Genomic DNA, 102,431 nt, shown 5'->3' with positions numbered 1-102,431 from the left:
AGTTACAGCCCCTGATCGGGCCACAGGGTCTTTTACTGGAAGGCTCTGCCACTGTTATGTTCATTCTGGTGGTGCCAATCATTTTCTGTTACTGGCTCTTTCCTCCTGTGGAGCTCAGCCCTAAAACAAAAACTTCAGCGGGAAAAAGAACAAAAAAAGAGCTACTAGGCTACGTCCTTGGGACTGATGCAGCAGTTGTGGGACATAAAATGTCTTCTTGTATGGCCATGGCCTTGGAATCAAGGAGCCGGCTGCAGGATAAGAGAAACAACCTGGGTTTTTTGTTTCGTTTTGTTTTTTTAACAGCCTGGCACTTTCTCTCCCTTGTTGCTAATCAGCCAGGGTCAGTAAGCCTGTCTAGTTACCTCTCAATTCCCCCTGAGAGACTTCATACTCAAGAATCTTCCTGGGGAAATGGACGGAGGTCTCTATCTTCTGTAGCTACTTCCTGCTGAAAAGGGGCGATGGCTTGTCTGATTGAGTAGAAGTCTCTCTCTACCTTCTCTAAGTCTAGACAATCTGACCCTGGAATAGGCTTCCAGTCATGTAGTAGCAGAGCCTTATTTTGAAACTGCTGGAGACAACTTGAAATGAAGCAGGAAACTATTTGAATTAAAAATCATGCAAAAAGTAGATAATTAGGGCAGGGCCTAGGAAGGGCATAACCAAGGAACCCGCTGAGTTCTTTACCCTGTTTTTTGATGATTTTGCCTGTTCTAATAGACCTGTGATCTCTTTTTGTATCTGGCATAGGTTCCTCCCTGGCTTGCGGTGAAGAGATCTAAGGAGACCTTGCAACCACAAGGCTGCAGTTGCTTTGAGAGTGACTAGAGGTGTTCCTGGGTCTGACACAGCTCAGAAAAATTTAAGTTCTCAGCAATAAAAAGCTTCTCTGAAATTATGTCTATAATGGCCACCCACTTTTACCTTAGATGCCTGAACTAGTTATTTTATTTTGACTTTCAAATGTATTTCTCTCATTAATGGCCAAAGCAGATGGCACCATCAACAATTTTAGTGTTTTTCTAGGTATGGGCAGATGCAAGAATTGGGCTCATAAAATCTTCTCCTGAAAATATCTAACTATCTTAAGACCTATTCTGCTAGTTCTTTTCCAGAGCACTGAGTGCCTTATTTCCAATCTTCACCCTGAATTCCTTTCAGAGTGCGCTGAAGGTTAGCGACTGAATCCTTGTAGAGGCAGATGGCAAGTGCCAATTTTTAACTGGCAGGGTCCCTCATGGTCATAAATTCGACCATGGTTTGGGAGGCATTTCATGATCATTTCGTCCCACGGTGCTAGGAATGCTTATTCCTAGGTCAGGCAAGGATTTTGTTGACAGGCCACTCAAAGTGCTATTATTGGAATAGGCCTTATTAATAGTAGTAAAAAGTCTCTGGACCACCTGCCTTACCAGTCTGTTATGGTCCAGGAAAATATTCCCTCTTGTTGCTTCTTCCCATATCTAGGGTTACACTATTACAATCACTGGTCTCTTACAGAACTACAAATCTGGTTAACTGCCTCCAGCTGCCTAGTCATCATTTTATCAGTGGCTCAGTCACACAACTGGTAATGTAAGAAACAACAATCTTGTAAAACAGGCAATATACAAATAATATAACTAGCAGTAGAGTAAGGTCATAAGTAAGAATTTAAGAACTTTTATTAGGTATAGCCCAGTATATTCCCAGGTCATCTGCTTTAGTCTGTTTTGTACCAATCTTTACCTTTAAGGGAAGGTACATACTGGCATTGTCCATAAGGCACCCAGTCCAACTTTCCAATTTATTAGGCTAGTTATCCCTAGTATGGTTTAATTGTTCTCAACATAAGGGAGATTTTTCATTTAAATGACCATGACCTAGTGTTAATCATATAAATTTATCTCATAATTGTGGGAGACTATACTCTTTGGCTGAAATTTCGCTTGTTGCTCTGATTGAGTTTGAGTAAACTTCAGAAGAAAATTCATATTTATGGCCAAGGTTAGAGCAGGTTACTGTTAATTGGCCAGGTGAAGGGATCCCACCCAGTAATATCAATAGTGGCCTGAACAGAACTATAATTTCTTTCTTCTAGAATAAAGGAAAAAAAAAATTAAGGGCCATCCAATTAGAGCTTTGGAATGGAGACGTCCACAAAGGTAACCCAGAAGTACTGAATATAGGTAATTGACCATAAACCTAACAACCGAGTTAACTTTAACTCTGCATAAGATTGTGCGATACATTTAGTTCATAAGCAAAGGTGTGAGCAAAGGCCTGGTCCAGAATCTTGCATCAGCTTTTTACCCCTAATTTCCTTTCATCTTGGTCTGGTAGTTTCTTCTCTGCTTGAGCACTGTTTTAAGGTGCTTTTGGTCACCAATCCTCTCCATAGGCCAGTCCAGTGCAAAGGCCCTTTGTAAGTGGAAATATTCATCTAGGAGTCAACTTCCTTCAGTTTCATTGTTTAGGAGCTAGTCAAGAGTACCTGATAAGGGTCCTTTCATCTAGGTTGGAGACAGTGCTTAAGTTATGGCTTTTCTAGTATGCATAATCTCATAGTTGCAGGCCATAGGGCATTTAATCTTCATCCAAAAATAGATTACTGAGCTTCAGAAACAAACTTAGAGTGTCTTTTTAACAATTCAATTAAACTTTGCAACAATATAACATAACAGCAAGGAACCACCTGGGAAGTGAGTCTTAGGAAATACAGACCTCAAATAAGAAAACTATAATATCTACTGAAACATAATCTTTCTCTCTATAATTACCCTCATTTTAAATCAAGTATAGTTGAATCAAGATTGATTTGCCTGCAAATTAAGTCTGATTAATTGATAACATAGGTTTTTTTAAGTTGTCTGTGCCAGAACTTTTCAAAAGGAGTCTCAGACTGAAATTTTAAAAGGCATCCCAGGGCCAGGAAAGCCACGTCAAGTGCTTGTCATAAATTTGCCTTACAGATTTAGTTAAACTTTACCCTTTTTGAGGTCCTCAAAATACCTTGAGGTTTTTGCACTTGTTAGTGTCGGTGTTGCGATACCATGTACACATACACACCGTATGCGGAGAGAGCTGATGGCTAGTCTGAAGCTTTATTAAGTTGCACAGTCTTATATAGCAAAGAAGAGTGACAAGGGAAATGATTAATAGGCAGTGTCTGACTCAAGGTCAGAAGGCTCTTTATGTTTTGGTGTATCATGGTCGTGTTGGCACCAGTGAGCCTTACAGCTTATCAGGGCGGAATGTATGAGAAATGGATGCTTCAAACATTCTTCTTGGACTCAGGCGGCTGTGCCTGTCTTAGGTTGCCCCCCTCTGGGGATCTTACCCGTCATTGGCTAACCAGCCTTCGCACCTCTGAGTCTGCAGCTTTCTACAACTTGTTTACCATTCCGGCTCAAGGCTCATTCCTTTGTTCCCACAGTCGGGGGCTTACAGTTAGGAGCCAGCCTTCCCAATTTACCTGAGAAAGATGCTGTGAATCTAAGAGTTTCTAATCTCTGGAGGGATCAGATAGAGAGAAAAGATAACTGTTTCAATTTTGCTTAAAAGGTATAACTTACTAAATTGCTATACATCATAATTAGCTTAAGGAGAATTTCCTTCTATATAAATACAGATTAAAAGCCAGTAATATTTTACAGAACTGAAAAATTATAACCACATTTATTGGTTTACTTAATACCATGTAATTAACCTTCTCTGTTAACAGTTTTATGAAGCCACCAGGTTTTCCATTAGAATTTTTAAATTTCTTACCTAGTTCAGAGTTATGGTCTAAAAGTTATCAGAAAACTTGTATTTATCAAAAAGTCCTTGCTATGAACTTTCTTGATGAGGAGGCATTTTGCAAAGGCATCAGAGTAAAACCATAACTGTCTATCAACGACAAGACTTAAGAAGGCACAGTTAAAAACCTGATTACAATGTAATTGACAAACTTGGTTACTGCTGTGACACATTACATTTTAAGATAATTGGAAGTACGACAGATAGCATTTTATCAAGACATACCAGATCTTTAGGAACTCCATACACATTTTAGAGTATCTACATTAATAACATTCTTCTGTACAATATGACCTGAGAAGATTTACTATTTACTTGATAATGTAAATGATACTTCCCATGTAACTAACATGCCAGATGAACCTAATTAGTTTAAAATCTCTCTTTGGGATGCTTCAGAGGCCCTCCAAAGCATCCCAAAGTTAGCTGGAGGTCAAAAGAACTTCAATTAAAATTTCATATTTGGGAAGCTTGGGAAGCTTGTCAGAAAGTTTCAAAACATCTGATCATTTAAGATCATAGTCACTGTGAAACAATACGTATTTATCAAGCCAAAATAACAATAAAAGATTTTAAAGGCAAACATAGAACAGATCACCCAATATGCAAAGAAACTTTACAATCTGTTACCAAAAGCAGATTAACATTTCAAGAAAACTGTCCTCTTAACAAAGAGGAAAAACCAAATCTACTCTTGTATTAATTCACTTTTACTAACAAGACTCATTTACTTATCCAAATTCAACCTAAATTTAGTCAGTCCTAACTTTCCTCTGGGTTCCTTTTTCACAAATTTTTCACATCACTTTCTGTATCAGTATTATTTTTGTCCCTTATTTTTTTCTTTTCTAGAAACCACCAGCTTTAGGACAAAACTACTTTTTTTTCTTAATAACATGCAACTCCATTCCTTTTATCTTCTTTTACTGAAAACACACATCTTATTTTCCTGGTATACTGAAATATTTCCCTTATTATTTTAGTAGCTTTAATTATATATAATTGTAACCTTAAAAAAAAAAAACCCTTAATTTCCAGTGAAAGCTAAGAAGTAAACAATCATGGACTGTCTTTTACATCAGCATTCTGTAGATTGGCCAACATAAATACCAATAGCTTCAAAAACATGTGTTTTCTAATACAGAATATTTCAGTGCGGCACCAAACATACTTATCAATAGTCCTAAATAACTTTAAATTTTCTATAAAGAGGAGCCAATGTTTAGTAATTAATGTTTTAGTGTTTTATTTTATTTGGAGATGATCTGGTTATTCAATAAACTTCTATCATTTAACTTAATTAATTTAGCATGACTCTAAACCTTCAAGGTACCAAATATCTGGAGAGATCATTTTTAAGTAGACATTTTTAAAACATAATTATTTTTAAGAGCTCACCCAGAAGCTCTCGTCTTATTTGTATTTAGTTTACTTACAAGAATCTCATCAGACCAAGTTATTTTTCTTGACAAATTTGCAGCAGATATAACAAGATCTTATCTGATTTTATTAAACCTAGGTACAATAAAAGTATTACACTTAATGTTGGTAACTCTAAATACACGTCTATATTAATTAGGTCAATGAACTTAAACTAATTTTAATACCGGGTATTAACTTAATTTTGACTATTTCCCAGTTCATGTGAACCTGAGAGTTATTTTGTCTGGCTTCCCTTGGAAATGTTTAGTTTGTAAGCTCTTAAGTTAATCAAATAGGGCTCTTTTATAAATTTAATTCTGATAATACTTTCTAGAGGTAGAGACATCTCACATGTATAATGTGTACACAGACGTATATACGATTATCTAGATAGACGCAGAGATCTCATTGTTTTCCTGCTTGAGTTTTTAAAAAGGCCCTTTTCTACCTTTGTCCCCTTCGGTTTGAAGTTCTACTAATTAACCCAAGGCCAAAGTCTCAAGCAGAGCAGGCCATGTTTGTATTTCAAGGACATGATATGAGTTAACTTCAAGTTTTCTCCTAGGAATATTTTTGTTCTTTCAGGGTCAGAATTCTGAAGAAAATGTTTCTGTCAAGCCAGCTGTATTTAATAGTGTATGTAAAAAATCAGTCTTGGAATGTCAAAAAAAAGTCTCATTTTGGCCATTTTAGGGTTAGATAATACTTCCAAGTATTGGCTCCCTACCAATCGTGGAAGCCAGCTGGAGTTCCAGCAGGTGGCTGCCCATCTGGGAGCTGACAGGCTTCAGAAGCACAACCTCCTGCTTTCTTTTAGTTTTCTTTTACTATAAAGTGCAAGTCTAAAATTAAATTTAAATTTCCAATTTTAAGCCACACTAAAGAAACATCAGCCCACCCAGTTTACTCCCAAATTCCCTCCAGGCCTTCCTGCCTGAGAATTCCCTCTAGGTCCTTCCCTAGAAATTTTCCCTAGGTTCTTTGACTAGGAATTCCCTCTCAGGTATAGGTGCAGAGCTAAAATGGCACTCTTAAAACAGTCTGAAAACAAGAAGTTGAAAGAGGATGGCAGTAAGTACCCAAATCTACCAGAGCATGTTAATTGAAGGGTGAGCAAGAGCAAGCAAGTGTGAAAGAAAGAGAGGAAAAGAAAAAGAAAGCTGTGGCCTTACAGACATCTGTTGCCACACCAGATGCCCAGGTGTCATGGGACTTTTCCCTAGGTGCTTTTGGAGAGAGGCACAAACTCTGCCCACCAGAACAGAAGAGAGTCCCCTGCCTGCCAGGGGGGTATCAAGCCCCTGGTTCCTTAGTTCAGTGAAGATCTCCACCTGATGTCCTGCATCCAGGACCCTGAAAAGAAGAAAGAGAGAAAGAGGGAGAAAAGAAAGGAAACTGGCAGTAAAAAGTAAGAAGTGAATCGTAAGTAAAAAGTAGGAGGCTCTCCCCAAAAAAACCTACAGGGATTTTTTCGTGGGGAATGGGGCTTATGGATGATTTTTACCACGTGCCTGAAGGAGTATGGTCTTTTTCTTCCTGACTGACAAGACTAAAAGCTAACCCAGACCACATCCCAGTTCATCCTGTCACAGGAGACTTCTAGACTTGTGGTGACCACTCTAACAGCTTTTAATCGGTGGTCCCAGGCCCAAGTTTCAGATCAGTCAAAGAGCCTCCTGAGATTAGTTTTCAGGAGGACCTCGTTTGGCCAGGGGTGGAGTCTTCCAACAACCCAGGTCTTGAGAGCAGATCAAAGAGTAGCTTTGGCCATGGCCTCACAGTCCCTGGGAGGTCAGGGCTAGCCTACCACTGTCCTGGTGAAGTTCTCCCTTCAGAAAAGAAAAAAGGGAAGAAACGGGGAGGGGGAGTGAAAGAGAGAGAGAAAAGGAGAGTAGGGGGAGAGATGTAGGTGCCTGCAAGAAATGCAGAAGACTAAGAAGACAGCAAGAAAGCAGCCAGAAGCTTACCTAGTTGGGTGTCCCCGATCAGCAATTTGCATCAGGAGGAAACAAAGAGGACAAAGAAGTCCTAGAGGTGGCTGCTTTGTTCAGTCCTGTTCATGAGGTCCAGTGGGCAACCCTAAGTGAGCAGCAGTCACAAAAGATGTCCTATCTGGGGTGCCATTTGTTAGCATATAGAGAAACCCCAAATTGAAAAGCCCACCAAATGTGTGGGCAAGTCCCCCCCAAACATGTAGGTCCTTGCCTGCCGATTGAGAAAGAATTCTCAGCAGAGGCAGAGGGACAAAGTGAGAAAAAGAGCTGCCTTATTGCCCAGAGACAGAAGGGAAAAAGGAAAACACACAAGTGGGGAGTCATCAGCTAGGTAGCTAGTCGAGGCAGTTACAGCCCCTGATCGGGCCATGGGGTCTTTTACTGGAAGGCTCTGCCACTGTTATCTTCATTCTGGTGGTGCCAGTCATCTTCTGTTACTGGCTCTTTCCTCCTGTGGAGCTCAGCTCTAAAACAGAAACTTCGGCGGGAAAGAGAACAAAAACAGAGCTACTGGGCTATGTCCTTGGGACTGATGCAGCAGTTGTGGGACATAAAATGTCTTCTTGTATGGCCATGGCCTTGGAATCAAGGAGCCGGCTGCAGGACAGAAAAACATCCTGTTGTACAGCTACATCCTTGGAACCAAGGAGCCAGCTGTGGGATAAGAGAAACAACCTGTTTTGTTTAACAGCCTGGAGCTTTCTTCCCCTTGTTAATCAGGCAGGGTCAGTAAGCCCGCCTAATTACTGCTCTTATTAAGGGTTCAAAAGTATAACAGGGGCCAAGAAATCAGTGGTGGGTTTCCAGGCCCCTCCGGTGTTAGGAGGGTTGGGTCCTCTTACTTCCTCCTGTCTGTGGAGAGTGCGCCCTGTGTGGGAATTGCAAAGGGGGTCCTGGCTAGAAATGGGTACTATTTTTACTCAGGAGTGGTGTATTCAAGGTTCAACTCCCTTTAGCTTTACTGAAGAATGTTTTATAACCAGAAGGACTTTGTAGGGTCCATTCCACTTGGGTTGCAGTTGATCCTCAGGGTGGTGATTTTTCCAGTTTTGAGGCGGACCCAATCCCCTGGGCTTACGCAGTGCAGGGGAACGTCTGCAGGAAACATTAATTGGCTAGAAGCATACTTATGTACAGAAGATAAGATAGCACTGAGAGGCTGTACACACTTCATAGTATTTAATTCTTTTACATTGTGATCATTTTCGAAACTGCAGTAATACTTAGTCTTAAGGAAGTGTCTCCCACATGACATTTCATAAGGGCTCAACCGGAGCTTGCTTCTAGCGGCTACTCTTACCCTCAGCGGGAAAACTGTTAAGACCTTCTCTCAGGTTAAGTTGCTTTCTTGACATACTTTGGCAATTCTCTTTTTCAAGGTAGGATTCATCACTTCAGTCATGAGGTCTCCACAAAGTATGTAACTTCCATTGCATTCCGAGGGCCCCAGATAACCTTTGAGTTACTTTGGCTATGAAAGCTCCTCCATGGTAACTGAATTGAAAGAGGCGACCCAAAACAAGAGATGATTCTTTTTAGTAAGGCCTTTTTACCTAGGAAACTTTTTCTGTCTGGCATGGAAAAGCTTCAACCCATCCTGTGAAGGTGTCCACAAATACCAGCAAATATCTATAATGTCCCATGGCTCTTGGCATAACAGTAAAGTCTATTTGCCAATCATCTCTTGGTTGTTCCTCGAGTTTGCACCCCTTTTATTATTTTGTTTGTTTTTTTTATGGGGGGAGGTAATTAGGTTTATTTTTTTAATGGAGGTACTGGGAATTGAACCCAGGACCTCATGCATGCTAGACATGCACTCTGCCACTGAGCTATACCCTCCCCCCCACCCCTTTTATTATTGGAGGTGGCCTGGTTTTAGGATTGTTTCTGTTGTAAATCAGGCAATTTTTATTACTTTTTGGATGGTCCTTTGCATTTATGGATTAATAATAAACTTTTGTAGCCAATGATAAGTTGCATCCTTCCCATAATGGTTTCATTGATGTAGATGAGTAATAATTCTTTCCATTAAATACTTGGATATAAGCACTAGTCCCTGTTCATTACATATCCAGCCTTCTTTGGTTGTTTGGTACTGATCACTATCTAAGGCTTAAAAGTCAGCATGAAATCCCCATTTGTCTGCTCTCTCTGGATCCATTTCTGAATACTGAGGCTTAAACAGGGACAGGCCTACACTTGGAATGAGTACTAGGTTTTTTGGTTCTGGCCACTTGTTTTGCGGCCTGTTCAGCCAAATTACTTCCTTTCGCTATACAACTATCAGTGTTTCGGCATGAGCAATGTACTATGGCTACTTCTTCTGGCATCATAACAGAGTTTAACAAGGCCAGTATCTCCTCTGCGTGTTTTTTCCTTCCTGATGTTAGTAGACCTCTCTCTTTCCACATGGCCCCATGTGCATGCATGACAGAGAAGGCATACTTAGAACCTGTATAAATGGTTACCTTTTTCTTAGCTCCAAGATGCAGGGCTCTCCTGAGGGCTATGAGCTCTGCCTTCTGGGCAGACACACCTGGAGGGAGGGTTTCTGCTTCTAGGACTTCCTCATGAGTTACCACTGCATATCCAGCTTTTCGGATTCCATGATCCATGAAGCTGCTCCCGTGTGTAAACATTTCCATGTCTGGATTTTCTAAAGGCTGATCAGTCAGGTCAGGTCTGCTAGAATAAATTTCTTCAATTATTTGTACACAATCATGAACCGGTTCTTCTGTTGTACTGGGGAGCAGAGTGGCTGGGTTTAAAGCAGATACCTCCTTTAATGTTACATTTGGGTTGTCAAATAGTATGGCCCAGTATTTGTTCAGCCTCCTCAAAGTAAGCCAGTGTCTGCCCTTTTGTTCAAGTAAAGGTTGCACATGATGTGGGGTGTGCACAGTGGTAGGACGGCCCAGGGTAAACTTTTCAGCTTGTTGTAAAAGATCACAGGTGGCGGCCACAGCCCGGAGACAATCTGGCCATTCTTGAGTTCCAACATCCAATTGTTTGGAAAAGTAAGCTACTGGCCTTCTGGCGGTATCTAAATTTTGAGTTAGCACTCCAAGACTCATGCCTTGTCTTTCATGCACAAAAAGATCAAATGATTTTCTAATGTCTGGGAGACCAAGGGCTGGGGCTGTTAAAATTTTCTCCTTGATGGCATTGAATGACTTATGGCATTCCGCAGCCCCGCTTAATGGCTTGTCACCTCTTTTGAGAGCCTCATATAGAGGTTTTGCTATGAGTCCAAAGTTTGGAATCCAAATACGACAAAACTCAGCCATTCCTAAGAATCTTCTCAATTGCTTTCTGTTGGCAGGTACAGCCACCCCAGCTATTGCTTCCCTTTGATCCGGCAGTAAGTTTCTTTGTCCTTGTGATAACTCAAATCCTAGATATTTCACAGTTAGTTGGGAAATTTGTGCCTTTCCCCTGGAGACTTTATATCCCCGATCTGCCAAAAAGTTTAAAGTGAGGATTGTATTTTGATCTGAAGCTTCCTTAGTTTTACTAGCAATTAGTATATCAGCCACATACTGGAGTAAGAGTCCTTCACTTAATTGGAGATCCTTTAAGTCCTTGGCTAAGGCCTCCACAAAGATGCTGGAGGCATTTTTAAATCCTTGTGGAAGTACCATCCAGCAATATTGCTGTTTTATATTAGTTTCTGGATCATACCATTCAAAGGCAAAGAGTTTCTGGGACTCAGGACTTAGGGGTATGCAGTAAAAGCCATCTTTTATGTTCAGAACTGTAAACCAGCAAAAGTCTCCCGATAAAGCTGTAAGCAAAGTATAAGGATTTGGCATCACTGAATGTATGTTCTCTACAATTTGATTAATGGCTCTCAAATCCTGCACAAAACGATAACCTCCAGTCCTAGGTTCTTGTACCAGTCGGATGGGACTGTTATATGGGGACTGACAAGGTCGGATTAATTGGTATTTAAGAAAGGTAGTTATCAGAGGCTTTATACCTTCCTTCATGTGCCTCTTTAAAGGGTACTGCTTTAACTTTGGAGCCTGGGCACCTGGACGGAGTTTTACTACTACTGGGTCAGCCGTCTTGGCTCTTCCTGGCGCCCCGTCAGCCCAAACATCTGCTCTTACCTTCTGCAGAATTTCTTCAGGGAAATCTGGTTGAGGCTTGTCTCCCAACTGTAATGGCACGGCTTGGAGGGTGCAGTCTCGACCTGGGAATACTTCAGTATCTACTTTTTCTGCTGAGAAATTTATTGGTAGAACTTGCCCTGACGAGGAACTAGGACATTCAGGCCCATATGTAAAGCTGTACTTCATGCAAGTTTTCTCTATGTGACATTCAAGCGGTCGGAGAAAAGGTTTACGAGACGCTTCCCGAGATATACCAGTGATGGATGCTGTCTTGGGGGCGAGGGGGCCCTGTCTGTTCTTGGGACACTCCCGTTTCCAGTGTCCTTTCTGTCTACAAAAGGCACATTGTTGTGGCCCAACAGATGGATGGCCTTTTCGGCCAGGTTTTGGAGGTCCCCAGGGCCTTACCGGTGGTTGTTTGTCCTCTCCTGCAGACATCCTGCTGGGTCTTGAATGGTCACAGCTGAGCAGAGCAATTTGCCTCATGATGCGTTGCTCTTGCTTTTTCCAGATTTCACCTCGGGCTTGGAACACTTCAAAAGCAATCTGGACCAACTGAGACATTGGCATCCACGATCCCCCTTCCAGTCCTTGTAGTTTTTTTTTTATATCTGGGGCGCTCTGACTGATAAAGATTATATTGACCAGTACCATGTTATTCGGGTGTTCCGGATCAATATCAGTATATTTTCGGAAAGCCTCAAAAAGCCTCTCAAGGAATATGAATGGGCTCTCCTCAGGCCTTTGCCATATATTCTGGACCCTCTTGAAGTCCTTTGCCCCCTTTTGAAGTCCAGCTATTAAACATTCTTTATAGTGATTTAGCCTTGCTTGATCCCCTGGGTCATTGGGATCCCATCCTGGCTCAGATCTAGGGATGGCCTGCTCTGCTGGAGTTCTGATTGGACTATTTGGTTGTAATTCATAGAGCCTTTCAGCTTCCTCATAGGCCTTCTCTAATATCATTCTGCGTTCCTCTGGACTAAGGAGGATAAGCATGAGAGTCTGTATGTCAGCCCAGTTTGGATGATAAAAAGCAAAAATGAATGTAAACAGATTCTCCATTTCTTTAGGATCATCTTGATAAGACGGCATTTTAGCTTTATAATCATGTAAATCCGTGACTGATAAAGGAACATGCCTGAATCCAAGTGCTCTGGGCTGGCCTGGGTCATCTAAGCCTGCTGGGACCTGCCTTAACTGAAGTTGCCCTGCCTGGGGTAGAGTGTTCCCTGGGCCAAACTGAGTACCCTGGGGGGTGCAGGGAAGGGAGACTATTCCTTTGTGACCATTTGGTAAGGGCGAATAGAGAGTGGGACCAGCAGCCCTAGGATTGGCAGGAGCCTCATCACTGCCTGCAGGAAGATCCCCTTCAGAAGTTGAGGGAACCGCAAGAGGTGCCGATGGAGGGGCCACCGCAAGAGGTGCCAGCAGAGGGACCCCTGCAAGAGTTGCTGACGGCGGGGCTAGTTCATCGTTAGGCTCAGACACAGGTAAAACACACTTTTTCTGAGGTTCTTCCCTCTGAACCATCATTTTAAATCCGTTAGGCAAATTTCTCCTCTTATGTAAAGACATAAATGATTGTACATATGGGATTTCATCCCATTTTTTATTTCTCTTACAAAACGAGTCTAATTGTAAAATAGTATTATAGTTCAAAGACCCATTCTTGGGCCATTTTTCCCCCGACTCCAGTTGATATCTGGGCCAGTCAGTGTTACAAAAGAGAATCATTTTCTTCTTTTTCATAGGCTCAGAGCTAAACATTGACCAATCTTGAAGAATACTTCCCAAGGGACTGCTGTCAGGTATGCTCTTACCATTCCCCATTTTGGAAGGGTTTTCTTCCTCAGGATGACCAGAGCAAAATGATGTAAAATAGAGTCAATAAAGTTCTGCTGCAGTCATCCAATGGTTAACCCCTATTAGCCAATTCCTTACAAATAAAAGAGTCAGACATAGACAAAAAAATCCAAAGGCCTGGGACTCTACCGCGATATTTTGAGTACTTCAGCGGCTGTAACCTTTTTATACTGTCTCCCTTAGGGTGGGGATCTTGATGAAGTTATTACAGTTTCGGCAGCGCGTTTTAACGAGGTTACTCACGCAAAAGATCCAGGAGCTGTTTCTTTTCCTAAAAGTGAAAGTAGCGTTGAGGAGCCTGGAGCGCCACTGCCGCGGGATGCAGGAACCAGGAACCAGCAACCAGCCTTCAGACAAATTCGGTCTAGGTGACTACTCAGGCTCCTCGGAGAGGGCCTACACTCAGCCGGGGGCTACAGTGCCTCGGACAGGTGGTCACAAGATTTTAATCCCTTGGAGATGGCCAGAAAGTGTTACCTAGCCAGGGCTCGCTGCTTGGCGCGCAAAGAAGCCAATTCCAGGGCATCAGGTTTTGAGAAAACATAGGACTTTATCGCGAGGTCACCGGCAAGGAGACAGGAAGCAGGTCTCAAATCTGTCTTTCCGAGCCAGGGTTTGGGGCAAAATTTAAGGGGTTAGGGAAATCTCAAACTCAGCACAACGTGATTGGCAAGTTTCAAAGCAGTCCATAAATGGTAATCAAGGTACTCTGGCAGCCGGAAGCTGGATTTTTCTTACTAAAGGACTCCTTGCTTCTACTGATAAAGCACTCCAGCAGCAACGTTTCTATTGTTTGAGTTCCCTAGACTGCAGATTCTTGGTTTTCCAGGGAACATGTCTTCCGGGAAACATGCGTTCCCCTGTAGCACACATGCAGCGCTGTCTCTATAAAAATCTCAAGTTTGATTAATCAACAACCCATTTAAGGAGTCAAAGCCAGTTTAAGCTGGTCAATATTTTATCTGCTGTTTCACTTTGATGAGGTATGAAAGTGTTTTCAGATTTGGGGGGAAAAAATATAATCTGCGGTTTATAGAAACTATGACCAAAAAAGTAACTGCATGCCCTTAAAAAAAATGGTTCCAAAGGGCACACTTCCTGTGCGCAGGTCGATGACTTCACAGGGATTCCTATTCAGTACGAGAGCTAACACATTGCCCTTAAGAAAAATGGCAACTTTCTAGTTTCTCTGCCCTCTTCCAAGATGGTTTCCTCTATGGTCTTGGGCCTTGGCCTGGAGCTTCTTCCTGGCTTGTCAGGGGGCGTGGTTCATTGAGCAAAGCCTTGCGTGCCGGCGCCCGCGACGGAGGCGCGCTTCAGGGCGCAGGCGCAGGGAGGGGGTTGGGGAGGAGGGAAAGCGGCGAGTAAGATGGAAGATGAGGAGGTCGCTGAGAGCTGGGAGGAGGCGGCAGACAGCGGGGTAAGGAGGAGCCGCCGCCCCGGGGCTGGGCCGGGCGGGACCTGGCGTGAGGGAAGCCTCCGGGGAGCGGGTCTGGGGATGGTTCTCCCCAAGGAAAGGCCCCACACTCCCGGCCGGGGATGAAGGAGAGGCCCCCAGCCCCTGAGCGCCGTGAAGGCCTCTTAAAGGGGCCGCGTTCCTTTTCTCCCTCCACCTTTGCCTGGTGCGCCTACTTCCACCTCCCCCTCACCCACCGACGTGCGCGTCACCCGGGGCGCCCCACTCGCCGTCCAAGGCCTCTTCTGGCGGCTGCTAGTTCTCCCCAGGCCCCTTTGACCCTTCCTTTCCCGTCGGCGCCCCCCCAGCCCAAGGCACCATTTTAAAGTTCATGTGCTCTGAGGAGGAGCAACACACTGTGGCGGGGGGGGGCGCCGACCGGGGCGACAAGCCCGGCTCCGGAGAAGAGCAGGAGGAGGAAATTGAGTCATATCTGGGCCCCTCAGCTCTGCTAAAATCCCCACCGCTTTGCGCTGTCCGCCACGGTGGGCGAGTGTGGGTTTTTTACTCTTTCAGTTTTACTCTGAGAACCCGTGGCAGGCTGGTCTCCCGGGGTCCCCGCCAGAACAACCGAAAGTCCAGCGGGCAGCCTCTCTCCCCGGGGCCCTCCCAAAGATCTGAGCAGCGGGCAAGGGTCTCGAAGTGTGGTCGCCGGCGTCGGGGGGGAGGGGTGCTATATGTAAAGTAGCTGCATTCCTGGGAGGGGAGGGGGAAAACGGACCGTTCGACTTCGCTTTTTGGAGTTTTGTTTGCCTCCGGAATCTATAGGAAATACTTTTGTTCCAAGCTGGAACGGCCAGTTCGGTTAGGTTCTTGTTTAATTTGATCTTTTCAGAGTTTGTTATTCTATGGTGACCCTTGTGAAATGGGGAGATGTCTTTTTGGCCTCCCCGTGTTCGTGTCTGTTCAGTGTGTGTTGGTAGTAGGGCGTGGAGAGCCAAGTGTGCCGGGGTAGTGCAGGAGCTGGGTTCTTTTTCCCCAAGCGCTTTTAAGCTTTAAGCTTGTCAGCGCTTGAAGAGGCCGAGAAATTGACCTTCGCAGCAGTGAGTGTATCGCCAAGGAAATGTTGAAACTTTGGCTTTGAAGTTTTTCCCGGTGGTGGTTCAGCATTTCTCTCAAGGTGTTTATGCTTTCCACTTAGCATAATTGAGAATTTGAAGAAATAATTGTTTCAGAAGGCTTTTAGTACAGTTCTTATTGCTGAACATCTTTCTAGGATTCTGACTTGAGTAAGAAGAGCAATTGAAAGATTTTATAGGGAGCAGCCGGTGTCAGCTAGGTATTCATTCAACAAACATTTTGGAGTGTCTCCTGTGTTCTAGACAGCGTGCTTACTAGTGACTTTGTGCCAGAGAATTCACAATCTCCAGTAGAGGCGTTTATTGCCCACGAGTATGAGTGAATCATGTAGAACCCCTCATGCTGCTCCCTGTGAAAAAGGTTGGCCAACAATTTGAGTATGACTCAAGTGATTAGTTTCTTGAGCAGCTTGTCCTTTCTTTGTTTTTTCTCTACTATTTCAAAAGGACTTGAGTTTGTCGTGTTAAAGGAGAAGGAAATAAAAAGAACAAAACTGAATATAGAATTCAGACATTGAGGTATGCTTTAGTTTTTCAGAATGCGTAAGCTCCTTAGAGATCAGCTAGCCCACCCCTGCCTTTTATAGCTGAATAAATCTCAGAGATACAAGGTTTAACTTATACATCTTCGTGCTGCTTGTCCAGTATTCTTTGTACTATCCTTTACTTCAGTAAAACCTTTTGAAAGTGCCATTTACAGAAATGGAACCTAAACCTTGTCTCATTGACACCATGAGTCATTATGCCAAAATGCAAGTTCCTTTATATATAGCTTTTCTTTAATTGAAATAACCTGTAGACGTATTATCCTCCTTTTATAAACAAGGAAACTGAGATTTAGGGAGTAACCTGTCTTGCTTGAGTTCATATACAGTAAGTGTGAAGCTGGGATTTGACCCCAAGCCAGTCTGACTCTAGAGCTGGATTCTTTCTCTAGGATTTTGCTGTCTCCTACCTGGGGACCTGAGGAAAATTTGGAAGTTGGGTATTAACTTTTATTTTTAATATGTTTGCTTTGGGCTTATATTTGAAGGCTCTCTTGAATTTGATTACCTTTGCGAATTTCACAAAGGGTCTTGTAAATGCACTTTTGAAGGAGGGGAGCCAGGGAGGGGATGAAGCATGATGTCCATGTCACTGGGAAACCAACTAACTGTACAGTATCTTTCAGATGTAGCTAGTTGGATATGTAAAAGTCTTAGCTTCAGGTTACCCTGTCCCCCAATTGATACATGGTAATGAGTGTTAAATTATACTCCCGCCTTGCAAAACAACAACAACCCTGGATGGCAAGACTAGCAAATAGGGGAGGACTAATTCTAAAAGTGAGCATTCAAACTTTATATAATCTGGAGGCAGTTCTAATCTTTGAAAGTAGAGGCTTGTCCCTTTACCTGTTCCTCCCAAGAAGTTGCATTTCAATCAAAGGACAATTCAAAAAACATAACTCACATTCCATTAAGGAAATGCTTCTTTAAAAATATGCTGCCTTTGGGGAAAACGAAAATGTAAAATTAAATTAATGTTGATTCAAACTCTAAATTTTGTCATTTGTCTTAAGCACATCTCAGGAGACAAATACTACATTTTGTAATTGGAAGATACCTTTGACCTCCCCCAAAAATCAGATCAGCAGTTTGCTCAATTTGAAAAGGGGTTGTGTGCCCGCTGCAGAGATGACGGGTGTTTTGTAGCGAAGTAAGGATTTTATTGCAAGGCGCCAGACAAGGGAGTGGGAGACAAGTTTCAGATTCACTCCAACTTTATATTTAAGGTAGGAGTTTTTAAAGGGGAAAGAGGGGGCACTAGTGGTTAATCGTTCTTGTGACATTTCTTAATCATACGTCTACGTGCCTTGTGGTCTGCAACCTGGTGGTCTGGACATGTAACCTGCAAAGGTCACCTTGTTCTGAAAAACAATTTAGGCTTGTGCATCAGTGATATTATCAGAATAACATTCTTAAGACATCTGGTACTGGTTAGTTATTACTGTGCAAGCATGGGATAGAAGTTAGAGGAGGGAAAAGAAAAGGGAGAAGGGAAAAAATTTTAAAATCACAGCTTTTCTAAAGGCTAGTTAATGGACTGCGTTTCCAATTTCTGATGATTTGAAGCTTTGTATTCACTTGTTTAGACACACAAAAAAGATGTGACCTAGTCCATCTTATTGGTAATGAGCTAACCCAGTCCTAGGGGAAGGCAGATCGTACATAAATGGAATTGGAATGGTGGTTATTATAAAGCATTGGCAACCTCTCTAATTTCCTTGCATCTCAAAAGTTAACTTTTATTCTTTTCACAGGGGCAAGTCATGTAGCTAATTGGAAGAAAATATATCTTAAGTAAGTTAAAGGATACCGGTCTTCTGGACTAAGAATTTAAATTTATGTTTACTTTCTACCCTCACTGAGCCAGTCATGTAAACATTACCCCTTCAGTGATGCTGGATGGTGTATAATTCTGTAGTAAACATGGCATGCCTGCTGTGTACCAGGTACTTGGCACAATCCAGTGGAGAAGACGGGTGAGACAAGTGTGGCAGCATTTCCTTTGGAAGGGGCATAGATGAAATGCTGTGGCTGGGATCAGAGACAGTCTTGTAGAGAAGGTGATGCCTAAATTAAGATTGAAAGGACCAGCTGAATTAAGCATTAATTTGGGGATGAGGGGCAGGTAGAGTGTAGGGCTAATGCACACATAGGCAAGGAGGCAGTGAGAGAAGAGTGTGCAGCATTGGGAGAGCTACAAGTATTCCTTCTGGCTGGAGGGTAGGGGATTGGCAGGGCTGAGTGGAAAGAGATAAGACCGGAGAGGTATGCAGGGGCCAGGTTCTGGGGAGCTTGGACTTTGTCCTGAAAGCAGGAAGAGCTTTGGAGGCTTCGCTTCGCTTCGCTTCTCTTCTTCTTTTCTTTTCTTTTCTTTTCTCTTTTCTTTTCTTTTCCCTTCCCTTCCCTTCCCTTCCCTTCCCTTCCCTTCCCTCCCCTCCCCTCCCCTCCCCTCCCCTTCCCTTTCCTTCCCTTCCCTTCTCTCCCCTCCCCTCCCCTCCCCTTCGCTTCCCTTCCTTCTCTTCTCTTTTCTCTTTTCTCTTTTCTTTTCTTTTCTTTTCTTTTCTTTTCTTTTCTTTTCTTTTCAGCAGAGTAGTGACATAGTTAGATTTTAATCTAAGAGATAAGAACTGTGATTTATTTATCTTTCTTTGGAGAAGTGGCCAGTTTTCCCTGAAGCGTGGCCGCCACCTCACTTTGGGGTCTTCAGCACTACCTGTAATCGCTATCGTGGTGGAAGGTGTACAGTGGCTGTGGGTAGTGGGCAAATACTAGTTATTTGAGGGCTACCTGGTGCTGATTTCCTTATGTCTGTCCTTATACGAAAGAAGGCATTTAAGATTTGTGGTATCAGAAAGCACACATCCAAGTGTACCTTGCCCAGAGGAGCCATTTCTAAGCTATTCCTGATCCTTTTGGGAAGATTGAGTTCTAGGGACTGATGTCTTCAAAGGGGGCTTTCTATAAAGCAGTTTGCTAGTTTAGACATGACTGTGCTAAGTGGTCTGCCCCTGGGACTCTGGAAAAATGTTTCACTGTGATTTCAAAGAAAGGAGGATAATGAGCTTTTCACTAGTAACTGCTCAGCTCTTTTCTTTGAGGCTGCATGGGGGGCTTGTTCCCAGCATGTTCTGCGTATTTAAGAGAGCTGCCATGGTTGCTGTAGGTTGGAATTTGAAAAGTTGCTTTTCCTTCTACAACAGGACAGAACTAAGTGTATCTTTCTAAAGCTTTTGGTAAAATCCTGCAAGAGAAAAGACACTGTTTGGATATGATGTCTAAAAAGTGTTCTAAAGGCCAGCTCTCTCTTTCCAATTTCCACTCTACACTGTGTTGGGCACCCGCACAGTTAACATCAGCTTCTGGCTGTGTCAGTTAGCTAGCCTTCATGAGGTGGAGTGGATTCTTTCCTTTATACTTTCCACAGAAATAGACATTTTTTCCTGACAGGACAACTACTGACTTGTTGGTTTCCTAGAAGATTGATTAGCTACTTATATCTGTGGCCAAAATTACAGAATGCAGTGAATTTAACTCTGCTAACCTCTGCCAAGCATCTTTCTCCTTAACACCCAGCTCTCTGAAAGATAAAGGTTAAACCCAGCCACCACAGAAATTAGCAACAAATCCTGTCAGCAGTCTGTGTAGATAAAGAATCTTTTGCCTGAGGGGAAGACACTTAAAAAAACGTTCCTCACAGTAAGTCATCCCCTCCCCACACCCAAAACTCTTACCCTTATAAAATGAATTCAGGAAATAGTCATTCTTTTCTGAAAGGAATAATAAATATGCATAGTTAAAATTGTATTCTCCAGGGGTGTGCTCCTCAGATAAGATTGTACAGGACTGTTCTGACCCCAGTCTGGAAAGGTCAGGACTGTCATTACTCTTCATAGACCTTGAGAGCCAAATTCCTAGCCCTCATGCTCTGGCCTTCTTGGCTTATAAAAACTTTTATGACCCTCCAGCTGTCAGTTCTGTTTCTGCTACCTAGTTGCACATCTCACTAGTGCCTATAAACCTGTGAACTCCCAAACCCCACTTGCCATTTCTGGAAGGGCTTCTTAGTGGCTTGAGAGCTTATTACTGGGCAACTGGGGTGCATTTTTACATTCATTGTCCCATTCCGTCTCAGTGTGAAGTGTATGTACTGTTATTCCTAGTGTCCAGGAGAGGAAATCACATGCTTGATCTCAGCCCAGGCTATTGGCATCCTAAGCCCACACTTAAGGAATTTTTGGGGCAGTTTGTTTACCATTGCTTCTCAGCAGATAATTAACTAGTTAAGTGCTCTAGGATGCTTAGCTGCTAGTTTCTCTGAAGTATTATACTTGTTTTGCCTGGGATTGACCTTCTCCTTCTGTACCCTGGATGATGAGATAATAAATTTTGTGTACCTGAGAGATTTGAACTCAGTGCTCTAGAGCCAACAGGACAGTGCTGCTGGCAGTTGTAATACTAAGAACAGTGACTGCAAATGAGATGCTGATTGAAATCTTGATTACAAATGGAAAATAACTTTTTTTAACATCTGGCAGAACGGAGAGGGATAATGTAAATAATTTTTGCTCAGATCTGTTAAGAAGAGTCAATGACTCTGCTATCTTAGGATCCCTATATCTGTAGTTGCAAACTGACAGCCCATGAATATTCAGCGTATAGACTTTTTTGGGGCGCACTTTTTTGAAAATTTTGAATTTGAATGCCTTTATCTGGATCTCGATTCCTCTCCTCTCCTCCGCAGTCCCCACCCCATGTGTTACTGTGTTCTGTCCTACCTGCTTTATTCGCTTGGCCCTGGAAGCATTCTGTTTGCTGCCCCTGCTGAGTGCCATGATGAAGGCACCCTTGCGTGTTTGAATAAAACCTGGTGGGTGCTGAGGTCGGGAGGTAATAGTGACTTTGCTTTGTCCCCCAAAGTCTATATGCCTAATGTTTCCTTTGGGAGAGGAGCCTGGCTGTCTTCACTCTAAAAGGTAGCAAGGAAGGATAGGTCACCTCTGCCAGACAGTGACCCACTTATCTCCATCCATGGCAGGAGAAGTCAGAAGTCTAGGATAATGGTTCAAGTCCCAGGTCTGGTATTTGGGCAATTCACTACCTACTGTTGATGAAAAATTGATCAACAGTCAAAGAAATAAAAATTTTTATTCTAGTCAACCTGAGGATTATAACCTGGGAGACAGCCTCTAAGAATGAGAACTGAGAACAGTTCCAAAGAAGTAAGGCCAGTAGAAATGTGATTTTGATGAAGGGGTATGTGTAATTCAAGCACACATCCTGATAGAAGGTTATTGCTGTTGTGAAGAACAGATATCTCAGTTAATGGTTTTAGTGCTTTTCTAAGTATGGGAAGATGCAAGAAACTGGGTTCATAAAATTTTGTCCTGAAAATATAGAACTATCAGTTCTGCCAGTTTTCCCAGAGCACAAAATACCTCATTCTGATCTTCACCCTGAATTTCTTTCAAGATGTACTATAAGTCAGTGACTGCAGTGAGTGGGTAAGGGCTTGATTCTTGTAGAACTAGATACTGGGCAACATTCTTTATTTTACACTCCCTTCCTTTCGGTCTTAATTTCAGCCAAGGTTTAGGAGGCATCTATCTCATGACCAATTTATCCCACAGCTCTAGAATGCTCATCCCCAGATCGGGCGGATTTCATTGATTGGCCACTAAACGTGCTGTTGCTGGACTGAGCCCTGTTAGTAGTAGTAGCCAAAAGCCTCTGGACCACCTGTCTTACTAGTCTGTTATGGTCCAGGAAATGGTTCCTTCTTGTTGCTTCTTCCTATTACAGTCATTGATCTTACAGAACTGTATATTTGGTCAATTGTTTCAAGTCACCTAGGCATCACTAATTTTATTGGAGGCTCACTCACACATTTGGTAATGCAAGAAGCGATAATCTTGTAAAATAGGTAGAATACAAGTAACATAGCTAATGACATTAATAATTAAGTAGGTATTTAAGCTAAGAACTTCCCTTAGGTGTGGCCTAGTAGCTCCCCAGGTGGCCTGACCAGTCTGTTCTGCACCATTCACTATCTTTAAGAGAAATGATATATTGGCATTGTACAGAAAGTTCACCAAGAATATCTGCATGTACAAGGCAAATGGTGGATGATTCTGACTCCTTAAAGGACTGAGAAAGGACTGTTATCTTCTTAAGAGTTAAGTGGCCAATGCTAGAAGAAAAATTAATCTTTATGGTTGAGCAGGTATTTCTGCCATTGGGGAGGTGGGGTTAACACATAATGCAGATGTAACATGCACACTAGAGGGGAGGGAGGAGGCCCAAAAGGGCAGAAGAAATTTTTATGTTTAAATTTTTCTTGCCTTGCCTTGAAGTAAGAATTTTTATTTCATCACTGTCTTTCTCTCAGCTTCATTTTCCTCATTTGTAGGATTAGATTAATAAAATCTGTGTTGCCTGATGATGAGAGTTACATAAAGCACTGAGTAAAGCATCATTCAGAGGCAGTGTTGGAGCAGAGAGTGCCATCACTCTGAGTGTGGGGGCCTCTCTCCAGCCACTGATAGTGTGGCCTCTGTCCTGTTAGGGTACATCAGGACTGGCTGAGGGATCTCTTTCTTGGTGCCCCTGGGAACTAATATGTAGACTGGTTAAGAGTTGTATTGCTTAGTTTTGTATGAAAACTGAAAGGAGAAAACAGTAATAAACCTGGAGAAAGGGGAGCCCCATTAGACCCTACTTCCTGTTTTATTCCAGGGGCAGGGCTCACCAATGTTACTCCCACCCCGCTGGTTCCCTTCCTTTAAGATAAAGGACTGTGTGGATTCCCCCTTGACTTATAACAATATATGTTAAATTAATATTGTACCATATCATGTATGTTCAACTTTACTGCAGTATTATTTCATGTACACTCCCTCTCATCCTTCTAATATCATATATTTTACTTCTTCATATGATATAAACCCCAAATATTTTATTTTTTGCTTTAACCAATTAACTTCTAAATAATTTTTAAAAGGACACTTTTGTATGTATTTAACCACATGTTGACCCTTTTCAGTGCTCTTTATTATTCTCTGTATGTATGAATTTTCATCTGTTAGAATTTTTGTTCTGCATAGATAAATTCCTTTAGTATTTTTTGAAGTGGAAAAAATGCTGTCAATTATTGTTTATCTGAAATTATATTTATTTCAACTTCAATTTTAATATAAATTTTCATTGGGGGAAAAAAAGATCAAGGACTGTGTGGATTCCCTCCCCTACTTAGACTCTTGAAGAGGCACTCAAAGCAGAATAATACATTGTCTCAAAACAGCAAGTTACAGAGTTTCTGAGGCCTTTCAACCTGGGATACATCTAAACTGCAAGGCTTGTTCTGGAAGAATGCTTTCCTTTTTGGTACTTCTTAGATTTAAGATCTGGACTTTGAGGTTCAGCTCTTCTGTGATCTGCCACTGCCGTAGTCCTTGCTTAGAAACTGTGGGCTTGCATTAACCTGGCCTGGGGTGCTGAGGCAGGCAAGCAGGTTAGTATTACCTGTCAGTCACCCACTAGCCACACTCCTGAGACTTTTTGCTTCCTCCTTTCGAGGTTTAGGGTCCAGTTCTGTCACTTACTGTTGAGCAGCCTTAGGCAAGTCACCTAACCGCTGAGCGTGCAGCAAGGCTGTTGTACATCCATTGAGTTGTGAGGATTACAGGTGGGGAAGAAAGGACCGGGTGCCTTCCTTACACGTACATACTTATGGCAAGTGCTTGGAGAGTGCGCTGCCACCACCACTCCTGAGAAATGCTTAAGGCAGCCTTAGCTTTTATTTTGAATATGGGTAGTGTCACTGCCTTTGGACCCAGATAGACCCAGTTCATATTCTGGCTCCACTCCTTAGTAGCTGTGGAACCATGGTCAAGTTACAGACTCCTCTGAGTTGGTTTGTAAATCATTTGTAAAATGAGGACAGATCTCTAAAGGCTTGTTTCATAGGATGATTGTTACTTAATTCATGTATTGGGTACTGTTTTACAGTACAGACAACTGTAGCAAATGAAGTTCCTACTCATAAAACTTTCTAGTGGAGAAAGACGGACAATAAGTAATATTTCATACACACAATGAAGAAAATACAACAGATTAAGGGGCATAGAAAGTGACTGGCAGGAGTACCATTTTGTTAAAAATGGTCAGAGAAGGCCTCTCAAATAAAGACAGGCAGAGAGACTTAAGGAAGTGAGAGAGTAAGCCATGCCGAAGCTGGCAAGGGTACATTCTAGGCAGAGGGAACGGCAAATGCCAGGGATCTGAGGCTAAATCATGCTTGTTTTATTGGGTGGGAATGGGTGAAAGGGAAAGTGGCAGGAGATGAGGTCAGAGGTAGCAGGGAGCCAGATCCAGCAGAGACTGGGAGGCCACGGTGGAGATCGCCTTGAAACAGGAAGCCATGTGATGGTGTGAAACAGGCTAACTTGGTTTTCAGAAAAATGGTTCTGGCTGCTATGTGTAAAATAAACTGTAGGGGCAAGAACAGAAGCACAGAGGCTAATTAGGATACTATTGCAACTGACCATTCAAGGGCCATTGACAATTTGGATCAGAGTGGTCCCAGTGGCAGAAGTGTTAAGAAAACTCAGGATACGTTTTGAAAATAGAACCAACAAGATCTGCTGATGTGGATGTGAAAGAGACATCAGAGATGAGCCCAAAGTCTTTGGCCTGAACTAGAGGACTGGAATTGCTGAGATGGGATGATAAAGGGAATGTGGGAGGAGCAGGTTTAGGTGATTGGGTGAAATCAAGAGTTGGAGTTTGGACACAATAGGCTGAGGTACCTTTTGAAATCCAAGTGAGAATGTTGAGTTAGCAGTTGTATATCAATGATTATAAAGCTGTGGACAAGATGAGATCAGGTAAGAAGCCAGCATAGATACAGAAGGCACAAACCCTCCAACCTCACGAAATCAGGAGAGGAAGAGGAACCTATCCTGTTATAGGAGAAATCAAGGAGGCAGTGAGCGAAGGAGCTACCTGGGAGAGTGGTGTCTGAGAGCCTGAGTAAAGAAAGTGCATTAAGGGAGGAGCACTGAGCAGTGCTGAACACTGCTGAGAGGTTGAGTGAGGTGAAGATTTGGAATTTACCACTGAATTTGGCAGCACTGGAGGTCATTGGCGACTTTAGCAAGAACAGTTTCAGTGGGACAGTAGGGCTTAGAGAGTTGCATTAAAGGGAGGTGGTGAAGGCCCTCCCCTTTCTCAGAGCAGGGTGTCAGCCAAACATTGAGCACTGGATTAGTGCTAGTTGCTGTTATGAGGACCTGACAAATGGGACCCACCAGAGGAGGTTTTGCACATCAGTAAACAACATGCCTCTTGGGTCCTTAAGGTGCTCAGTTGCTAGTTGCTAAAAGACGAAATGTACAGCAGAGATATATATATCTTATTCTAAGGTTAGATATAAAGCAGTTTTCCATGCAAGCCACGTAGATGATTTAAATTTTTCTAGAAGCCACATTTGAAAGGTATAAACAGGTGAAAATAATTTTAATATTTTAATTTAACCCAATATATACAAAGTAGTATGTCAACATATAACCAATATTGAAAATATATTAATGATCCATTTTACACTCTTTTTTTGCACTAAGTCTGGGAAATCTGTGTGTTTGGCACTTAAAGCACGTCTCAGTTTGGACTGGCTACGTGTCAAGTACTACCAGCTACATATGGTGGTCACCACTGCACTGAGTGACATAGCTAGATCTGGTGCAGAAGAGAGTGTGCCCAAAGGATTCCCTCTTCCTGGGTAGATGCAGAGAGACCCTGAAAGCTGTAGCAGACTTGGAAAAGAAAGCAGAAAGTGGTTTTCCCTTATAAGCACGTATGAATTGTTTGGTCTCTAGTAGCGTACCATCCTAAAATAAAGCCCTTCGTGGTTTTCTGGTGCCCCTAATTTCTTCCAGTTCATAGCTTGCTGGCCCTAGAAGTTATAACTAATTTTCTACAGTAGCTTTTTTTAAAATTATGGTTGATTTACTACAGTAGCTTTTTGAATAGTGTTGATACCAACTAATAAAAACCATTGCTGACTACAGCTAAAGTAATCTCAGATGGTTTTCTAAACCTAGAGTAAAAGAAAAAATGGGTCCGTTATAAGATATCTTTCTAGATTTGAATATCTCCATTTAAGAAGTATCTTGTTTGGGGTCCCTTTTTTTCTTTCCTTCTATTCATGTTTTTATTCTTTCTCCTCAACTTTTTTATGCCCCTTCTCTTCTTGAAACTCTAGTCCTTTAAGTTCTGGCAGCTTTCCCTGTCTTCTCACGGCCAGATCATCTCCTCTTCATATCTCTTTGCAAAACACTGTTTATACAACTGATATAGCAACTGTGGTTTTTTGTTTGTTTTTTTTAATCCCCCCCTCCACGCTGGGCTCTCCTCATCTGTAAGGAGTGCCTTACTCATCTCTGGGTCACCAACATCTAGCACATCTCCTGCTTTATGGTAGATTTTCCATAAATGCTTGTCTCCAACTTTTTGTCACAGTGAAGCAAAAGGAAAATGGCCTTGAGATACATTAACAAAGCATAGTCTTCCTTAGGGAGGGAATTTTAGAACTATATCCTGTGCCCTACAGTGACCCACTTGATTAAAGTGGAATGTTTTTCCTTGCTGTGGGAGTAACAGAGGAAGGGGAATGGAACCTTTGTGGGAAAGGGAACCTTCAAATGAACTAACCAAGTTTGTATTAAAAGGGCAACTGTTAAATCCATGGTCTAGATGTGCCCCTGCAGATCTTTGTCTCTCAACTTATGAGTTCTACCTTTTGCTCTTTCTGACTTACCCAATCATATTTGCTCAGGAGTTAATTTTTTGAACCTAACAGTGATCCTGAAGCATCACTGTAGAATCAAGCTTGGGATGGTATGAATTTGGGTGCTTCCCTCCCGGAGTTAGCCTGGAGAGGTGGAATAAGCTGAAGCATTGGAGATGGCCAGCCTTGTCAAGGCAGGGCACTGTCACTGCCGCATCCCTGATGTAAAGAAATAAGGCAGGGGTGAAACACAGTTGAACAAGTTCATATCGATGAAGGTTGTTTGGGAAAGTCTCTATGATTGCATATCTGGACTTGAAATGGCCAGTGGTGCACTTTAAAAGAACAGGGACCTTTTTACCTGATAGGTTTAGACCAGATTTTGCTAGTTCTACCCATGAATTCTTTTTGCTTTATTCCTAAATGAAATTGAGGCCCTCATGGGAGGAGCCAGAATCCTATCCAGGTGTATGGTATGGGAGGCATAGGAGCCTTGCTGGGGAGACTGCTCTCCCTGGAGACCCTGACACAGGCAGTCTTGTAGCCACGGGAATGGGCAGTGATGTCCTGCCCAACACTTCAAGACGTTAGGCCCAGCGTGGGCTTTGCCTGCTATGGTGGGAGTTCGGGGGCCAGAACGTATTGGAAGATAGTCTCACCATCTACTCCTTGACAGCATCTTCTTTTTGCTTTTCATCAGGACCTGTCAGGCTCTAGTTCTGAAAGAAGTGCTTGTTGTACTCTCAGAGCTCTGATCGCTTTCTTTTCCCCCAGTGTCTGCTTGTAGACATGTGCTCCCCAATTTGGGATAGGTGGACAAGACCAGATGAGTCTGTGGGGCATACTGGTTCACAGGGAGCCCAAGACCAGTCAGTATGCCTTGAATTTGAGAAAAGTCACTTAAATAGTAACTGTTGCTGATAAAAAGAGATTGTTTCCTAACTCAGAGCTAAGAACCATGGGTACCTCTTAGACTTCCATTCAATACAAGATTGCTTGGATTCTTTGGAGTTGTGTTGGCTGCATTGGTGACCAGAGGATTTTGGTTGTCAGAGAGAGGGATGTTGTGATGGAGCAGTACAGTTCACTCTTTTGGCACCGGGGGCGGGGCAGGGTGGGGACCCTGCGGAGCTGGTAGCAGCAGGTCAGGCACCCTAAAGGACAAGACAACCCCTCCCTTTCCCCACTAGTGTAACCGATGAGAATTTGAATTTGTTCATTCTGCCTCTTGTGACTGGCTGGTTTGAATCTTTTTCACCATCGCTAGGTGAATTGAAGTCTATTTCTTGAATGTTCAGGTCTGAGACAGCACAACTGTAATGGTCCTATACCAGGCTGTACTTAGCGCCAAGGCCCAGAATAGCCTGTCTGGTTCTCTCCTCTGCCTTTGTTCTTCACCTCTCCCCTTCTCACTTTTCTTTTTTCCTCTCACCCACCTCTCAGTGTTACAGGAGTAAAGCTGTCATTGTAATCTGCCTGCTTTTACACAGACATCCTGATCCTCCTTGCCTCCTTTGTTCCTTTTGAAGGTTGTGGTTGTGTCACAAATGAGGCTGTTAAGAGGTGTCTCCTTCCCCTCCTAAGCTTCCATTCCCAACTTTCTGCTGGAGGTTCATGGAAGCATAATCATTGCAAGATTAAGGGCAGCAGCAGCCAATGAAGCCATGCTTCTTCCGTAGCTGAACTGGATTAGCAGACGTTGATGTCTCATTTCGTTCACCTTGTGACCGAGGACTCTCCTTTACCCCTCATAGGGACCAGTCTTGTCCAGAACTGCATTGCTCCCCACTGCAGTTCTCCATGACTCTTTCTTTCTGGTTTTGCTTGTTCTCTCAGACCAAAAAGCATGTAGAGGTGTTGCTCCCCAGGGGAAGTAACACCTGTGTTTGATAACTTCAGATCTTTTGCTTAGGATTTTTGACCCAGGGAGAGGAGGTCACCCCACTTACCAGAGCACAGAGCATCATCTTCTGGAGTTTGTTCAGTGCTACTTGACAAAAGGTAAAGAGCCTTTCCAGAAGAAGCCATAGGAAATCAAACTTTCTTTGATATGCTTATGCCCTAACACTTGCCTTGTGCCCTGGTGATCCTTCCTCACTCAGAGCACAGTTAGAAAGTGATGAAGATATGGGTTTCTTTCACTAGCCATGGAGGTTGGGCCTCTAAGACAGGAGCCTTGACCTTGGGCCAGGGCTCTGTGCTTCCTTGTAAAAAGAGAAGTTGCGCTAGGTAACTGGATTCCTTGTTGGGGTCCACATCTAGACACTTCCCCACACATTCTGAGGCCTGTTTAATTCCTTTGGGCTATCGCATCTCTGCGGGAGATGAGCATTTTCCTTGTAGTGTGCCCCGTAGGGAAGTTTCCACTTGGTCCAGCTCTTCAGCAGATTGATTGCAAGGCCTTGTCCAGAGAGAGAATAGACTGACTCATGATACCTGGACAGACTCCAGAGTGAGATGCAGTGCCCTCTCCGGCTGCTGGCAGAGCACTCCCTCTCCTGCTTGGACAGCTCTGAGGTGCTGGTGTCTAGCTGGCTGCCTGGAGATGGCCAGGATCTGCTTTCCACCAGAGCTGTTGGGTTTGTATCCCGTTCTCCCATCGGATGGAAGAATTCCTCAGCTCTGATCAACCATTCTGCCTGATGCGATGGAGATTGATGGGAGTATTAGTTATTGGAGTGTCAGGGAGCAGTGTAGAACTCGGGGGGTGGGAGGAAGAGGGAATCCATATCTAATGGCTTTACCAGTCTTTCCAGAGGGTTGAGCAGTTTTAGGGGGGTGGCAGCATGTGGTAGGGCTTCCAAAGGCCTTCGTTCTAGGGCTGCCTCTATGATGTACTACTTTGTGACATTGGGTAAGTTCCTTAACCTCCCTGAGTCACTTTTCCTTCATCTAACAGAGAAGGATAAAAGCTACTTTGTCTGTCAAACAGGGTTGGTGTGACCAGAGAATGAGTGTTTGGGAAAGTGTATTGACAGCCATAAAGCATTATATTGATGTAAGGCATTATTTTATAAGCCAGTAGTTTTATATTATATACCAAGTGTGCTAGTCGTGTTCCAGTTTCAGGACAGAGGCCCATTTACTAAGGTACAGTCCATATGCCCTCTTGAAGGACTTTTTTCCACCCAGGCTCTATTTGCTGGGCCTGGGCAGATTCCCTACCTTCCCTAAGGCCCTAGGGAGAGAAAGAAGCAGTTTGCCCTCCTGAGCAGAAGCGTGGATGGGAACTCTCAAATTCAGTTAATGCAGTGTGTATTTTAGCATACTGTAAAAAAAATCAAGCAGCATATTAGGCCCATTTGTCTGTATGTCCTTACTTGGCCCTCACAATGATATGAAAACGAGAGTTCCATGTAATGAAGTTTAAAAATTTAGTGCTTTCCCATAAAAATCTCCTAAAATAGCAGCTCTGGCCCTGGCAGCCAGGACTTAGCTGCCTGTCTGTAGGGGTACGAGGACTGTTTGTAGCCCCCTCACTTCCCCACTGTGCTCCCTACATATAGAGTTTGGTTGCTTGCCAGCCTCTGGAGGCATTTGATTTTGACCCTGTTTGAAGACATCTAAATCCCAGAGATGTGAAATCTTGCATTCATGACGGAGAAACTTGAATAGGAAATCCGATTTTCAGATTGGAGCAAAATGATAGTGTGGAACTTTAAAACTGTTAAGTTATTTGTGGAAAGCCTTGAAAAGCCCTTAAGAGGTAATGGGCATTAGACTAATGTGAAACAGAGTATTTACTCAGGCAGTAATATTGGTATTGATTCAAAAATTTAGAAGAATTACATTTCTGACACAGACTGTGCTGTGGGCATAGATTCTCTTTGAGTGCATGTCTGTCAGTTCTCAGAAAACATCTAGGTCATTCTCTTACTCTAGGTTGCACCATTTCTGTCCAGTCATTAAACAGCCATGGGCACTAACTTGTGTTACAAGCTTGAGTGAGAAGTTATAGTTCTCGTGGCTTCCTACCCTCTCCAGAGAGTTGATGGTGCCCTCAGAATACAGTTTGTTGTGCTTGCCTAAATATATTTTGGGTCTTTCCTGAAAATAAAAAATTGTAAACACAACAGCGTTAATTAGAATCAGTGTCAGGCACGATTTAAGTTCAGCTTCATATGGTTCGGCTAGCTTCGTATTGTTCACAGGAAGCAAAAATAAGGACACGGAAATATAAGAAGTAAAAGAGAAAAGCATATTTCAGGGAATGCTAATAACCAAAAGAAACACTTGCATAGCTCTATTAATATGAAATAATAGATTTTAAGATAAAGAAGATCTCTTCACAATGGTAAACTTAATGTACTAGAAAGAATAATTCTTGATTCTGTAGTCCATAGATCAGTCAAATCGGTAAGAATGTAGAAGATTTGAACAATATAGTTAACCAGCTTGAATTGTGTCCATCAGTTATTTCAGGACATAAGAGCATTTGTGAAACCTGGCTACACACTGGGCTCTGAGGTGGATCTTAGCAAATTTCAAAAACTTTTTACTAAAGCAGTGATTTTTAACATTTTTCAAGTAATAGGCTCCTTTGAAAGTCCCATCCATCTTGTAAGTCAGGGTTTCTCAACCTCGGCATTATTGACCTTTGGGGCTAGGATTTTGGCAGCATCCCTGGACTCAACCCACAAGATGCCAGTAGTGAAGACTAAAAATGTCTCGAGACATTGCCAAATGTCCCAGTGGCACCCCTGGTTGAGAACCACTGTTACAAATCTCTTCAGAAAAATACATAATTTTTGCATATAATTGCTCCCTTCTCCAATAGCTGGATGGTCTTGCCCTCACTGAAAACAGTTGAGTGGGACTTTTGTAAGAAAAAGTAGTGGGGTAGCCAAGGAGCCTGGAGGGTTGGTCTTTGCTGCTCGCACACAAGGCTGTGGAGGCCTCGTGGAGTCCCTGGTACTGAGGGCCTGAGCACTCAGACTCCCATCCAGTTCTCCAGACGTTAGGCTTCTGTTTTGTTCTAGGTCTTTTGCTGGGTGCTAGTCACAGAGTTCAAGTCCATTCAAGTAAAAAAAGATCATAAAATACGTGATACATATGCTCATGAAGGCATGTAAAAGGGAAATCTTATGTCTGAGGAGCAGAGATCAGAGAAGACTTCAGAAAGGAGAGGTGGACATCCAAGCTGGATTCTGGGGGTTAGCAACAGCTCAGTTTTGCTGTGGTGTGAAACAGGAACGGAGGCTAAAGGAATGTGTGAGCGAGGCACGTTCAGGAGCTTGGACTTGATCCGGCAAGCAGCTGAAGCGTTTTAACTGGGGAAGTGACACAGTCAGGTTTATGTTTGGAAAGTTGATTTGAGTGGCTCTGGAGAGCCACTGATAGGAGGCCAGGAGGCTAGCTGGAGGTCACACAAAGAACCCAGCAGAATGTTGAGATCTAGAACTCTCACCACAGCCACGGGGATGGAGGACGACGAATCTGCAGGGAGTCAGGGCCCCAAACCCCAGACTCTCATAAAGGGAGAGCTGCATCTGTTACTTCAAAGGACACAGTAATGTCCCTGGTCAGAGAGAGAACACTGCCCTTAGCTCTGAAAATAAAGACATAAGTTTTTATTTGAGAGAGACTTTTTTCCACTTTTTATATACATTTTTTTCCTCTAGGAAATAGACAGACGGTTGGAAAAAAAACTGAAGATCACACAAAAGGAGAGGTAAGGCTGCTGTCTGGTCTGAGGGCTCACGCTCTCTGCCCTTGAGAGCTGGGCAGTCAGTGGTATTCTCCAGCTGGCCAGTAGGTTTGGCAGGTCAGGCTCCTGGGCAGTGAACCCTTCCCTTAGGGACATGGTGGCTTTGGGAGTGAGCCTGGAGTGTTGTACCTACCTCCTACCTTAGTGGGCACCCTGTGTGAGGTGGTCTGTTGGAGACTGAGTGGTGACAAGTCAGAAAGCTTGGGTTTGAGGCCCACTCTGAGGTTTGGAGTAAGTTGATTCCCCTTCTGGACATCACTTTCTTTCTCTGTGACATAAGGAGGTCGGACAGATGAGTTCTCTGGGCCGTCTGTGACTTGATGGCTTTGGGTATTATGAGGGTATCCTGGAAGAAAAGATTGTCAGGAATTCTTCAAGACCTTTAAGATAGCTTCTCCCCAACACACCCAGGCAGCGGAGGAAGTGGTTTTCCAAAGCATGTGAAAGTTGATTTCAGCAGTCTGTCTTTGCCCTGGGTAACCTGTCAGCCTCTGGCAGGGACAGGCAGCAGGGAGGAGGAGGAGAGGGCCTCTCTGGACTCACTTCATGGGCTGCACAGTCATTGCCCAGGGAACTCGCGGGTGCCCTGCCCGCCCACCGGCTTTCCTGGCCCCCTGCCTCTTTGATCAGAGTGCTGGCTCCTTGTCTGTCTGCTTGTCTCAGCAACCACACTAACACCTGGTTACAGCCCCCTGGTCATGCCATTCCTGTCCCACCCAGGACTTGTTCCAGTTCCCCTGAAGCAGCCCTCCAGTCCCTACCCCTCCTGACAACCAAGGCTCAGCAAATAGGCCCCTGTGGGCTGTTTGGTTCTGAAGAGAAGCTAGTTGACTGCTCTGGGGAGGGTCTTTGTGGCTGTTGAAGGGTGGTCATTTCTGCCTGGTTCCCTTGTTCTCCTGTGGCTTTTGTTTATTCCCCTTCCTGTGTTGTTTTCTTCCTCCCTCTGTGGACACATCACCTGATGTGCATATCCACCAGCCTTGGACAATGCTTTTCCTTTGAGCACTGCCAAGAACTGTCTCCAGGATCGTCCTGCACCCAGCCCCGCCGCATCCAGCAGACCAGAGAGCCCTAGTGAGGGAGGGGTCTCTGCTCAGAAGCTCTTCTGAAGAGGCAGTCCGGTGGTTTGGAATAGCTTGTCTCTGGGAGGCACAGGTCACTCAGCAGAAGGCTGGGGCAGTTTGGTAAATCCTGTTTTGGTGCCAGGCAGGGCCGGCGGAGCTAGCTTCTCTGTAGTATTTGGTTTGAGCACAAGTTTTGGGACCGTGACTGGGAGTGAACACTTTGCCGACCCCCAGGCTCAGGGGCTCCCACTGCACCCGCCTGTTACACTCCAGTCTATGTAGGGGAGCTGGGATTTTAATTGAGGCTGTGGACTCTGGACAAGAAGTGTTTTGCTACAAGGGCCAAATGGTGGTCATTGTGACTGTGATGAACATGGAGATAGAAGTCCCAGAAGGAGCTGGTGTTCCTGCCCCCTTTGCCTGGGGTTAGGTCTGAGGAGCAGACCTGTGGGCTGCATGAGCTTATTAATAAGCAAGGTTGCTCTTTGAGAATCCTTGAGGAGTGAGAATTTTGATGTCTGGTCAGAGGCCAGAGAATAATGAATAGAATTAGGAGGGGGAGGGAGAGAAAAGTGATACGCGGTGGGTGTGAGACATGGATGGGGCCCTTGTAGTCCAGGGTGGGACTTGTGAAGCTGTGTTTGCTCTTTGTCAGCAGGAAATCCAAATCTCCTCCCAAAGTGCCCATTGTGATTCAGGACGATAGCCTTCCCACGGGGCCCCCTCCACAGATCCGCATCCTCAAGAGGCCCACCAGCAACGGTGTGGTCAGCAGCCCCAACTCCACCAGCAGGCCAGCCCTTCCTGTCAAGTCCCTAGCCCAGCGGGAGGCAGAATACGCAGAGGCCCGGAAGCGGATCCTGGGCAGTGCCAGCCCCGAGGAGGAGCAAGAGAAACCCATCCTCGACAGGTGAGTATAGCTGACCCTTCCACCAGACCACCGTGTGGAGGCCGAGGAAACTGACCTGGCTGCATGCAGAGCAATGAGAAGCAGGCAGGGTCAGGGCTGGACCATCGAGGCTCCAGGTGCCAGCCCTGGCTAGTGGGGCTAGTTTGTTGTCTGGCACTGGTTCCAGGACTGCTCTGAAAGCTTTGAGGTCTTAGTCTGCTGGCATGCTGCCTCTGCAGGCACCAGGGGGCAATGTGGCACAGAGGTTACAGGCATGGACTTTGCGTCAAAATCGACCAGTTTGAGCCTACCTCTGCTACTTAATTCTACTTAACTTAGAGCTGCTTAACCTCTCTGTGCCCTCATGGCCTAATTTGAAAAATGAGATCATAAGTGTACCTGCCTCATCAGTATGCTGTGCAATTAAATGACAGTGGGTCCTGGGACCTTGCCTGCCAGAATGGGAAAGTGCCCAGTTAAGTGTTTAGGTGTTATCATAAGAGCCCACTATGATGTTTTTGTGAATTTTCTAAATTCTTTTTTATTCCTGGCATGTTTTTCTGTGCAGCCCCAGAGATTGCTTTATGTAAGTTTGTCACCTGGTAAAGCAGTATTTGTTAAAACAGCCCCTTTCTAACTTTGAGAAGCCTCCTTGGGGTTGATGTTCTGGGACTTGAAGAACTAATCTCTGTACCTTCTTTCTGTCCCTTCATTATTTTGATAGACTTCCATTATCTGTCCTCTAAGCCTTCATTTGGCAAAGTAGCAAAAGTTTGTTTTCTTTTAGTTTTCTGTAGTAATGTGAGTCAACCATTGACCCCATGATTTGGAAAGAAGCAGGAGGCAGCAGTGGCGAGTGCCAGGGAACTCTGCTGAGCTCTTGGTTAGAGGTCTTTATCTTGGCCTGACACTCTGGGGCATCTCTGCGACAAACGAGGTTATGTGGAAGACATGCTATCCATAGTCATGGCCTCTGAACAGGGTGGGCCCTTGAGCACTCCCCTTGACTCCAGGTGTCTGATGGCGAGCCAGCCAAGGGGGAGAGTGCTGCAGGCGCCAGAGGTGAACATGGACCATCTGCCTCACCTGCTCACCGGGGCTTCCCAGTGTGGCGATGTGCTGAGTCTGCTGGCCAAAGAAGTAGGCTCAGGGAGCCAGAGTTGGCTGTTGGCCACTGTGACTTCTGTCCTAGGTACAGGAGTGGTTGATTTTAAGATTTGGGGACCTCTTTTATATCCTTTTTCAGGCCTCCCTCTGATCTTCTTCCTTTCAGGCCAACCAGGATCTCCCAACCCGAAGACAGCAGGCAGCCCAACAATGTGATCAGACAGCCTTTGGGTCCTGATGGGTCACAAGGCTTCAAACAACGTAGATAAATGCGCGCAGGAAAGGATGCCGCCGCTGCTGCCGTCACCACCTCCTGGGTCGTCTGCCATGGGTCGCACTGCCGTGGCAGACAGCTGGACTTGAGCAGAGGGAACGACCTGACTTACTTGCACTGTGATCCCCTTTGCTCCGCCCACTGTGACCTTGAACCCCATGCACTGTGACCTCTCTTCCCCCCCCTTCCCACTGTGATTGGCATGTCTACAAGGGCTGTCCCAGGTCAATGGAAAGGGAAAGGGTAAGGGTTAGAGGAGGGTTGGGGGGACCCACCAAGGAGTCAGAGTAGAGAGTCGACAGTGCCACCTGGCCACTTGGGGTAAAGCCAGTGCCAGCAATAACAGTTTATCATGCTCATTAATTTGGGAATTCAAAACACAAATGAGAACTCCTGTCCACCCACCTTCAAGTGCATGTCTTCATCACTTAAAAGCAAGTTCCATTTGAAAATATCCTTTCTTTTTTTTCCTTTCCTTCCTATTTTTGTTTGTTTATGCAAATATTTGATTTGGAAAAAAAAGTGCATGGGAGGGGTTTTAGCAGTTTAATGAATTTTTAATTGAGAAAGAGTAGTTTGGTAGTCTACTTAAAAATGTTTCTGGGCAATTCACTAGAAACATTAACCAATAGGATTTTGGTGAGCTTAGCTTCTGTATTCCTACTGCCACCCGGAAAAGGGGCAGGGCTCTGCAGCCCCCAATACAGATGAGCACCCCATGCCTATACCTCCCTCCCCCAGCTAAGTCCCAGGGCATCTGGGCCATACCTGGAGACTGGGCTAGCTCTGCAGGCTCAGAGAGCCTGGGGAGGGTGCCAGCCCCTCACCTCTAGTATTTTGGGAGATAGGGAAAGTAAACAGACTTCCCTTTCCAAAATTCCTCAGGGTGGTTCCCTACCAGCCAAGCTTACTACTAGAAGAGAGCAGGGAGTGAGGCTGCACTCCTGGACTTCAGGAGTAAGGGCTGCGGGACTTGCTCAGTATTTTGCTGTTAGCATAAGGAAAGCCAGGAGGCAGTCTGACTCCAGGACTCGGCCTCCTGCCTAGTGTGGTCAGAAGGTAGGTAGATCTTCCCACTCCGGCAAGGCTTAGAATGCTCAAGGGTCTGTGGAGTGTGGAGTGCCATCTCTTGATGGCATCAGCTTGGTGACTCTACCCAGTACGTTTCCTTTTTGAAATCACTACCTTGGGAGCAGACTATTCTGAATACCTTTGGGAGAAGACAGGCTGTGCATTGCAAAGGTTGGTGATGACAGCCTGGTTCCCCACTGGCCTAGGTTACCCTCCACCCCTTTTTCCAGAGCAGAATGAAGGCAGTTTCTCCTCTGTCCCTGGAGCCTGGAGATTTGCTTTGGCTCTTTGAGGTGGAAGAGGCTTAGAGGGCCCTGCCCAGAGCGGCTCTGTACGTGTACAGTCTGGCCCCTCAAGCTTTCTGATCTCTTCTGTTGTACTGCGCCTTAGGCCCCTCGGCCAGCCAGACGGCCTCTTGGCTCAGCACATGAGTTTTGGAGTGGTTGGTGTGACATTTGTGATTAGGGCAGCTTGTGGTGGCCAAGGTGGCAAGCTAGCTTTTGCAGGCTCCCTCCACTTTGCCCTGTGGGGATGTTGCCAGGCCCAGCAAGCCCTGGCCCATTGCACCTTCCCCTTAGGAGGACGGGCAGCCGGCTGTCAGTTGAGTCAGCAGCTAGTCCACAGCACAGCCTTACAATTGTGTGAAACTGGGAAATTGCTCATGAGCAGAGATGGAACAAAGCTTCAGTCAGTAAGGACCTACAGGATGTTGAATCATGCCTGCAGGCTATTCTAAGGGGGAAATGACCTCCAGGAGTAGGCAAGGGAGAAGGTTGCTGCTGTCTTTACAGTTCCACTGCCCTGACCAAGTTTCCACATTCTACATGGATAGTGTCCATCCCTTATGTAATAGTAGTTTCTGGCCCAAGATAAGGCTATCCTTTTCAGTCGGAGAAGGGTGCAGAGGCAGGCCAGGTGGGAAGGCCAGAAGTGCTGATTGCTCAGCCATTGGGACCACCTGTTCTTGCTTCCTTCTCTCGTGGGAGCCAAGGGAAGGCTGGCCGATGGGTGTCTGTGGATGGAGGATGTAGTAGGGACTGATGCTCCCACCTCCCTCCGGCCAAAGATGGGGCTCTGCCCACTGTGTGCCTGTCACCACCCACCAGCAGTTGTATCCTGGCTTCCCAGATGGGGAGGTGGCAGGCAAAATTTTAAAAAGAAAGAAAGAAAAACGGGAAACTATTGTGTTGGGGGGAGGTGAGGGGGGAGATGGTAGAACGGTTTGGATTTTGTGTGTGTTTGTGGGTGTTTTTTTCTTTTTTCCTTTTTTTTTTTGTAGTTGTCTAACTTTCCTTAAGTGCTTTTTTTTTTTAATTTTTTAAAAAAAAATTTAAAAGTAAGCTGCAGGCTTTGGCTTGGAAAACCCCAGAGGAGTGGGGGGCAGAAACCTGAGGCTGCTGCCCCTTTATCTGCCTTTGTGGTACTGTCCCCTTCCCCCAGCTCCTTCCTGACCCCGTAAGCCAGGCCTCAGACCTTCCAGCTAACCGCTTCCCATGAGCCACTACTCTGATGTCAGCCTATAACCAAAGGAGCTGGGGGTCTGGGCCTGGTGACCAACCCTTCTCCGCCCACTCAATCAGGGTGCTCCCCACCTGCAGGCAGGAGGCAACACCCTATCTGCTACCATAAGCCCCTTCCAGAGCCCACTGCCCCGCCCTGCCCTGTCCAGCCCAGCCATACCCTGCTCTGCCCCATCTGGGGATGCTCTGCTCAGGGATGGGCCGGCAGGGCTGCCCCAGCCTCCCTGGTTGGCAGAGACTCTGGAAACCTCTGGGTTCCTGTTTTTGGCCATGTGATCTCAGGGGTGCACATGGGCCCCTTGGGTGTCTGAACAGAAGGGCATGGGAGGGAGGGCCGCACCCCTGCAGTCCTGCTCTGCTGGTCTAGCGGGCAGCTGCCCACCCTACCCCACCCCGCACCGCGGGCTCCTGAGTCGGCAGATTAAGCATTTTATAAATTGTATTTTAAATACATGTTTTAAACTTGTCAGCGCTTTGTCCTCATTTCAATTTCTAGCCTCCTAACCTCTTGCTGTGGCTGCTTGTTTATCACTGGGGAGCTGCCTCCACTCAGTCCCAGGGAGGGAGCCTTTGAGTAATATTACTCCCTTTGAGTAATAGGACTGGGGTGGTGTGTGGGTTGGGGCCTAGGACCCACAACTCTTAGGCTCTAAGGAAAGGGGACCTCTGGGTCCTGGGGCTCTGTTGGTAAGAGCATGGCTGAGGCTCCTCCTGCCCTTCCATGAGGTCTGTCCCTTCTAGGGGCCAGAGTATTTCCAGGTACTTCCCTTGAGTTCACCATTCCTGTCGAGTAAGTGGAAGAGAATCCCTGCCCTTGTGGGGCTCCTAGTCCAAGGTTGGAGGGTGAGGGTGACTCATCTGAGGAGAGTCCCAGTTCTGGGCACAGGTCAAGACTTTGCACCCAGGGCAACCTGTAGCAGGACCCCTGGCCCTGGGCAGGGTTTTGAGGCGAGTCTTGCTTCAGGGGCTCCCAAGCCCAAGGGAAGCGGGAACCAGGCACTCTCAGAGCCAAGTGGAGGCGGGGAAACCTGGAGCCTTCCCTGGCACCAGGCACAGAGGCTGAGGTTCTTATTATTTATTGGCTTACCAGGCCACAAAAGCAAAATCTAGCAGCAGTTCCTGCCTGATGGCCCATCCATCTGCAGGCCCTGAAAGGCTGCCCAGAGTCAGGACTCCACGGTCAGTGGGTTCGAGCTGGCACAGAGCTGAGCCATCTTCGGCTGTCAGAGCTGGATTCCCTAGGGAGAGGTGGCGGAGAAGAAGGGTGCGAGGAAATGAGCCATCCCATGTGCCCAACCAGAGATGAGTCCGCTGGGAGGTGATGGAGGCAGCAGTTGGGCTCAGGGGCCTGATTCCAAGTCCACTGTTCTTTTATCCCAAGATGTCTGCAAGGGGACTGCTGTATCCATCTACCCAGCTGCTAAGGCTGTTTCGTGCTACTCCTGATGGAACCAGACTCAGGCAGAGGGCTTGAGAGGTAAACCCACTGCACAAGGAAGGCAGGTAGTGCCAGCTTAAAAGTATGTGTTACCAAGTCCTGGACACAGAAAGGCATAAGTACCCTGACTTAGGAGCAATCTACCTGGTACACAGGCCCTTAACAAAGGTTAGTTTCTTCCCCCTTCCATCCTTTCCCCCTTTTCCTCCCTGGACCAGCAGTCTCCCAGGCATCATCTCTTGAAAGGATGGATTCCCCTTGAGTTCGGCCAGGGGCTTCATAAGGAAGGAGGTGGATGGGCCTGGGTTGGGGCCCCTGCCCTCTGGACACCCACCTGCTTCCTTGAGATCCAGAGTGGAAGAAGAGGCTACGGATGTCAGGGCCCAGGCTGGTGGGGGTGCACTGGTCCAGCACATAGTGGCTGCCCTGCTTCCGTCGGGCCGTCTTCTTGTCCAGCTGTGGACAGAGCGGGATGCAAGGCACCTGGGCGTAGGGGCTTTGCAGGTTGGCAGCTGGCAAAGGTGGAAGAGGCAGGAAAGGGAAATGCTTCATAACACACCCAGCCTTGGGAGGCAGGCAGACCTGTGTGAAATCTGGGTTTTGCCACATAACGAGCTGGGTGGGTTTGGGCAAATCACTTCACTTCTCTGAGCTACATAAACTGGAGATGATAGTGATACCCACCTTGGAGTTGATGATGAGGATAAAAGGGATAATTTAGTGGAGCACAGTGTAAGGGCTAATAACAGCCTTAAAGGAGCACTTGTCTTTGTAATGAGTCCAGGCAGAGTCTGACAAGGAGACTCTAAAGAGACTGAAAAGCTCCTAGCCCATCACTTGGCACACAGTAGGAGTTTACTATTATGGGAAAGTAACCTTGCCCATTGAAAACAGCACAGGTTTTGGAGGCAGATATGAGTATAAACTTCCCTTTCTGACACATGCTAGCTGTGGGGCCTTGGGCAAGTTACTTAAACCTCAATTTTCTCATTGTGAATACGTGGGGTAAATGCGTGATTATGAGGATTAAATTCTAGCATAAATGCAAAGGGCCTGGCACAGTGAGTGATCCCAGTGGGTACTCAATAAATGATGAGCTGGGATTGCTCTTCCTTCTCAAGCCAGGCTCTTAGGACCAACCTGTGCTCAGGGGGAAGTCTGTCAGAAGGCTGGAGGTGGGTGGTGACTCGCAGCCTGCTGCCTGAGGTACTCGCTTAAGCCCGAAGTGGGAAACCACGTCTCGGCTCCTGGGCCCGGCTGTGCCGGGGCCCAGGGCCCTCACCGTAGTTCTGCTGCTTCAGTTGGCTCAGGATCCTGAGGACTCTTCGTTCTGGGACTTCCAGGATGTCTGCCTGCTGGGAATTGTAGGCAAGCTTCTTCCGGGACCGCAGCCGGCCTGTGGCCGATTCCATCTCTCGGGCCTTAAAGGTGCCTGCCTTCAGCTTCTTCTGGTAATAGCTGAGGAGGCAGTGCCCACCCAGCTCAGCCTGGCTGTGTTTAATTCACCCTCCTCCTCCCTCCCTCTTCCTGAGCCCCTGAGCCCAGCTCAGGAGCAGGGACACAAGCCCAGGAGTTGGGAGATCTGGGTTTTAGTCCCGGCTCTACCGTTAACTTCCTGTGACCGCGGGCAAGTCAGTGCCCTGCTCTGGGCCTCAGTCACCCCTATGTAAAGGTGGGGGGAAACGGTTATCTCTACCAGTCACTGCAAGTCACTTGACTTCTCTGAATGGCTCAAACAGTCCATGTTTAATAGGGTTAAAAACAAACATTAAATAACAAGGCCCATGAAGCACTCAGCAAATCGGCCCAGGGAAAGAGCTTGGTAAATGTTACCTGTGATTTCTATCACTCATATTTTTACTCTGATGTGCTTTGAAAGCCAGTCAGTGAACTCTTGCTCATCTTCCAGATTTCGGCTTAAGGATTATCTCCAGAAAGTCCTCTCTCCTCCAGTAGAATAGCTAGGTTCCCACTACAGGTCCCCTGGCAACCTATACTTACCCCATCATAAACCATGGCCCACTTAATATTAACTCATCACTACTTGCCTTCTCTCCAGTAGACTTCAGCACCATTCATTCATTCACTCAAATATTCATTGAGCGTTTACTGCGTGCTGGCCACTCATCTAAATGCTTGAGAAAGAGCTATGCAGGAGATAGCCATACATGGTCTTTGTGTCGTCTCTCAGCACCACCTCTTACTCCGGCCACTGTCACAGCAACCACTTCTATGTGGGCCTCCGCCAGTTTTGCACAGGGACAACCTGACATGGACTCACCTCAGACCTAAGCCTCTTGTTTCTTCCCCCAGAGCCTCTCTGACACATGTACTGCCCAGAAGTGCAGGGGAATTAAACACCTGAGGGGGCCACGCTTGACCAAAGGAACCAGCAGCTGAGGTCTACAGGCTTCTCTCTCTTCCCCTGACAGTTCTGAGCCACCATTCATAGTCTCCTCAGAAGACCCTGGGGGTAGTTGACTCAGTAACATATCCCTGTACTGGCTCCCCCTCCTGTGCTCACGTCCCTTCCCTCACTTCTGCTCCCTGGCATCACTTTCCAAATCAACTGCCTCGGCACAGAGCTAGTGGGAGAGTCAGACCATGAACAAATAAATAAGCAAAGAGACCGTCTGAGTAGTGACGGGTGCTCTGAGACAAAGTAAAAGCTGAGTAGAGGGTAGTGACGAGCTATTTTGTTCATAGCCTTCAGAGAAAGTCTGGAAGTTGGTGACATTGGAGCAGAATGAGGGGAGGGAGCAAGCTAAACGGATATCTGGGAGAAGAGCCTTTCAGCCAGAGGGAGTGGCTTGTGAAAAGGCCAGGAGGTAGAAAAGAGCTTGGTGAGCTCTAGGACAGGGAGGGGCCAGAGCCTGGTGTGTGAGGGAGAAGGGGATAGAAAGGGGCAGCAAGATGGGAGGGTCGGACCACCGGGGCTTTGTAGGCAGTGGTGAGGGGTGGGCAGGCTGCTCAGAGCGTCAGGAAGCCGTTAGGGCTTAAGCTGATGGCTCTGCTAGAGCCTCTGCCTCTCCCTGGGGCCTGGAATTTTGAGTTTTAATGAGCTTCACACACAGAAAATAGAAAATGAATACCAGAGCCCTCACATGGAGATTGGATCTAGACCCCTGTGTAAAATTAGGACTTGAAAAGTCAACATTCTGAGCAAAAAGATGGACTAGAAAAAACTTCACTCCATGGGGGCCAATAGACCATGAACAGAATGTATGCAACTTTCTCAGTCACAGTTTTAAAGGAAATTGCTTGCTCTCTACTTCCTCTCCTCCCCCTTCCTGTGGGCTTGAATTTAAATGTGTTGCTGGTAAATTGGCTTAGGATTGACCTAGGGAATGGTGGAACAATGAGTTGGAAAGAAACTGAGTGCTTCGGTGACCTTGTCTTCCTGCCTGCCTCCTCCAGACCGTCAATGTAAGAGAGAAATAAACTATATCGTTAGAACTATAGTACATTGGGGTCTATTCCTTAACTAATACACTAACCTAGAATTCTGCACCCAGCCATCTAAACTATCCAGTAAGTGTGATGGTAGAATAAACATACAAAGTCTTTTGTAGACATACAAAGTCTCAAAAATTCCACCTCCCATGCATCTTTTCCCAGGAAGCTACCGCAAGACATGTTCTTCCAAAAAGAGGGCATAAACCAAAAGAGGAAAGGAAGATATACACACAGAAAATAGGAGAAAGGCCAAAGTTAAAGGAAGATGGGGAAGGAAGATCCCACAATGTCAGTGCAACTGTTGTGAAGGGCAACCAGTTTAGATTGGATCACCATAACTTAGAAGATGGAAATTTCAAGGATTGGTGTTCCCATACCTGTTGTTCAATTACTGCCTTTTGAACCCTAAAAAGCTACAGGGAAAACATGCTCCCATTACGTTCTTATGCAAACTAAACAAACCAAGAAAGAGTAAACAAGCCAAGAAAAAGTAAGACATGTGATCCAGCAAACAGGATTCTAATCAGGGAAAAAGAAGAAAGAATTCCTAGGATGACAACAGACTCCCAAGATGACAGCTCTGCCACAGACCTAAAAAAGAAATTAATTCAAAAATGAGAAGAACAGAATGATTTAGAAAATGCCTCCAAGAGAAGGAGACTCTAGGAAGATACAAGAATTATCAGTGAGTAGTACAAAGAAAAAAACATCAAGGCAACTGTCAACTTTCAGGAAATAAACAAGAATGGAAATAAAATCATAGTATACAAAAATGCTCATCTATGAATAATTGTATAGCCATATTATTATAGAAACCCCAAATATTTAGTAAAAAATGATGGTTTATTGGAATGGGGAGTAGGGAGCTGAGGGGATAGTTGTATCAGACAGCTAAATTCTTACTACAATAGGAAGTCCGTAGACACAAGTCTAAAAATCACTAACCAAAATATTGTAGTACATCCATATTATTTAGAAGTAAATGCCAAAAATACACAAGAAGAAAGAGAAAGCTTGCATAGCCCCGTACCTATTAAAGATGTTGCATTCACAATTAAAAACCTTCCCGCAAGGAACACTTCAAGGTCTAAATGGCTTCACTGTGAGTTTTATCAAACCTTTAGGGAAGAATGAATACCAAGATTTCATGAACTCTTTCAGAACATGAGAACCCTTAACTCATTTTGTGAGGCCAGCATTACACTAACAGGAAAACTAGGTATTACAAAAAAGTAAGCAAGGGACCAATATCTTTTGTGAACATAGATACAAAAATTCTTAACAAAATAGCAAAATGAATTCAATGATATGTTAAAAGGATAATACACAACAACTAATGTTAGAAACAAAAACTAACCCTAAACTTTACATGGAATCACAAAAGACCCAGAACAGCCAAAGCAATACCGAAGAAAAAGGACAAAGCTGGAGGCATAACCCTCCCAGACTTCAGACAGTACTACAAAGTTACAGTAATCAAAACAGCATAGTGTTGGCACAAAAACAGACACATGGATCAATGGAACAGAATAGAGAGCCCAGAAATAAACCCACACACCTACAGCCAATTAATCTTCAAGAAAGGAGGCAAGAATATACAATGAAGAAAAGACAGTCTCTTTGGCAAGTGGTGTTGGGAAAACTGGATAACAGCATGTAAATTAATGATGTTAGAACACTTTCTCACACCATACAAAAATAAACTCAAAATGGCTTAGACTTAAACGTAAGACAGAACATCATAAATCTCCTAGAAGAAAACATAGGCAAAAGGTTCTCTGACATAAATCATAGCAATGTTCTCTTAGGTCAGCGTACCAAGGCAATAGAAATAAAAGCAAAAATAAACAAATGGTACATAATTAAACTTATACGCTTTCACACAGCAAAGGAAACCATAAACAAATGAAAAGACAACCAGTAGCTCGGGAGGAAATATTTGCAAATGATGCAAATGATAAGGGCTTAACTTCCAGAATATATCAACAGCTCATACAACTCAATAACAAAAAAGAAACCAGTCAGTCAAAAAATGGGCAGAAGACCTAGACAGACATTTCTTCAATGAAGACATACAGATGGCCAATAGCCACATGAAATAAATGCTCAGTATCACTAATTATCAGAGAAATGCAAATCAAAACTACAATGAAGTATCACCTCACACCAGTCAGAATGGCCATCACTAAAAAGTCCACAAAGGATCAATGCTGGAGAGAGTGTGGAGAAAAAGAACCCTCCTACATTGTTGGTGGGAATGGTGCAGCCACTATAGAAAACAGTATTGAGATCCCTTAAAAAAATGAAAATAGACTCACCTTGTAATCCAGCAATCCCACTCCTGGGCATATATCTGGAGGAAACACTAATTCAAAAACCTACATGCTCCCCAATATTCATAGCAGCACTATTTACAATAGCCAAGACATGGAAGCAACCTAAATGTCCATCGACTGATAATTGATTGGATAAAGAAGTTGTAATACAGACACACACTGGAACACTACACTACTCGGCCATGAAAAGGAATGAAATAATGCCACTTGCAGCAACATAGGTGGACCGGGAGATTGTCTTTCTAAGTGAAGTAAGTCAGACAGAGAAAGCGAAATACATGATATCACTTATATGATGTGGATCTGAAAAATGATACAAATGAATTTATTTACTAAACAGAAACAGATTCACATAGAAAATAAACTTATGGTTACGAAGAGGAGAGAGAGAAGGGAAGGAGGGATAAATTAGGAGTTTGGAATTTGCAGATACTGACTACTATTTAAAGAAAGACCCATGTGGTATTTGCAGAAATATAGACACAGGAAGAGGATGAAGAGTCCAGAAATAAACCCGGGTGTATATGGTCAATTAATTGGGGGGGGGCTTTCTATTTATAGTGTATTTTTTTCTTAACTAAGATTTTTTAATAGACTTTATTTTTTAGAGTAGTTTTAGATTCACAGAAAATTGGGAGGAAAGTACAGAGTTCCTGTATACCTCCTGCCCCGCAACACACACAGACTCCCCATGATCAACAGTGGTACATTGGTTAAAATCGATGAACCTACTTTGACATATTATCACCATAAGTCCATACATAGTTTACATTAGAGTTCACTCTCAGTGTTGTATATTGCATGAGTTTTGACCTATGTAAAATGACACGTATCTACCATTACAGTAATACAAAATTGGTTTCGTTGCTCTAAAAATCTGTTCTCCACTTCCTCCCTCTCCCTTCACCCCAGTAACCACTGATGTTTTTACTGTCTCCATCGTTTTGTCTTTTCCAGAATGTCATATGGCTGGAATTGTAAAGTAGGTAGCCTTTTCAGATCAGTTTTTTTTCACTTAATGGTATGCATTTAAGTTTCCTGTCTTTTCATGGCCTGGTGGCTCTTATTAGTGTAGAACATCCCACTGTGTAGGTGTAGCACAGTTTATTTATCTATTCACCTGCCAAAGGTCATCTTGGTTGCTTCCAAGTTTTAGCAACTATGAATAAATGTGCTATACACATCTGTGTGCCAGTTTTCGTGTGGACTAAGTTTTCATTTCATTTGGGTAAATACCAAGGAACACAATTGTTGGATCATATTGTAAGAGTTTGTTTAGTTTTGTAAGAAACCACCAAACTGTCTTCCAAAGGGGCTGTACCATTTTGCATCCTCACCAGAAACGAAACAAGAGTTCCTTTTATTCCATATCCTTGCAGGCACTTGATGATTGTCAGTGTTTTGGGTTTTTACCATTCTAATAGGTATATAATGGTATCTCCTTGTTGTTGTAATTTGCAATTCCCTAACAACACGTGATGTTGAGCACTTTTTCATATGCTTGTTTGTCAGTCATACATCTTCTTCGGTGAAGTGTCTGTTCAAGTCTTTTGCCTGCTTTTTAATTGGGTTGTTTTCTTATTGTTCCATTTAAAAAATTCTTTTGTCTATTTTGGATCACAGTCCTTTATTAGATATGTCTTTTGAAAGTATTTTCTCCCTGTCTGTGGCCTGTCTTCTCACTCTTTGATATTTGGCTTTTTGTGTTGACATTTGCACTGAAGCTACAAAAAAATGGTGGGTAAAACTGAGCCTTAGCATAAATCAAGGAAGTGGCACCAAACTGAACTCCAAGTCATTGTATTCTTCAGTACACAGCCAATTGTACTGACAGGAAGGAAGGAAGGAAGGAAGGAAGGAAGGGAAGAAAGAAAGTCCTTGGTGAAAATGAAAATGATTTTCATTATTTTATTAAATCTTGACTCTTGAGCACTTACCGGTTTAATATTCTATGAATAGTCTCTAAAACCCTTCTGCTAGATACTAAAGTACCACAGTTGTCTTGAGGAAAAGGACTTGTGAAATTGAATTGTGAGCTACAGTGGTCATTTTTTTTTCTTATGAAGGAGTTCAGGACACGGCACCTCAAAATATGTCACTTTGGCACTTTGGTTATTTTGAGTTAAAGGCATTTGATAAACAGTAGATGCAAGAAGGTCACACTGACCTGCCTTTTTCTTTCTAAAAGCAAGAGATGAAATTGCCATGTGAAAGCGCCTTCTCTGTACCAGGAGGAAGAAACATTTTCATCATAAGGGGTGAGGAGTCGAGGCCAAGAGAACTCTGTACAAACAGTCCTTGTTAAAATATCAAGTATCTTCCTTTAGTCCACCCCCGTATCATTTAGTTACTCCCTTACAATTGCTATTCTTTGCTCAACCTAGTATGTGAGCACTTAGGCCTTGTCACTTCTTTGGGTCTTCATTTTTCTTATGAAAGTTTTTCTTGATAATTACATCTAAATAAATCTCATAGGCTTGCCTCCTGTTAATCTGCCTCATGCCAGTCCCAGCTGAAAACCCTAAGAGGGTAGAGAAAAATTTCAACTCTCCTAAAGTTTCTAACAAGGATGGGCTAGCATTGTCTGGGACACCCTGCTCACTCCAGGGGGCTGCAGCTGAGAGATCGTGGGACCTGACTAAACCAGCAGAAGGTAAGAATTCTTACCACGTCGGTCTCCTGGATCTCTGTCTATAGTGCCTAGCCAAGAGTCCCTTCCTTCCCAAATTCAGATAGGCAGGAGAAAAAACGTTTGTAAGAATCAGTTCTTTGGATTGTGACCCTTGCGAACTTGGTTTTGGGTACCCATTGGTTATGGATCCTTTCCCGCCTAGGGACAGCTATTACTTTCCCACTTGTCTCACGTTGTGTCCTGAGATCTTAGCTTGGCTTTCTCTCTGCTGGGGCGTGCAGGTTGTCTCTGTCTGCAGGTGGCCAACTGGCAGGTTGGGAGCCCTGAGAATATGTAGACGTCCTGACAGAAATGTGGGTTGCACCCCATTTGTGGCTAGCATCCTATGGACTGTTGCCAATTCACGGGGTAGAGGGGTTATTTAAGTCTTTCTTTTGGATGTCTTTGGGCTCTGGATCTTGAGAAGGCTGTTACCTTTTTGCATCCCTCTTTGAAGATACCTCTTGCATCCATGGTTAAGTCATTAAAGGCTTATTAGTTTTGGGTTTGAGTCACTTGAAATAGGTGTATCTTGGTTTCAAGAGAAAAAAAAAAAGAGCTCAATACTGCCAGGAAAATTTACCAGCTGAAACCTAATAATAAATTTTGAAGCGGCTTTTTTTTTAAAGGGACTATGTGGTCAGAAGTTTGCCTGATATTCAGTCTTATAGGAATGATTTTTAAGGCTTTCTTTCCTAAGCTAAAATGAAACTATTGTACTCAGAGAGGGAAAAAAAAAAACATTCTGAAGCCTTTGTGGAATGATTAAAACATTCCAAAGACATACAGCTCTAAATCTAGAACATAGAATCTTTCGATTTCCATCTGAATTGGAAATCTTCTCCCTGATATAAAGAAACAAAGTAAAGATAATGTAATTGGGTGTGCAGGTCACCCCTGCTTGGTATCATTTAGGCTGCACCCAATTCTTTGAGAATTAAAAACAACTCTTCTTCAGAGAAAGACTCGCAGACATAGTAAACAATCTTACGGTTACGGGGGGCAAAGATGGTGGGAAGGGATAAATTTGGGAGTTTGAGATTTGCAAATGTTAACCACTATATATAAGAATAGATTAAAAAAACAAATTTCTTCTGTACAGCACAGGGAACTATATTCAATATATTGTAATAACCTGTAATGAAAAAGAATGTGGAAACAAATATATATATGCATGACTGGGACATTATGCTGTACACCAGAAATTGACACATTGTAACTGATTATACTTCAATAAACAAACAAACAAACAAACCAAAAACCCCAACTGTTCTTGTCTTGCAAAATGAGTCTTTACAAAAACACAAATGTGGCTCCAGGAGTTATTAAAAGCCCACCCATCTCTCTTACCAATCCCGAAATCTCCCTTACTCATTTCAAGATGCTTTCAGATACTCTCAAGACACTTTTAAGATCAGGACATTGGAAACAGAACAGAACTATCCTGCACTTAAGAAAAAGAGAGCCCCGTGGAAACAAATGAAAAATCTTTTAAGTCTTCTCCATAAATATTAGTAAAAAGCTTTAGCCTTCTGGGTAGCTAACTTTAACTTGTTCCATCTGCTAGAAATACAATTCGGATCCAATTATATTTTTATGGACTGATGAACTTTGTGTTATTGTACCTATCTCATAACTAAGATTTTAAAGTGAAAGCCTTAAGACCTCTGTTAGTATCTGTCTGTATGTTTATGTTTATATATACACACACACACATACATATATAATATGTAAATAATGTTTTTCTACTCCAGATGGTATTACTAAAAATCAACCTGTAAGAGAGCTGTATTTAACTGGCTTGAAAGAAAGCAAGCAAGTAAGAAAGAAAGGTTATATAAATTAAGACTAGTCAAACAAGCTTATGTTATCTCTACCAGATGTTTAACACTATAATGCTATGAATTCAACCTAAGAACAAAATGCACAATTAAAGTGAATTGCTTAATGTATGTCAACCAGGACAATAAATTAAAAGAAAAAAAAAAGGAAGAGAGCCATATGTTTAACTTTTTAGATTCTTTGTTTCTATGATTTCTGATACCTGCCTGATTTGTCAACATAAACAAGTAAATAAATAAATAAGGTGATGACTAGCTACTTAACATCTCATGAAATTTGCATGAGTAATCTAAGCAAAAGTGTTAAAAAAAAAGGTAAATAAATCTAAGTGGGATAAAAGTTTACAAATCAACATTTCAACAATAATTATGTTTTATACTATGTCTGCTAGTTTCCAAAATCTTCTTGGTAACTTCAAGCCTTATGATACTAAACTAAGTGAGAGATACTCATTAAACAGCTAGACAATTTCCTAATAAGACAATAAAACAGTAACTACTGAACTCAAGAATAAGTTCATCCACTTTGGTTTCTTCACTTTTTTTTTTATAGACTAAGGATATTTGGGTCTATTAGTAAGCATATCTTTTGCCACATTAAAAATATTGTGCAATAAGAATCATATGTCTCTACAAATCATCAAAAGGGTGCATTCATAAATTTATTAATCTACTACAGGATACTAATATATGACAGTTCACAATTGCTTACTTCCTAATTTTCGTTGGAAATTAAGGTTACTGAAAGTTAAAAATTATAATCAACATAAGTAAATCAGATTACTAAGAATACTAAGGGTAAAAAAAGCTCTCTGTAAACAAAGTATGCAAGGAAAATAAGATGCACTTGTGACAAGAGAAGGTAGGAGGTCGGAAAAATGCATTTTTGCTGAAAGAAAAGGAGAGTGATTTTGTCCTAGTTTAAAGGGTATTTAAAGGTTGTTTCAAAATTAAGAAGAGGAAACTAAAGGAAAACAACCTAAATGGGTATAGGAAGTCACAGAGAGGCAGGTGGGGAAGAGGGAGGGAGAACTCCTGTGCAGCCAAACTGGCTAAAATTTAAAAGATTGATTATAGTTATAAGTCTTGGGGTTTTTTTTAGGTTTATCTGTTCTTTAATGGGGGTACTGGGGATTGAACCCAGGACCTCACGCATGCTAAGCACACACTCTACCAATCGAGCTATACCCTCCCCCTAGCTTATGAAGTTTTGATAATGAGCTTTAATGAACATAGTGTGTCTATACAAAACTAGAATTTATCTTTCACTGTAAAATTTTCTTGCATTATTGTAAAATATTTTTCTTTACTTGTTAAATAATTCACCTAGAAGGCAAAGATTTGATGTTTCTCAAAATATTTTCCTGTGCTTCATGTTATCTTTATCAGGTTATCTTCTCAATATTAAAAGTTATGGTTTTTTACAACATGTAACTTTCTGTATTTGCCTTTAAAATCTTTTGTCACTTTAGTTAAATATGTACCTAAGTATTGTTGCATAATAACCTGTGATCCCATTTAATCAAGTGTTCAAATCTTTTGTATTTTTTACAAACCTCCCAAAATCAGATTCTAAATTAAAGTCTTTTGACTTCATACTAATTTCTCGGAGGGCCCCTGGAAAATCTCAAAAGAATTTGTTGTCTTGCCTTATAAAGAGAGAGATGTTGAACCAATTAGGTTTTTTTAATGTGTTAAATTACATGGAGAGCACTGTCAAATAAAAAGTGATATTAGATCTTCTTTGGGTTGTATTTATAGGGATGTATGTTATTAATATATGGTGTTTCAGAAACTCTATAAAATTCTTAGAAATCCGACATGTTCTGGTATAATGTTATCAGTCATAATTCTAATTATCATCTTAAAATATTGTATGTCACAAATATAATAAAATGTTCTTATGAACTGCATTTAAGTGAACACTCATCAGATCTTTAGCTATAGCCGTTTCAAGTCTTTCATTCACAGACTATTCCTGTTTTACTCTGATTCTTCTTTGAAAGCTTTTATAGTCAACTAAAAGCAAAACTGCTTCCTCTTTAGGGAAATTTATGAAAAAGACTCTAACAAGTACCCTGGATTATAGGTTTCTGATAACATTAAGATCACACCACTGAACTGGGTAAGAATTTCCAGAACTCTGATGAAGAAAACTGATGGATTCGTAAAACTGCTAACCCAAGATCAATCAGAACAAAAATTAATTACATGAGACTGAACCGATGAGGATGATTATAATTTCATGATTTTTTTGTTTGTAACATTACTGGTTCCTTAAAGTTTTGTTTTCCAAATTAAAAAAAAATTCTCTTTTGTCTTAAGCTATCTATAACTTACAACAATTTGGTAAATTATACCTTTGTAAACAGAATTAAAATATTTATCTTTTTCTTCCTACCCAATCCATCCAGAAGTTAGAAACTCTGTCCAGATATTCTTGTTTTCATGGCCATATAGTTATTTACATAAATTCAATAAGTGTCTGTTCCTCTTGCTGCAGGACATAATTAGAAAGATTGGTTTTATTACCAAGGTTTTGACACTCATGCCATATTTGAAAATGGTAAACATAGAATCAGATACGACCAGACAGATGTAAGAAACTAAAGTTGACTTCATGGAGGCAATACTTACAAGGAAAGCCCACTTAAAATACTGGCCTGGTTCCTGAATTATAGGGTTCATGATCTTAAAGGTGAGTAAAGGTCACTTCCTTGCAGACCTGGGAACCTCAGAGCATCTTAGGGACCTTGAAAACAGAGGAATTCATCCAAATCTGCAGGCTAAGTCTGATGGTAAGTTTCTGACTTGGCTTCTTAGCCTCAACGGACTTTTAAACGTCCAATCTGAGATTCCTTTTTAAAAATCACAGCAAAACAAACTTAAAAGGAACCTATTTGATCCATCATTAGTCTTGGTACACTCATCTGAAAAATTAAGCCAAGTTTTGAGGGAGGGTAGAGCTCAAGTGGCAGAGGGCATGCTTGGCATGCATGAGGTCCTGGGTTCGGACCTCAGTACCTCCTTCCTCTAGGAATAAATAAATAAACCTAATTACCTCCACCCAAAAGAAGTTTTAAAAATTAAAATAAATGCTTAATAGCTCAGCACACAGAGGCCTAACTTAGGTGGGTGCCCTACTCCCACCTACACCAACACCTCCCAAAATGCGCTATGACTATCACTGAGCTGACCTGTTCTCAGCACTGAGATGGATGGATTCAGGGAAATACGGGATCGTGTGCTTAGATTTGTTCTTTTTCTGCCTGTTCCAATCTATGTTTTTCCCTCACCTTTTACAGATCTCTTACTTTGCAAATTCTAAGCTGAATTTTTCTCAGCCACCAACTCGGCTCTTAATATATGAAACTTCTAGGGAAGTGCCAGATGGGGGAAACAAAGGTGTTTAGGACATGCCACCCCGACATATACCGCTTTGGCATGTTGATTATTTTGAGTTAAAGGCACTTGAAAAACAGTAGATGCCAGAAAGGTACACTGACCTTCCTTTTTCTTTCTAAAAGCAGGAGATGACATTCCCATGTGAAAGGTGCCCTCCCTGAACCAGAAGGAAGAAACATTCTTATCACAAGAGAGGAAGAGTCCAGGCGAAGAGAACGCTGTACAAACAGAAGTGCTTAAAATAACTCCTGTCTTCTTTTAGTCGGCCTCTATATTTTAGCTACTTTTCTACAGTTGCTACTCTTTGTTCAACCAAGGATGTAAGCAGCTAGGCCCTGTCACTTCTTTGGGTCTTCGTTATTCCAGGAGGACTCCCACGTGCGTGCGAATGAAACTCAGGCTTTTTTCCTGCTGGTCTATTTTATGTGGAGCCCAGCTGGAAACTCTAGGAGCGTAAAGGCAAATTTTACCTCCCCTTCACACTGAGTGTCGTTTTTTTCTCGAAAGAAGGACAAACTATGGTTATGCAGTATTTGGCGGATATTGTCTCAAAAATGGATGAAGTTAGCCTATCATTTCATGGAAAACAACTGACAGCATTTGTTACCTATGATAACATTAAAGCTTTCAAGTAAAACGTAGAATTTTGAAAAACGTAAATCCATTCTCGTAAGTAGGGCAGGAAAGCGTAGCTCAATGATAAGAGTGTGGGCTTAGCATGCACAAGGTCCTGGGTTCAACCCCCAGTACTGCCATTAAAATAAATAAACCTAATTGCCTCCTCCCCACTATTGAAAAAAAAATCCATTCTCATAAGCATGTATTGTATACATGTTCATACACAGAATAGTTTATAGCAGTGAAAATGAGTGAATTACAGCTCCACACAACACTTACAATATTTAAAGGCTTTTCTGGTGTTAGTGGTGATATTAATAATTATACATATAGCATATAGAGTAACTATAATGAAATGTGTCAACATTTAGAGGATACATAATATTTTCTAAATGAACAATGCATGTTACAAAAAACATTCATGGGCAAAAAAAATTCATGGGAAAAGATGGATTTAAATTATAAAACAGATCAGTCGATTTTTATTTAAAAGGGTATGAACAGTCCACAGATATGGATTCAGATTCCATATTGCAACCAACTTTTAAGACACTGCTACTCATTAAGTTTGGTGTACTATCAAAGAAAAATGTCTACATGATATGTGACTATTAAATGGAAAGACTATTAAAATATTTTTTCCAAGTATGTATTTGTGTGAGGTCAGATTTCTTCATATACTTCAACCAAAACAACAAGACTGCAACAGATTGAATGCAGAAGCAGACAGGAAAATCCAGCCATCTTTTGCCACGCCAGGCACGGAAGAGATTCTCAATAGCGTAAAGCAATGCCTTTCTGCTCATTAAGTTTTTTGTTTGTTTTGAAAAATGCAGTTTTTTTTTCATTTAAAACTTTTTTATATTAACATGTAATGGGGTTGTCCTTGTTAAATAAATTAATTGGTATTTTAAAAATCTCTCATTTGACAAAACATTGTAAAATGACTATAACTCAATAAAAAATGTTAAAAAAAAACCAATCCTTTCAGTTTCAAGCTCAAATACAGAAAAATATTGTCAGAGTTTCCCTAGACCAAAAAGTTTAAAGACTGCTGCTCTGGAAAAACTCTTGCTCAGGCGTCCCAGGAGACATATACAAAATATTCTCACTGTTTCTACCCTAGCTGGAAACTAACCATAGCCCTAATGTCCATCGGCAGAATAGATTGTGACACAGTCTTATGTAATAGGATAGAGCAGTGAAAATGATAAATATTCTACCACCATGCACAAGAACATGAATGAATCACAAAAATGTAACATTGAGGAGAAAAAGCAAGTATCAGAGGACTTGCGTGAGTCCACTCCTATAGCTGCATATCCACCAGAGTGACTTAATTAAAGAGACTGACAGTACGAATTTGCACAAGATGTGGAGCAACTGGAAATCTCTTACGTGGTTGGTGGGAATGTAAAATGGTATAACCACCTGGAAAAAAGTCCAGTGGTTTCTTATAACTAAGATACATCTATCCTATGACCCAGCAATTCCATTTCTGGGTGTTTACCCAAGACAAAAAATATATATGTCCACACAAAAACTTGTACAAAAATGTTAATAGCAGCTTTACTCACTATAACCCCAAATTGGAAACTGCTCAGAAACCTAACCGTGAAACGAAGGATCAACAAACCATGGTCAATTCCTACAATGGAATACAAAGAAGAGTGGACTATTGCTGCCACAGCAGCGTGGATGAATCTCAAAAGCATTTTGCTGAGTGAAAGCAGCTAGATGCTAAGGACTACATACTGTGTGTTTTCACTTATATGAAGTTTTAAGACAGGCGAAACCAATCTGTGATGGGAAAAAAAAATCAGGAGAGTGATTGCCTCTGGAGCAGTGTGTTCAGGGACCAACTGGGAAGGGTCACCAGGGTATTTTCTGGAGTAATTGTAAAGTTCTATGTATCTTTTTTTTTTTAATATGACTCTTTTTGGGGGGCGTTGAGGGTAATTAGACTTTTTAAAAATTTTGTTTACTTATTTACTTTTTAAATGGAGGCCCTGGAGATTGAACCCAGGACCTTGTGCATGCTAGGCATGCTCTCTACCACTGAGCTCTACCCTCCCCCTCAAGTTCTGCGTATCTTGAGAGGGGTTTGGATTGCTGGGGTGTGGGCTTTGTTGAGACTCAAACAATGATACACTTAAGATTTGTGCGTTTCACTGAGTGTACACTATACCTCCAAAGATGGGGGAAAAAATTTCTAAACAAATCATTAGCTAACGACATGTATGCTTAAGTATTTAGAGGGAAATGATTTAACTTAATATGAAATGATAAAAAATAACACAGACTGATGAACAGATGGAGGGATGTGTAGGTAGAAGTATGGAAAAATGGCAACAGTGGAATCTAGGCAGTGGGTATATAAATGTTCACTGTAAAATTCTTTGAGCTTTGCTGTGTGTTTGAAACTTTCAATAAACAACAAGGGGGAAAAATAAGCAATGAAAATTAAAAACAAAAAACATGGGAATAACAATTGGTTCTTGTTAAGGAAGAAAGCATTTTGTGACTGGGGCAGAGCACACCGGGGCTTCAAGATTATTGGAATTGACCTATCTTTTAACTGGAGGAATGGATACAGGGAAATTTGTTTTATGGCTTTTTAAATTACACATTTGTATTCTTCAGAGTTCTGTGTATATATATAGTGATTTATAGATGCGGAGAAAAAGACAGATCTCTTGTCTTTGGGGTGGTTAAGCTGGTGTTGATGGAACAGCCAGTAATCATTCCTCCTCCTCCCACCCCTGTCGAAAAGGGCTGGTCTGTGGTAGGAAAAAATGATCCAACTTACTGAGCGACAGGGACAAGGCTCTGTGTGCTACGAGAGATCAGCTGAGCCGCTCTGCCGTTCCCCTTTGCTTTTCGCCTTCGAGTATTCATATTGTTTTTGTACACAGTCATCTCTTCCTCAGGTGAACCACTAACCACCCACCAGCTCACTCTGAAAACATGGGGAGGCTTCCATCTATTGTGATCTCTAGCCCTAGGCAGGCTCCATCACATTCCTTTTCTGGGATTGGTATATGGATATTTCAAGAAGTTATTCCTCTTGCTGCTGAAGTAGCAAAACAAGGAGGGTATGAGTATGGGGCTGCCCATTGCCATCCCACTGTGGGAGGAGCCTAGCTGAGCCAGTACAGAAATGAGCAGGAGAGATAAAGCCTAATGGTTTCTGGTCTCCTGGATCCAGTCATTCCTGAAGCCCTGAGCAGTGATGTGAACCAATATATTCCCCTTTGGCGTAAGCCGGTTTTATGTGGGTTTCCCTTGTAACTGAAAGTCCTAACTATCCAAGTCCTCAGCTGTCAAAATTCTAGGTGCCATTTCTGTGTCTGCAACTCTCCACCCCCAACAACCAGCCCTACTCACCTGGTGATCTCCTCTAAGGCTGCCTCGGGTAGGGCCAGCATCTCTACCAGCAGGGACAGGATCTCAAAGAGCAGAGTGTCAGGGTTTGGGGGAACCATGTCCGTCAGGGCATTCTGTTCTGGGGACATGGGATGGTGGCTGCCGTTACCATTGGGCAGTTCTGTATTCCCAACCCCCACCCAGCCTTCTGGCCCCTCCCCCAGCTCTGAGTGCCCTGGGCTCATCCCTGCTCACCCACAGAGCAGAAGAAGCGCTTGGTGTCTGTCAGCACGGCCAAAAAGTCTTTGAAGTTCACGTGACCATCTCCTGCGGAGGCCAGAAGAACACTGGGTGGGCAGGGGCCCTCCAGAGCAGGTCCAGACATTGCAACCCAGGCACAGCTGTTAACATTTACTCATTGGGTTTGATTATAAAAGTAACACATGTCGATGCAGAAAGCACTGTGCACACAGGAAAGTAAAAGATGAACATTAAAATCTCCTGGGTTAGAAGCTCCCAGAAGGTCTCAGGCTCCTTTCCCAGGTCGACCATTTACCATTTTTGTGACCTTGGCAAAGTCTTAACCCTATTAAGCCTTCATTTTCTCATCTAAAGGGTAAGGATGACCATAACACTTTTCCCATGGGGGAGAAAATGAGGCAAAGTGCTCAGCACAGGGCCATGCATATTAACACATGCTCACTAATGCCAGCAATTGTTCCACTGTGGAAGACGGTGTCAGCTGAGGGAGGCTGAAGAGTGATCTGAAGAGATGAGCCTCTCCAACTGGAAAAATGCACGAGGAGCCAACATAATGCGCGACGAGCGGACATGGAGAGAAATAGCACTTTATTCTAGTACAACAAGATGGTGTGCCCCGGGCGTGGCGCATTTGTCCTTTATATGTTCTGCCCGCATATGCGTATTGTTCATAATGCTTACTCATGCTACTAGCGCATGCATACATTTACCTCTTACCAGGTGCAAGCTATTGTGAACTTTGGCCTGGGCCCCACGGCCTACTCACTTAAGGCTGCAGACAGACAGTATGGAGGTTCCTTAAAAAACTAAAAATAGACTTTACTGTATGATCCAGCAGTCTCACTTCTGGGCATATATCTGGACAAAAATATAATTCAAAAAGACACATGCACCCCAATGTTCATAGAAGCACTATTTACAATAACCAAAACATGGAAACAGCCTATATGTCCATTGACAGGTGACTGAATAAAGAAACTGTGGTCTATTTATACAATGGAATACTACTCAGCCATAAAAAAGAATAAAACAGTGCCATTTGCAGCAACATGGATGGACCTGGAGATCGTCATTCTAAGTGAAGTAAGCCAGAAAGGGAAAGAAAAATGCCATATGATATCACTTATATGTGGAATCTAAAAATATGGACACAAATGAACTACTTATTAATTATAACTCATATGACTGATTTCCTGAATATGTGTATGCATATTTGACTGTCTTTTATGAATGGATTACTGCATTCTGTTGATTCTTATTTTATGGATGGCTTTATTCCTTTGATAACTATGTAAGTTTAAAAAGCTAAAACTCTAAGCTGTTCTTAGAAACAATGAACAGAACATATATGTAAATTTTTTAATTGTACGTGCAGTGTATTGTATATATGTATTTGCATGCAACATATTGTATATGTGCAGTCAAATTGTTATCAATTTTACCTAACAAAATTCAAAAATTAAAAGAAAAAAAGAAAAACTATTCAAGCCATGTGATAAAATAACAAAAAAAAAAAAAATAAATGCCAGCAACTGTTATTACCATATGCTAGTCTTGGCATGAGAACACATTTATACTCGCAAGATTCCCATTTTGGCCTTCGAAGCTTCACTAGATCTGCCCATTACCTGTCTCCAGCCCCACCTGGTACCACACTCCCCCTGCTCTCCCACCAGGGGCTGTATCCTTCCCTGTTCCGTGCCTTTGCACATGCTGCTTCCTCTTTCTAGAATTCTCTCCACCACCCTCCAACTCTTTTACTGAATGCTTCCCCTTGACCATCACTTCCTGAGAGAAGTCAGACCAGCGTGGGTCAGATCTCCAGTCAAACACTCTCATAAAACCCTTCTGCTTCAACCAGACACTCGTAAGATTTGGGATTTCACTGAGGCTCTGGGAGGCAGGAACTGGGTGTTTTGTTCAAGTTGTGTCCTCAGAGCTTACGGCAGCTAGGTGCCGGGCAAATGTTCTCTGAAATACTTGGCAAATTAATAAATGGTCTCTAATTCTTAAAATCACCATCCGGGGGTGCCTAATAACTCTGATCCCCATGTCACCAAGGAAGCCTGAGGCACAGAGAAAAGCAAGCTGTTGCCTGGGGTCACATGGGGGGCCAGGCTGAGGTCAGTTCAGCTCAGGCAGTGGTGGAGGAAGCAGATTTGATTACCTGGCGGGAGCCCAGGCCCCTACAGCTCTGCTGCATTCTCTGCATCTAGCCAACCAAACTACATGTCCTTCGCCTCACCCTCTGTCCATTTCCTTTGTCCAGGTTATTTCAGCTCCCAGGAATGTCCTTCCCCCTTCTTCATTCCCTGCCTAACTCCTGCTTAAACCTTCACAGTTTGGCTCAGGCATCCATCACCTCCTCCAGGAAGCCTTCCTTCCTGATCCCTTCTTCCAAGCCACCTTAAGTGCTGCTTCCTTTGGTAACTCTTCTGTGTCACTGACTGTGTGAGCACCTCAAGGGTAGGTCTCCTGGGTTTTACACATCTGTTTATTCTCAGTGCCCAGCACAGGAATGGGCACACAGTAGGAAGTTAATAAATACTGAGTGAATGAATAATACTAGCAGTTAATGTCTCCTAGATGCATTCTGTGCACCAGGTATTGTGCGCAATACTTTCCCTGGATTAGCTCATTTAATCTTTTTAGCAGCCCAGTGAGATGGGTCCTGCTATCAGCCCCATTTTGCATATGGGGAAAATGAGACTCGATGAACTTCAGGACTTGTCCAATGTCATACAGCTGGTAAAATGAGTGACCAAATCACAGAGGAATATATGATGAAGCACATACAAAGGCCTGAAAGGAGTGACCTCAGAGATCACCTACATCTTAAGGTCAGGAGCTAGGTCTTAAGTCATCTCTGGGTCCCCAGAACCTGGCACTGAGCAGGTTGGTGCTCAGGGAGCACTAACTTTGGGGGCCAGGACCAGTTACATAATTTGTGGGGCCCAGTGCAAAATGAAAATGCAGAACAGCGCCCCTCGTTCAAAAATTATTAAGAATTTCGAGACTGCAACAGCAGAGCATTAAACCAAACTCAGGACCCTGTAAGTGCAGGGCCCCATATGACTGCACAGGTCTCATGCTGCCTGTGAAGCTGGACCAGCCTGGGGCTCAGAATGAAGACCCCCCCGACAACACTCACCATCGACATCAGCACTCGTCAGGGCATCCTCCACCTGGGCTGGTGTCAGGGAGATGCCCACAAGGAGCAGGATGTTCTCCAGGCTCTGTGCGTCCACTTCGCCATGACCGTTGAAGATCTCAAAGTAGCTGCGGAAGGCTGGAGTGGGCGGCGGGGTTACGTGGGGTGAGAACATGTCCTGTTTCCACCATTCATCCCATCCATTCCAACCACCCTCCTGCCTAGTGTCTTCTGTCATCGTGACTGGGTGGAGGGACAAAGTTAACTGAAAGAGTGGAAGTGGAGGGGTGAGGGCCGGTTAACGCACTTCACTCTCTAATACAAGGTCAGGCCAAGGGCTCAGCTGGCGTGGCAAGAGCTAAGCTAATTAGCCACCTTCACTTCGCACCAGGAACACACCCAACTTAGGGTACCCCTGCTATGTGCCAGGCACTATGAGAAGCTCCTTATAGCCGTGTTCTCATTTAATTCTTATAGCAGCCTTATAAAGAGTAGAATGCTTATTCCCTTGTAAAGATGGGGAAACTGAGGCTAAAAGTTTAGAGGACCAGATGAATCTTTCTGACTCTGAGTCTGTGCCTTGATTTTGGTGCTCTGCAGGTGCTTATCTGGATAGACATAGCCTCTGGGATACTTTCATGGGTCTGCACCAAAGCAGAGGACCAGGGAGGATGCTGAGAAAGCTCTTAGAATAGCACCAATTGATAGAAAAACCTTAACGTGTGTGCTATCTGGTTTCACTGCCTACAGCAAAATCCAGATTAGATCAACAGAACTGGTGAGAAGATGGTTCTACCATTTAATAGTAAACTGGCTTCCTGTTATGAGCTGAATTGTGCCTGCCCCCCTAAATTCACATATGGAAGTCCTAACCACCCCCTGTATCTTAAAATGTGACGATATTTGGAGATAGGGCCTTTAAAGAGGTGATTAAGTTAAAATGAGGCCATTCGGGTGGGCCCTAATCCAACCTAAGTGGTTTCCTTAAAAGAGGAAATTTGGACACACAAGAGACACCAGGGATGCGTGTGCAGAGGGAAGACCACGTGAGGATACAGAGAGAAGGCAGCCACCTGCGAGCCAAGCAGAGAGGCCTCAGAAAAAATCAAACATACCGACACCTCGATCTTGGACTTCTAGCCTCCAGAACTACGAGAAAACAAATTTTAAGCCATCTAGTTTGTGGTATTTTGTTATGGCAGCCCAAGCAAACTAATACAGTTGTCATGTGCAAGTCACTGTACTTCTCTGAGCCTCAGTTTTCTTATCTGTAAGATGAATGTAACTACAGTACACCCTCCAAGAGAGGTTGCATTAATTCAGCACTTGGCACATCATAGACTCTGTAAGTCTGTGACACACAGGATTGAAATGTGGGGAAGAGGTAAGGGCAGGATTAGGGTTGGAGTAAGTGGTGACCTGCCACCGGCAGACATGCTGAAAAGGGAAAAACCAGAACAACTCTCAAAAGGAGATGTGGTGGAGAGGGTATAGCTCAGTGGTAGAGTGTCTGCTTAGCATACACTTGGTCCTAAATTCAATCCCCAGTACCTCCATTAAAAAATAAATAAATAAATGAATAAATGAATAAATAAATAAATAAATAAACAAATAAACTTAATACCTTCCCCCTCCTTAAAAAAAAAAGCAGATGCAATCATCCAAAATGCAGGGTGGTTTGGACCATCCGAGCAGGTAGCCAGCTCCTTCTTCCCCAGACATGGCCGAGAGTCTTGGGGACCTTTTGCAAGGAACACTGAATCTCTAAGCCAAAGTGGCATGCTGTCCATGAACTCTTGCCTCCAGGCAGGGCAGTGGGTTCTGGACCTAGAAAAGCCCTCCAAAATAGCTAGAGAGCTTTTCTTTTTTTTCGTTTTTGCATGGAGGTACTGGGGATTGAACCCAGGATCCCTCTCAGGCTAAGCATGTGCTCTACCTCTGAGCTACACCCCCGCGCCCTAGGGAGTCGTAATGCTAAAGGAAGGGAACTTCAAGGATGGAGTCCTAAGGAGCCAGAGAGCACATTCAGGGAAGAAGAAGAAGGGGCCGCTCTGGCCCTGCATGGGGCTCAGACTCTGGGGAGGAGGGGCAGATGCAAGGAGGATACACACCCACTCATCCAGAGCCAGAGCCGGGTGTGGCCGGGTTGGCAGTGACGTGGACGGTGGATTAGGCCACCTCCGGAGCCCGCAGGAAACAGCAATCACTCCTCCTCAAAGCGTGGGTAAGAGGAGTCACAAGGCCCAGCCCCAAGGATGGTGGGGAGCAAAGGGCATGGCATCTTGCCCAGGGCAGATGTTCAGAACTTCTGAATTTTGGGGTGGGGGTGGGATGTGGAGGAAAATGGGGACCTGTCCGTAATCAAGCAGGAGCCCATGGGGCCTTCTCAGGACAGATTACCCTCACCATGTCCTCCACCTGCCTCTGGTCTGTAGAAAAGCTTTAGCCTCCTAGGCCTTCCCCAAGTTCCAAAGAATAAAAGAGAAGTCAGAAAATGCAGGAAGAAAGGAAAGCAGCCAAGCAAGACAAAATAATAATAGTTTAGCCATTAAACAAAGTCAAGGACCTTTAGTTCCTCCTCAAGGGCTACAGATAACATTCTGAGCCGTGTCCTTTGAGCTGTTTTGCAGAGCCTGAAACCCCCACCAGGCGGAAGAAGTTAACTCTGTGCTGCCCACAAGCATGTTGGAACCAGAAGATTAACGAGGTTGACTCCTGGTGACCTCACCACCGACCAATCAGAAGAGTGTCCATGAACCAATCACACCCCACACAACCCGCTCCTCTCACCTTGTCTTTAAAAGCCTTTCCCTGAAAGCCATCGGGGAGTTTGGGCCTTTTAAGAACTAGCTTTCTGGACTCCCTGCTTGGAGGCTACAATAAGTGCCACGCTCTCCATCACCACAACCCGGTGTCAGTAGATCGGCTTTACTGCGCGCAGGTGAACCCAAGTTTGGTTCCATAACATGTCCAGGGCAGAGGGGCTTGTTAAATGGTGAGGGATGTAGGACAGGCGGGGGGGCTCTGGAGCCCTGCCTCCCATCCAGGCGGTCTCTCCAGAGGACCGATAGAGGGGGCTTGGGTTGGGGGAGGCAGAAATGTGTCCAAAAATGAAAGAGCTTTGCAGGGCTCGTTTCATTCACTCAGAGAGGTGGCTCTGGACCAGGGAAGAGAACTGGACCCCAGGTGAGAAGACCCAGCGGGAGTCCTGGCTCCCCAACAGCGCTGTGCCAGGGCTGGGGTCAGCCTCCTACCCTGCACAGCCCGTCTAGCCAAGTGCAGGGCTGGGGTGGGCACTGGGGCAGCCGCGTGATCTGCACCCCCACCCTGGACCTAGAAACCCAAGGAGTGAGGGTCCTGCCTGCCCTGAGAGGGGCTCCCCTGGCCAGGCCCGCCCTCACCTTCTTCTTGCTTCAGTGTGAGGTGCTCCTCGGACCTCTCCTCCCAGGTCTGATACATCTTCAGGAGATAGTGCTCCTCCAGCTCCTGCCTGCAGAGGACAGAGCTGGGCCCAGGGCACATATCCAGCCGCCCATCCCTGCCCCATGCCCAAAGCTAGCTGAAGGCGAGGGGAAGCTGGGGAGGAGGAGGTCATAGGAGGGCCCCTGGGGGAGGCTTGGAGAGGTCAGGAGAGTCTAAGAGTGACCCAGAGGAGGAGCGAAGCAGAGGGGAGGGGAGTCTAAAGGAGAGACGTCGTCACAAAGGTTAGAAAGGACAGAGGGGTCTGCAATGAGAAAGGAGGCCTAGATATGAAAGACAAAGAGCTGGGAAAGATAGACCGTGAGGAGAAATGAAGAAGAGGACTCACTAGAGGGAATAGACTGGTGCAGTGACAGGGACAAGAGCCTGGAAGAGAGACACCAGGGGCCCTGGGACACAGGCTCTGATCCCGGACACACTTCCTGGGGTGACTCCTACCGTGCCTTGGGGTAGTTCAGTCTCCTCTCCCCGCTGTGGTGCAAAAGTTCTGTCCTTCTCCAGCCCAGGTCTGAGGTGGGGACCGGCAGGACTGAGACGGGCACTGAAGCTGGGACTGGGGCTCCCACCGGGGCAGAGACTGGCCCAGGGGCTGGCAGCCGGGCCCAGGATGGGGTCATGGCAGGGGTGTGAGACAGGGCCAGAGGCAAGCTTGGGGCTGAGGTGGGCACAGGGGTCAGGGTCCTTGGGGTCTTCCGGTTTGGCAGGGCCCGGGCCTTGGTGGCCCTCCGATGCATGGCCTCCTCCTCCTCCACCTCCAGCAAGCACTTTATGAAGCCCGGCCGAGGGTTCCTAAGGTTCTCAGTCCCTGTGGCCACCACAGTCTCCTGAGGCTGTTTCCGCATGTGGTCCAGCTCCCTTCTCTCTCCAATGTCCCTCACCTCCTAGAGACAGGGTGAGGGAGGGAATTCGGGAGGCCTCCAGTCAGCCAGACTGTCCAACAAACTTCTCCCTGCTACCCACTCTGCAGGGGATCCTCTGCCCCTTCCTCTCTGGCCCCTGGGGAGGCCCAGATCTCTCCTGCATCCTGCCAGGCTCCCACCCCATGTCCTCCCTGACCCCTAACCCGGGCTCTGCCTCCTCCTGGCAATCCTGAGCTGCAGTATTGAGTGAGTTACTCCCCATCTCACCACTTGTTTATTTCCTTCATTGCAATCAACACAAACTGCCAAGGCCTTATCCATGCTCACTGTTTGCCTGCCTGACCAGAAGTGAGCTTCATGAGGGCAGGACCTTGATGCCTCTTTCGACCCAGCAGCCAGCACATGGTATGCACTCAATAAATTCCCACTAATTCATTCAACAAATCCAGCACCTCCTGCATCTGTCCCTCCCATCAGAGGGGTGAGCCATCCCTTGCCCACCACCAACCAGGCCACACCATGCAGGTTCCAGCCCAGCCCATTCAAAGATGTAGCTCCTACCACACACTGACTCTTCCTGAAATATCAGCTCTACCCTCTCCACCAGATTGCCCCCATCAGCATGTAAACATGGCTATATTATTGTCCTTTAAAAACAAAAAAACTCTCCTGACACTATAAACCCCTCCAACTACCATCCCAGTTCCCTGCTCTTCCTTCAGAGCAAAATGCCTTGAAAGAGTTGGCTGAACTCCATCTCCACTTCCCTCCGGTCTCCAGCCCGGCTTCTGCTACCACTCCCCAGCTGACTGTTGCAAGGCGGTGGTCACATCTCTGGCCTCTTAGAGCTGACCTCAGTGGTGATAGACAGAGATGGCCACTCCCTCCTTCTGGAAAAGCTTTCTTCTCCAGACTCCCACCCGCTCCCTGAGTCTTCCGCAGCCTACTTCACTGTCCCCTCCCCACTCTCGCTCCATTTCTAAACGTTGTGGAGACCCAGTGATTTGTCCTCAGACCTCTTCCTGCTCTGTATTCACTCTCCTAGATGTCATCCCCATTTTTCTCCCATTTGCATGTCCAATCCTGACTTCTCTGTCCTTCCTAACTCCAGGCATCCTCCTGACATTTCTTCCCAGGCGTCTAGAACATGACCTAAGCAGAACCTTAGGTTTCTTCCTGTCTGCTCCTTCCCCAGTGTCATCACTTTGGTGAATGACACCACTTGCTGCTCAGGCCCCAGATCTAAGGTCTCTTTTTAAAACTGAAGTATAGTTGATTTATAATAGTGAATCATTTTCAGACGTACAACATAGTGATTCAATTATTTGTGTAGATTATATTCCCTAAAGGCTCTTTTGATTCCTCTTTTTCCAACCTACCTTTCCACCAGGCAATGACTGTGTATTCACAGGTTCCTCAGTCAAGTTAAAGAACTAGGAAGTGGCCAAGTTGGCAGAGGTGGGGATGTGTGGGAGGGTAGGAGGGAGATGGGACCCTCTCAGATGTTCAGGGAAGCTATGGGTTGTGTGCTGTGACTGAGAGCAAATTTGCAGAAGAAATCTGTGCCAATGTAAGAAAAGCCATGACCTGGGGTGAACCCAGGGACTCCAGAGTGTAAGAACATCCTTGGCCCCCACCCAAGATGCACACACATGGGTACACACATGCATATGTGCAAACACACACATACATGGGCACACTCACACAAACACGCGGGCACACTCACACATACACGCAGGCACACACTCACACCTTCCCCAGTTTGACTCCATTTCTTTCTCTACCCCTTCTTCCTCCTGATACCCATCCCACTCTGTCCCCATCCCCATTATGGCTCTACTTACAGATGGACGAACAGGCCCCAGTGCTGGCTCAGTCTCCACAGCTTCGCCCCTAAATAAGGAAGAAACCTCCAGGTGGCAGAGGGGCTCAGCTCAAGGCTTGACCCTTACACCCACCTTTTCTCAGTGCCCGGGACACTCTTGGGTGGTCCATCACCCAAGCTTCATTCCCTTGAACTTCTAATCTCAGAGGGGCTCCTCATTCCCTCATATCCCCATGTAGGGATGTGGCCCTTGAAGTATAGGCTCACGGAACAAAGACTTCTGGTATTAGAGCTATTATACGGATGGAGAAATTGAGACCCAGGGGAGCTTGACCTGACCAAAGTCCTACATTATGTAAGGAGTGGTCAGGACTAGAATTCGCCTCACTTGTAATTTAGCAGAAGAGCAACCTTGTTGGGGTCAGAGAGTGGGGTAGGAGGTGCCATCAGAGGATGGCTTACCTTTCTTTGGGTGTGTTAGGTCTTGACGTGCATGGTGGAAAAGAGTGGGCTGTCTTTTCCTCCAGAATTGCTGTGGGCATTAGGGGCACTGCTTCCTGGGAACTGTCCCCATGTCCCCCTGGGCCAGGCTCTGGCAGAGCCCTCTGTGGCCTGATGGGTGAGGTGTCCACCTCCTTGGAGGGCTTGTCTCCCAGTTGCTGTCCACAGCTGTCCAAGGTGCAGCAAGGCTCTGTTGGCTGCACGATGTCTGACTCATTTGCTGCCAGGTGACCTGGGGTGGGCTGACATGCTGGACCCTGCCAAGGACAAGGACATCAAGAGGGGGTGCCCCATCCTGGCTCCCAGGAGAATCAACCAGAGACCAGTTGTCACACACTCACTCCGGTCCAACCTCTGCAAGCACGATCTTACTGAGTTCTCCCAGTACCCCTAGAAGGTAGCACAGATGCCCTCATTTTGAGGGATGAGGAAATTGAGGCCCCCAGGTGGCATAGCCTACTCAAAATCATAATCCGTGCTTCTCTGTGCAGGTAGAACGGGACCCTGGAAAAAGTGAGATGATCCACTTTTTTAAAAATATATTTTTATTGACATATAGTCAGTTTACAATGTTGTCAATTTCTGGTGTACAGCATAATACTTCAGTCATATAGGAACACACATATATTCATTTTTGTATTCTTTTTAACCATAAGTTACTACAAGGTATTGAATATAGTTCCCTGTGCTATACAGTGTAAACTTGTTTTTATATATAGTAGTTACATATTTTATATACTATTTTATATATAGTAGTTAGTATCTGCAAACCTCGAACTCCCAGTTTATCCCTTCCCACCCTCTTCCCACCCTGGTAACCATAAGTTTGTTTTCTATGTGAGTCCGTTTCTGTTTTGTATATAAGTTTGTCTTTTTTTTTAAGATTCCACATATAAGTGATATAATATGGTATTTTTCTTTCTCTTTCTGGTTTACTTCACTTAGAATGACATTCTGCAGGTCCATCCATGTTGCTGCAAATGGCATTATTTTATTCTTTTTTATGGCTGAGTAGTACTCCATTGTATAAATATACCATAAATTCTTTATCCAGTTGAGATGATCCTCTTTAAATGGGATTTCCCAGCAGATGTTTCAAAGAATAAGAGTCCTTCATGGTACTCCTACAAAGGGGATTTCTGTACTGACTGATTTCAAAAGTTGCTATAATTGCGAGAGGGTATAGCTCAGTGGTAGAGTGTGTGCTTAGCATGCACAAGGTCCTAGGTTCAATCCCCAGTACTTCCATTAAAAATAAATAAACCTAATTACCTCCCCCATCAAAACAAACAAACAAAAAAGTTGCTATAATCAAGACAGCGTGGTGTTGGAATAAGGACAGATAAATAGATGAGTGAAACAAAGTAGAGATATAGACTCATGTTGAGGTGGGAAGCCCCATAAAAAGACCAACAGGACCCCCAGGTAGGGCCACTAGTCTCCTGCCAGCACCATCTGGTTCCCTGGCCCAGTGGCTTTATCTCACTTTTTGCCTCTGAAACTGCTAACTTCTAGGAAAGTGGATCTCACTCCTGATTGGTCCATTTCCCTCACTCCTGATTGGTTATTTCTCTCCCCCTTAATTGGTCCATTTCTACAAAGCCCGTTCCTAATTAGTCAACTTTAGTTATACCTTATTTGCATATGATGTTGCAAAGTGTAAACAGGCAGCCTATAAAAGCCTGTGTAAACCTACAGACAGGGTCCAGAGCTTGGAGTGTTAAGTCCTCTGGGCCTGCTGGCGTAATAAATCTGAGTTTTTCAACTCTCTGAGTGCTGCTTGATTTCTCACCCAGATCCAGGTTGCTGTAACACTGAGCTGTAACACGTTTTTCTGCAACATTTCATGTGATAAATTGATTTTCGACAAAGGTGCAAATTCAGCAGGGAAAGTATAGTGTTCAACAAATGGTGCTGGGATGACTGGGCCGCCATATGCAAAAAACGAAGCTTGATCCAACACTTACACTATGTACAAGAATTAACTCAAGGTGAATCATAAATGTAAATATAAAACCTAAAACAATAAAACTTCTTAAAGATAACATAGGAGAAAATCCTATGTGACTTTGAGATACGTAAAGATTTTTAAGACAGGTTGGGAGTATATCCTGGTTGGCAAAGTGCATGCTTGGCATGCATGAGGTACTTGGTTCAATCCCCAGTACTTCCATTTAAAGAGAAAAGAAAAGGAAGATTTCTAAGAAATAATACCAAAAGCACAGACATAAATAAAAAATGGATAAATTAGGCTTCATCAAAATTGAGAATTTCTGTTCTTTGAAAGCCAATGTTAAGAGAATGGAAAAGACAGCTCACAGCCTAGGAGAACACATTTGCAAATTACATATATGATATAGGACTTGTATTCAGAATACATAAGAACCCTCAAAGCTCAATAATAAGAAAACAACCCAATTTAGAAAAAAAAAGGCAGAAAGTGAAAAGACAACCTATAGAAGTGGAAGAAAAAAATCCATAAATCATAAATCTGATAGTCTAGTATCCAGAATATATAAAGAACTCTTGGAACTCAACAATAAACTGACTAGTTCAATTCAAATAACAGGCAAACTATTTGAATAGACATTTCTCCAAAGATATACAAATGGCCTATACTTGATATGCTTGATATGATTAGTCATTAGAAAAATGAAAATAAAGACCACAATGAGATTCCACTATACACCTATGAGAATGCTTAGAATTAAAAACTGGCCATTGTTTTGGGGAGGATGTGGAACAACTGGAATTCTCATACATTGCTGATGGGGATGTAAAATGACAGAGCCACTTCAGAGAAATGTTTGGCAGTTTCTTAATAAGTTAAATATTACAAATACCATATGGTCCATTCTACCCCTAGCCATTTATTTGCCCAAGAGAAATGAAACCACGTGTATATATGGACATGAATGTTTCTGTAAATCTTATTTGTGATAGTCAAAAAGTTTTTGAAAGGAACCAAATATCCATCAATAGATAAAAGAATGAAGAAATTGTGACATATTCATACAATGGAATATTACTTAGCAATAAAAACAACAAAGTATTGATCCACACAATAGCATGGTTGAATCTCAAAATAGTCATGCTGAGTGAAAGAAGCCAAACAAAAAGGAATGGCTACTGAATGCTTCCATTTATGGAAAATTCTAGGAAATACATCTAATGCGACAGAACACACATCTGTGGTTGCCTGGGGATGGGGGCAGGTTGGAGGAGTTGTGACAAAGGGGTGTCAGGAAACTGTGGGGGGCGGGTGACAGATGTGTTTGTTTTCTTGATTGGGGTGATGGTTTCATGAGTGTACACCTATGTCCAAAGCATCGAATTGTACACTTGAAGTATGTGCAAGTGTATGTCAATGATACCTCACTGAAGCTGTTAAAAAATGCTAAATCTTAAAATAAAAATAAATTAAAAGATTTAAGTTTGGAAAAGGCACCATACTCTAACCATCTCCTGCAAGGTCCCACAAAGAAGCAGTGAAGAAACAGCTGTTAGAATATCCTAGCATTAAAAAAAATCGCTTGAGCTTTGTTAAACCCAGCATGTCCCAATTTTAATTTTACGCAGAACCCCCTATCTCCTCCCTGCCTCCAACATTTCCCTGCTCCTTCACCTCCCCTGTGGGTCATCATTCCATACCTTCCCGCCAAGGTCTCCGCGGACATTACCTGGCAGTTCTCGGAGGCCTGATCTTCCACAGTCCCTGGGTTCTGCTGGCTCCCCTGTTGGTCCTCGGACTCCTTCCCTGCGCTGGGCTGCTGCAGCCCTTCGTGCGCTGCAGGGACCCTGGAAGGCAGCACCCCCAGCTCACTCCCTGGCGTGGCCTGATCCTGGCCTGCTTGCAGGGACATGGGCACCTCCTGGGCGGCCCAAGATGACTCCTTCATCCTGGGGAGAACAGACAAACGGACACCTCAGTCTCCAGCCTGGGGCAGAGTTTTATATTCATATACTTCTCTGGAGTTCCCAGAGCACCTGCACTGGGCTAGGCACACCATAGGTGCATACTTAATGTGTAGGAGAAAGAATAAAAGGCTAACGTGAATTCCCCCAATCACAGACACTTTGATGTCAAGGTGTAGGAGAGTTAGGATATAATATTTTTATGATTACTCATTGCTTTTTCAAAAAAAAGAAAAATCTGGGAGAATGGGGAGATAAGAGAGGTCAGGAGACTTGAGACTCAGGTCATTAAGCTAAAGTTGACAGCTCTTGATTTGAATCTGTGTCTATCCAATCTCACTTTAATATTCTGGAGTATATCCTCCAGGTTTCTGCCTAAGGATATACATACATATTTTTAATGGGGATTAATTTAAAAGCCATCTTCAAATAATTGCATATTTTACATGTTTTTACTACAGATACACTTTTGCAATGCTTTTCAATTAACATTATAACCTAAAATTTTCCCATGCCAAAAATCTTTCATAAACATGCTTTTTAAGGAAAGCATAAAATTCTATATTTTGTAGATAATCATAATTTACTTAACCATTCCCCTACTGTGGGCATTTAGCGCACACTGGCATTTCTAATATTTTAGCGTTTAAAATAATGTGACAGTGAAAATGTTTGTGCATAAAACTTTGCCTGAATCTGGAGTTATTTTCTTAGGACATATTTCTAGAAATAGATGGGGGTAAAGACAGTCTTAAGGCAGTTTAAACAAATGCCAAGCAAATCCGTTGAAATGGTTTATATTTCTGCCAGCACAGGGTGCAGTACCTGTCTCAGGGGTGCTCAAACCTGGCTTTGATTGATTCCCCTAACTTTTCATGTAGAAGAGATTATCTCAAGGTTTTGTGTTATAATCAAATTTCAATAATACTTTGATCAGTCTCCCAAATCTTCCACATTGCCTCTTATGGCTCTCTCTCTCGATTTTTCTCTTTTTAAAAAGAATACGTTCTCACTGTAGACAAGTTTAAATATATATACAATATTTAAAAAATAACAATAAAAACACACAAATGTGTGTCTCCATGTCTTTCAGCCCCTCTCTTGTTCATTCTTCTATGAATTTGGTGAATGCATATTTACTGAGCATCTACTATGTGCCAGGCAGAGTCCCAGGCATGAGGGATTTGAGATTGAACAAGTACATCCATGCCCCTTGAACAAGACATGTAACAGAAGCTTGTGGTATAGTAGGGGAACACAGACAAAAACTCAACACAAATAATTATTTAGTGTGATTTGTGGTATGAAAGAAGTTCGGGGCTGTGACTGGGTGGATCCACCTTAGTCTGGGAGTTCTTTCTCCTCTCTCCCCCTACCAGGTGAGTCACAAGTGTTTTTCTCCAGCTCACCTTGGTCCTGCCGGATGCCTCTGCTCCTGGGTGCTGAGCTCCGGAGATCCCTCCTCTGATGCTTCTCTGTGTGTGGATCCATTCTCTGGCCCTCCTGGAGCTGATGAGGGCTGCTTCCCACTCCCCATTCCTTCAGTATCTGGAAACACAACCTAGAACAAAGATGCCCATGGCACTGGCTCAAGGATTGGCCTGTTCTGCAAGGATCCTCCCATTCCCTGGGCATCATCCTGGCCTCAGGGACAAGGAATTCCTGTGCCTAACTGGGGAAGGCATTGGAAAGAGGCTGTCGGTCAGCACCGATGGCTCTAGCATGAACCTAGGGTCCAGAGTAGAGCACCCTGGGGAACTTCAATACCCTCGCAAGTCCTAGAGAGGCTTCCATGATTTCCACTACTTCAGAACTCAGGCCCTGGAATGGGTTTTGCTTCCTATCTTGGTCTATCGCTTCCCTGCTGGGCGACCTTGAGCCAATGACTTAGAGTCAGTTCCAAGCTTCACCTGAGTCAGCAAACTCCAGGCAACCTGGTTTGATCAATTGATAATAATTGTTACAAGATGCTGCTGCAAGCCAACACTCAGGGCATCTACCACAGAGCAGGGCCAGTGCCAGGTGCCCCTGGGGATTTTACCCACACATGAGCCCTTGAGGCTCAAAGGGCTGCAGTGACATGTGACATGCCCCAGGCCGTACAGCTGGTTAAGTGGTGGCACTGAGACCTCATGGCCATGCTCATCAAAAAAATAAATGGGCAAGTAAAAGAAGTCCTGAATGTTTGCCCCAGCCTCTTTCCAAATGCCCCTCTTCAGCCCTCTTCTTGGGTCCAGGAGAAGCCATGATTTATAACAGAGGCTTCAGAGAGGGGGCGATAATCAACCCAGGGGAATGTCAACTTTTTTTATGGTGACATTTTTAGCTCTGGGAAAAGTAGATGAGAAGGAGGGTCTTCCCTGGGCTCTTCAGTTCGTGCCACATGGCACTTAAAATGTTTTTGATGGGAAGAGGCTGAGTAGAGTGATGAGAGCTTAGGTTGCAGTCTGGGGGGTGGGGTCAGGAATGGAAGCTTTGAGCAGTTGTCAGGGGAATAAAGATTAAAGTAGGGGAGGCTGAAGGCCACAGAAGGCACCTAGTAGAGTAAGCAGGCAATTCTTCTTTTGCTCACCCAGCCAGCATCTCTTTTGGTAACAGAAGCCAACATTCATTTATGGGAACTTTCCTGTCTCTATTTGGCCCATGGGGCTCAGCGGAGCCAGCTGAGTGCCACTTCTGGCTTCACATTATATCAAGAGATCCAGGCCACTCTGCCCTGCCATGGTGAATGGTTCAGGGTTAAACATGTGACTATAATCTGGGCCAAAGACAGTTATACCAAAGACTTTCTTCAACTATTGCAAAGAGGGTCTCCTGTTGGGAAGGCTAAGCCTGATGTTGTAAGATGGGAACATGTAAGCCTGGAGTGACCAGAGCAATTCTTGCCATTTTTCAGGAAGAGTCTGCCTGGGGATGGCACAGAGGAAGGCAGAGCCAAGAGACACTCATTTAGCACCTTGATCCAGCCATACCTGAAGTCTACATGTAGATTTGTCAGCTACCCAGGCTATTTCTCATTCCTGCCTAATCCAGTTTGAACTGGGTTTTGTGTCACTTGTAACTGAGGCTTAATAAAAGCAGATGGGGAGGAAACCTGGGCAGGGAAAGGGAAAGGTGCCTGCTGGGAGTGGAGGGATCAGAACATGAGGGCCAGGTTCTTACCTTGCTGACTCCTGATATGATGGGTTCAACACTAGCCCTCTTGCTGGCAGTCCTCAGGCCAAGACTTGGCTGGGCCCTGGGAGACTTCATCCTACCCTCCTTATACATCTGGGCATTTGTGTTGTCCGTTGTGCCAGGGCCAACAAGGGTACCAAGTGAGGGGCATCAAATGCTGTTTTCCCAGAGGAGAAATCCAATCAAAGTTTCACCAAGCCCATTATCTAACTGCCTCTTCAGCCGACCATGTGGAGCCTGGCTCAAAGGAGGAGGTGGGGCCAGGCCTGGTACCTGTGGGGCACGTAGGAAAACCAAGAGCTTGCCACATAGTTTTCCTCATTCTCACAATGATTCTGAGGAAAAGGGGGCTCTGGGGAGAAAGTGAGTTGCCCAAGATTCAACACCAAATAGGTTACAGGGGTGGGGGCAGTTAATAGCTCAGTGGTAGAATGAATGCCTAGTATGCATGAGGTCCTGGGTTCAATCCCAGTACCTCCATTAAAAATAAATAAACCTAATTACCTGCCCCTCCCAAACCAAACAAGTGAAAAAAAATCTGAACAGGTTACAAAGCAAGAACTGAACCACAGCCTGTTGGATCCCCCCAAAACAAAAAATGTTTCCAACAGCAGCATTTCCTAACAGACGTTTTTGGGAATCGTGGTCCCATGAGGTATACCACATTAAAAGGATTCTGATGTCAAACATGTCTGGAAAGTGCTAGCTCAAGTGGTAGAGTGTATGCTTAGCAGGCATGAGGTCCTGGGTTCAATTCCTGGTACCTCCTCTAAAAATAAATAAATAGACATACCTCTCTGCCAAAAGTAAATAAAATAAAGTGGTCTCTTTCCTGCAGGATCTCTCAGAGCCTTTAATATCATAACGTGCTTTTTAAAAAGTTAATTTATTTGAGAGATGGTAATTTATTTATGTTTAGAGGAGGTATTGGGAATTGGCCCCAGGACCTTGTGCATGCTAAGCATGCACCCTACCTCTTAAACTATACCTTTTCCCCACTGTAACATGCATTTTAAAGAGAACCCAAGAGTGTCATGGTTGCTGCTGCTATAGATGGAAACTCCATTCTTTTGGGGGCTAAAGAATAGGAGTGGGGAACATCTGTCTTGACGGCCCTGAAGTCTCCAACGGCAATGGGTAGTTTGCCAAAGCACCCCTATCCTGCCCTGGACACCTCCCTTTCTAAAGCCTTTCTTAGTGTTTCTCCTTCTGCCTCTCCCAGCCAGCCTCCTATTTTACTGTACTGCCATCCCCTACACACTGTTTTTTTTTTTCTCATCTGCATTGCTTTTATTTCATATTCCATTAATTTTCAGTTTATATTTTATTGAAGTATAGTTGTACAATATTGTATGTTACAGGGGTACAATCTAGTAACGCACAATTTTTAAAGATTATACTCACTTATAGTTATTATGAAACATTGGCTACTTTCCCTACATTGTACAACATATCCTTGCAGCTTATTTTTTACATAATGCTTTATACCTTTTACTCCCCTGCCCCTACATTTCTCCTCCCCCTTCCCTCTACCCATTGGTAACCACTAGTGTGTTCTCTATATCTGTGAGAATACTTCTTTTTTCCCCCCTTATTTAAAAAAAAATTTACTGAAGTATAGCTGGTTTACAGTGTGTTAATTTCTGGCATACAGCATAGTGATTCAGTTATACATATATATATATATATATATATATATATATATATATATATATATATATATATATACACATATTCCTTTTCATATTCTTTTTCATTATAGGCTATTACAAAGTATTGAATATAGTGCCCTGTGCTCTACAGTAGAATCTGGGCAGACTCCTCGATCCCAATCCCACAGACTGCCCCCCTCCAACCTCTGTGCCCGCTCCCTACTTCTCTGTCTCTTCAACACCCCCCACCTCATCCTTCAAGCTCCCACCTCTTCTTCAAGCTTCCAACCACCTCAGCCCTCTCTCCAGCCTCTGAATTCCTTTGAGGCAACACCAACATTTCTACAGGGACTCCACGGACCTCTTTTCATTGTTAATTAGTTCCTAGGATTAAATCCTATCCCGCAGTGAGACCACAGGACCTTGAGGGACTTGATGGTGCTTCTTTCACTCTAAATCATGACAGACCAGCCAACATCCACAGGGGAACCTTCTATTTGCTGGGCATGTTTGCAAAACGATATTCTAACCTTCCTGTCCTTGAGGTCAGTGGGTTCCGCCCTGTTTTAAAGATATGGAAACTGAGGCTCAGAGTGGGCCAATGTCTTGTCCAATACCACACAGCAAGTCGGCAGAGGCACTGCCTTCAAACCCAGGCCTGGTTGACTCCCAAGACTGGTTATCTCAACATATTATGCTGTTTCCAAAGAAGCTTGTCACTCATTCATTTACCCATGCAATCAACAATTGCTCGTGACGCTGCGGGGCACCATGTTAGGCCTGGGGTGACACTGGGTGCCCTGATGGCTCTTGCGGTTTACCAGGGGCATAGGGCACATACCCCTAACAGCTGCTGACCCCGATCCCCTCTCCCTTGTCCTTTCCTCCAACCTTGCCTACCCTGCCGTCCTACCCTCCAGGCCTGCACCCCTGCACTGCAAATAAGACCTCTGCTCCCCACTCCGGCTGCAGCTCCATCTTCCCGAAGGACTCAAGCTCTCACTTGGCACAGAGAAGCCAGTGCTGTGACCAAGCCCCTCTCTCTTCCCGTGGAGTTGCTCCCTTCTCCCTGCTTCTTTGCCTTTAGGGCTCCCTAAGCATTCCCCTCTCCTCTGAGCCTTTCTGCCCCAGGGGTAGATGACCCATCTGCCAGAAACCTCTCCCGCCCTTCAAACACACCCCTCATTGTCCCCTGCCTCCACCTCAGCAAGCGCTCTCTCAGCCTCAGAATTCTCAGGCCCCAGTGTTCCACAAGCTGAGGGGGCCAGAGGCTCCAGAGGGGATCTGGCCCCTTCTCTGTCCCCACCTGGAGCTTACAACCTCTGTGAGAGTCTGGACAAGAAGGGGAAGACCCCAACCCCAGCAGCAGAAGGGCATGGAATCTGAGGACAGAAGTGGGGGTGGGGTGGGCGGCAAATAAAGGCTATATCCTCCTTTCAAAGCACTTTCTTGCTCAAAGCTTCACTGAGATTTAACTCATGTATCACACAACTCATCCACTTAAAGTGGACAAGTCAGTGGCTTTTACTTATTTATTTATTTAATGCACATACTGAAGACTGCACCCAGGACCTCCTGCATGCTAAGCACGCACCACTCTACCACTGAGCTATACCCACCTCCCTCAATGGCTTTTAATATATTTCAAGAATTATGCAATCCTCACTCCAATTTTAGAACATTTTCATCACCCCAGAAAGAAACCCCACACCCCTTAGCCATCACCTCAATCCTCCCACCCCACCCCCAGCCCTAGGCAACCACTAATCTACTTTCTGTCTCTATAAATTTGCCTATTCTGGACATTTCATTTAAATGGAATCATACAGTATGTGTTCCTTGGTGACTGGCTTCTTTCACTTAGCAAATGTTTTCAAGGTTCATCCGTGTTGTAGCTTGAATTACCCCTTCATTCCTTTTTATAGCCAATATACTAGGTTTTGTATTTCCATTCATCAGTTGATAGACACTTGAGTTGTTTCCACTTCTTGGCTGTTATGAATAACTCTGCCATGAACATTTGTGTACAAATTCTTGTATGTGGGTATGTTTTCATTTCTCTTGGGTGTGTACCGAGGAGTGGAATTGCTGGGTCATGTGGTAACTCTTTGTTTAGCCCCTTGAGTGACTGCCATACCGTTTTCCTAAGTGGCAGCATCGTTTTTACATTCCCACCAGCAGTAGCCTGGCGCAGGGGAAACGGAAGGGCCTTTCAATACTTACTACAGCAACGTATGAGGGTTCTAATTTTCTACCTCCTCACCAACACTTATTATCTGTTTTTTTTTTTTAAATTCTGGCTATGGTAGCAGGTGTAAGTATAAAGTGGTATCTCCTTGTGGTTTTGATTTGCATTTCTCTGATGGCTAGTGACGATGGGCAGCTCTTCATGTGCTTATTGGCTATTTGTGTATTTTCTTTGGAAATAAATGTCTATTCAGGTTCATTGTCCATTTATAAACTGGGTTATTTATCTTTTTATTGTTCAATGGTAAGAACTCTATATATTCTAGATGCAAGTTCCTTGTCAGATAAGTAATTTGCAAATTTTTGCTCAAATTATATAAATTGTACTTTCACTGTTTTTGTCCTTCGAAGCACAAAAGTTTTTTAATTTTGTTAACGTCCCAATTATCTATGTTTTCTTTTATTGCTTGGGCTTTTAGTGTCATATCTAAGAATCTGTTAGATTCATCTTATTATGCCATAAATCCAAGGTCATAAAGATTTATGTCTGTGTTTTCTTCTAAGAGATGTATAGTCTGAGCTCATACATTTAGGTCTATGATCCATCTTGAATTACATTTTGTATATGATGTGAGATAGGGGTCCAGCATCATTCTTTTGCACGTGGAACGTAAATGTCTCATCCTAGTGCCATTTGTTGAAAATTCTTTCTCATTTCTATCCTTTCTCAACTGAGTTGTCTTGGCACACTCATGGAAAGTCAACTGGCTGTAAATGTGAAGGTTTATCTCTGGATTCTCAATTCTATTCCACTGATCTATCATCTATCCTTATACCAGTATTATACTGTCTTGATTACTGTAGCTTTGCAGTAAATATTGAATAGCGAAGTGTGAGTCCACCAATTTCGTTCTTTTTCAAGATTGTTTTGTTATCTAGTGTCCTTTTATAAGTGGTTTCCCCATGTGAGAAATGGGGGAACTTCTCGTAGAAATGTCTATGATGGCAGGAAAATATAGCAGGGAAAGATGATAAGTGATCTATCATATACACTTCTGGAAGCCACCGAGGAAAGCTGCTCACATCAAACCCCCACCTTGGCCCTGGACCTACCAGAATGCAGCTCGATGAATCACGGCGAGATTTGCATCCCTGTCACCTCCTCACATATGAGACATGGGCTCTGTCTGAGCCTACACTCTGCCTGTTGGGTTGAATGGAATTCGTTGGGTAAATAATGTAGTTAACCTGGAAATAGCCAGTCGGCCCAGTTATTCTCAGCAGCAAAGGTTTAGAAATGCATTTCAGGCAGGTCGTGCCCTGTGGTTGGGGTTTGGAAATAAGACTGACCTCTCGCAGCTAGAGCGCAGTGTAGTTTTCCCTGGGCTGGTCACTGTTTCAGTGGCTCGATTACATAGTAAGGATAACAATCCTTGCCTCGCCTACCTCACAGGGATTATTGTGTCAAGGTAACCTCTTTCAGAGAGCCTTCCCTGACTGCCCCCAGACTTGGCTCTCACACGCTCCTGGGAGTTTCCAACATCATAGCCCTTTTCCATATGCATTGTAAATTAAATGACTTTTTCTTTCTGTCTCCTCCAGTCTGTTGGCTCCATGAAAGCAGGAGTTGAGTGGGCCTCATCTCTGTGGCCCCAGCACCCAGCACCTGCTCTATAGCAGGTGCTCAATGTCCATCTATCAAGAACCAGAAGTGCTCTGAACACGTTGTAAGATCTGGCTGCTCTCCATCCCCCCACCCACACCCTCACCCCCCATATGGAGCGAGAATTCCCTTCCAGGTTCATGAAAGGAAGGTGTCCTACCAGCAGCAGCCACAGGGGGAGGCCCAAAACAGTCACCACAGGCCAACCTCTTGCTGCTTGGCTTCCAGAGAGGAAGTGGTAGAATTCCGTGCTGATGGTGGACGGTGTCCCAAAGTTTAGCTCTTAAGAGCTGGTCCTAGATGCTCTCCCAGCTGGAAGTTTCCCCAACTAAGTGGGTCCAGGTGCTTTATTCCTGGGATACCCTACTTCCCCCTGTTGTTCAGCACATACTGATGCAAAGAGTCAGAGTGTGAAAGAGAAAACATGGTGGCCCATCCCCAAATTGCCTCTTGGCTTTGAGATGAAGCCAATGGAACACGCACACACACACAAACACTCATTTACTAATTTACTCACTGAGCACTTACTCTGTGCCAGGCCCTGTGCTGCTGAATATAGGGGTCCACAGGTGGCAGGGACAGGGTCCCACATTCAAGAAGCTTGTAGTCCAGTGGGAGAGCAGACATGTAAACAGAATGATGAGAAGTAAGGGTAAAAGATTGTCACTGTGGGCATGTGCCCTCCCTTCCCATCTCAGTATCTCTCTGCTCCAGCTTCTAAGGGGAGCTCTGTCTTTGCCACTGCAGGACTTTAGGAAAACGAGACAGGACCAAAGAACTAGGAGGAAGAAATCTCATTTTCTGAGTCACTTCTCAGTTTCTTCATTGTTGTGCAGAATCAGGGTAATGAGCAAAGTTGAAATTAGCGGTTAAATCGATTCACATAAAGAAAAGTTAACTTCATACCCACCAAGATGGCTATTATCGAAGGAAACGGAAATTAAGAATTGGCAAAGATGTGGAAAAATTGGAACCCTTTCTCCAATTTTTGCTGGTGGAAACGTACAATGCAGCTGCTATGGAAAACAGTTCAGTAGTTCCTCAAAAAGCAACACATAGAATTCCCATATGGGCCAGCAGGTCCACCTCTGGATATATACTCAAGAGAATTGAAAACAAGGGCTTGAACTGGAATTTATACACCAGTGTCCACAGCAATGTGATTCACAATAGCTGAAAGGTGGAAACAGCCCAAATGTCCATCAGCGGATGAATGAATAAACAACATGTGGTGTGTCCATCGTTGACCTGACATAAATAGACTGCCAGAATTTCTCCAGCAAAGATGGGTTTACTTGAAATCAGCAGAGAATTGTATCTCAAGAACTGCAACCATGCCAGCCATGTGCAAGTTCCCTCAGGGCAGGGGAAGCAGAACTCTTTGACAGTGGGGAAAAGGCAGTTGAGAGGGCTACAGTAAACAAGGGGTCCATGGCTTTTCATTGCTTGAGGCCTTGCCAGGAAAGAAGGGGAGTCGTTCTTTTTCCTGTTTGGCTCTGCTATGGTCCCAGGATGTGACAACTCCCAATTCTGGTCTCCTGACTATTTAATTGAGGTTTCAGTTTGTTAATTTTTTTTACACCATATAATAGGATATCATTCAGCCATCAGAAGGAATGAAATTCTGATACAGGCTATGGCATGGATAAACCTTGAAAACATTATACTAAGTGAAATTAGCAGACACAAAGACAATACCTATACGATTCCACTTAGATGAGGTACCCAGAATAGGCAAATTCATATACAGAAAGTAGAACAGAGGTTATGAGGGGCTGGAGGTAGTGGGAAATGGGGTGTTATTGCTTAATGGGTATAGAGTTTCTGTCTGGGATGATGAAAATTTCTGAAAATAGATAGTGGTGATAGTTATACAACATTGTGAATGTATTTAATTTCAGTAATTGTACACTTCAAATGGTTAAAATGGTAAAGTTTATGTTATGTATGTTTTACCATAATAAAAAATTTTTTAATTTAAGAGGGTAGATCAACACTATAATAAAGAGCTTATACAGTGAGTGAAAAGAGAGAGAGAAGAAGGAGAAGAGGAGGTGGAGAAAGTTTGGGAGAAACTGGCGAATCAGAGATTTGGGTTCAGCGGTGCCCTATATAGGACCTGCCATATTGTAAGCACTTAATCAAATATTTGTGTAATGAATGAGAGAATGTTGCAGAAAGATTGGCCCCCGTCCCTTATAAGCCAAATAACACAGAGACAGGGTCTTAGAGTGCAGAATAAAAGAGGCAGCTTTATTGCTTTGCCAGGCAAAGGGGACTCACAGCAGGCTAGTGCCTTCAAAACTGTAAACCCGTCTTAGGATTGGGGCTTAGTGATTATACAGTGAACAAATTGGGGTGTAAAAGGTGATATTAATCATCAAGAGTCTCTGGTGAAGCTTCCTCCTAAATCCCAGCGAGCCTGTCCAGCATCGTGGGACCACTCAGTGCTCTGGAGGGTCATCAATCTGTGACCTTTTTTATCTGATCAGACTCATCAGGTGCCAGGAGGAACTTCGGAGGGTCTGGTCATTCTCCCAAGAGCAATGTCCTGTGACTCCCTTCCTGGGGGAATGACTCAGAATCCAAACATGATTTTAAATTTCAATTGCCAGAGTGAGGTAGAACAAATAGGGAAATCAGTAACTTCAGCTTTAACAACGGGCCTCAGGCTGGGAGCAGTGTCTGGACAGTCAGGTTTGCTGATCGTTCTAAAAGCAAGCAGTAAGCATAAAGCCAAGAATTAGTTAGCCTGAGCGTGGCCATTTTATTATTTCTCCTTCAAAAATGGCAGAGAAGGAGAAGGGATTTTGAGAATGTGACTATGGTTAGATGTAACTCCTATAACATTCTCTGAGAAATCCAAGTTAAGAGTGGATGCTTTTAAAATTACCTGTGTTATTAATAAACTTTGCTTCTTTAAATACCTTTTGTTGAATCTAGGCCACAGGGGCCCCTGGGCACATGGTGGGTTAGCAAAAGGGTGGCCGGCTAGGGACATCGCACTTAACTGGTGGGTCAGGTAAGGATTTCTCTAGGAGGAAAAGCCTCAGTGGAGTCTTACAGAGTCAGAAAATGCGAGGACATTCAGGAACTGCAGAGGGAGCACAGGCTGGAGGAGAAAAAGGCATCAGGGTGAGCTGTCTAGGTATCTACAGCTTTGAATCTCAGCCAGTTGGACACCAGGTTGAGTGTTGAAGCGATGGGGCTGACCCACAGCCACACAACAAATTACAGTTTTCTCTGTGGCCCTGTAAGCGGAAGCCTCCTCATCAAGTCAGTTCTGGATCCGTCCGCCGCCTGTCTTGAGCCAGGCCTCCAGCAGGGGGCGCGCGGGCGATGAGCGGCCGAGGCCCGCGAGCTGCCGCTCTAGCCTGACGCGGGTCATAGAGTCGCGCCGCTTCCGCCCCCGCTGCGGGGAAGGAGGCGGAAGTCCGGCAGGCTCCGGGCGTCGAGATGGAGGAGGGAGAGTACGAGTCTGTTCTGTGTGTCAAGCCAGAGGTCCACGTCTACCGCATCCCGCCGAGGGCCACGAACCGTGGTTACAGGTGACCACCCGCTGTCGAGCCAGGCTAGAACCCGACCTAACCCCTTCCCTGCTTCCCTGCCGCCCCGACACGGCCACTGTGGGAGCCGAGAACACCTCCCTTCCCGGCCCGTTGAGGGGCCAAGGGCCAGGAGCGAGGGGGGAGGTAATGCTGTGGCTTCTTCCAGTTCGAGGCTAGGGCAGAGAGGGGGACCCAGACTCTCAGTGCGACGCATGGGGCTCCCGGCGGCGGGGAAGGCGTTAAAGCCGTATCTAGCACTTGGGAACCCCGGTGAGTCGTTGGGGACCCTCAACGTGGTCAGGAGCAGTGGTGTCACAGACCTGTATTTTTCATCCCTAATTAATGGCTTTGAAGGGATCCTTGAAAAGCTTGAAGGGGGAGGGGCCCTGTCACAGGCAGAAATCCCCGAGGAAAAGGAAGGAAGGAAGGGAGTCCAGAATCGGTCAACAGGACCCATCCCGGGAATTTTTGAACTGATGTTAAAAACCCAGGGACCCTTCCTTGGCTCATCTGTTACCGCACGAACTCCAGCCCTTCTCACAGGCTGTGGCAGTTGGAAGGAATCAATCCGCACTTCTCCAGTGAAATGTTCACCTGGGACGAATAAATACGCATAGATTTGTAGATGTGGAGTATCTCGAAGGGAACACCGGAAACTGCCGGACCGGTGGAAAAAGGGGATTGGAAGGAGATTTCCTTTCGCTGTATATCTTTTTGTACTGTTTGCATTTTGTTACCATGTATCACAAGACGAAAAATATTAAAAAGAGAAAAAGATGTACTTGATACAGACAACCTGGCCTATGGCTATTTTGTGCCACCATAGGAGGGTGGGGAGGGCTTTTGAAGGTAGTGTTTGTCCAAGTGATTTGGAAATACAAGATTGGCCTGCACAACAAGAATGATAGAGTGTCCACATGTCTGGCCTTTTGTTCCTTTCCAGTTGTGTTAACAGGGCTCATAGCTGCTTTTCTAGTGAACAAGTATTTTGTTGAACACCTGCTACGTCGATGACATAATTTTAAAATAGTATGAAGGTAATGGTAATAACATAACAAAAACACATTTCTTTCTATCATCGATCTGGAGATGGGCCACCAAATTAGGGATGCTCGTCTATCCCCATCCCTTTCTGTAGGATGAGTTTGGTGTCTCTTGGTCTCTCAGAGTGAGATTACCAAGTGTCAGGGATGGCTAGGTTGGCACAGAGGAAACTGCCAGCTCTGGTACTTCATCCTCAGGGCTGTCTTAGCTTGAGTCTAAGGCCTCTTGCTCCAAGAAGAGGAACGGAAACTGAGTCTGCTGACTTGTGAATTGAGAGTCTGCACTTTGTGTGAACTTCAAAACAGCCTGCGTCCACAGTTACGGCATATGCTTAGGGACTTCCAAGAAAAGCCTCTTGGAAACACCCAAGGTTTTTGCTCTTTGGGGGTTTTACTGAGCTGCTTCTTAGAACTAAAATGTGAAGTTAATGCTTTAAAAGAGGCCATTGTGATAGGTCCGTGGTTTCCTGGGTTCATTTCTGCTTAGGATACCTTTGAGAATATATTTCTTGAACACTCTTTCACTCTTCTCACATGTCCTGTTGCTCTCCTTTTCCCTTTTCGCTGGTGGTTGCTCCCCTCTCTCCTTTTTCTCCAAGATGGCCTCAGTGGTCCCAAATGATCACTCTGATGACCTGAGCCTAGCAGGATTTTAAACAGACTGTGGGCCCCAGTAGCTGCTTCCTCTACATAGAGAAACCGGAATCATACTTCAGAGAGGTTCTCTATAATCTAGAACTGAGGTTGGCAAACTGCGGCCCACTATGTTTTTGTCTGGCTATAAGTTAAGAACAGTTTTTACATTTTTAAGTGGTTAGGAAAATTTTAAAGAATAATATTTCATAATGTGAAAATTACGTGAAGTCTAGATTGTCCTTAAAGTTTCACTGGAACAAGCCATGCTCAGTAGAAAATATTTGGTTAAAATACTTAAAGCACCAGCCTGCTCATGTACCGTGACTGCTTGTTCTCTGCAGGAGCAGAGCAGGCAGTTGGGATAGAGGTCGTATGGCCCTTCTCAGAAAAGTTTGCCTACCCCTGGTCTAGAGCAGGCAGCCCACGTGCCCTTCCCATTCCCATCCCCTGCCTTGGGGGAATGGAGCAGGAGCCTCTGGCAGAGGCACAATGGTTTTTATCCCCTTAGGGCTGCGGAGTGGCAGCTGGACCAGCCATCATGGAGTGGCCGGCTGCGGATCACTGCAAAAGGGCAGGTGGCCTACATCAAGCTGGAGGACAGGACGTCAGGTAAACGCACGGGAGGCCGGCATGGGGCTGAGGTGCCATACCTCCCACCTGTGCAGGGCAAAGCAGCCCGGGCCTGGCCAGGCTGCTCAGGGATTGTGGGAACCTGTCCTGGAAATCAGAGGCCCAAGTATACCTAGAAGCCGTCTCCATTCCCCCAAGCTTTAGTTTAAGAGGGAGTGTTTCCTGTCGAGCACCTCTTCTTTGTGGGTCCTTAAGAAAATATGAATTTTGGAGCCCAGGGAAGAGACACCTGCAGGCTGGTCCCCAGTCGGAAGCCCCAGAGCTTGCCTGGAAGACAGACTGGGTGAAGACGCACAGCCCTCCGCTGCGGAGCTCCCTGTCTCAGGAATTCTGCTTATCGACTAAATGGTAACTTCCCAGACTGACCACACCCATTCCGAAAGAGCTGGAAACTGCCCTTCTCAGCTCTTTCTGTGGTGAGAGGATAAGCCACGCTGTGCCAGGGTCAGCTGGCAGTTGTCACCTTTGGCGAAATCGCTCCAGAAGCTCTGCACCACCAGTGCCTCTGGGTGAGCTGTGGACTGCGACACGGCCTGGAATCATCCCAACCCCCGCAGCCAGAGCAGGGATCGGGTGTATTGCGTGCTCAGTCAGGTGCCCCGGTGTTTGGTCATTTATTTTTTCTAACGTGGAGGTTTTCCTTTGTGGGGCAAATAAAGCACAAAGATTATAGGCAAAACTGGCTTCCTTTTCTCAGATTTGCATCAGTTGCATCTGAGCTGTGGGACCTCGGGCAAGCCACATGACCTCTGGTACCTTGTCCTCCTTTTTATTGAAGTGGAGATCACGTTAGCTCCTACTTCACAAGGTTGTTGGAAATACAAAGTGAACACACATTTATCCACTTTGTGAACTGCAGGGTGACCCAAAGCATTAATTTGTTATGAGTGTGATTGAGCATTGGCAGCAGAGGAGTTTGAAGGGACAGCTGCCATGGTGAGACCAGAGAACTCTGGCTGTGAGGTTTGCCGGGATGTCCCAGGGGGTGTCACAAGGAAACTGCAACACCTGTTCTGTATGGACCTTGGGAACTGGCTTAAGATGACCACCTAGTGTGACGGCCACTGCTCAAAGTTGAGCCTCACCTGCAGGACCCACCCCAAGATGCTCTTAGCTTGGGGTCATGCCCACTGGGTCATGTTTGTCTCTCACCTTCCAATCACTCTAGGCCAGAGTGTCTCAGCCTCAGCACTAATAACATTTGGGCCAGCTGAGTATTGTGGTCTAAGTCAAACTTAAGATACTTAGCAACATCCCTGGCCTCTACCTACTTGATGCCAATAGCATCCCCCAAGTTGTGGGGATCAAAAATGTGTCCAGATATTGCCAGATGTCCCTTGTGGGGAGGGAGGGCACAAATAACCCGTGGTTGAGAACCACTGCTCTAGGCTGAAGGCATCCAGCTGAATCCAAGATCCCTAGGTACCAAACTAGAGAGGGGCAGAGAGATTAACAAGAAGCTACAAACTCTAGGGCCGCTGATTTTGATTCAGTTCAGCCTTGATTGCACAGGCACCTCTGAACCATAGAATTCAGTAGAAACTGCTGGGTTAAATACTTAAAACATCAACAGAGATCAGCACCCACGAAAATGATGCCAGTCCTAAACGCTCACAGGTGTGTGTTGTGCTGCGCCCTGGAGAGCTGTAGTTGATAAGAGTATGCATTTCACAAGGGGTCTTTTTTTTGTTTTAAATGTTTTGGTTTTGTTTTTTTTTTCCCAAAGAAAAACAGTAATAGCCAGTAGGAAATCTGCTTATTTTTCAACTCCAGTTTTACTTTCTTCAAATTTAGAAGTGACTTACTGATTTACTATTTTAAACAAACCCCCCCTTTTTCCCCTTTAAATGTTTACCATCTATTCATGCTGAATCATTCCAAGGAGATTGCTCTAGCATATATCTCTAGGTCCTCACTTTGCACCTTTTATCAAAAAATGTGAAACACAGTTCCATCGTGCATCTTAAGGGCTCCAATTGTCCAAGATAGGGAAAACAAAAACAAAAAAAACCTTTGGAATAGCCAATTAAGTTGAACTAAAAATAAAAATCCACACCAGTGCAGTTCGGTTGGGTCAGGAATCCACATCCGTGTTCTGGATGATCTGATCCCGGTCCGTGAATCCTTGTAATTAATTCATCCTCCGTATCCTATCCACATTGTGATTTGAGTCCATGATCCAGCTCCTAAGATTGGGATCCAGTGAGCACAAGGGCTCCTTTTAAAAGCAGTCACTCTCTTGTGCTGAGATTAGGTTAAATCTGCCTGCTTCACATTCTTCTCTGAGTGCAAAAACCCTCCTCCTTTCCAGTGGGTTCACCTGCCCTCTAGAGTCCTTCCTTGGAGACCAGGCCTTTTTTAAAGGTGTGATCTACCTGGACCAGGGCTCCCAGGGTGCAGGCCATTGATGTGAATGGATGAGGCAGATGGAATGGGTGGCCACAGCTCAAACCCATCATTCTCATGTGGAAATGAAGGGCCGGGTTGCTCAGCTTCTCTGACTAAGAGAAGCCAGAAATCTGGATTATTTTACAGGTAATTTGATTTTGAAATGTGAAGTTAAAAATACTGAAACTGTGAGCTGGATCTGACCTGTAAGCCAGCCGCCTCTGACTTAAACTTTCCCTGGGTTATATTCCTGAGTTTTCCCTTTGGCCAAAATGGATTTGACTTGAATCCCAGAGTAAGGTTTGCCCATCTGCCTCCCAGGATGTGATGGAAACAGATTGCTGGGGGCTCAAGGCTCACCCTCCCTTATGCTTTCAGGGGAGCTCTTTGCTCAGGCCCCAGTGGATCAGTTTCCTGGCACAGCTGTAGAGAGTGTGGCGGATTCCAGCAGGTACTTCGTTATCCGCATCGAAGATGGAAACGGTACGCACAGGACTTGGCACCTCCTCTTCTGAGAAGGGTTTTCTCTGCCTCTGGAAAGTGGAATTGATCGTGTGTTGTCCCCCAGGGCGCCGGGCGTTTATTGGAATTGGCTTCGGGGACCGAGGTGATGCCTTTGACTTCAATGTTGCCTTGCAGGACCATTTCAAGTGAGTGGTTCCAGGAGACCTGTGCTAATGCCTCCCCCCTTTCCCCAGACAATGATCTCCCAGGTTAGGATACCCAGGTGGTTGTGTGTGATCTATCTGCTAGCAGAGCCTCAGGAAAACTCACTTCTCCTGCGGGGCACATTGTCCTCTCTGCGCTCCGCCAGTCCTCATCTCTGCTTTGAAGTCATCTCCTTTTCCCGAGGCCTGTCTCTGCTGCCTCAGTCAGCTGGCCCAGCCTTTGAGGTGTCACATCTCTTCCCTCGCCAGGCCCCTGAGCAGCCAGTGTCCTTGCCAGGCTCCTTTGGCCTTTCTGGGCCTGTTCCTCCACAATGTGATAAGGGTTGCTTGGATTCCCAGGCCACCCAGCACACACCTTGGTGGTCCTTTCTGAAGCTAAAAGGGCAGGAAATTCTGCTCCCCTGCCATCTGCAGGCCTCCACCGCTGGCTGCCAGCAACTGGGAGTGTGCAGCTGCTCTCGTGGGTGCCTCTGGCTCTTCTCTGCTCTGCGTGGCTGCTGGAGGGGTGCTGTGTGGAGGGTGGGGGACCTTTTTGTTGCTCTGTACTTCCTGGGTGTCTGTGTTGCCTCACCAACTACTTTATAAGCCCTTGGGAGGTATGTGGAGACCTTGTCTCAGTTTTCATACCACGTGCTGAGGAGGAGAGGGCCAGGTTCTCAGATTTCCTGAAGACCATTATTAGGATCCTCTATATAAGTGATCTCGTGGAATTTCCACAGCAAACTTTAAGGCTTAGAGAATTGTCCCATTTTGCTGATGAGGAAAGTGATGTGCATGCAGCTGCTTACGTGTCAGAGCCAGGATTTCAATTCAGGCCTAACTCCCAAGCTGCTCTCAGTTCCTACCACCCTGCTGCAGTAAAAGCCTCATCCTGGACTGACAGCAGGTAGGAATGAAGTGAGTGCGTGAATGCAGGGCAGCTCGCCTCTTCCTCACCTCTTCCTTCCTGTTCTCTCCCCAGGTGGGTGAAACAGCAGTGTGAATTTGCAAAACAAGCCCAGAACCCAGATCAAGGCCCCAAGTTGGACCTAGGCTTCAAAGAGGGCCAAACCATCAAGCTCAACATTGCGGTGAGTCCCACCGCTGCTTGGCCGTGTTGGCCACCACACCAAGCCCAGCCCAGAGCCCATCACTCTTTTCTCACAGTTCAGCACGTTTACTGAGCAGCCGCCATGTGCCAGGTACTGTTCTGGGGGCAAATTAGAGGACTCTGCTGTCGTAGAGCCCAGAGCTGAGCTGAGATGGGGGAGTCAAGATGGGATTACAACGTGACAGGAGAGGTTCTACCACCTAGGGATGTCCTCAGTGCTGTGAGCTCCTAGAGGAGGGGTGTGCAGCCCAGAGTTAGGGGGAACCAAGGAAGGCTTCCTGGAAAAAGTGACCTTTAAAGAAGGGAAGAGGAGTCGAAGGGTGGTTCAAGGAAAAGAAACAGCATGTACAAAGCCTCTGAGTTGAGAAGGAACGTCAGTCACTTGCTGCCAGGGCTGGTGTCTCTGTCCTGGCTCTTAGAGCGGGGGTCAGTGTGCTTATCCCAAGCTGTGTCTTGGTTTGTCCCTGGAGAAAGGAAGATTCGGGAGCACTCTGGGCAGGAAAGGGCGGGCACTGGGAGCCATGGGCAGCTTCTGCTGGGCTGGACACACCATGTTGTCTTGGCTCCCCGTGTTTTTGTCCTGAGCTGCCCTGCCTCCTGCTTTCCCCATTAGCTCCTGTTGAGGATAGGAAGGTTGGGCTGGGCTGGACTGCTAAGACTTGGCCTTTACCTGGCTGTGGGGGTGGGGTTGGAGTGATCTGGGGGGAACCAAGGACCCAATAGATTTGTTTTCTGAAGAAGCTTTGTAACCCTACATAATGCTTTTCTTCTTTACTATCTCTTTCTCCTCTTTTCTGCTTCATGCTGGTGATGATTTGGGACCCTTGAAGTTGGCCAACTGGCCCATAAGAGAAAATCCAGGTCATGTCCAGTGGACTGGTTGGGATATGAATCTGTATCTTGCTGGGAGGAAACTAACATTTAATGAGCATCAGCTATGTGCCAGGTAGTGTTTTTAGGTACTTTGCATATGAATTAAACATTCTCCCTTCTATAGGTGGGCAAGTGGAGGTCTAGAGAGGGTGAGGGACTTGCCTAGGGTCATAGAGCTAGAAGTAACCGGCACAGGGACTCACACTGAGGTCTTTGAGGGCTTTTGGCTTCAAGACTGTGGTCTTAGCATTTGATTAAGCTGTTCCTCCCCTTACAAGGTAGGAACCACGTCGCCTTCATCTTTGTAGCTGCTCTGGTTTGTGGTTCACCTTGGTTTTTGTTTTTCTTTTTTTAATGTTTTGTTGAGGTATAATACACATACAGAAAAGGGCACACGTTATAAATGCAGAACTCAGTGAGTTTTTAAAAACCAATTTTGCTCATACAAACTAGCCCCCAGATCAAGAAGCTGACGATTATCAGCACTCTGGAAGCCCCTCTCCAGCTCTCTTCCACAACCACTATCCTGACTATGAACACCCTAGATTTTATTTTTATGTTTTATTAGTTGAATCATGCACTTCATACTCTTTTGTGAATGACTCCTGTACTCAGTGCAGAATTTGTAAGAGCATCGCTGCACGTAGATCGCCTGTTCTCTCCGGGGCGGTGCACTCCATTAGGAGGGTGTATCCATCATCTGCCTGTTGCTGATGGTGGACGTTGGGTACTCTCCAGTCTGGTGTTACTACAGGTAGTGCTGCTCTGAACGTTCAAGCACACGTCCCGTGGTGCACACATGTATGCACCTCTCTCGGGTCTGTACCTAGGAGTGAAATGGCAGGGGCATCAGTTCATATGTTCAGCTTTAAAGATTCTTTCAAACAGTTTTTCGAAGCAGTGTTCCCAGTTTACACTTCCACCAGCAGTGTGTGAGGGTTCTGGTTGCTCCATACCCTTGTCAGTGTTGATAAGCTACGTCTGAGCGGTTCTGGTAGGTGTGTATAGTATATCATTGTAGTTTGATTTGCATTTCCCTGATGATTAATGAAGTCGGGTGCTATGTTTTTAGATTAAATGTATTTGTGATAGTTTTAGAGTTGTGATGCATTGAATACAGCTCATAACGACAAGAATGCTGGATGGATGGTTCTTGACCGTGTTTCGGTTGTACAGTCGTTTGGGGCCTGGTGGTCACCTTGGTCCTCCTCGAGTTTTCCAGTAGCAGTGGGACTCCAGCAGAACTGACTGGTGTGCATTCCTTTCCTCTCTTTAGAACATGAAGAAGAAGGAAGGAACAGCTGGGTCTCCCCGAGCCCGGCCCGCCAGCACGGGAGGACTGAGCCTGCTTCCCCCTCCCCCAGGGGGGAAGACGTCCACCCTGATCGCGCCCCCTGGGGAGCAGTCGTCTGTAGGGGGGTCCATCGTCCAGCCAGCAGTTACTCCCAGTTCAGGTCAGTGCTCGAGGGTGACTGTACTTGCTGCTAAACCTGCACCTCTGGGTTCCGCTTCCTCCCTGGCAGCGGGGGCCCCATGGCTTTCCCTCCTTCACTCACAGTGGTCCGTCACTTAGTACCTGTGTGTGACAAACTGGAAGGTGGGCACCACAGAGCTGGCCCTTCCCACACTGGGTGAGGGCTGCTTCTCTTCCTACCGCTTACCCACTCAGGGCGTCTGTCCTCCCTGATGGGCGGGGGCTGCAACTCATTTGTTGCTGTGAAATCATCTGCATGTGGGTTCCTGGTTCTCAGAGGCTGCTCACTGAGTGAGTGAGTGAGTGATGGGGACACAGTCTCTGCTCACAGGGAGCTCACTCCAGTAGGAGAGAGAAGTCATGAGCACAAAGACCAGATTCACTGCTAGCTAGCATGACCTGGAGAGGCTTCATGGAAGAGGTGGCATTGAATGGGCCTTAAAGGGAGACTGGGGCAAAGGACACTTGGCATTCCAGACAGGGAGAAGAGCATGAATAAGGCGCAGACATTTGAACACTTAGTGTATTCAGGGAGGTAGATGCAGCATAAGTGTGCCAAGGTGAGTGGTAGGAAATAAAATTGAAGATTTAGTTTGGAGCAAGCTCCTCAGTGAGGCTGTCAGGCGTTGGAAAGCTGAGAGGCATCTCCCCCAGCAAGCCGCGCTGGTGCTTGTTCAGGGTGTAGGCACTGCCTTTTGGAGACGCCAGGATTCCAGAAGTTAGTGCCTAATGCCAGCCTCTGATAGTGCTGGGATGCCAGCCCAGTCCCTCGACATCCCCACCCTGCCTGCCCGGCCCAGCTTGGTGCTCCTAGCCTTCCCCAGCTGACTTTCTCCAGTCGGCTCTCACCAGGATCCAGGACTTGGGGGAAGGATCCAGACAGGGAGCCTGCTCTCTTTCCCTTTTAAGGGGTGTAGACATTGGCTCCCCTATCTGGAGGTCAGGCTTCAAACCTCAGCCCCGTGGGGAATACCTCAACCTAGCAGAGTGGCAGGAGGAGTCGTCAGGGAGGGCCCCTACCCTGGCCCCCGGAGTTATTCTCAGAGTGAGATCATGGGACCATTTGCCTTGGCATCACCAGGGATGGGGCAGGAATCTGCATACTTAACGTTATTCGCATGCTCGCTGAGTCTGAGAGCCACTGTCTTAGGCCTTCCCTCCATTGCTAGTGCATTTTGAATGGCCTGTATGGAGTCCTTGCTATGTGCCAGGTAGCATTTTAGGCCCTGGCAATACTGCAGGTACAGCCCCAAGTCCCTGCTCTCAAAGCCTTATGTTTTAACGTGCAAGACAGACAATGAGTATGTCTACAAATAAAATGGTGTCAGGTAGTAAGAGTCAGGAATAGCTAATATTTATTGAGCGCTTAATATGTGCTCCAAAACCAGACTGGCTGAGTTCAGATTCAAGCTTACCAGTTGTATGACATTCAGAAAATTGCCTACTGCTTTGTGCCTCAGTTTTCTTACCTGTAGGATGGGGGTAGTAATGACACCTACAATATGGGTTTCTTGTGAGGATCAAATGAGCTAATCCATGTACAACACTTAGAGCAATACCTGGAACATTGTAAGTCCTCACTGAATGTTCGTGGTCATTTTATTAATATTGTCATTATCACTAGGTACTGGGCCTGTTCTAAGCATTCCACATGTATTAACTTATTTAATCCTCAGACCAGTCAGTCCTATGAAGTAGTTACTGTCTCCATTTCAGAGATAAGGAAACTGCATTAAAGTTCTGGCCTATCTTCCCCCAGGGACTGTGGCAAGGTTCAAATGAGATAATACCCATTAGGCAGTCAGTGAACTGCAAAACTAAACTGTTGGAGGCCCTAGTTTTATCTGGTTTCCCAGCCCAGAGCAGATTAGAAGTAGCAAATTGGTGGGAAGACAGAGGTGGCAGGCACAAGGCCTTCAGAAGAGACAGTTGGCAGCACTGGGAGTGGTGCCAGAAAAAACAAAAAACACAAAAGCGGACACTGCTGTCCCATCATGCCACCCACCCCAGTGAAGAGATACACACAGAAGTCAGCTTTTCTGTTAGCTCTTCTGGAAGGCACTCCCCAACCCCTAACCAGTTTGGCTCCCAGGACTTGGCGCACGTCTGGCGCACAGTTTTCTCAGCTGGTTCATCTAGGCTCTGGACTGAGGGCTTTATACGAAGGTGACCTTGCAGTTTTGGTGGGCATTCTCCATCCAAGATGTCTGGGCAGGAGATAGTAAATTTTAAACAGTTTCCAACAAAACAGTTGAAACAACATCAGCTTCAGGTACGAGTGATAGATGGCGTTCCCCTTGCCCTCGCTGGCATTCCTCCCCTCCACCTGGAATGTGGCCTTCTGCTCTTTCTCCAGGAGCCTCCAGGCCTCGTGAGAGGGTGGTGGGAACGCAGCTGCTGGATGGCGTTTTGTTGCCCAGTGCACATCTGTGTGGGTGTCTTTCTCAGCCATCTGGGCTCGTGAGTCTTGAGTTTAGGGTCACCGAGACAACCAGAAACAGAGGTCTCTGACTCCTCTGTCTCCTTCTCTTCTCTCCCTTCCCTTCGGACTTGGGGACATCAATAGGAGGTGCCACTGTGTCCTGGCCGCAGCCCAAGCCTGCCACTACTGCCACCGCTGACATCTGGGGAGACTTTACCAAATCCACGGGGTGAGGAGGGTCACGTCTGTGGTGGGACTGGGGCCAGGGGCATTTCTCTGAAGACCTGGGGGTGCCCCAGGTGCCTTCATCTGACACTGGGAGCAGCAGCTCTGATTTGGACATTTTCAGGCCAGCCAGAGGACAGAGTCCCAGAGTGCCCATTTCTCTCCGTGAAGGCTTTTTGCTGCGCTCTGCTATTGGGTGGCCTGGAGCCACCATCTGCAACTCTTTCTGGTCTTTAAATCATCTCACCAAGTGCTTTGGCTTGTTCCCAGTACCTCCCTCTTCCCCTGCTCCTCCATGCCAACTACCCTAGAACACTGGCCTGAGAGTTAACCTGGGCTCTGGCCTTGGCCCATCCTCTGAGGCAAGGTCTCTGGCCTTTTCTGCTTCCATAAAATTTCAAGCCTTGGGGTCAAGGTGAAAAGGTGCTCAGTACCAACCTCACTGTTACTTACATGGACTAAGTTCTCGGACAGGAGTCAGCACACGTTTTCTATAAAGGACCGGAAAGCAAACGGCTTAGACTTTGCAGGCGCTGTGGTCTCTGTCCCAGCTACTCAGTACTGCTCTTGTAGCTCAGAAGTACCTCAGACAGTATATAGATGAATGAGCTTGGCTATGAAACGATAAAACTTCGTTTATAAAAACAGGCGGGGAGTAGATTTGGTCTAGTCCTGGGCTGTAGTTTGCTGACCCCCACTCTAGAACGTTGGGGGACTGGCTTCTGGAAGCTCTTTCTGCCCAGAGAGAAGTCATGTTTTATCTGCTTTGTATTTTCAAACATTTGAGATCTCCCGCCCTTCCCTATCTAACCTTTACAGGTCGACCTCCAGCCAGACTCAGCCAGGCACAGGCTGGGTCCAGTTCTGACCTGAGCCCAACTATTTCTTCATACAACTTCTGGAAAGGAGCCACCTCACCTGGGCCGAAGGAAGGGGGATGCTGCGCTCCCTGGCCAGCCTCATTTTGGAGCATGACTCTCTTCTCTCTTCCTGGCCTGGACTCTCTTGACAGACTGCACACGTTAGGCAGTAAATTGGCACCACGTCCCACTGTTCCCTGGGATTCGAGTATGCAGCCAGAACACCGAAGAAAAGTTCCAGGATCCCTACCCCTGTCTGTCCTCTTGACATGAGAGAGACTCTGACTACTGCTTCTGTCACAATGGCCTGTGTTAAACACAAGCCCCTAGAGCAAAAGGAAGGGTTGAATGTGCCGCCAGGATTCACATCAGCCCTTTGCGGGGGGGGAGGGTGTCACATGTGTCATGTGATCACTGCCTGGAAGGGGGCTTTCCGCACTCCCATTGGATGTAGCCACTCACAGTCAAGTCTCCTCTAGAGGAGGGATTCCGTCTTGATTTCAAGCAGGTTTATAGGCTGCAGCTTGAACAGACAACCAGGAGGGAAATCAAGAGTATTAACCAGCTTTAAAACTCTTTTTTTTAATACTTGCTTTGCTAATGTGCTGATCTGCACTAACGCATGGTCTTTGCGAAAGGGACTGTTCCCATGGTGTGCCCCAGCAGGAGCCCCTGAAAACATTCCTCACCATCAGCCGCAGGAGCTGCTGCTCTGAGCTTCAGAAAGCAGTGTTCATCTCGGCCGTGTGGCCCGGTTTCCATGTTTGCCAGGCCAGGTGGGCAGTGCAGGGCCAAGCAGGCGCTGGGAGCCAGGTGGGACAGTCCGTGTTTGAGCCAGAAACCGGTAGCTCCTCTCCTGGAGGTGGGAGGTTCGGCCTTCCCATCAGCTGGCAGCTCTCTGGGCTCAGGGCTCACGGCACAGTTCCTCGCGGGCTTGGGTTTTCTCCTTGGTTTCTGAAGTGCCTTATCTGCAGACAACCTCTTAACTTTCTTTTCTCCTTCAGGGACTGTCCATGACAGACAGACAGAAGGAGTTCTGAAGCAACTGGAAGTTTAGGGTTGCCTGTATTACTGGTTTATAAGAAATAATTTTATCTGAGCACACCTCTAAGATTGCTTTTGTTGACATATGTAAGTTACCTCTTAATTGAGAGATTTCCTGTTTGAAGGGTCAAGATGATGAACTGAAAAAAGAGTTGGCCTTTCTGTGGGACCAGATTTCTAAGGTAAAAAATAAATATTTTTACTCTGTCAGTGTATGTCAAAGATGAACGTATTTTTGGCGGCAAGGCTGCTAAACCCTCCTGGATGTCAGAGCTAAACTCGCAGCCACCTCTCACCACTCATCACGTGTCCGGACTTAAAGTCTGGGGCCAGAGGTGTCAGACTGACCAAAGTAAGAGAACTTAGCCCTGTTGCCCTAAGGCAACCAGTAATTTCTCTTCGTCTACCTAGAAGAGTACAATCTTTCTGCCATTCTGGGACATTCTGGGCTCCTTGCCTTCTGAAGTGGGAAGGGGGAGCCCTGCCTCTTAGCAAGACCTCCCCATGGAAGCATCTCCCTAAATAGTAAGAGTGTACAGACACACACAGGCCAAAAACAAGATAAAGGGCACTGAGCTTTTCACCCCTGTGGGTTCTGTAAGAAAAATGCATTTTTATTGTTGGTTACAGAAATTGGCACTCTGGCTAGTAAAACAGTGTAAGGGAGGACAAAGAAAACGAATTGAGGCTCCTCGTGTCCTCTGAATAAGGAAAAGGAAATTGCGTCACAGGATTCTCATGAGTAGCAAATTTTTTTGTGTCTGTTTCCCGTTACTTCCCATTTTCTAAGGCTTAGAGTCTGGAAAAGAGGAAGCTTAGACTCAGAGGAGACCCTTAACTGGAAGCATTTACTATCGAAGGTAAGCACGTGGGTTCTGGAGACAGACCTGGGCTTTGGGTCTAGGTTGTCTCTGTGTATATGTGACCACAGGCTCCTCCCTTAACCTAGTGTCACTTAGGTGAGGCATATAAAGGAGGTCCCCATCCTGTAGTTTGACCTTAATAATCTTGACCTAGAATCGGGTACCCAAAACCATTAGTCATAATGGTGTTAAGGCAGCTGATGAAGAAACGGAGGTCAAAAAAATCTAACCTCAAAAGCACCTTGAGGAGTCCGTGGTGGGAGGGGCAAGGGACAGTTTGGTGCTCTTCACCAACTGGAATCCCAGCTATGGGACCAGGGTCCCCAGGAAAACCCCCAATACCAGGCCAGGCATCTCTTCAGTGATACCCCTGACTGGAGCTCCAAGTTGGTGGGGTGGGGGTTGGCTAAGATGGGTGGTAGGAGATGGCTGCTGGGATCCGGGGTTGTGAGACCTGAGGTGCTGTGGGTACAGCAGGAGGACTTGGATACACCGAGAGGTGGCAGACAGACTGCAAGATGTTTTCCATCATTATATTACGTTGTATCGTGAAGCTGGCTGGCTGGCCCTAAAGAAGCTAGCTGTCGTGTTGTGTGAGTTGCCCTAGTCAGGGTCACAGTGTCAAGGCGGCAGGAGCAGGCAACAAGCTGAAGCTCTTAGGCCAGCAGTCTGCAAGGAGCCAGGTGCTGCCAGAACCACCTGGGCTGGGGAGCAGATCCTCCCCCAGCTGATCCTCGGATGAGCCCTGCCCTGGCCAGCACTTTGATTGCAGCCTTGCAGAGAACCCAGGCTAGCTGCGCCCCGACCCCTGACCAGTAGAAACTGAATTAGTAAATGTGTTGTTTGAATCTGCCGAGTTTGTGGTAACATCCTTAGGCAGGCAGTAGATAACTAATACAAGAGGTGAGTGAAGGGCAATTGGAGGTGGGAGTCAGTGTGAGAAGAGAATCTGGACAGACTTAAATGACAGAATGGCCTCGGGAGGTCATTTATCCTGCTCCTTTGGGCCTCGCTTTCCCTTTATGTTGACGGCAGCTGATACTTGTGTGTTGCTTACTCTGTGCCAGGCACTGTTCTTTGCGCTTAACAATGTAAAATTCATTTCATCGTCACAACAGCCCTGTGAGATAGGTACTCGTCCCTGGTTTACAAATGATGAGACTGAGCACAGTGAGATGATGTGATTTGCCCAAAGTCATGTAGTTGCTAAGTGGCAGAGCTGGGATTGGAACCCAGGCAGCCTGACTCTAGCATCCACGCTTCTGATCAGGGTGATGACCTTGAGCAGTGCTGCCCACAGGGCTCCACCGAAGACCTGCCTAATACACAGAAATTGCCATTGCCTCCATGTGGATTAAGAAAGCCTGAATGTGGCAGGTATTGAATGACAGGCCAAGGGGTGGGGCTTTATTCCATAGGTGATTGGAAGCCACTGTGATGTATCATGGGCACACAGTAGGTGCTCAATAGCTGTTGATTTCTCTGAGCAGGGAGTGACAGGAAGATACCCTCTGGGGGCAGAGTGGACCTGATTATGGATGGGTAATGTAATATGAAAACAGAAAAACACAAAGAATATTTTACACCATCTGTAATATAGTGAAAGACAGGAAACAGCCTAGATGTCTATATTGTCTGTTGCTGTGTAACAATCACCCCAAAACTCATCAGCTTAACACATTTATTTTCTGACACCTGGACTGCAGCCTGTGAGAGATGTGGAGACAGAGGACCCAGCTCAGCTGTGAGACAATAAACGTGTTAATCTGCTAAGTGTTGGGGTACAGAATAAGGTGGATATATGCTCTCTTTTGCATGAAAAATAGGAAGGGAAAATACGTCATTTATGTGCATAAAATATCTCCTGGAAGATATACAGGGAACAGCACCCCGCAGGTTGCTGCAGGGTAATAAGACTGGGTGACTGGGAGACAGGCATGGGAGAGACACTTTTACTTTGTAATTTTCTGTACTATTTAATTTCAGACCATATAAATGTACCATTTTTTCAAAGAAAGAAAAATTGGTTTAAAAAAAATTATGTCTAAAAGGTGATCTGCCATCTTAACACCCAAAGATAGAGCACATGGTTAACATTTTAGTGTCTTCTCGTCTTTTTCCTATTATATCTATACATAGGAAATATTTCTCTTTTACAAATATGAGTTAATTCTGTCCTACTGTTCTGAAACCTTTCACTTAGTATCTTGTAACAATTTCTCCAGTCACTGAATGTTTTTCTGTAATATTTGGAATGGCTTCATAGCATTCCCTTAAATGAACAACTCATATATGCAAGTCCCCTATTGCTGGACATTTTGGTCTTTCTAATTTTTTGCTACTAAAGTCAGGCATTATAAAAAGACCTTGCCACCTAGCCTTAAGATACCCAGCAAATCCAGCTAACCAGAACACCTGTCCTCTAAGCCTCCTGGTTACTGTGGTTTTGCTGATGGCAGGCAGAGTCCAACCCAGCCTAGCCCCTGGGTTTGGCTGGCACTTGGCCCTAGCAACCTAGGGGTGGTAACTCCCAGTCACTTGTTTCCCAGTTACCTGAGTTGGCAGATTTAGAACCTCTGCAGTGAGCAGGTGAGCACCTGTCCCAAATCCCTTCTCGTGGCTGGTCCTGGGGATGTTGGGTTGGGGCAGCATGACCAGTGAGCAGCAGCCCTGGGGATTCAGGTGACCACAGGCCAGGCTGAGCTGATGAGAGCCACTGAGTCAGCATGGTAGGGGACCCAGCCTTTTCACAGAGAGAGGGGCTTAAGGCCTCCCCAGGAGGGCTGGTGTCACGTACCTCCCTGCAACAGTGGGTCCCGGGGGTAAGGTCAGGGAGAGGAGCTGTGTTTGCTGTCCCTCCCAAAGTCTCACATGAGGCAGTATGGTGTAAAGGAAAGAGCATGGGAGAAGCCACTGAACTTGTGTGTCCGTTCTGTCTCAGGTCTCCTCATCTGTAAAATGGAAGTAATCCTAGAACCTGTGGCCTACTCTTCTCTTTCACAGAAGAGTTCAAAGGGGACTGAAGGTGGGGGAGGTTATAGCTCGGTGGTAGAGTGTGCGCCTAGCATTCACAGGGTCCTGGCTTTAATCCCCACCCCCAGTACCTCCATCAAAAACAAACAAACAAACAATAAATAAATAAAAGGGAGGGAACTGAGGACAGAATGAGAAAATATAAGAGGGACCAGCCAGCACTCTGGTGCGCAGCCAGTGTAGGCTTCCTGTAAGGTGCAGGTACTGGTAACCAAGCGAGACCTGGTGGAGAGGGGCCGGGGCAGGTCCTCTGGAGGGAGGAGGGCAAGAATGGGGGCCTGAGCACAGACCCTGGTGCTGTGAGGAGCATTCTGGAGTGAGGGCTCTGCAGGGACAAGCAGGATCAGAAGTGAACTGGAGAGCCCATGAGCCTGTCAGGTCCTGGGTAGGGATCCAGCATGTCTGGGGACTCCAGACAAGGTGACACAAACCTGGGCCATGCTCATCTACTTACTGACAGAGGTCAGTCAATCCTCCCTGGGCTGAGACAGGGGCACCTCAGGGAAATTGTGCCTTTCTCCTCCCAACCTCGCACCCCTCCTCATCCCAGACCCCAGGGATAGGCTCAAATCTCCTTTGACCAACAGCTGTCAGCTCTGGCCCAGGCCACAGCCTTGCCTCTGCCATCCCCAGGTGTCAGAGCCTGAAGGCACACTGGCAGCTCCTAGTGCGATTTCTCAGATGTAAAAATACAGGGTCCTCTTTGACAAAGATAAAACTCCCACTCATCGTCTCCGACAGTGGGGAAATGCAGAACCATCAGCTGTAGTCCTGCTGCTCTTCTTTCTGGGTGTTTACTGTTTTCCAAATGTAAAACCGTAAAATTAAACATGCTTTTTCAAATAAAACACCCCTCCCTCAGCCCTAGAGATTCAGCCCCGCCTCCCCTTTTGAAATGGATCCTAGAGCAGAGAGAAGTTGAAGGCCAGTGAGAGGATGGCACCTAACCTATTGTTAGAATAGAAAGGACACTTTAGTTTCACATCTGGGGAAGGACCTGAGCTTGTGAGAAGGAATGGGCAGCACATAGGGCTCCACCATTTTACAGATGAACAAACTGAGGCTAAAGTGTCCCATCCAAGGTTGCAGGACAATCAGGAAAACAGACATCCCCCACAGGTCAAGTGATTGAAGCCTCACATTGCTACTGTGG

General features: G+C 45.1%; 3 protein-coding genes across 14 annotated transcripts; 2 read left to right on the top strand and 1 right to left on the bottom strand.

Moving 5' to 3' along the window:
- Positions 1-14,488: 14,488 nt before the first annotated feature.
- SZRD1 (SUZ RNA binding domain containing 1) lies at positions 14,489-39,147 on the top strand. Of its 4 annotated transcripts, none has more exons than XM_015239142.3 (4): positions 14,495-14,600; positions 32,668-32,717; positions 34,476-34,727; positions 35,980-39,147. In XM_015239142.3, exons 1-4 carry the CDS (start codon positions 14,550-14,552, stop codon positions 36,080-36,082), a joined length of 456 nt encoding a protein of 151 aa, XP_015094628.1. In that variant the 5' UTR covers positions 14,495-14,549; the 3' UTR covers positions 36,083-39,147. The 4 variants fall into 4 exon arrangements, with proteins under 4 accessions (XP_006196753.1, XP_015094628.1, XP_006196752.1 ...); XM_006196690.4 differs by having other exon boundaries at positions 34,473-34,727; XM_006196691.4 differs by lacking the exon at positions 32,668-32,717 and having other exon boundaries at positions 14,489-14,600; positions 34,473-34,727.
- SPATA21 (spermatogenesis associated 21) lies at positions 32,672-80,210 on the bottom strand. Of its 8 annotated transcripts, none has more exons than XR_012079478.1 (15): positions 79,932-80,193; positions 74,965-75,252; positions 73,212-73,363; positions 71,568-71,787; positions 67,849-68,144; positions 67,406-67,454; positions 65,140-65,582; positions 64,623-64,711; positions 61,222-61,359; positions 58,065-58,136; positions 57,831-57,948; positions 41,399-41,574; positions 40,451-40,628; positions 39,766-39,916; positions 32,672-33,099 (listed from the first exon to the last, which is right to left on the bottom strand). XR_012079478.1 is itself a non-coding variant. In XM_072975299.1 (15 exons), exons 3-15 carry the CDS (start codon positions 75,070-75,072, stop codon positions 39,859-39,861), a joined length of 2,097 nt encoding a protein of 698 aa, XP_072831400.1. In that variant the 5' UTR covers positions 75,073-75,252; positions 79,932-80,022; positions 80,169-80,210; the 3' UTR covers positions 39,739-39,858. The 8 variants fall into 8 exon arrangements, 7 of the variants coding, with proteins under 7 accessions (XP_072831400.1, XP_072831399.1, XP_072831401.1 ...); XM_072975299.1 differs by lacking the exon at positions 32,672-33,099 and having other exon boundaries at positions 39,739-39,916; positions 79,932-80,022; positions 80,169-80,210; XM_072975298.1 differs by lacking the exon at positions 32,672-33,099 and having other exon boundaries at positions 39,739-39,916.
- A 3,682-nt stretch (positions 80,211-83,892) lies between these two features.
- On the top strand, positions 83,893-97,592 carry NECAP2 (NECAP endocytosis associated 2). Of its 2 annotated transcripts, XM_006196693.4 has the most exons (8): positions 83,893-84,029; positions 86,217-86,317; positions 89,105-89,209; positions 89,295-89,376; positions 90,356-90,464; positions 92,634-92,811; positions 95,398-95,482; positions 96,298-97,592. In XM_006196693.4, exons 1-8 carry the CDS (start codon positions 83,938-83,940, stop codon positions 96,344-96,346), a joined length of 801 nt encoding a protein of 266 aa, XP_006196755.1. In that variant the 5' UTR covers positions 83,893-83,937; the 3' UTR covers positions 96,347-97,592. The 2 variants fall into 2 exon arrangements, with proteins under 2 accessions (XP_006196755.1, XP_072831398.1); XM_072975297.1 differs by lacking the exons at positions 89,105-89,209; positions 95,398-95,482.
- The last annotated feature ends 4,839 nt before the right edge of the window (positions 97,593-102,431 follow it).

This window comes from Vicugna pacos, chromosome 13 (assembly GCF_048564905.1).
Source record: "Vicugna pacos chromosome 13, VicPac4, whole genome shotgun sequence".
Lineage (NCBI taxonomy): Eukaryota > Metazoa > Chordata > Mammalia > Artiodactyla > Camelidae > Vicugna > Vicugna pacos.
The sequence above is the reverse complement of the archived record's forward strand: the minus strand, read 5'-3'. Positions and strand labels throughout refer to the sequence as shown.

Coding starts and splice junctions, on each gene's coding strand:
- SZRD1 (XM_006196690.4), top strand. CDS start 14,550: ATGGAAGATGAGGAGGTCGCTGAGAGCTGGGAGGAGGCGGCAGACAGC. Junction 14,601..32,667: donor AGGAGGCGGCAGACAGCGGG/GTAAGGAGGAGC, acceptor TTTTTCCTCTAG/GAAATAGACAGACGGTTGGA. Junction 32,718..34,472: donor AAGATCACACAAAAGGAGAG/GTAAGGCTGCTG, acceptor GCTCTTTGTCAG/CAGGAAATCCAAATCTCCTC.
- SPATA21 (XM_072975299.1), bottom strand. CDS start 75,072: ATGTATAAGGAGGGTAGGATGAAGTCTCCCAGGGCCCAGCCAAGTCTT. Junction 67,455..67,848: donor CCTAACACACCCAAAGAAAG/GTAAGCCATCCT, acceptor TTCCTTATTTAG/GGGCGAAGCTGTGGAGACTG. Junction 61,360..64,622: donor CACACTGAAGCAAGAAGAAG/GTGAGGGCGGGC, acceptor CGCCCACTCCAG/CCTTCCGCAGCTACTTTGAG.
- NECAP2 (XM_072975297.1), top strand. CDS start 83,938: ATGGAGGAGGGAGAGTACGAGTCTGTTCTGTGTGTCAAGCCAGAGGTC. Junction 86,318..89,294: donor GCTGGAGGACAGGACGTCAG/GTAAACGCACGG, acceptor GTTGTCCCCCAG/GGCGCCGGGCGTTTATTGGA. Junction 92,812..96,297: donor AGCAGTTACTCCCAGTTCAG/GTCAGTGCTCGA, acceptor TAACCTTTACAG/GTCGACCTCCAGCCAGACTC.